The following is a 141,669-nucleotide window of genomic DNA, read 5'->3' as shown; positions in this document are numbered from 1 at the left end:
AAGACCAGCATGGCCAACATGGTAAAACCCCATCTCTACTAAAAATACAAAAATTAGCCCGACGTGGTGGCACATGCCTGTAGTCCCAGCTACTCGAGAGGCTGAGGCAGGAGAATTGCTTGAATCCAGGAGGCAGAGGTTGCAGTGAGCTGAGAGCATGCCACTGCACTCCAGCCTGGGTGACAAAGCCAGATTCTGTCTCAAAAAAAAAAAAATCTAGTTCATTACCAAATTCAGTACAGATGGTCCCCGGCTTAGAATGGTTCAACTTATGAATTTTTTTTTTTTTTACCTTACAATAGTGCAAAAATGATATGCATTCAATAGAAACCATAGTTTGAATACCTATACAACCATTCTGTTTTTCACTTTTAGTACAGTATTCAATAAATTACAAGAGCTATTCAACCTTTATATAAAATAGGCTTTATGTTAGATGATTTTGCCTAACTGTAGGCTAATGTAAGTGTTCTGAGCACATTTAAGGTAGGTTAGGCTAAGCTACAATGTTCAGTAGGTTAAATGCATTTTCAACTAGTGATATTTTCAACTTATGACGGGTTTATAGGGATGTAACCTCCATCATAAATGGAGAAACATCTGTATTAAGTACACATCCTCTTTCCCCATGAAGCTTGCATTTTTCCTATTATGTGTTAATACAACATTTATATGTGCTTCACAGAGCACAGAACTGTCCATTGCTCTAAAAACTAAATTCCAACCTCACTACCTGTCTAGGGAGATATAATTTGTGCATTATGGAAAAGCAACAATTATAGTATACAAAACTTACAATATATTCTTTACCAAACTTACCAATAATTTACATTTTACCCCATTTGCTTATATACGTATAATTTTTTCTGAACCATGAAAAAGGGAACATTGTTCCCTTTTATTCATAAGTATTTGAGTGTGTCTCTCCTAATAACAAGAATATTCTCTTAAGATAAACGCAGTAAAATAATCAAAAGCAGGAAATTTAACATTGATACAACACTATTACTAAATCCATATTCCATAATGAAATTTTGCAATTGTCCCAAATTGTCCTTTATACCTACTTTTTTCATACCATTAAATTAGGCCTATTGTTAAATACCCAATGCCATAAAAGGAGGCAAGAGAAGGCCGGGCGCGGTGGCTCACACCTGTAATCCCAGCACTTTGGGAAGCCAAGGCGGGTAGATCACGAGGTCAGGAGATCGAGACCATCCTCGCTAACACAGTGAAACCCCATCTTTACTAAAAAAAAATATATATATATGTAAATTAGCCAGGCGTGGTGGCGGGCGCCTGTAGTCCCAGCTACTAGGGAGGCTGAGGCAGGAGAATGGCGTGAACCCAGGAGGCGGAGCTTGCAGTGAGCCGAGATTGCGCCACTGCACGCCAGCCTGGGCGACAGAGCGAGACTCCATCTCGAAAAAACAAAAAACAAACAAACAAAAGGGCAAGAGAAAAATCCAGTCCATAGAGAGCTGTTGCAGAAAATCAGGAAATGAAATTTCATACATAACTAAGGAAAGTTCTTCCCAACGATCATTAAGCGGAAGGAAATTCTAAATCAACATCCCAAACAGAATGAAACCATGGCTTTCAAGTCATCATGAGAAAGTATCTAACTATGACTCAAAATCCACAGGCAATCAAAGACGAATATATTTGACTACATTAAAAATTGTTTGGTGTGCACAGAAAAGTATGAACAAAGTCAAAAGAGAACTGACAAACTGGGAGAAAATACTTGAAATATATACTACAGACAAGGGCTAATCTCTAATGTATAAAGGAGGGGTCAACAAACTTTTCCTGTAAAGGGCCTTTTGCAATGGTCTAAATGTTCCCCAAAATGTATGTGTTGAAACTTAATCTCCATTGTGGTGGTATTAAGAGGTGGGGCCTTTTGGGAACTGATTAAAATAATGGATTCATGACATAAAAGGGCTGGAGGGAAGTAGCTTAGGCCCTTTTCTGCCCTTCTACCTTCCCCACTGCATCTGGGGGATGCAGCAACAAGTCACCATCTTGGAAGCAGAGACTGGGCCTTCACCTTGATCTTGGACTTTCAGCCTCTAGAACTGTGAAAAATAAATTTCTGTTGTTTATACATTACCCAGTCTGGGGTATTCTGTTATAGCAGCCCAAACAGACTAAGACAGGGCCTGATAGTAAATATTTCTGGTTTTGTGAATCATATGATCTCTGTCATACCCAATCAACTCTGCTGGTGGGTGGGCCAGGCGTGGTGGCTCACGCCTGTAATTCCAGCACTTTGGGAGGCTGAGGCAGGCGGATCACGAGGTCAGGAGATCGAGACCATCCTGTTAACACAGTGAAACCCCATCTCTATTAAAAATACAAAAAATTAGCCGGGTGTGGTGGCACACACCTGTAGTCCCAGCTACAGGTACTCCCCAACCTGGGAGGCAGAGGTTGCAGTGAGCCAAGATCACACCACTGGACTCCAGCTTGGGCGACAAGAGCGAAACTCTGTCTCAAAAATAAATAAATAAATAAATAAATTTAAAAACTGGTGGTGGGCCAGATTTAGCCTATGGTCCCTCATTTGCTAACCCCTGATATAAAGGGCTATTAAAATTGAGAGACAAGGGCCTAAAAACCTTACAGACAAGCAGGAAGAAGACATGAACAGGCAATTCACAAAAAAAGATATACGATGGTCACCAAACATACTTTTTATTTTTAAAATAAATTTTATTGTGTATATTTGAGGTTTACAACATGATGTTATGAGATACATATAAATAGTAAAATGGTTACTGTAGCGAAGCAAATTAACATATCCATCATCTCACGTAGTTACATTTTAGTGACAATAGCAACTAAAATCTACTTATTTAACAAAAATCCCTATTATAGCAGAGTTTTATTGCCTATAGTCCTCATATTGTACATTAGATCTCCAGACTTGTTCATCCCACATATCTGCTTCTTTGTGTCCTTTGAGCTACATCTCCCCATTTCCTCCCCACCCAACCCCATCCCTGGTGATATGGTTAGGCTTCATGTCCCCACCCAAATCTCATCTCCAGTTGTAATCCCCATAATCCACATGTGTCAAGGGTGGGACCAGGTGGAGGTAATTGGATCATGGCAGCGGTTTCCCCCATGCTGTTCTCGTGATAGTGAGTGAGTTCTCATGAGACCCGATGGTTTTATAAGCATCTGGCATTTCCCCCGCTTGCACTCACTCCGTCCTGCCTCCCTGTGAAGAAGGCGCCTGCATCTCTTTGCCTTCTGCCACAATTGTAAGTTTCCTGAGGCCTCCCCAACAATGCGGAACTGTGAGTCTATTAAACCTCTTTCCTTTATAGATCATCCAGAGTCAGGCATTTCTTCACAGCAGTGTGAGAATGGACTAATACACCTGGTAACCACTGTTTTACTCTCTATATCTGGAAATTTTAAGTTTTGTTTGTTAGATTTCATACATAAGTGAAATCATGCAATATTTTTCTTTCTGTACCTAACTTATTTCACTTAGCATAATGTTCTGCATGTCCATCTATGTTGTGGCAAATGGCAGGATCTCCTCCTTTTACATGACTGAATAATATTTCACCACCTAGTGAAAAGATCTGCACTCCCATGTTCATTGCAGCATTTTTCACAATAGCCAAGATATGGAAACAACCTACCTGTCCATTAATGGACAAATGGATCAAGAAAATGTGATATATATATATATATAATGGAATATTATTCAACCAAATATATTTTTAAAGTTCAAACTCATTTATAATTAGAGAAATGCACATTAAAACAACACTGAGATTTGATTTCTCATCTTTTGGACTGGTAAATATTAAAAGTATGACAAGATATTATGTTGGTGAAGCTGTAGGGGAACAGTCACTCTTGTATATTTCTGTTGGGAATGCAAACTGGTACAGTCCTTCTGGAGGGGAATTGCAGAATACTTAACAATATCCTGAAGACACATCTCCAACAATAGCAAAATACAATGCACAAATTTATTCATTACAGCATTGTAATTACAAAATATAAATGTCTATACATAGTAGTTGAACAAACTAAGGTATATACACACAATGGAGTACTAGGTAACTGTTAAAAAGAGGAATATCATGAATTAATACAGAATAATTTCTAGGACATATCTTTAAGTGAAAAAGCAAAGCTCTAAAGAATATCTACTGTATGCTATCCTTCATAGAAAGAAGGGATATAAGAAGACATACATGTACCTGCTCATTTGCGCAAAAGAAATACAGGTGAATAAACTATAATAGAAACTAAAGAGATTACTTACTTATAAGGGGATGGTGGGAAAGGGACAGGATAGTAGGGATGAGATAAGTGGCACTTCTTTGAAGAGACCTTTTGTGCAGCTTTGTCTCTTGGAACCATACTGTTTCACATACCCTAAAAAAATCAAATTCAAAATGGACTATGATGTGGGGGAAACTCTAAATGGCACACAAACTAACAAATGAACATACATGTATTAATAACATAGTGACACTGAAAAACATGGGAAACAGAAGAATTCACCTAAATGTTCCAATTATCAGTAGAGGGCACTAGAAAGACTTTGGAAGAGGAAGAGGTTTCTCTTCCTGGTTCTCATGAGCTCCCCTCATCAGGCTCCTGCAGCACCTGTGGCTTACACAATGCATCTCTAGGTGGCCAGCAGTGCCCAGTGGCCAGCACCATGTGGCACATCACTATGAACAGCTTCCCCCGGCAGCCCTCGAGTGACTTTGCTGTGAGTTCCAAAGCACGACTCCTGCCCATGGACAGCTTCCTTCTGCATTAGAGAAGGCAGATTTCCAAAGCACCCCAGCAATCTTCTCTGCCATCCAGTAGGTCACAGCAGTGCCCTTTCCAGTGAGATCTGGTTCTGAGAGGGGGTGGAGAGATGGAGAGTGGCCTCTTTCTTAGGCACTGGGGACAATGGCTACTCCCTAAATCTCCTATTCCTCCTTTGTTTTGGGAGCGGTGAGGGTTCTTCTTACCTCTTACTAGTCAATCCCCCATTTCTCCAATCTCCTGTTATAGTTAATAGTTATATTAAACATTCTCTATTTAAACTACCATGTGGTTTCTATCTCTTGATTGGATTCCAGGGATACATTAAAGTAACAGTGGAACACAAGTTGAACACTTAGTCTCCAGATCTTGGCTTCTCAATACCATTCTCTAAGAAAAAGAGTCAGAGGTTCTTGGAGAAGTGGCTGAATCCAAGACTAGAGCAGGGAAACTACAAGATGAGCCTGAAATATCTTGTGGGGTCAGAAAGTAAGACAGTGCTCAAAGAAGGACAGGGCATGTCTGAAGGATGCAGGAGCCAGCATGAAGGAGCTCCCCATGGCCAAAGCTGGAATCTGAGGAACAAAATAAACAATGGTGGTTTATAACCCACAGAGTAAAATAAATGTCCATGAGTCTGTGCTGTTGTAAACACAAGATTGAATAAATTAATAAACAGGAGAGATGAGACAAATCCTTTGGAAAATTCCAAATAACTTGTGTAAATAGATAACCCCCCTTCCAGGAGGTGGTAGTTAACCTCCCACTCCTCCCCCAGATACATGTGTGCTTAGTGACTTGCTTCCAAGGAGCAAAGTATGAAAAAGGGAGAACAAGGAACATTCAGTGGAGAAATCTGGCAAATGCCTGCCAGGTGATCAGGGTTAATATTGTCAATGCTAAGTCATGTTGATGGCATGTACCCCTGATGTGAAGTGATGAGAAGGGTACTTCACTTCTGTGGTATTCTTCCCAAAATCCAAAGTCCCAGTCCAGTAATGAGGGAAATAACAGACAAATCTAAATTGAAGAATATTCCATCAAACACCTGACCAGTACTCCTCAAAACTTTCAAGGTTATCAAAAACAAGAAAAGTGTAAGTAATTGTCACAGTCTAAAAGAGATTGTGGAAACCGAAGAGATGTGACAACTAAATGTAATGTGGCATCCTGGATGAGATCCTGGAACACAAAAAGGACATTTTTTTAAAACTAGTGAAATCCAAAGGATGTGTGTAGTTTAGTCCACAGTAGTGTACAAATGATGGTTCCTTACTTGTGATAAATGTACCATAGCAATATGGAGGGTTAACAATAGGGAAAACTGGGTGAGGGGTATATGAAAACTCTCTGTACTATCTTTGGCACTTTTCTATAAATCTAAAACTCTTCTAAATTAAAAGTTTATTTAAATATTTTAAAAGGACACGGGAGTCAACCTTAAGGAGCTCCCAATGACCACAGATGGAATAATTTGAGTAACACAATAAATAATGATAGTATTGAAGAATAATCTGTACAATAAAATAGCCACATGTTTATACTGATGTAAATTTAAAAGTTGAATAAATAAATCAGAGAGAAAGAGAAGGGGTAGCATTTTTTTTTTCTTTTTTTGAGACAGGGTCTTGCTCTGGCACCCAGGCTGGAGTGCAGTGGCACAATCTTAGCTCACTGCAGTCTTGACCTCCTGGGCTCAAGAGATCCTCCCCCTCAGCCTCTTGAGTAGCTGGAACCACAGGTGCACACGACCATGCCTGGCTAATTTTTGCATTTTTTTTGTAGAGACAGGGTTTCACCATGTTGCCCAGGCTGCTCTTGAACTCCTGGGTTCAAGTGATCCACCTGCCTCAGCCTCCCAAAGTGGTCAGATTATAGGTGTGAGTCATGGCACCCAGCCAGGATAGCTTTCTCTTATAGAAGAATTCCAATTAATAAATGTAGAAGGAATGAGAAAACATAAAATTGCTATTGGGCAAGCATCACGGTAATAATTGTTGCAAGCATGATCTACCAATGGATGCTAAAATTTGCAGGCAAAAGTTTGAATAGAAACAGGATATTTGCATAATCTCAAAGTATCTCTTCCAAGATATTTATTAAATACAACAGGAAAAATAGGAACTTTACAGTGGAGAAACTGGCAGACATTACTTTAACCAAATGATCAAGGTTAACATCGACATCACATACCTCCCAGTAAGATGCCCTAAGAACACTTCTGCAGCATTCTTGCTAAAACGCGTAACCTCAGTGTAATCCTGGGAAACATCAGACAAACCTAAATTGAGAGACATTCTACAAAATACCTAAATTGTATTCTTCAAAAGTGTCAAGGTCATGAAAGACAAGGAAGGACTGAGAAACAAAACATGGGAGGAATTCCTGAAGCAGAAAAAAGATTAGTGGAAAAACTGGTGAAATTTGAATTAAGTCTATAGTTTATTTAACAGTACTGTGCCGGGGAGCAGGAGCTGGGCTCTGGGGGGATCAGCTGATGTCTGTAAAGAACCAATGAAAGGGAAGGGTCCCTTTTGGGGTGGGGGATAGCATTTCCTTGGCTGTGGCCAGTGGCTGTTCCCACCTGGACCTCTCCCTCAGACACCCTGCAGGGAGCTGCCTTTTCCTTCCCTAGGCTATGGGGCTAGACCCTCCACATCCCCTCTTCTCCACCAGCTGAGTCACAGAGTCCACTGAAACACGCAGGGCCCTGGACGTGGCAGCATCAGCCATGTGGTGCTCACTCTCGGTGGGAGGATCCTAATCTGTCTCCAAGGCAGCAGGTCCAGAATCTGCTGCTTCCTCTGACTCACCTGCTCCTGCCCTGAGGCTCTGGGGACAGATGCCAGGTACCTCATTTAATTTAATCACAGCAACTCTGTCAGCTGGATAACAATGATTATCATTTGGCCCATTATATAATAGTAGCAGCTGAAACGCCATATGGAACCCCATACAGAGTCGGCTCCCAATAAATGGTATTTCTATTTTCCACTGTCTTCTTTTTTTTCCCCCCCCTTTTTTTTCTTTTATTATTATTATTATTATTATTATTATACTTTAGGTTTTATGGTACATGTGCGCAATGTGCAGGTAAGTTACATATGTATACATGTGCGTTCCAGCTGAGGAATGATGATATCTCGTGCACACAAGCAGATCTTTCGCATATTTCAGTGCACATTCAGGGCAATCTACACAGCTCTCTCTGACAGAGACAAAAAACTCAAACTTACCTTCCCCATCCCCTTCTTTTGGTGATAGACACCAAACATCAGGTGAGCATCAGGTCCACCTATAGCTGACCAACTTAGGACTGTTCATCTTTGGTAACCTCAAGTCCCAAATCTCTGGAACCATGACCCTGATTCCTCTGGCTGCCAATCACTGACCAGCAGAAGCCACCCATGGCTGAACTACAGGGACTGCAGTGGACTTTTTAAGGTCCCCCAATCACTGGCATGGCCCAGGTTACTCCTAACATTTATCCACGGCAATAACCAATTACTATGTCCAGAGTGGGCCATTAGCAACCTTTCATGAGAACCCTGAATAATGTCCAACACAGGCTCCCCAGTACCATGCCCCCAGCAGGTCTTCAACCACTGATCTTTCAGACTGCCAATTACTAATCCATATAGTGTCTGAAACTGACTCATGGAGAAGCGAAACACTGACCACTCCTGAAGCAAATTATGGCTTCCATTCCAGGAATCAACCCAGTGGCCCTCAAGAATGTTCATAGCAACTTTATTCATAATAACCCCAAACTAACCATCGGCAGGTGATTGGATAAAGAACCTGAGGAACATCCATACAATGGAATAGTATTCAGAATAAAAAGGAACAAAAAATTGACACATGCAACAGCATGGAGGAATCTCAAAAGCAATGTGCCCAATAAGGCCGGGTGTGGTAGCTTACACCTGTAATCCCAGCACTTTGGAAGGCTGAGGCAGGAGGGTCACTTGAGCCCAGGAGCGTGAGACCAGCCTAGGCAACACAACAAGACCCTGTCTGTACAAAAATAAAAATACAAAAATTACCAGGGCTTGGTGGTGCACCTGTAGTCCTAGCTACTTGGGAGGCTGAGGTGGGAGGATCGCTTCAGCCCAGGAGGTTGAGGCTGCAGAGAGCTATGATGGCACCACTGCACTCCAGCCTGAATAACAGAGCGACACCCTGTCCCTCTAATATATATAATTTATTTATTCAGTATATATATATATATATGTATATGTGGTGTGTGTGTGTGTGTATTGATTAAAAGAAACCAGAAAGAAAATAGTACATATTGTATGGATTCCATTTACATGAAGTTTTAGGACTGGTGAAGAGGACTGACTGGGAAGAGACTATGATGGAACTTTCTGAGGTAATAGAAGTATCTTGGTAGAGATGAAGGTTATTTACATGGGTCTATACATTTGTAAAAACTCAACGTGCTATATACCCAAGATGGAAGCATTTTGTTGCATATAAATTATACTGCAATAAAGGAAACAATCAGAAATACTGTGGGAATGCGCGTTTCAGATCAGTTTGTACCAGCAAGATAGTTACTTGTATGCTTGTCTATGTGAAATCCACAAGGACACTGACTCTTGGCAAAGGTCCATAGGAACCAGATAAAGATGGAAATTAAGGGAGCAGAGCAACAAACAGCCCCTACTGCTCCACCCTGTTGCAGCCCTCTCTCCCTAAGAAAGGATTTTTCTTGCACATAAACCAAATAAGTCATAAAGAGCCACGCACCTCAAAAAAAGTCCAGGGGATGAAATGACTTCTTGGAAGCTGAGGGAGACCTACCTTCATACATTTGTCACATATTTATGGCACTAACCTCGGTCCAGGCATTGTAGTATGGAGAGAGAGAATCAAACAAAACTTATCAGTCCTCTGTACCGAGGCAGCTGCTGCTATGTCCCCAAGCCTTTCGGGTGGGACTTCAAGCAGGGAGAGGGCCACAAGGGAGGATCCCTGCAGGTGCTAAGGTTAGAAAAGTAGAAAGAATCTGTGAAAACATTGATAAGTTTGGGAAAAAACACACCTATGTTTCTTTGCAAAGGCATGGGCTGGTATTTTTCTGAGGTAAATCCTGTGTTCTACGTTTCTTGGTTTTTGTTTTTTAGTGCCACGATTCTCAAACTTTAGTGTGTATCAGAATAACCTGATGGGTTTGGTAAAACACAGATTGCTGAGTTCAACCCCTAGAGTTTCTTATTCAGCCTGTCTTAACTGGAGTCCAATATTTTCTTTTTTTAATTTAATTTTATTTTAAGTTCTGGAATACATGTGCAGCATATGCAGGTTTTTTACATAGGTAAACGTGTGCCATGGTGGTTTGCTGCACCTATCAACCCATCACCACCTAGGTAGTAAGCCCCACATGCATTAGCTATTTATCCTGATGCTCTCCCTCCCCCCAGCCCCACCCCCAACAGGCCCCAGTGTGTGTTGTTCTCCTCCCCGTGTCCATGTGTATTGTTCAGCTCCCACTTATAAGTGAGAACATGCAGTGTTTGGTATTCCGGTCCTGCATTAGTGTGCTGAGGATAATGGCTTCCAGCTCCATCCATGTCCCTGCAAAAGACATGATCTCGTTCCTTTATATAGCTGCATAGTATTCCATGGTATATCTGTACATTTTTTATTTTAACTTTTCTCTTATCGGGGGATAAAATACACAGTAAAGTATACAGTGTGCTCAAACATTATAAGTGTAATGCCTGGTTTTTGACAACTCATTCAAATCCGCATATAGAATACTCCCCCCAGAAGGCTCCCTCATGCCCCTTCTCAGTCTGTATACTGTCTCCCATCACAGGTAACCAATGACCTTCTTTCTGCCCCTAGAGACTAGACTTGCCTGTTCTAGGGTTTTGGATAATCATACAGTACAGAGCTATGCCTATGGAGTCACATAATCACACAAAATAGAGTATTTTTTGTGTGGCTTCTTTCACTCAGCATAATGCTTTTTAAATTCATCCATATTGTATTAGTCAGTAATTTTGTTTCTTTTTATGGCTGTGTAATAAATAAGTCCATTGTATGGATGAATCACAATGTGCTGACCCATTCACAAGTTGAGAGATATTTGGATTGTTTCCTGATTTTCCCAATCATGAATGAATCATAAGATTTACCAGACACATTACGACCCCATTCCCAACTTCTTTCTTATATTACAGATGGTCAAGAAGGGAAAACAAGAAACCCCAAAGCCACTGAAAGAGAAAGAAAAGTGCAACTTGGAAAGGGGTATGGTTGTGAAACTGGCTGTGATCCTCGTGGCTAAGACAGCGGAGCTAGCAAAACAAACAAACAAACAAACCAACAAACCACATGGCTTAACAGTTTATTTTACCAGCCTCAGGAGGGAAGAGTGGGGACTTTCCAGAACAGGCTCCCCCAAACCAAGTGCCAATGTGAAGGGATTTCTACACCCCACAGAACAAGGCTGTAGTGAATTCCTAGAATTTTATGACATCCAGTCTGAATATAAGTTGGACTTTCTCATACAAGAAAGAAGCAGGACTTAGTCACCCTTGACACAGTCTCCAGTTCTCCACCTGTTCCTCAATGTAGTCGACCCAGATATCTGCTTATACAATTACCCGCTGGTGACCACCTCCCCCAAAGGACAGCTAGACACAACCCACTTGACTCGCCCCTCTGATCCCCACACCTCGCGGGGACTGCACAGATATGCCGCAGTGACCACCTCCCAGTGACGGGGTGACTCCATGGAACTTGCGCCTGCTTGCTCTAAACCCACCAATTAGAACTCTTCATGGGAAAGCTGCTCAGGTAACGCCCTAGACCCCCAAAAAGGCTTAACCCCACAGGTCCGTCCCCCCATACCCTTCTCTGTCCCCACTCGCTGGCTGAGCATGTGTGTCGTGGACAGCTCTCTGCATCCCCTTGGCCCTGTGAGGTGTGCTGCCCTCTTCTGTGTTAACCTGAAATGAATGTGCTGCTTCCATGACTTCATGTGTTCTGTTGAGTTGCCTCCTCTGCGTCTCACCTACCCCACACACCCAAACCTAACTTCTCTCTCGGTCAGAGCTCTCCTAGAGAGTGGCTATCTTGGTAGGAATAAGCTGGACTCAGGTCAGACAAGAGCTACAAGGGCGTCTGCCAGAATGAACAGGTTTTCTGGGAGAGGGACACCTGGTCATGGGTCAGACACAGGCACTAAGCCGCCCACCAGGACAAAGAATTCTCTGGAAGGCACATTGTAAACACCCACAACCACATCCCCTGGAGCCCCAACAGGATGGGGTTAGAGTTTATGGCCACTCTCAGGAGAGAGACCTCAAGACCAAATTAGAAAAAACAAAAAGAATGGCTTTTAGATAGGTGATACATTATGGTTGGGTTGGGCAGGGAGAAATGTTAGGTCCAGATTCTTGTTCAACTGATGAGAATAGAAAATGTTTAGAAATGGCTTCGTGACCAGCTTGAGCAGCAATAGCAAGACCTCATCTCTACAAAAAAAAAAAAAAAAAAAAAAAAAGGAAGAGGAAGAAGAGGAAGGAAGGAGGAGAAGGGAGAAGGTGGATGAGAGAGAGAAGGAAGAAGGGAAAAGGAGAATAAAAGAAGAATAAAAAAAGGAAAACAAAAAGAAGAAAGAAGAGAAGGAAAGAAAGGAGGAAGGAGGAGGATGAAGAAGGGGAGAAGAATAAAGAAGAAGAGAAGGAGGAGGAAGAGGAGGAGGAAGGAAGAAGAAGGAAGAAGGAGGAGAAGAAAAGAAGAAAAAAGAAAGAAAGAAAAGAGAAAGAAGGAAAGAAAGATGAAGGAGGAAGAGGAGAAAAAGAAGAAAGGAGAAGAAGAGGAGGAGGAGGAAGAAGAAATGGCAAAGGGGCTGAGAACCTAGGTGTGAGGGCTGAGGTCCCAATGAGGGCATGTTCATGTCCAGTTTTTCCCAGGGTTTATGGGGCATAGCTCATGGAGGTGACAATGAGGAGACATTTGGAGCATCTCATCCTACATAGTTGGCCGCAAGTGAACATAGTATTAAAATTCTGCTAAAACAAATATGTCATTCCGCTGCACATATTGTAAAAACTTCATGTGAAAACCCTATTTTCAATGGCCCAAAACTCTCATAAGTCCCTTATAGAAGAACAGTGACCTTCTGGGCACCTAGAAGGGAATGACACTTTGGAAGGGAAATCACCCTGAACCTTGTCATCTGGTCCAGACAGAGCCAGCTAGGGAAACAATGGGGGAGGGGATCTTTCTACCACACGCACTATATGATTTATTCCTCACCACCTCTCAAAGGGGTAGGGATTTTTATTGCCATTTTACTGATTAGAAAACTGTGACTTAAAGAGTTTAGGTTACAACGCCTGGATTTGTATAAAGTCTGTGGTAGAGTTCATACCAAGTTTACAACCTGGATTTTTTGGCCCCAACTCTACTCTTTTGCCCTTGATTGGAAAATGATATCTGTAAGTGGTGTAGTGATACCTGAAGGTACTCACTAGCAACATAAAATCTGAGTTGTCCTCCATCCCAGCAGGTATAAGTGCTCTGTGGTATCATGATAGATTTCTCATTTTTAATTCTAGAAGTTCTATCAACTTTTGTTTTGTATGTTTTGAGATCATTATATATTAAGTGCATATGATTTTTGCGTTAAAACTTCTTAGTGTAATGAATTTTTTATCATTATGTAGTTATTCTTATTTTTAGTATTTTTGGCCTTAAGATCTATTTTGTCTGCTATTAATATAACTACACCATCCTTTGACTTTCAACCTTTCTGACCTTATCCTTTAGATGCCTCCTAAAAACAGACTATAACTTGCATTTTTTAATCCAGTGACAATATTTATCTTTTAGCTGATGAGCTTAACACATTGCATTTATTATGATTATTAACATATTTGAATTTATTTCTCCCATCTTATTGAATGTATTCTATTTGTCCTACCTTTTCTATTTTTATTTTTTTCTTCCTTTCTCGCCTTTTTCTCTGTCAAATTTTTTGTTTTTAATTTTCTCTCATTCCATTTTCTCCCTGCTCGAATTCGTTTGTTCTGTATCTATTCTTGTAAAGGCTATTTGAGCTTTTAAGCATCCAAAACTACATAAATATTTGTAACTATTTTTACCCATAGTGCAAAGGACTAGAGCATTTTAAATCCTGTCCTGAGTTTTCACCTGTTTACAAAAGGCACAACAAAAACCGAAGTTCCCAGAAGGTTAAAAATAAAAGAATGGAAAAGTAAACATGGTTAAAATTGTAAATTTTATGTTATGTATATTTTACCACAATAAAAAAAAAATTGAAAAAGACATACCAGGCCAGGTGCAGTGCCTCACGCCTGTAATCTCAGCACTTTGGTAGGCCAAGGTGGGCGGATCACTTGAGGCCAGGAGTTCGAAACCAGCCTGGCCAACATGGCAAAACCCATCTCTACCAAAAATACAAAAAATTAGCCAGGCCTGGTGGTGCATGCCTGTAGTCCCAACTACTGAGGAGGCTGAGGTGGGAGAATCGCTTGAACTCAGGAGACAAAGGTTGCAGTGAGCTGAGATCATGCCACTGCACTCCAGCCTGGGCAACAGAGCAAGAACCTGTCTAAAAAAAAAAAAAAAAAAGAAAGAAAGAAAGAAAGATAGAAAGAAAGAAAAGGAAAGAGATATACCAAATAAATACTGACCCAAAAAAGGCTGGTATAGTTATATTAATATTAGATAAAATAGGCTGTAAGGGCAAAAAGAAATGCTGTCTATCCTTGCTGTCTCCAATTATTATCCTTCCACTTTCTCTCTGCCCCACTCCAATGAAGATTCTTTCACTATTCAATCGGTTTTTGACAATCACCAATGACCTTCATGGTGTGAAATCCAATGGTAATTCCTCATCTTACCCGACCTGTCAGCATTTGATACAATTGATCCCTCTCTTCTTAAAACATACTAATCACTTGCCTTCCTAGATTCGCTCCTCTTCTTTCTCCTACCTCACACGCCACTCTCACAATCCCATTTGCTGGTTGCTCCTCATCTCTGCCACCTGGAAAAGAGGGAGTGTCGCAGAGGTGAGTTCTCAGCCTCTTCTTTTTGCTCCCTCTATGCGCTCCCTAGGTGACAGTATCCAGTCTTGTGACTTTAAGTACGATTTACATACCCAATACCTGCGGATTTATATCTGCAGCTATACCTCTACATCCAGATTCATGGAAAACAGCACACGGACATTTTCCACTTAGATGCCATGCAGGCAATGTCTAACTTAACATCTCAACAACCAAATTCCTCTCCCCACCACCAGCCAAGTCTCCTCCTTCCTCAGTGTTTCTACCTAAGGCAATGGAAACTATGATGTTTTCATTTGCTCATGTCAGAAACACTTGGCCCCTTTCTTTTGTGTCATTATTATTATTTTGAGAGACATGGTCTTGCTCTGTCACCCAGGCTGGAGTGCAGTGGCATGATCAAGACTCACTACAGTCTCAACCGGCCAGGATCAAGCCATTTTCCCACCTCAGCCTCCTGAGTAGCTGGGACCACAAGCATGCGCCACCATACCCTGCTAATTGTTTTATTTGTTGTAGAGATGGTATCTCTCTATGTTGCCCAGGCTGGTCTCGAACTCCTGGCCTCAAGTGATCCTCCTGCCTCAGCCTCCCAAAGTGTTGGAATTACAGGCATGAGCCACCATGCCCAGCCTTGTCTCATTCTTCACTTCTTTTTTTTCCCCCTTATATACCAGCCAACCCATCAGAAAATACTGTCAGTTCTCTCTTGAAATTATATCCAGAATCTGACAACTTCTTGCTCCCTCCATTGCTGCCACCCTGGTCCAAACCAGTATTATCTCTCATCTGGATTTCCTAGCAGTCTCCTAACTGGCCTTCCTGCTTCTGCCCTCATCCCTCTATAGTCAATTTTAAATATGATAGCCATAAGGATTCCTCAAAAGCATAAGTGATATCACTGATATCTCTGATCAAAGCCCTCTAATGCATCCTACCTCATTGGTAGAAAAAGGCAAAGTCCTTATAATGACTTATAAGGCCTTATCAGATGAAGACCTGCTACATCTCTGATTTCACCTTCTTCCATTCTTGCCTTTATGTGTTCAACTTTGGACTCACTGATGCCCTTGCAGTTGCTGGAACATCCCACGCACAGCTTCAGAGCCTTTGCTCTTTCTCAACTCACATGGCTCTCTTTTCAGCTATTCCTTAACTGAGAGGTTTTCCTTGCCCAACCTGTACAGAATAGAAACTCCAACCTCCACACTTTTCTGTCTCCCTCTACATGCTCTTCCGTTGCACTTGCTTGTTGGTTTATCATCAATCTCCCACCCCACCCCCACCACTCCTGCTACTAGAATACAAGCACCATGAGGTCAAGGACTTTGTCTTATTCACTACTATAGATCCATTGCTTTGAATAGTGCCTGGCACAAAGGAATTGCTCAACAAATTGCACATTAGTGAAGAGCATTGACTATGGGGCTAGAAATCCAGCTCAAATCTGGGCTCTATCACTTAGTAGAGTGGCCTCAGTCAAGTTGCCTCATTTTTCTCTGCCTAATCTTCCTCATCTGTAAAGTGGGGATCATAATTGGGTTTTTGAGGGGATTCAATGAAATAATACATGGAAAGCCCTTGAAATAGTGCCTGGCAAATACTTTCTTACTACAAATGAATGAAAAGTTATTGCTAGTGTAAAAATATGATTGCTACATAAGAATAAAAGGAACAAATAAAAAAGGGAAAAAAGAATAAAAAGAACAATTAACCAGAAAGAAATAAAATGTCTAAACTTTTATTTATTTAGTCGCATTGCCTCAAAAAAAATAAAGAAAAAGATATCAGGATTATCTAGAGAATTATTTTTAAAATTTAACAACTCATAGTCATTAGAGAAGATTCTAACATGTCTAGCAGTAAATTACATGTATGTCTTAAACCATGTGGTCATTATATTGTATGTTCTGGGTTCTAAATAATCCTATTTGTATTATCCATAAGCAAATTTGCTTTCAAAGAATATTTGCCAGTAATCTGAAATATTTACTTTATAAAGTCAAATAATTGCTATTTTTGTCTTTGCACAAAAACTAAATTTTAAAAGTCATTTGGCAAAATCAAATTTTCAAATGAGTGCACTGGCAGACTTTTTTTAAAAGCAATTTTTTGATGAATTAACCAAGTGCTTAGTTTCAAACATAACAAAAACATAAATAAAATAACAAATCAAAAAAGGATTTGTGTATAACCATCACAGATGGCAACATTTTAAAAAGGAAACAAATTATAAATCATTTATAAGGCCATAAATTGAGATATTTGTATACAATTAATGTCCATCAAGGCATTTTCAGATATATGTTGAATAGACTATTTAATGAAAACAGAACTAAGATTCTAAAATTCATTAGCTATGAATTTTAAATATTATAAGATAGATAAGGAAAATCTGAGCCAGATATTTGTAGTGACAGGAATTACATTTGGCTGAGTGCAGTGGCTCATGTCTGTAACCCCAACACCCTGGGAGGCTGAGGCGGGAGGATTGCTTGAGGCCAGGAGTTCAAGACCAGCCTGGGCAACATGGCAAAATCTTGTCTCTAAAAAAAAATATTTTTTTTAATTAGCCAGGCATGGTGGCATTCACTTTTAGTCCTAGCTAATTGAAAGGTAGAGGCAGGAGAATCGCTTGAATCCAGGAGGTAGAGGCTGCAGTAAGCTATGATCATGCCACTGCGCTCCAGCCCAGGTAATAGAGCAAATCCTTGTCTCAAAAAAAAGAGAATATTTAACTTCTATAAAAACAAAAAAAAATCACCTATGTTAGTAGGAGAATCATTTTAGACAAAATCATTTTAGAAATAACTATTTTTTAAACATTAGCTGAGTGTGGTGGTATGTGCCTATGGCCCAAGCTACTTGGGAGGCTGAGGTGGGAGGATTGCTTGATCCCAGGAGGTCAAGGCTGCAGTAAGCAGAGATAGCACCACTGCACTCTAGCCTGGGCAACAGAGGGAGACCCTGTCTCTAAAAACAAGAAAAGGAATGACAACTTTAAACATTAAAGCCTTAAAAATTTTCAGAACATACTAGAATGGGATATGACTTATTCTTTCAGTTGGTTATAGAAAAATAAAACAAAAAAATTATTCCTGTTACGTAATGTAAGGTAACTAAGAAATAAGTAGTGCAGTAAGCTTAAAGTGATGTCTATTTATGTAAGTGTGAATACATTTTAAACACCATCTGACTACGTTTGTCAAGTTACACCAATGGATTAACCACAGATGTCCATGGTAAGGATGCAATATTTCCTTACCATGCGATATTTCATGGTAAGGAATATGCATGGTAAGGAATATGCAATATTTCATCTGCTATGAGGGATATTGTATTAGTCCATTTTCATGCTGCTATAAAGAACTGCCTGAGACTGGGTGATTTATAAAGGAAAGAGGTTTAAATAACTCACAGCTCAGCATGGCTGGGAAGGCCTTAGGAAACTTGCAATTATGGCAGAAGGCAAAGGGGAAGCAAGGCACTGTCTTCACGAGGCGGCAGGAAGGAGAAGTGCCAAGTGAAAGGGGAAGAGCCCCTTATAAAACCATCAGATCTCATGAGAACTCACTCACTATCATGAAAACAGCATGGAGGAAACTGCCTCCATGATTCAATTCAATTACCTCCACCTGGTCTCTCCCTTGACACGTGGGGATTATGGGGATTACAATTCAAAATAAGATTTGGGTGGGGAACACAAAGCCTAACTCTAAGAATTAAAGAGGAAAGAAACATGAAAGGTGGCTCAACAGTCAAGGACAGGTTTATTTTAGAGAAAATAAACCTGACAGGGAATTCTGGCCAAGTTAGATCAGAGCCCACTCTCTTACAGACTAAGAGTTTTTAAGGATTTAGGGTGGGAGAATTTATCAGAGGCTTGGACTGCTTCTGTGTCTCTTCGTTTTGCTTATCTGGGAGGGAGAGTTTTGTGTCTGTCCCCATACATCTTCCTGCAGCTGCAGGCATACCCCCTCAGTCTACTTTTAGCTTCCCTATCTTAGTGCTCCTGAAGGGAAAAGAATGTGCTTAGTAAGACCCACTGTTTTACTGGGGTCCATTGTCTGAGAGTGAGGTTAGGCAGTCACCCAGGAGACTTCCTCCTCGCCTCTTTCTGTGCCTGAGCTGTCTTATCTGTGTTTTACTGTCTGCTCTTTTCTGGCTGCTTGTAGTTAGAAAAGAAGTGATTTCCTTGAAATGCATGAGGCTAGAAAGAGAGCTGGAACTTAGAGTTGGTGGTGTTTGTCCAAGATGACGGTGCTCCTGCTCTGTCATTAACCATATCAGATATTAAAGAAGAAACACATTTTTTTTCTAGAAGTGAGGAAAGAATATTAAACAAAAGTGATGGGCAAAAAAGACAGAGAACGTCATCACTGAAATAAGGGCACCATTAATAGGGAGAGCAATAATAGTACTCACTTATTGCTGCTTCAAACCATTATCTTCTATTGTTGGGAATAATGCAATAAGCATTCTTATGTGTCACAATCATCACATATATACAAATACACATGTGAAAATACAGATACTGCATGGTGACTAAGCATGTTTGGAATAAATCAAGAGTCTAAGTCACAACATACATAAATCATTTATATCTAAACTGCTAATTCAAGACAGGCAGTGTGGTGTAATGGTTAAGAACATGACTGCTGGAGCCAGATATGTATTCAAATCCTGCCCCTTAATGGTTTCTCAGATATGGCACAAAAAGCATACATAAAGAACTCTTACACTTTGCTAAAACAAAATAAATAAATAACCCAACTAAAAAATGGGCAAAGCTGGGAGCAGTGGCTCACGCCTATAATCCCAGCACTTTGGGAGGCCGAGGCGGGTGGATCACCTGAGGTCAGGAGTTTGAAACCAGCCTGGCCAACATGGCAAAACCCCACCTCTACTAAAAATACAAAAATTACCCAGGCATGGTGGTGCATGCCTGTAATCCTAGCTACTTGGGAGGCTGAGGCAGCAGAATGGCTTGAACCAGGGAGGCAGAGGTTGCTGTAAGCCGAGATTGTGCCACTGCACTCCAGCCTGAGCAACAGAGCAAACAAATAAATAATAAAAGTTATTTGTTATTTGTTAAAAAATAAACAAATAAATAAAAAATAAATAAACTGCTAATTCATACTGGTACACATTTTTGTGAAACATACTAACACTTTTTAAGTGATGCAATCAAAACTCTAGTTACAAGGAAGGGAGAGACATCTGGAACGGTTGACTAAGGAGCTTGGCAATCCTCTCCACAAAACGCAATGACAAAAGTGGACAAAATTGCCAAAAACAACCAGTTAAAGACTCTGGAAATTTACCAAGGTAATATAACAAATTGGGAAGTGGTTATTCAAGAAAATCTACTGAGGCTTGGAAGCAGAGCAAGATGGCCAAATAGAAGCTTCCACTGATTGTCCCCCGACAGGAACACCAAATTGAACAACTATACACACAGAAAAGCACCTTTGTAAGAACCAAAAAGCAGGTAAGCAGTCACAGTACTTGGTTTTAATATTATTTTAAGGAAAGAGGCACTAAAGAAGGTAGTAAAGACAGTCTTGAATCACCTACACTACCCCTCCCTCACCATCTGGCAGTGGCCACGTGGTGCAGAGAGAGAATCTGTGTGCTTGGGGAAGGGAGAACACAGTGAATGTGGGACTTTGCATTGGAACTCAGTGCTGCCCTGTCACAGCGAAAAGCAACATGGGGCAGAACTCAGCCGGTGTCTATGGAGGGAGCATTTAGATGAGCCCTAACCAGACAACATCCATCCCAGCAATCAAAACCTGAGTTCCAGCAAGCTCTGCCATCACTGGCTAAAATACTCTGAGGTTCCTATTTCTCCACAGCCTCACCAGCTTCTATTGTTTCTTGACTTTTTAATAATCACCATTCTGACTGGCGTGAGATGGCATCTCATTATGGTTTTGATTTGCATTTCTCTAATGATCATTGATGTGGAGCTTTTTTTCATATTTTTGTTGGCCACGTAAATGTCTTCTTTTGAGAAGTGTCTGTTCATATCCTTTGCCCACTTTTTGATGGGGTTATTTGTTTTTTCTTGTAAATTTGTTTAAGTTCCTTGTAAATTCTGGATATTAGACCATTGTAACGTGGGTGGATTGCAAAAATTTTCTCCCATTCTGTAGGTTACTTGTTCACTCTGATGATAGTTTCTTTTGCTGTGCAGAAGCTCTTTAGTTTAATTAGATCCATTTCTTTGCTTTTGTTGCAATTGCTTTTGGTGTTTTAGTCATGAAGTCTTTGCCCATGCCTATGTCCTGAATGGTATTGCCTAGGTTTTCTTCTAGGGTTTTTATGGTTTGGGGTTTTACATTTAAGTCTTTAATCCATCTTGAGTTAATGTTTGTATAAAGTGTAAGGAAGAGGTCTAGTTTCAGTTTTCTACATATGGCTAGGCAGTTTTCCCAGCACCATTTATCAAATAGGAGATCCTTTCCCCATTGCTTGTTTTTGTCAGGTTTGTCGAAGATCAGATGGTTGTAGATGTGTGGTTTTATTTTACACTGTTGGTGGGAATATAAATTAGTTCAACCATTGTGGAAGACAGTATGGCGATTCCTCAAGGATCTAGAACCAGAAATACCGTTTGACCCAGCAATCTCATTACTTTGGGTAGATACCCAAAGGAATATAAATCATTCTTCTATAAAGACACATGCATGCATATGTTTATTGCAGCACTATTCACAATTGCCAAGTCATGGAACCAACCCAAATGCCCATCAATGATAGACTGGATAAAGGAAATGTGGTACATATACACCACGGAATACTATGCAGCCATAAAAAGGAATGAAATCATGTCCTTTGCAGGGACATGGATGAAGCTGGAAGCCATCATCCTCAGCAAACTAACACAGGAACAGAAAACCAAACACTGCATGTTCTCACTCACAAGTGGGAGTTAAACAATGAGAACACATGGACACAAGGAGGGGAACATCATACACCAGGGCCTGTCGGGGGGTAGGGGGCAAGGGGAGGGAACTTAGATGACAGGTCAATAGGTGCAGCAAACCACCATGGCACATGTATATCTATGTAACAAACCTGCACGTTCTGCATGTGCATCTTGGAACTTAAAGCAAAATAAAAAATATAAATAAAAACTCTGGGGTTTTAAATAAACTTGAAAGGCAGTCTAGGCCACAAGGACTGCAATTCCTAGGCAAGTCCTGGTGCTGTGCTGAGCTTAGAGCCAATGGACTTGGGGTGCATGTGACCTAGTGAGACAGCAGCTGGGGTGGCCAAGGGAGGGCTTGTGTCACCCCTCTCCTAACCCCAGGCAGCACAGCTTGGAGCTCTGGGAGAGACTCTTACCCTCTGCTTGGGGAGAGGAGAGGGAAGAGTTAAAGGGACTTTGTCTTGCAACTTGGATACCAGCTCAGCCACAGTAGAATATGGTACCAGGCAGAATTCTGAGGCCCCCATTCCAGGCCCTAGCTCCCAGGCATTTTAGACACACCCTAGGCCAGAAAGGAACCTGCTGCCTTGAAGGGAAGGATCCAGTCCTGGCAGGAGTCATCATCTACTGACTAAAGAGCCATTAGGCCCTGAATACTCAGAGGTGATAGGCAGGCACTACTCACCATGGGCATTGGGAGAGATTCAGAGCCATGCTGGCATCAGGTGTGACCCAGCACATTCCCAGCTGTGGTGGCTATGGGGAACGACTCCTTCTGCTTGAGGAAAGGAGAGAGAAGAGTGAAGGGGACTTTGTCTTGCAGCTTGGGTACCAGCTTAGCCACAGTGGGGAAGAGCACCAACTAGGCTCCTGGGGTCCCTGATTCCAGGCCTTGGCTCCTTGACCTGCCCTGGGCCAGAGGGGAGCCCACTGCCCTGAAGGAAGAGACCCAGGACTGGCAGCATTCACCACAAGCTGACTGACAAGCCCTTGGGTCTCGAATGAACATCAACAGTAGCCAGGCAGTACCTTCTGCAAGCCTAGAGTGGTGGTAGCCACAGGGAGAGACGTCCCTGCTTGAAGAAAGGGGAAGCATGAGTAGGAAGGACTTTGTCTTACAGCTTGGGTGCCAGCTCCACCACAGTAGAATAGGGCACTAGGTCGATTCCTAAGGTTCCTGACTCCAGGCCATTGCTCCTGGATGGCATCTCTGAACCTGCCTGGGGCCTGGGGGAACTCACCGCCCAGAAAGAAATACACAAGCCTGGCTGGATTCACCACCTGCTGACTGTAGAGTCCTTGGGCTTTGAGTGAACATAGGCGGTACCCAGGCAATGGACACCACGGACCTTGGGCAAGACCCAGTGCTGTGCTGGCTTTGGGCCTGACCCAGCGAAGTCCTAGTTGTTGTAAACACAGAGGTGCTTGTGTCACCCCTCCCCCAGCTACAGGCAGCTCAGCACAGACAGAGAGACTTCATTTGTTTGGGGAAAAGTAAGGGAAGAGAGCAAGAGTCTCTGCCTGGCAATACAGGGAATTATCTTGGATCTTACCCAAGATCACCAAAGAGGTACCTCTACCATTCTGCAAAAGTCACAGCATTACTGAGCTCAGGATGCTCTCTAATGCAGATATGACTGCAGTGGCCAAAGACTTAGATCACAAAACCCAAGTTCCTTCGAATACTTGGAAAGCCTTCCCAAAAAGGACAGGTATAAACAAGTCCAGGCTGCAAAAACTACAATAAATACCTAATTTTTCAATGCCCAGACACCAATGAACATCCTCAAGCATTAAGGCCATCCAGGAAAACATGACCTCACCAAATGAACTAAATAAGGCACCAGGAACCAAACCTGGAGAGGCAGAGATATCTGACCTTTCAGACAGAGAATTCAAAATAGCTGTTTTGAGGAAGCTCAACAAAATTCAAGGTAACCCAGGGAAGGAATTTGAAATTCTATCAGATAAATTTAACAAAGAGATTGAAATAAAAAGAATCAAGCAGAAATTCTGGAGATGAAAAATGCAATTAACATACTGAAGAATGCATCAGAGTCACTTAAGAGCAGAATTGATCAAGCAGAAAAAAGAATTAGTGAGCTAGAAGACAGGCTATTTGAAAATATACAGTCAGAGGAGACAAAAAACCTTACAGGCCAGGACAGAGTGGCATGACATATTTAAAGTGTTGAAGGAAAAACATCTTTTACCCTAGAATAGTATATTCAGTAACAATATCCTTCAAACATGAAGGTGCAAAACTCACTAGTACTAATAAGTACACAGAAAAACACAGAATAGTGTAACCATGTAACAGCAGTATGTAAACTACTCCTATCTTGAGTAGAAAGACTAAAAGATGAACCTATCAAAAATAATAATACCACAACTTTTCAAGATCGAGACAGTATAATAAGCTATAAATGGAAACAACAAAAAGTTTAAAGCTGGGGAATGAAGTTAAAGTGTAGCATTTTATTAGTTTTCGCTTCAATTGTTGGTTATGACAAAAACCATATGATCATTTCAACTGATGCTAAAAAGCATTTGATAAAATTTAACATCCCTTCATGACAAAAACCTTCAAAAAACTGGGTATAGAAGGAACATACCTCAACACAATAAAAGCCATATGTGGCAGACCCACAGCTAGTAACACACCGAATGGAGAAAAACTGAAAGCTTTTCCTCTAAGATCTGGAACAAGACGAGGATACCCACTTTCACCACTGTTATTCAACATAGTCCTGGGAGTCCTAGCTAGAGCAATCAGACAAGAAAAAGAAATAAAGGGCATCTGAATTGGAAAGGAAAAAGTCAGATTATCCTTGTTTGCAGATGATGTGATCTTACAGTTAGAAAAGCCTAAAGACTCCACCAAAAAACTACTAGAACTAATAAACAAATTCAGTCAAGTTGCAGAATACAAAATCAACATACAAAAATCAATAACATTTCTATATGCCAACAACAAACCATCTGAAAAAGAAGTCAGCAAAGTAATCCCATTTACAATACCTACAAATAAAATAAAATACCTAGGAATAAACTTAGCCAAAGAAGTGAAATATCTCCACAATAAAACTGTGAAACAAAGAAATTGAAGACGACACAAAAAATGGAGACATATTCCATATTCATGGACTGGAAGAATCAGTATTGTTAAAATGACCATACTACCAAAAGCAATCTACAGATTCAATGCAACCCCTGTCAAAATACCAATGACATTCTTCACAGAAATAGAAAACATAATCCTAAGCCTGGGCAACATGATGAAACCCGTCTCTAATATATATATATATATAAATTAGCCAGGCATGGTGGCACATGCCTGTAGTCCCAGCTACTCAAGAAGCTGAGGTGGGAGAATTCTTTGAGCTTAGGAGTTCAAGGCTGCAGCAAGCCAAGATCAAGCCATTGCACTCCAACCTGGGTGACAAAGTGAGACCCTGTATGAAAGAAAGAAAAGAAAAAAAGAAAGAGAGAGAGAGAGAGAAAATCTGTATATTGAAGAGATATCTGCACTCCCATGTTTATTGCAGCACTGTTCACAATAGCCAAGATTTGGAAGGAGCCTAAGTGTCTGTCAACAGATGAATGGATAAAGGAAATGTGGTACATATGCACAATGGAGTGCTATTCAGCCACAAAAAAAGAATGAGATCCTGTCATTTGCAACAACATGGATGGAACTGGAAGATATTAAGTGAAATAGGCCAGGCACAAAAAGACACACTTCACATGTTCTCACTTATTTGTGGGAGCTAAAAATTAATGCGATTGGACTCATGGAGATAAAGAATAGAATGATGGTTACCAGAGGCCAGGAAGGGTAGTGGGGTTGCAGGAGAAGTGGGGATGGCTAATGTGTACAAAAATATAATTAGATAGAATGAATAAGATCTAGTATTTGATAGCACAACAGGGTGACTACAGTCAACAATAATTTATTGTACATTTCAAAATAACTGAGACTATAATTGGATTGTTTGTACACAAAGAAAGGCTAAATGATTGAGGTGATGGATACCCCATTTACCCTGATGTGATTTTTATACATTGTAGTCTGTATCAAAATATGTCATGTACCCCATAAATATATACACCTATGTACCCACAAAAAATAAAATATTTTTAAAAATCAATATATTAAGTGTTCTGACAAGCTCTGATAGGAAAAAGTAAAAGAAAATCTACTGAAGCTCAGATCTCAGGTGCCTGTGGTGTTTTAATCTAGAGCTGTTACTATCTCTTCCAGCTCTGAGGCACAGAAGCTCCACCAAGAAAGGGCAGACCCAAAGAACCAGCAGCTCTGCTGCAGTAGAGGGCTGACTTTATTTAGAGCAGTGAGGAAAATTCTATGCACAGGAGCAACACTTAAAACAAGTGATCTCAGGCTGAGGCAGGAGAATCGCTTGAGCCTGGGAGGCAGAGGTTGCAGTGAGCCGAGATTGCACCAGTGCACTCCAGCCTGGGCGACAGAGACTTAATCTCAAAATAAAATAAAATAAAACAAAACAAAACAACACAACACAACACAACACAACAGTGATCTCAGGCAGGGCACGGTGGCTCACACCTGTAATCCCAGCACTTTGGGAGGCCAAGCGGGGGTGGATCACTTGAGGTCAGGAGTTCAAGATCAGCGTGGCCAACATGGTAAAATGCTGTCTCTACTAAAAATACAAAAATTAGCCAGGCGTGGAGGAGCACGCCTGTAATCCCAGCTACTCAGGAGGCTGAGGCACGATAATTGCTTGAACTCGGGAGGCTGAGGTTGCAGTGAGCCAAGATTGCACCACTACACTCCAGCCCGCGCAACAGAGTCAGACTCTGTCTTAAAACAAACAAACAAACAATAAAACAACAGTGATCTCAGTGGCTAACAACCAGGAAAGGTCAATATCAGAGACATTCTGAGGTCTTGATACTGACTGGGGTAAGTAATAAATCAACAGTTCAGTAATAAATTTAACAGGGAGATACAGGGAATGAGACAGGCAAAAAAGGCCTTGATAAGATCCTACTTACCCCAAGTGGTCTGGAAGACAGCACATAAGCAAATCTGCATGCATGTTCAGGAGAAAATGGAGGGGGCCTGCTATAGTCTGAATGTATCTCCCAATATTCGTAGATTGCAACTTAATCCCTAATGTAGCAGTATTAAGAGGTGTGGCCTTTGGAAGGTGATTAGTTCATGAGGGCTCTGCCATCATAAAATTTCCAAATGAAAATTTTAGAACTGAAAAATACTGTCAACTAAAGAAAAAAATCAGGCTTTTAAAGAATTAAAGTTATTATTGGTTTTTTTTGAGACAGGGTCTCTGTCACCCAGGCTGGAGTGCAGTGGCACAATGTCGGCTCACTGCAGACAGACTCCATCTCTTGGGCTCAAGCGATCCTCCCACCTCAGCCTTCCGAGTAGCTGGGACTAGAGGTATGCGCCACTGTACCCGGCCAATTTTTGTATTTTTGTGGATACGGGGTTTGGCCATGTTGCCTAGGCTGGTCTTGAACTTCTGAACTCAAGAGATCCGATCGCCTCAGCCTCCCAAAGTGCTAGGATTACAGGTGTGAGCCACCGTGCCTGGCCTAAGTTAATTTTATTCAGAACTCTTACTGAAGATTGCAACCGGAGTCTTTCAGAGAGTTTCTGTTAAACTGCTCCAACTGTTTTAGGCCACAGTTTATACACAGGTGGTGGCAGCTCTGCATGTAGCTTAGAAGTTACATCAAATGTGCTCAGAAGTTACATTAGAGCAAAATCACATCAAGGCTTGGGTATGAGGGCACATCTGGTTATAGATTACAGAGGCCTAATTATTAATCCTGTCAGATAATCCTGTTATCTTCTGTATTGGAAGAGGCTAGGATTAGGATCGCTGAACTTATCCTTTCTAAAACTGCTGTGATTCACACAAGGGACACGGCAGGCTGTCCTCCATCCTGCTGATCATCTTCAGAACATTCTTCCAGCGGGTGGTGCTGAGTCACTGAGTCAGGGGCTTTGTAAAATTCCACCGATAAGGAATTTTGTGAATTTCTGCTGGTAAGCCGAATGAGCAAATATAGCTTCTTACATATGGTACTTTGTCTCACAATAACTGAATCTAAAGCTCAATGAATGGGTTCCAAGGCAGAATGAAGAGGACACAAGAAAAAATCACGAAACATGAAGATAGAATAGAATTTACTCCAAACAACAGAGAAAAGTAGACTGAAAACCAATGAATAGAGCCGCAGGGACCAGTGGAACCAAAAATTCAATCATTTGTGTTATCAAAGTCCAGGAAAGAGAGAAGAAAGAGGGAAGAGCTGAAAAAGTATTCAAAGAACACTGTCTAAAATTTTGCCATATTTGGCTAAAAATATAAACCTGTTAAATACAAACAGATTCAAAAGGCTAAGCAAACCCTAAACAGGATAAACGTAAAGAAATCCATGCTGAGGCACATCAGAGTCAAACTTTTGAAAACTAAAGTCAAAGAAAATTTTTTCTTTTCTTCTTTTTTTTCTTTTCTTTTTTTTTTTTTTTTTTTTTTTTTGAGACAGAGTCTTGCTCTGTTGCCCAGGCTGGAGTGCAGGGGCATGATCTCAGCTCACTGCAACCTCTGCTTCCTGGGTTCCAGCGATTCTCCTGCCTCAGCCTCCTGAGTAGTTGGGATTACAGGCACGTGCCTCCACGCCCAGCTAATTTTTGTATTTTTAGTAGAGATGGGAATTTCACCATATTGGCCAGTCTAGTCTTGAGCGCCTGACCTCAAGTGCTCTGCCCACCTCAGCCTCCCAAAATGCTGGGATTACAAGCCATTATGCCTGGCCTAAAGACAAATAAAAATTCTTGAAAGCAGGAGGAAACGACATCTTATCTACATAAGAAAAACAATTTTAATGACAGTGAATTTCTCATCGGAAAACATGGAGGCCAGAAGGAAGTGGCACAACAGTTTTCAAGAGATGACATAAAAGGAATACCAACCAAGAATTCTTTAGCTGGCAGAAATGTCCTTAGGAATGATGGTGAGATCAAAACATTCTCAGATGAAGGAAAACTAAGAATGTGTTACCAGCAGACTTACCTTGAAAGAATGGCTAAAGAAAATCCTTACAACAGAAGGGCAATGATATAAGAAGGAATCTTGGAATATCAGAAAGGAAAACAACAAAAGGAGCAAGAATATCAATAAATAGACTTTATTTTCCCTCTCAAGTTTATTAAATGGTGCTTGATGGTTGAAGTATAAATTACAACATTGAGATGATTCCCAATATAGAGAGAGGAAATATTTATTTAACATTTAATGTTATAAATGGAGAGGAAAAGGGACTTAAAAGGAGTAAGGACTTTACATTTTACTGAAATTGGTAAGAGAAATAAACAAAATGTGGCATATATGCACAAGGGACTATTATTCAGCCATAGAAAGGAATAAAGTAAGTACTAATAAGTGTTATAACATGGACAAATGAAACTTAAAAACATTATGCTAAGTGAAAGAAGCCAGGCATAAAAGGCCATATAGTGTATATGATTCTATTTATTGAAATGTGCAGAATACACAAATTTATACAGATGAAATTAAATTTGTGGTTGCTTAGGGCTGGGGTGGGGAGAACACACTGAGGAGTGGGCACAGGAGTTCTGTTTGGGGTGATGAAAATACTCTAGATTGCTGGGCACGGTGCCTCACGCCTGTAATCCCAGTACTTCGGGAGGCCGAGGTGGGTGGATCGAATGAGCTCAGGAGTTCAAGACCTGCCTGGGTAACACAGTGGAACCCCATCTCTACAAAAAATACAAAACTTAGCCAGCGTGGTGGCACATGCCTATAGTCTCAGCTACTTGAGGGGGTGAGGCAGGGAGGATCGCTTGCGTTTGAGAGGTTGAGGCCGTAGTGAGCCAAGATCCTACCACTGCACTCCAGCCTGGGTGACAGTGTGAGACCCTGTCTCAAAAAAAAAAAAAATTATTAAAAAATAAAGTTAGATTGTGGTGATGTTCGTACAACTCTGTGAATATATTAAAAACTGCTTAACTGTATACTTCAAATGTGTGGGTTTTATTGTATGTGAATTACATCTCAATAAAGCTGTTTTTTAAAAACAGATCACAGATTTAAATGTCAAACATAAAATTAAAAAACTTTAAAAATAAAATACAGGAGAACGTCTCTGGGAGCTAGGGCTTGTGAAGAGTTCTTAGACACAACAACAAAAGCATGATCCAAAAACTCTTTTTAAATCAATAAACTAGACTTCAAAATTAAACGTGTTTGCTCTAACAAAGACCTTGTTAAGAGGACAAAAAGACAAACTACAGCCTGGGAGGAAATATTTGTAAACCACATATCTGACAAAGAACTCATACCTAGAATATGTAAGGAACTCTCAAAATTCAAGTTTTTTTTTTTTTAAAGCAATCCATTTAGTAAATGAGCAAAGAATGTGAAGAGACATTTCACCATAAAGGACATGTAGATGACAAATAAGCACATGGCAAGATGTTCTACATCATTAGCTATCAGGGAAATGCAGCCTCCCCTGGGCCTTAGTCATTTCTTGCTCTTCTTGGGAAAAGGCAAAGACAGAGACCTATGAGTCAGAGCTGGGGGCAGGAAGTTGGATGGAAAGGAGAGGAGATGCAAATGCAGACATAAGAGACACAGTCCATCTCACATCTTGGAGCTGGAAACAGGCTGTGTCTCTCATATCCCCCAGAAGCACCAGCCTGAAAATGTGCACCCATAAGCCAGGTTAAGAGGTTGCCAGTGGAAGCCAGGGAGACCCACCTGGTTAGAGCCCCAACCTCTGTATTGGTGACAGACATTGTACAGAGCAGGAGTTGGCAAACCTTTTCTGTAAAAGGCCAGATAGTAAATACTTTAGGATGTCCATACCATGTGGTCTCTTTGGCAACTACTCAACTCTGCCATTTTAGCGTGAAAGCCGTAACAGACAATATGTAAACGCATGAGTGAGACTTGTGTTCCAAGAAAATGGACATTAAAATGCAAATTTCATATAATTTTGATGTGTCACAAAATATTATTTTTACTTTTCTCAAGCCCTTTAAAGATGTAAATGGTATTCCTAGTTTGCAGGCTATAGGAAACTGTAAAGGGTCAGCAAACCAGGGGCCATAATTTGCTGACCCCTGATATAGAGCTTAGATGAGGAGGTTCACTGTTGTGCATACCACTGTCACTCAACACTTGATTTACAATGCAGTGACCTCCCTTAAATCCATAAATTCGGCCGGGTGAGGTGGCTCATGCATGTAATCCCAGCGCTCTGGGAGGCTGAGGTGGGCAGATCACTTGAGGCCACGAGTTCGAGACCAGCCTGGCCAACATGGTGAAACCCTGTGTCTATTAAAAATACAAAAATTAGCTAGGCAGCATAGTAGTGTGTGCGCGTAGTCCTAGCTACTCCAGAGGCTGAAGCAGAAGAATCACTTGAACCCAGGAGGTGGAGGTTGCCATGAGCAGAGATCACGCCACTACACTCCAGCCTTGGCAACAAAGTGAGATTCTGTCTCAAAAAAAATCTATAAATTCTACTTCTAGGAATTTATCACAAGGAAATAATCATGGCTCCGCACAAAAATTTGACAGCAAAGACTGTTATCCCATCCTGGTTATAACAATGACAATATCTGAACACATTCAAATATCCAGTGACAAGAGGAGTGGCTCAAAAATCTGAGGCCATCCAAAGAATGGAATGCTATGCAGCCATGTCAACAATTATCCTATGGTCTGGAAAGAAAGCAAATGTGATCAAATATTAAACAAGTGAATCCAGGCCGGGCATGATGGCTCACGCCTGTAATCCCAGCACCCTGGGAGGCCGAGTTGGGCGAACTGATTGAGCTCAGGTGTTCGAGACCAGCCTGGGCAACATGGTGAAACCCCATTTCTACAAAAAATTAGCTGGGCATGGTGGCTTATGCCTGTAGTCCCAGCTATTCAGGAGGCTTAGGCGGGAGGATCGCTTGAGCCCGGTGGCAGATTGCAGTGAACCGAGATCACACCACTGCACTCTAGCCTAGGCAAGACAGTAAGACCCCGCCTCTAAAAAAATTTTAAAAATTCAAAATAAAACAACTGGCGAACTTAAGTGCAGGGTATATGAGTGTTCACTGTCAACTTTTCTATAGGTTTGAAATGTAAAGTTGGAAATATATTTTTAAGTAAAAAATTCTTTTTTGTGAAATGTAAGTTAATAGACTTACACAGACTCATCTCCAGCCCATCAGAACTGTGTTCTCTGTTAAATAAATATGTGTCTTCTTTTCTCTCTTTTCACAGGAAAGTGGTATAGATTAACTAGATAATATTTTTCTACCTAATATCTATTCCAATCACACTCAATGTAACTTAAACTATATGTAACATGAGATTTACAGACAAAAAAAACTAATCTCAATGTTTTCATTTTACAATTATCTTGTTCTAAGGGCAAAGAAAAGCTTAACTTGGCCAGGTGTGCTGGCTCATGCCTATAATTTTGGGAGGCCGGGCAAATCACTTAAGCCTAGGAGTTTGAGACCAGCCTGGGCAACATAGTGAGACTCTGTCTCTACAAAAATTTTTTTAAAAATTAGATGGGCGTGGTGGTGTATGCCAGTAGTCCCAGCTACTCTGGAGGCTGAGGCGGGAGGATCACTTGAGCCTGGGAGGTTGAGGCTGCAATGAGTCATGATCATACCACTGCACTCCAGCCTAGAGGACAAAGACCCTGTCTAAAAAAGAAAAAGAAAGACAGAGAGAGAGAGAAAAAGAAAGAAAAAGAAAGAAAGAGAAAGAAAGAAAGAAAAGGAAGGAAGGAAGGAAGGAAAGAAGGAAGGAAGGAAGGGCTTAACTTGCTTGGGTTTTGAGCATTTGAAAAAAAAAAAAAACTTGCTTTTACATATGAAACACAAATTATCTGGGAAGACTTCCTTGGTAGGGGTGGGTGCTCTAGGCTCTACAGATGAAAATAGCATTTGGGGATTCATCCCACGGTCTGGATTCTTCTCCAGGCAAAGGCCCATTCTTGCTGGGTTATAAGTTCTTGTTTGAAAATCTAACCTGAAAAATAAATTCACTCAGTCACTCTAGTGCATAAGAATAAATTCACAAAAACCTTACCATTTAAATAAAAACATGGGAACTATGCCTAACTACAAGATGGCCAATCTTCGGCAGAGGACTTCAGCCACCCTCTCCATTTTACTATCAAACGAGGTGATTAGACATAGAGCATTGTCAATTTCCACTTGAGCCTCACTTATGGGTTGCGGGTGCAGAGCTGGAGTTATCAAAGATGAATTTTAGAAAATGTCTCTGTTTAAAACCTTTTAAATGCTTATACTCAGTCCCATTGCCAGGAGTGAAACCCAAACCTCCCGTGTGAAAAATCAATATCCAGGCGGACATATCACACAGGATCTTCCTTATAGACCAGAACCATAGTCAATTTTTAGGTCCTTTTAAATATTAAACTCTTCACTTCCTCTCTCTACCTCCACCTGTGCGTCACGCCTACCTTAGAACCCGCCAAATCCCGTTAAATCCCACCCCCACCAGCCACGCACGGTCTCCATAGGCTCCAGGAGCCGCTTTTGCAGTCCCCCATTGGCCGGTTTATTGCCAGACGGCCCCTGCTCCCACGCCCTAGTCTTCTTTGATCTCCTCGGATTCCGTGAAGCCCCGCCCTTCTCTTCTCCCCTATGGCCCGTCTTCTTCCACTCAGGCCCGCCCCTCCCCAACTGGCTATTTGGTTGGCCAGCGCGCTTGCCACTTACGTCATTCACCCGCGCCACCCGGAAGCCGCGGTTCCTACCAACCGTTCTTATTGCTGGCGGCCCTGAGGTAAAGGCCGCGCTTGGGTGTCCCTGGGTGGCCGGGTCCCCGAGTTGGGAGGGGCGGAAGGCTGAACCTTCAGCTTGAGCCGGACAAGCCGATTCCCAGCGTTGAGAGGGTAGAGATGAACTGTGTGTGAGGCCAAACTGGAGCGGTCAACATGGTCTTCCCCCTCCCCACTCCCCAGGAGCCCATCATGGCGACGCCCCCTAAGCGGCGGGCGGTGGAGGCCACGGGGGAGAAAGTGCTGCGCTACGAGACATTCATCAGTGACGTGCTGCAGCGGGACTTGCGGTGAGTGACAGTGCGGGGGGCGGGGCGTTTGGAACATTCCACGTGGTGGGTGGGGCGTTCAAAGTTAGGGCCAACCCTTTGGATTGGCGGGCGAGGCGTTCAGAGTCCGGCCCCGCGCTCCTTGGAGCGAGAAGTGGGGACAACATCCGAGGTGCAGTTTGGCTGGGACGTGGCGTTCATCGCAGGGGGCGTGTCAGCGCATGCGCGGCCTCCAATGTTTAACGGATTAAGGCTTGTTTTCTGGAGCCACAGTTCTCGGGTTCGAATCCTGGCTCGGACATTCTTCAGCCTTGTGAATACGTCCTACCTCGCCTTTCTGTGCCCTATAAACTACTCTTCTGTGAAATGGGGAGTTTTCTGGAACCTTCCCCATGTAGTGGTTTGGAGTTTTTTATGTGTCCCATCTTTGTAAAGAATTTAGCATGGATGCCTGAAACATAGTAGAGGTTCAGTGAGTGTGAAGAAATATTATTGCAATCTTTGTTAATCTAAGCAGGAAATAAGGTGTTCAGAACTAGGACTATGAGCGTCCTAAAAGAGATGGAGGATTTTTCTAGGGTGAGGATGGGACATTATGATTGGAGTTCAGTATTGGGAGTGTAATAATAGTAATAATAGCTAACACGTATATAGAGTTTACCATTTGGTAGGCATTATTCTAGATGCTTTGTAGTAAATGCTTATTTAATCCTAATGACTCTACAAGGTAATACTGTCATCTGTATTTTATAAATGGGGAAACTGAGTCCCAAACAGGTTATTTACTTGCCAAAGTCACTATCTGTAAAGGATAGAGCCCAAATCCAAACCCAGGCAGTCTGACCCAGAGCCCAAAATTAACTTATGCACTAAAAAGCCTTTTCAGTGTATGGTGACATGAGAGTCTCAGAGGGTCATGATATGAGGTATACTAGGAGGAATGGGGCTGCCTATTGGTCACCATTGTACTTTCGTCCCATCAGAAAGGTGCTGGACCATCGAGACAAGGTATATGAGCAGCTGGCCAAATACCTTCAACTAAGAAATGTCATTGAGCGACTCCAGGTAAAGACTATGGGATTGGGTACCATTTTTTTGGTATGTGTGGGCAAGGGAGGGAAATGGGAAGAGAGACTCCAGACCCAAATCTGTCACCTGACCTAAGAGTTCACCACTGACCCCTACCTCTTTTTCCCTGGCCCCACAGGAAGCTAAGCACTCGGAGTTATATATGCAGGTGGATTTGGGCTGTAACTTCTTCGTTGACACAGTGGTGTGAGTGTCTACCCGCCCCTCTGAGCCCACAGGGTTCAGCTTACCCCTTCCCTCATGCAACATATATTTTTTTGAGTATCTTCTATGTACCAGGCACTATGCGAGATTTTATATTCCAGTAGGATATAAGCTAGGTGCTGGGGATGTGACAGTGAATAAAATAGGACAAAATCCCTGCCTTCCCAGAGCCTCAATTTGGGGAAGGGTGGGGAGCAAAACATAAACTATGCTAAACAGTGATAAGGACTTCTCCCCACTTCCTCTAACCTCTCTTTCCTCAGCCCAGATACTTCACGCATCTATGTGGCCCTGGGATATGGTTTTTTCCTGGAGTTGACATTGGCAGAAGCTCTCAAGTTCATTGATCGTAAGAGCTCTCTCCTCACAGAGTAAGTCCATTCCATGAGGATAGTGTGTAAAAACACCACCATTTCCAACACTCTTCTCCCTTTACCCATGGCTGCCTGGAATGATACTTAAGGACTCATCTCCCCTCCACTTCAGAGCTGGGGCTGAAGAAATGGGGTTGCAAAGCCCATGTGTAGCACATAATAAGCACTCAAAAAATGATATTTGTATTGTTCATTCACGCAAACATTTATTGGGCATCTTCTGTATGGCAGGCACTGTGCTTAGCAGTGGGAATGCAGCAGTGAACAAGACAGAAGAGTTCCTTGAAGGCTTACAATCTAGAAGAACTATACTGTTGTACATAAATACAATTATGACCAGATCCATGAGGTCTCAGCCTGTTAGAATTGGTAACAAGAAAACTAGTTACCTATGATTTCACTTCCTGCTAATTTTACTATTCATTCACTGTGTTCCTGCCACACTCACCTTCACATGCTTCTTTCAACACCCTAAGAATGATCCCACCACAGGGATATTGCCGTAGCTGTTCTCTCTGCCTGCACTGCTCTTTTCCCCAGTACCCACATGGCTTCCTTTCTCCTCACTCACTCATCTTGCTTAAATGTCACTTCCTCAACGAGGCCCTCTGTAACCTAACTTTCAAATTACAGCCCCTGGCATGCTTGATTCCCCTCCTTCTACTTTTTTTCTACTAACACTTATCACCCCCTAATATTTACTATGTAATTTCTTTCTTTCTCATGTTGTCTCCTCCAATTAGAATGTAAGTTTTACAAAGGGGGAGATTTGGTTTATTCCCTTATACCCAGGTGACTAGAGTAGTACAAGCATATAGTAGACACTCTGTGTTTTTGTTTTTAAGAGATGGTGTCTCGCTGTGTTGCCCAGGCTGGAATGCAGTGACTGTTTACAGCTGCGATCATAGCATACTACATCCTCAAACTCCTGGGCTCAAGCAGTCCCCTTGCTTCAGCCTGCCAAGTAACTGGGACTACAGGCGCACCGCTGTACCTGGCTTTGTGTTTGTTGAAATAATTTGAAAGGGTATGCTGGAAGCAAATTAAAGTGGTTATTGAAGCAGATCTGTGTTGGGGGTGATGGGGAGATAAAGTGTGGGCTCCAGTTGAGTTTAAGGCAGGAGTGTCCAATCTTTTGGTTTCCGTAGGCCACACTGGGAGATTTGTCTTGGGCCATACATAAAATACACTAATGCTAATGATAGCTGATGAGCTAAAAGAAAAAAAAAAGTTGCAAAAAAAATCACATAATGTTTTAAGAAAGTTTATGAATTTGTGTTGGGCTGCATTCAAAACCGTCCTGGACCACATGTGGCCCACTGGTTGCGGGTTGGACAAGCTTGATTTACAGTTTTGTGCAGGGAAGGGCAGTTGGGAGCATAGATGAGGGATTTGAAATGTAGCTAGGGAAGGCCTCCCAGAGGAAGGGACATTTGAATCATTTGACTGAGTGACGAAGCCATGGGGCTATCTGGCAAAGAGCATTCCTGGCAAGAGGAATAGTGTGCCTGGCATGCTAGTGAAACTACCAAGAGAGGTGAGCTTGGTTTCAATGGAATGAGCATGGGGGCACTGAGCAATACACTTAGATTAACAACATCTCACAAGTGTACCATTGATTTAAACTTCTTTGTTGGTTATGTTTATGTCTGTTCCTACATTCATTTTTTCCAGAGTTGCCTCCCTTAGAGTTTCAGTAATTTTTATCTTTTCAAACCTTTCCAGCCATGGGAAGGACTAGCAGGTGTTAGTGGACCCAAAAGAACCTCAGACCTGCTGAGATTTCTGATTCTTGGTGTTCAGACCAATTAGCAAATAGTTTAATTAAACGGCTTGCTTTCATGGTCAACACAATTCTGAACTGGTGATCATTTAGACCAAGTCCAATTTGTTTGTTTTTGAGATGGAATTTTGCTCTTGTCACCCAGGCTGGAGTGCAGTGGTGCGATCTTGGCTCACTGCAACCTCTGCCTCCTGGGCTTAAGGGATTCTTCTGCCTCAGCCTCCCAAGTAGCTGGGACTACAGGCACCCACCACCACTCCCGGCTAATTTTTGTATTTTTAGTAGAGACAGGGTTTTGCCATGTTGGCCAGGCTGGTCTCAAACTCCGACCTCAGGTGATCTGCCCACCTCAGCCTCCCAAAGTGCTGGGATTGCAGGTGTGAGCTACCGCGCCCAGCTGAAGTTCAGTTTGTATAAGAAGGCTTTCCTTGTTATGTCACAGGATTCCTGAGCCTATCAAATAGATTTTAATGTTTTGAGACTCCACGTACTTCCCCAAAATGAAGTATTTAAATTGTCAGTGCCTGCCCCCTTGCCTGGTCTTTTTGATGTACTGACCTGGTCTGTTAGTGTGATGAAAAATATGGTTGACTCTTACTGCTTTATTGTACTTAGTAGGATTGTCTAGAAGTTTAATTTTTCTAAGAGATGAGGATTTGAGTCTATGTAGCTGGCTCTCTTTAAAATATTTGGTTACTTGGGATATACTTTGAACTAACTTTCTGGTCATTTTATGTGATCAAAAGTGTCAGTTCTTCCTGTTCTTAGTATATTTCTTTGTTTGGGAAGTGGAAGGGGTGAAATCTGTATATTCTTTCCTGATGACACGGAAAGGAGTACACATCCACATCTCATGAATAGACATGTAATTATAGAAGAAACAGCCTAACGGCTGGGCGCGGTGGCTCACGCCTGTAATCCCAGCACTTTGGGAGGCCGAGGCGGGTGGATCACGAGGTCAGGAGTTCAAGACCAGCCTGTCCAAGATGGTGAAACCCCGTCTCTACTAAAAGTACAAAAAATTAGCCGGGAACGGTGGCAGGCGCCTGTAATCCCAGCTACTTAGGAGGCTGAGGCAGGAGAATCATTTGAACTCGGAGGGTGGAGGTTGCAGTGAGCCGAGATCACGCCACTGCACTCCAGCCTGGGCGACAGAGTGAGACTCCGTCTCAAAAAAAAAAAAAAAGAAACAGCTTAACCATATGACTATTCACACTGCCTTACATACTAAATCAGTAGTAATTTGCTTCTCACATAGCAAACAAAAATAAATCAGTAGTAATAAACATATCCCTTTTATGTTACAGCTAGCATTTGGTGAACTCTGTATTTTTCTCCCTTTTAAAGTGTTGAACTCATAGGTTTTCATAAGGTAAGCTTATACCATTAACTAATTTTGTTCTCTTTTTTGATGTTCAAATTGTCCCTTAGGAGCTGATCAGGTTCATTCTTCTGTTCTTTAAGCATTACCCCCAGAATATTCTTGAAAGTATTCTTGCTCTCTGGCAACAACACCCATACTTCATTTATTTCCTGTCCCTAAACATACACTCAACCAACTTCAGGTTCCTTTGAATGGAGTAGTCACTTATTCATTCAACATACGTTGGGTGCCTCCTCTGTGCCACACACTGTTCTGGTCCCTGGGGATACAGCAGGAAACAAAAAAGACCAAAATCTGCCCTCATACAGCTGACATTCTAGTCAGGGGAGACAAACAATAAACAAATGAATGATGTAATATGTCAGATGTTGACAGTGCTATGGAGAAAGCATATCATGGAGATCAGAAGTATTACCTGCAATGGAACAGTCGTGATTTTAAGAAGAATGGCTGACTGGATGTGTGAAGTGTGAGAGAGAGGAGTCCAGGTTTTTGGCTGAGCAACTGGAAGGATGGAGTTGCCATTATCTGAGATGGAGAAGATAGGGGAGGAGTAGATTTGGAGGGGAAGGTCAGGAGTTTAGTCTGGAACCTGTTAAGTATGAGGCACTTATTAAACACTGAAGTGGATTTTTAGAAGATGTCATTAAAACTCCTAGTCAAGTTCAGGAGAGAGTTCTGGGCTAGAAATAAAAATGTGGGAGATATTGGTATATACATGGGTTCATACTACTTTTTTTTTCCAATTTAACATCCTATCTTATTGCTCTCTACTTTTCCAACAGTATTTAGTTTCATTTACCCCTCAAACTGACTCCTACATTGACAGCACAATAAAATCCACATTCCTTATTATATCAAGACCCTGTGTGATCTAACCTCCTCCTACCTCTTGGACCTTGTCTTAGGCCACTTTCCCTCACCACTCACTTAATTTCTAACACTCTGACCTCACTGCTTCTCAAACAGCTCTTTGTTGCCTCTTGTCCTTTTTGTGAAATAGGCCTTCCTACTGCTTAACCATTAGGCATTCTTCAGTTCCTTCTCATTCTTTATTCTTGAGAAAGGCCTTCCTTGACCCTTTATATCAATTAGGATTCTTTTGGGTGAGATCTGATCCAAACTGGCTTAGAGAAAAGGAGTCAACTGACTGGTTCATGTAATTCAACCTCCTTCCTCTGCCGCAACCTTCCCTTGGCTCCCATCTCACTTAAGGTCAAAGCCAGGGTCCTTACCATGGCCTTGTAGGCTTCACACAGTCTGTCTCCCTCATTACCTCTCTGACCTCACCTCTTACATTCCCCCTTCACTTATTCTTCTCCAGCCAGAGTGGCCTCTTTGCTGCACCTCAAACATGCCAGGCACACTCCCACCTCAGTGCCTTTGTGTTTGCTGCCCCTTGTGTGTGGAACACATCCTCCATATAGCCACACTACTCAAAATTCACTGTCTTTTAAGTCTTTACTCAAATGCTTCTCAGTGAAGCCATCCCTGAGCCTTCTATTTAAAATTGCAGCCCCCCACTCCTGTACTCCTTATTATCTCTCATTTTTAATTTTTTTTATTGTAGTTAGAACCATCTGACACAACATAGCTTTTATTCCATTGGTTTTTTTGTATGCCTTTCTTTACAAGAATTTGAAGTCCATCAGGCCGGGAGTTTTGTTTGTTGTGTTTGCTGCTATCTCCCAGTGCTTAAAATTGCCTGGCATACAGTAGGCATTTAATAATCTTTGAATCAGTGAAAACCAGATGGTGGCTTGGCATTTCTGCATAGGAATGAGCCAGGTGGAAATCATCCAGGATATATGTAGATCTTGAAGTGATAAGGAAGGGTCATCCTCATAGTCATAAGTGGGGCCCATTTTGCCCTTTCTTGTTTCTTTTCTCTAGGCTCAGCAACAGCCTCACCAAGGACTCCATGAATATCAAAGCCCATATCCACATGTTGCTAGAGGTGAGAGCAGCTCACCCCACTACCAGACTCTGTGTTTAGGGTGGTGACCTGAAGAAGGGAGAGAGCAAAAGAAGGGAAGGACCATCTTTCCCTCTAAACTGGAGTCAAGGGAGGGAGGTCAGAGCAAGCCTAGGGGCGTAACCCAGACTCAGTCTTTGTTCAATCTCTTCTGTCCTCTTTTTCAGGGGCTTAGAGAACTACAAGGCCTGCAGAATTTCCCAGAGAAGCCTCACCATTGACTTCTTCCCCCCATCCTCAGACATTAAAGAGCCTGAATGCCTTTGAGTCACATGGCCCTTCTTTTTCCCCATAAACCCTGCTGGTTGCCACGGGGGCCTGTTCCTAGGGCACAAAGTTACTGAGAGACCCAGAGATCCAGTCTCTCTGTGGAACCTCTAAAATGCCCCAGCAGTCCTGCCTCCAGCCTGTTGCCTGGCAGTATTTGCCAGTTGACCTTATGCACTGCCCTCTCTTCTGTCATCTTGGCAACCTGGGCCCCCCACCTCACCCTTTCTTCCATTCCTTTTCCTAGACACCACCCTTTGAATTGCCATAGAGAATGGGCCAATTCATGGTGGAGGTTTGTTCATTCCCACAACAATCAAAGGGCCCTAAGGTTTACCCTTTCACACACCCAATCATTTCCCAGGTACCCTAAATTACACCCAAACTCTTAACTCAGCCCTAGCCCCTGCTTCTAAGTGGTTCCAGCTTCCAATGGGCACAGACCTGGATCCCGCTCCCCCTAGTCCGGCCCCTATTCTAGGTTGAGTCCAGCCTCCGCCAATCAACGCAGAGCCAGGTTCCTCCCCTTTTTAACTCTGGCCGCAGTTCAACCCTGCCCTCTGAAGGCATTTCGTTTCTGCCACTCAGTGCTCCTTCGTGTGCCTGACAGCCATCCTGCCCTCCTACCTCCGCTGTGTTCTAAATTCGTCTTCTACCTAGCTCTATGGTCTTCTCTAACCATAGAGTTGCCCTGCCCACCTACGCGGAGCCCAGCCTGACCCACTCCCGCCGGCTGCTACGCCCATTTCTATACAAGTCCTGCTTCCGCGGAGCAGCGTGGCGTGCGGCACCGCCCCCTTGGTGTTTTGGCAGAGGTCTAGAAGTCCCTCATCCGCCAATCAGAGAAAAACAGGGCCACCCACCCCCGTCCTTGGAGGCTGTCTTCCCTCAATCCCATGTAAGCCAATCAGTGTGAGGCGGACCCCCGCCCCCCACCCCCGACACAGGCCCCGAGCCTCGTTAGTTGCTCACAGTCCGTCAGTCCTTGAGCCAATCGGCGTGGAGCACCGGGAAGGCCGAACGCGCCTCCTCGGGACTCCAGTGGCCGTGAGCGTTCCATCATTTCCCCTTAGGCCAATCACGGCACAGCTCTGTGGGGAAGGGCCAGTCCCCCAACCTCTCAAGGCCTTGCGGCCGATTAATAGCGCTTTGGCCAATCAGCGAGCGGCGGGACATTGGGCTCCTCCTCCCCGGGCCCACGTGAGCTGTAGGGAAACGCAGGGGCGGCTTCTAGGTGCTGCCGCCGCCGCCGCCGCCGCCGCCGTCGCCGTCGCCACCACCACCACCACCACCACCGCCTCCACCGCCGCCTCGGAACCCAGGCCTGGGGGGCGGTGGGGCCGCGTATGGAGCCCCCGCCCCCCGGAGCTGCCAAAATTGCCAACGCCACCGCCACGCTACGCACAGGTGAGCTCTGGGCCTGGAGGGTGGAGGGCCCAGTCGGTGACCCCACGTATCCTTCCCGCCCCCGCGCAGAGGATGTGGCTTGGCCGGTGGCCTGCTGGTGTTCGACTCCCCGCCGCCACCACCACGGCTGGTGGACCTGCGTGTGGCATTCCTCAAGCCCTTCGTCCCTTGTAGTGGATCTGACCGTGGCCTAACCTCCCCCTCCCGTTGTATAATGGATCGGTCTGCGTGCTTATGTTTTTCCCCACGCCAACTTAGGGTGGACTCGTCCATAGGCTTTCCCCCTACCCCCACCCGCCCCCCACCCACCCCCACTTATAGGGAGCTAGCCTGTGACAGTGTTCAGCCCCCTTAATAGTAGGTGTATCTGAGTGTTTGGATTTCTCCTAGCCTCAACTTTCAGGAGACCCGTCCGTGGCCTTATTTATTCCACTCCTCCTGTACATCGTAGCGAATCAATCCGTGGCGCCGCACTCCTCCGCATCCCTCTTTAACAGTGAGTCTACCTGAGTTTGTATTCCTGCCTCCTCCAGTCCCCCAATGCATCAGCCCATGGCTTTTTTCAGAACCACCCCCCCGCCACCACCGCCACCACCATTTTATAGTGGATCAGTGTTCATGTTTGGATTCACGTCCCTTTAGCTATCAGTCTATTGCCCTATCTGTCTTCTCTTTTTCGTAGACTGTCGCTCTAGCCCCTGGGGTTCTCTCTTCTTTTTAATAGTGGGTCAGTTTAGTGCTTTATATCTCCCTATTTTCAGTAGCTCAGTCCATAGCCTTTTCCCTCTCTGCTTTGAATCAGTCTGTGTGATGGCTTTTCTCTCCCCTCACTGTGGTGCAGGAGTCTGTAAGGTTTTCTGCTCCCCTTCCCCTCAGACGATGAGCCTCATCACCCCTCCCTTTGCAGTGGATCTGTTCATTGGCCTTCCTCCCCCACACCCCTGTATGCTTGCACCGTCCCCCGCATACCCTCCCGTGAGTCCAGTGCTTTGTAATTGGGGAAGGTCGGCCGTGTACTTTCAATTTCCTTCTTTTTTTTCCCCCTTCCCAGAAGAGAACGTGCTGATCCTCTTTTCCTTGTGGTGGAGCACTGTATGGCCTTCCCTGTCCTCCACCTCTTAATAGTGGGTCAGCCTGGTCACACTCGTAACCACAAAGACGTTCTGCCTCACTACAATAAGTGAATACATTAGCGCCAGTGATGATAGTAATGCCAATAGGAGCTAGCGTTTATTGAGCACCTGCCGTATATCAGGCAGAGTGTTTCATATGAATGAGTTCCCTTAATCCTCACCACAACCCCATGTGATAGGTAGTGAGGGAGATGGGCCTTAGGGAGGTTAAATTCCTTACTCAAAGGTGGCCCAGGAAGTACTCAGGACACAGGATAATTTTTGAGGCTCCCCTCTTAGATCCCATCCCACCCCACGTGAGGCCTCAGTCCTTAAAAACCAAATTAGTTCTCACCTCCAAGCTTTTGTTCTTGCTGTTCCCTCTGCCTGCAGAGCAGTCTTCATTCCTCACCTTCTCTCAGCACCCACCCAGCCCCCAATCCCAGCAGCTGTGTGACCTTAGATGAGTGATTTAACCACTTCCTCTCTGTGCCTTTTTCTTCATTTGTGAAATGGGGGATCAGAACTAGAATCTCTTCCAGTGTAAATAAATATTACCTGTGAATTAATGGTAAAACAAGTAACCTTTCTAGCATTACCGCCTATACCTTCCCACCCCCTTACTGTGCTCCAGCCACACTGGTTCCACCACACAGCTCCTCAAACATAGCAGGCATGGGCCAGCCTCAGGGCCTTTGCATTGGCTGTTCTTTGTGCCTTGAACACCACCCCCAGATCTCTGCATGGTTCCTTTCAGCACTCTGTTCAAATACCAACCCCCAAAGGATGTTTACCACACTGTGGTGTGTGGAATGTAGTATAAAAAGATACATGTATGAAAGATGTTTCTAAGAATGCCAGTTTATATATGAGTAAGGGTTTTCCTCCTTTTAAATGGATGTGTTCACAAGACTGAGGTACGTAATATGCTCTGTAAAGGCACAGGTATAAAAGCTGTTTCTAAGAGTGCTAGTTGTATATGTGAATAAGGACTGTGTTGTTGCATTGAAAGAATGTGTTCACAAAACTGTGGTGTGTAGCTGGGCACAGGGGTGTGCACTTATAGTCCCAGCTACTCGGGAGGCTGAGGTGGGAGGATCGCTTCAGCCCAGGAGTTCCAGGCCAGCCTGGGCAATATAGTGAGATCCCTGTTGCTGAAAAAAAGCCCTAAAAACAACCACTGTGGTGTGTGTAATACACTCTCCTAAAGGCACAGGCGTAAAAGATGTTTCTAAGAGTGATTTGATTTTGTTGTACCTGGGTAGTGTTATTTCATTAAAGATTGATTGTCACACCATGGTGCTTGGAATATACTATATAAAGGCACATGTATAAAAAAGAAGTTCCTAACAGTGCTACTTGTAAAAACAAAAAAAAGTCAACCCCTCCCTGACCATCTGAAGCTGCACACCCAGCAGAGCTCAAGCCAGGTCCCTGCTTTGTCCCGTTGCCCTTTATCACTGTCTGACACACTGTGTGGGTTACTTGTTTGTTGTCTGTCTCTCCGCATTAGAATGTGAGTCCCATGAGGACTCAGTTTTTGTCTGCTCATTCACTGCTATGTCTCCAGCAACTGAAAATGTACCAGGTAAACAGCAGATGCTCAATAAGAATTTATCCCATGAATAAATGGGAAAAAGATAATTTGAGACACCAGTGTAGGGGTCAGATGGGGAAGAAGAAGGGATATGAGAGGTAATTAGTTGGGACTGTTCCTGCAACCAACCTTTACTGAGCCCCTCATGAGTACCAGGCACTCTTCTAGGTGCTGGAATATGGCAAGGAATGAAACAGGCCGAAATATCTGTGCTTGTGGAGCAGACATTTATTAAAAGTTGGGGAGGCTGGGCGCAGTGCCTCACACCTGTAATCCTAGCACTTTGGGAGGCCGAGGTGGGTAGATTGCCTGAGCTCAGGAGTTCGAGACCAGCCTGGGCATCATGGTGAAACCCCGTCTCTACTAAAATACAAAAAAATTAGCTGGGTGTGGCGGCATGCACCTGTAATCCCAGTTACTTGGGAGGCTGAGGCAGGAGAATTGCTTGAACCCAGGAGGCGGAGGTTGTAGTGAGCCAAGATTGCACCACTGCACTCCAGCCTGGGTGACAGCAAGACTGTCTCAAAAAAAAAAAAAAAAAACAACAACAACAACAAAAAAAACCAAGTTGGGGAGACAGACTATGTGAACAAAATAAATAAGTAAAATTAGCATAATAGACAAATGCTGATAAGAAATAATGAAATAGGGCAGGTAGGAATCGAGTATTGGGGTGGTTGAAATCTTAGGCATACGGAAGGTGACTCTTGAATTAGGGCCTCACAGTGGAGAGGGAGGGAGCCTTAATGTCTAGGGGAAGAGCATACCAGGCAGAAGGAAGTGCCAGTGCAGAGGCCCTGAGGTGGGATGGTGCCTGCCATGTTCAAGGAACATCAAGGCGGCCAGTGTGGCTGGAGCAGAGTGCGGGGAGGGGTAGAAGGTGAGGTCACATGGTGATGGGAGCCAGATAGTGCAGGTGATACATAGGATAGGATTGCAGGGGCAGGGGGAGAAGGATGACACGCTAGCTAATAGCTAATATCTGTGGAGTATCTGCCACACATCAGAGGCACTTTTCTGTTCAAATACCAACCCCCAAAGGATGTTTACCACACGGTGGTGCCTGGAATGCAGTACAAAAAGATACATGTATCAAAGATATTTCTAAGAATGCCAGTTTATATATGAATAAGGATTTTCCTCGTTTTCAAAAGAATGTGTTCACAAAACTGATGTATGTAATATGCTCTGTGAAGGCACAGGTATAAAAGCTGTTTCTAAGAGTGCTAGTTGTATATGTGAATAAGGACTGTGTTGTTGCATTGAAAGAATGTGTTCACAAAACTGTGGTGTGTAGCTGGGCGCAGAGGCTGAGGTGAGAGGATCACTTGAGCCCAGGAGTTCCAGGCCAGCCTGGGCAACATAGTAAGATCCCCGTCTCCGAAAAAAAACCCAAAAAATAACCACTGTGGTGTGCGTAATACACTCTCCTAAAGGCACAGGCGTAAAAGATGTTTCTAAGAGTGATTTGATTTTCTTGTACCTGGGTAGTGTTATTTCAGTAAATATTCATTGTTAAACACTATGGTGCTTGGAATATACTATACAAAGGCACATGTATAAAAAAGAAGTTCCTAACAATGCTACTTGTAAAAACAAACAAAAGAAAAAGTCAACCCCTCAAGTCTTTTACAGAAGTATTTTACAGAATTGACACAGTTAATCCTCACAGAAGCCTTGGAGGGTAGGTGTACTTTTGAGAATATTTGACTTTGAGAGTAAAATATCCCCATTTTACAGATGAGGAAACAAGCACAGAGAGGCTGAGTAACTTGCTCAGGGTAACCTTGAGCCAGAATAGCGAGAACAGGGGCAGAGGAACATAAGGCTGAAGACTCAGAAAGAAGAACAGATTTGCAAGGGCATGCAAGTTATTTGGCACCTTTGATCACACAGAGGAAGAATGAATTCTTCCTGGAATGCGATGATTGTGTAATTGAGTCCATGAAGTGAGGGAAGAGCTCTCCCTGCGGGGAGAGCAGCCCGTGCTTACCCTCAGAGGTTAGAACTGTCTCGGGAACGGTAGATAGTTCAGGGTGGCTGCCTCAGAGCCTTTGTACATGCCGTTCGCTCCGCCTGAAGGCCCTCCCCCACAGAGGGCAGCCTGGCTTGCTACCTCCCCTCCTTCAGGCCAGGTGTCACTTCCTTGGGGAAGAACTCCTTGTACACCCTGTGTAAAAACAGCATTCCTGTCACTCTCTAGGATCTTACCCTTCTCTGTTTCTCTTCATGGAGAACTGGTGGTGTAAGGCGATTGCTCACTAGAGCCAAACCACTTAGGTTTTGAATTCCGGCTCTGCCAACTTCCAGCTGTGTGACTTGGGGCAGGTTACTTCTCTGTACCTCCATTGCCTCATGTGGAAAATGGGGGAAATGATAATCCCCACCCTTTAATGGTGGTTTGAGGATTCAATGAGTTAAATGATTCAAAGAGTGTGCAGCCCACGGTAAGGATCGTATGCCTGGCTTGCATTTTTAAATTATTAAAATGTATTCATAGCATACCCGTAGATGTCTGACAGGCCTCTGAAACTGACCATCTCCAAAACTGGCCTGACCCCCCTCAAAACTTACTCTCCTGCAAGGCTCCCACCTCAGCTGACCATAATGCTGTCCTTGGGGGTGATTAGGCCACAAACCTAGACTCACCCTGGACCCTTCTCTCACCTCCCCCAGGCATGCTATCTGTCAGCAAGTCCTATTCTGTGTTCAGGCTTTCTCCAGACCCCAGCTACTTCTCTCCAGCCCCACTGCTACCATCATCTACCGCAGTGGCTTCTTCAGCCCCGACAGTCTGTTCTTCTCACAACCGCCAGGGGGATCCTGTTGAAATCTCAGTCACAGCCTGTCATCCGTCTGTTCACAACCCTCTTGTGGCTCCTGTCTCACTCAACATCCTGACAGCACCCGAAAAAGCCTGGCTTAGTCTGGCCCCTGTCACTCTGTTCTCCTCTCCCGCTGCCTCCCTCCTCTCCCCCGAACCCATGCCGGCCTCCTCTCCCCATGTCACCTGCCAGGCACTCTCCATCCTTGGGCCCTTCACACCGGCTGCCGCTTCCACCTGGCTTGCTGCTCTCAGATACTCACGAGCTCAGTTCCTTTACCTCCTTTTGGTCTCTGCCCAGTTGTCCCCTCCTTGGTGACTACTCTCCCCTGACTCTCCATGTGAAAGTAACAGCTCTCCCCTGCTTGATTTTTTCCCCATAACCCTTACCACCATCCGACGCACTCTTGTACGTTTGCCTTGTTTCTCATCTGCCTTCCCTGCTAAGATGTGAGCTCCTCTGGAGCAGGGATTGTTGTCTGTTGCGTTCTCGACTGTATCCGCAGCACCTGGCCCACAGTAGGCACTCACCAAATGCTTGCTAAGTGAAGGAGATGGAAAGAAGTAAACATATCCAAGCAAGGCAGATTACTAGAACTCTTATGAGGGGTCAAGTGGGAGAAATAAAATACAAAGCCCTGTGTGCTATTGAAGCTGGAAGCCCACCATCACCTTTCACTTAGCTGATAAGTTCTGTTGCAGCCGAAAGAAGAACTGGTAAAATTGCCTGTCTTTGCCACCAGGAGTCACTCTGAACTCTTTGGACTTCTGAAATAAGCCTGCCTGCAAAACAAATTCAGTGAGGTCTCTGGTGACAGGACTGTCTAATCGGACACTTCATGGCTTTGTGACTTGTATAATTGAACAGGAAGCTCATGTTTATTTCCAGTTTGCTCTCAGGAAAGAAAGCAGTAATGGGGTGACAGGGAGGATCCTATTCTTTGAGGGACATGCTGAGAGGGAACAGTCGGTGTGAGGGGCCGTTTAGCCTAATGGTGAAACACTTAGTCAACTGGAACCTGACTGCCTGGCTCCAAATGCTGGCTCTGCCACATGTGGCCTGTGGAAGGTATGGAGACATTTGTGCCTCCGCTGCCTCATTTATAAGTTAATGACAGGAAGACTACCTACTTCTCAGAGGCATGATCAGGGATAAATAAGTCAATGTCCATTTAAAAAAAAACAGTACAGGTGTACATGCCCTTACCCAAAACCCCTGGGGCCAGATGTGTTTCAGAATTTCCATTTCTTCACATTTCAGAAAGGTAACATGATGCATATACGATGTTACATAACACCCCTTAGTAAGCTCTGTAATCGGCTGTGTTCATATTTCTGCAGCAAAATGTATGAACACTCGCACTAAGTGAGAATCAATAAAGACCAGAAAGGACCTTGTTTCATTTCAAATCAGGTTTTGCTGCCAAAAGAGTTATAAGAAGCTTTCTGCCTTTAGAGTATTTTGGATTTTGGAATGGCAGATAAGGGACTATGAACAAATCAGAAACTAATATTTAGAGCTTATCATGCACCTCAGGCATATAATATTTAATCTGTACAATATCTCTATGAACTAGGTATTGTTATCCCCATTTTACCAATGGGCATATCATTATCCCTGTTTTACACATGAGAAAATTGAGGTACAAAGAGGTTAAAGAATATCAGCCAAGCATGGTGCCTCATGCCTGTAATCCTAGCACTTTAGGAGGCCAGGGAGAGAGGATTGCTTGAGCCCGGGAGTTCAAGAACAGCCTGGGCAACATAGTGAGACCCCATTTCTTAAAAAAAGAAAAAGAATATGCCCAGGGTCACACAGCTAATAAGTGGCAGAACCAGGATTCAAACACTGGCAGTCTGGCCCTAGTGCCTGGGCAGTTGTCCAGCAGGCCATATTGCCTCCCTGCTTAGAACAGTGCCTGATGTGTATTAAGCTCTCAATAGATGTTAATTATTGCTGTCATCAAGAAAGAGAATATTCAGGGCCGAGCACAGTATCTCACACCTGTAATCCCAGCACTTTGGGAAGCCAAGGTGGGAGATGGGTGGATCACTTGAGGTCAGGAGTTCGAGACCAGCCTGGCCAACATGGTGAAACCATGTCTCTACTAAAAATACAAAAATTAGCCAGGCGTGGTGGTGGGTACCTGTAATCCCAGCTATGTGGGAGGCTGAGGCATGAGAATCACTTGAACCTGGGAGGCAGAGGTTGCAGTGAGTCAAGATTGTGCCACTGTACTGCGCTCCAGCCTGGGCAGCAGAGAGAGACTCCATCTCAAAAAAAAAGAACGAGAACATTCAGGGACAGTAACAGGACAGAGAGATCAGGCATCAGGCATTCATTCAGTTTTAGGACAACTTCATAAAGGAAAGGACCTTTGGGCTGGGACTTGAAAGATAAGAAAGACTGCTAGGCAGAAGAAGGAAGCCCCACGTGGAGTGAGCAGCCTTCGCAAGGGTCTGGCAAAAAAAAGAACCTCCTGAAAAACTTGACATTGATATGGTAGAAGATACAGATAATGTTCAAATGAGAAGGATGGAATAGTTTTCTATTCTTGCTGTAATAAATAATCACAAATTTAGCTGCTTAAAACAACACATTTGTTATCTTACAGTTCTGTAGGTCAGAAGTCCCACACTGGTCTCAGCTGAAATCAAGGTATTGGCAGGGTTGCGTTCCTTCTGGAGGCTTTAGGGGAAAATCCATTTCCTGCTCATTCAGGTTGTTGGCAGAATCCAATTCCTTGAGATTGTAGGACTGAAGTCCCTGTTTCCTTACTGTCTGTCAGCTGACAGCCATTCCCAGCTTTAACAGGCTGCCCACAGTCCTTGGCTCTGAGCCCTCTTCCTCCATCTTCAAAGCCAACAATGGCAGATTGAGTCCCTCTCACATTTTGAATCTCCCCTGCCTCTTCGGTCATTACATCTCTGAACTACCTTTCTTTCTCCATCATCTGCTTTTCATAGCTCATATGATTAGATTGAATTTAATCAAATAATCCAGAAATAATCTCCCTGTCTTAGGGTTTGTAACCTTAATTTCATCTGCAAAGTTCCTTTCTGCTATGTAGTGTAAATAACATACAGGTTCCAAGGATTAGGATGCGGAGCAGGGGTGGCATCATTTGGCCTACCACAGTCTGCCCTCTGACCCCCACAGATTCACATTTGTTTCACAGCAAAATACATTCACACCATCCTAAGATACCCATGAGTTGTATCCCATCCCAGGGAGCATCCCAAGCAAGACTGGGGAGCTAGAAGTTAGTCTGGGAATGTTTAGGGAATGATGGTAGGGCTTGAGGACAGAGATGGAGAAAAGATGACAAAAAAAGGAATCGTCCTTCCACTGACCTCTGCCCCTCCTATGTCCACAGCCCCTCAACTCAGCTGTTTGCTCTCCAGGTACCCCTGGGATGGCGTGAGCACTCCCCCAGCGATGGACCCATCTGTGACGCTGTGGCAGTTTCTGCTGCAGCTGCTGAGAGAGCAAGGCAATGGCCACATCATCTCCTGGACTTCACGGGATGGTGGTGAATTCAAGCTGGTGGATGCAGAGGAGGTGGCCCGGCTGTGGGGGCTACGCAAGAACAAGACCAACATGAATTACGACAAGCTCAGCCGGGCCTTGCGGTACTACTATGACAAGGTACAGTCTCTCAGACCAGGGCTGGGACCCCCCCTGACATTTATATCAGAGATTTTATTTTGTTTTAATTGCCATAGCTATGACTTTGAAAGCAATGTTAAAATTTATCAGTTTTTAACCCATCCATTGGTACCCTCAGACCAGTATTGGGCCCCTAAACAGTATCTCACCTACTTTCTTGTCTTACTGCTTTGGCGAAAACCATCACTGCATTATTAATATTGACTCTTTCTACTCCCACTCTGAGATCCCCAAAGTGATGCTGCCCTGCCATGCACAACATTTCATTTTCCTGCCATATTCCTATAGCCAACATTTTGAAAACACGGTTAATAATGGCTGGTCCTCATTCTGTCCTCTGGAACCCCTGGACCAGTGCTGGGCTTCCCTAGTTATTTCATAGTCTTCTCTTGTTCCAGAATATTTCATATTCCTAGAATCAAAACCTCCCTGACAGTATTATACCAACTTTTGCTTACTTCATCCTCTGGGACCCCCAACATTTTTAACTAATTATTTTCTTCTCTTATTCCTTAAGCTAAAACCTCTGAAACAACATGTTTAATGCCAACTTCCACACCCTATCTTCTTAAATTCCCAGAGCAGCACTGGTCTACCCCAATATTTATATCAATTGTTTTCATTATCTTATTCCTACAGCTAAAATTTAAAATTTCCCCCATCCTGCCCTCTCAGATCCCCAGGCCACTGCTAGGTTTCTCTTCCCCCCAATATTTATACCAGTTATTTCATTTTCTTAATCCTTCTACTGAAATTTCCCAAACAATATTCATGAATATCCCTTTTTATTCCTCTTCCAAGAAACACAGGCCCACCCTGTGACATATCTGACCAGCACTAAGACTTCCACAGAATGCCCTAATGCCTCTACACTCCTCTTGCCTGCCCCCCAAGAACAGCCCTGGTCATATGCTGCACACTCTTCATAGTTTATGGCATTTATTCCATTTTCATATTTTATTCCTTGAGCTCAACCCTCCAGAACAATATTAGTAATGAGGCTACCTCACTCTGCCCTCTGGGAACACTAGGTCATCTCTGAGACCCACCAGACATGAAAAACCCCAAACATGCTCTGTGACCCACCAAAGCCAGCTTTGATATAGGCCCCCTCCCAATATTTATACCAGTATTTTTAATATTCTTGTCTAATTGCTGTTAGTTACTTCATTTTCTTACCGCTTTAGCTTCAACCTCCACAGTGGTATTAATAATGAGGCCTCCTCACCCTCTCCTCTGCAGTGACCTTGCCCTGTTCACTTCTGTGTCATTAGCTTCAAATAATCCTCTGTATTAATAATTCATCACCCCATCCATCTACATTAATTTACTTTCTTCCAACATTTATATCAGTTACTTCATTTTCTTGTCCTATTGCATTTGCTAGTCTCCAAAACTGTGTCCTGACAGTCACCCACAAGGCCTGGCCCTGGGAACCTCTGGTTCTTGGAGCCAGGAAGCTCCCACACCTACTGCCCTTCGTGGGCCCCATTGTGAAGAGGAGCTACAGTGTGGAGGGAGTGGGAAAATCACATAGACGGACCTGGAGAGTGACAGAGGGAGGCTTGGAAAGGGGTGGATGGGAAGGGGCTTAAAGAAAGAATTATTGTGGAGAGAAGAGAGAAAGGGGAGGAACTGGGGAAGGATATAGATAAGGGGAATCTGGGGGGAGAGGAAAGAGGTAGAAACCAATGGGAGAGGAAATGGGCTGAGAGGGAAACTTACAGAGGAGGGACGGGAAAGCCGGAGAGGGGCAAGTGGGAAAAAAGCCACTAGGAGAAGAGAAACACCACTCCACCCCTCTCCTCCTCCCCTGACACCCTGCCTCCAGCCTGCCCCTTTCCTCTAAGGCCCTCTGTTCCTCTCCTCCCTTCCTAGAACATCATCCGCAAGGTGAGCGGCCAGAAGTTCGTCTACAAGTTTGTGTCCTACCCTGAGGTCGCAGGGTGCTCCACTGAGGACTGCCCGCCCCAGCCAGAGGTGTCTGTTACCTCCACCATGCCAAATGTGGCCCCTGCTGCTGTACATGCCGCCCCAGGAGACACTGCCTCTGGAAAGCCAGGCACACCCAAGGGTGCAGGAATGGCAGGCCCAGGCGGTTTGGCGCGCAGCAGCCGGAACGAGTACATGCGCTCGGGCCTCTATTCCACCTTCACCATCCAGTCTCTGCAGCCGCAGCCACCCCCTCATCCTCGGCCTGCTGTGGTGCTCCCCAATGCAGCTCCTGCAGGGGCAGCAGCGCCCCCCTCGGGGAGCAGGAGCACCAGTCCAAGCCCCTTGGAGGCCTGTCTGGAGGCTGAAGAGGCCGGCTTGCCTCTGCAGGTAAGGACTGGAATATAGAAATTCAGTAAGAGGAGGAGGTAAAGAGGAGGGATGTGTAATCCCCGGATGATGAGGGAGGCTGGTAGAAGAGACATAGCGGTCCTGTTAAAGGAGATAATGGTGGAAGGAAGAACACAGACATCCTCTTAGAAGGAGGGGTGGGGCAGAGAGCTACACAAATCCTGAGACAGAAAGGGGAGAATACTGTGCTACAGTTAGTAGCTGCCGAACATGTAGGTGCCTGGACTATGTTTAATGCACTGGTTCTCACACTCTAGTGCTCATCAGAATCACCTGTAGGGCTTGTTAAACCACAGATTGCCAGGCACACCCCCAGAGTTTCTGAATATGTGGGGCTGGGGAGGGGCCCAATAATTTGTATTTTTAATTTGTTACCAAATGAGGCAGATATTGCTGGTCCAGAGGAAGGTAAATTTTTGAGAACCACTGTTTTAATGAATGAGGATGGTATGCCTCAGATTCCTACCCACTTCAGGTTGTCTCACCCCAAGTCCCCTGTCCCATAGGAGGACCTGCCCCAGAGGAAGCCCTGCTTTCTTGACGAAGTCCTATGTCCGGTTGGAGGACTTGCTCTGATGTGCAGTCATGCCCGAAGTACCAAGTGCCACCTTCCCGGGGAAATCACTGGGTGGCCCACAGGAGAATCCTGTGGCCCCAACAATCCTTACACACCCTCTTTGTGCCTGCTCCTCTCCCAGGTCATCCTGACCCCGCCTGAGGCCCCAAACCTGAAATCGGAAGAGCTGAATGTGGAGCCGGGTTTGGGCCGAGCTTTGCCCCCAGAAGTGAAAGTAGAAGGGCCCAAGGAAGAGTTGGAAGTTGCTGGGGAGAGAGGGTTTGTGCCAGATACCACCAAGGCCGAGCCAGAAGTCCCTCCACAGGAGGGCGTGCCAGCCCGGCTGCCCGCGGTTGTTATGGACACCGCAGGGCAGGCGGGCGGCCACGCGGCTTCCAGCCCTGAGATCTCCCAGCCGCAGAAGGGCCGGAAGCCCCGGGACCTAGAGCTTCCACTCAGCCCGAGCCTGCTAGGTGGGCCGGGACCCGAACGGACCCCAGGATCGGGAAGTGGCTCCGGCCTCCAGGCTCCGGGGCCGGCGCTGACCCCGTCCTTGCTTCCTACGCATACATTGGTGAGTGCCTGCGGAGGGGTGGGGTGTGTGGGCGCCAGCACCAATGGGATTGGCATGTGGCAGGTGAGTGACAGGAATCAGAGGAGGGCGAGTGTGGTTGTCCCTGAAGAGGGTGGAGCCTTCGAGTGTGATTGACTGGGCTGACGCTGGGCTGGAGGGATGGGGTTTGATTAGTGAAGAGCAGGGCTGGAGACTTTTGTGGGTGGGACCGAGGGTCTTTCTGTGGGACTGTTTCTGGGTTGAGGTGTGGCTTAAGGAACCTGAGCAGGGCTTTTTGGTCTGGGATGTGCATATGGGGTTTCATGGGTGGGACGTGAGTTGGAAGTTGACCCTGAGCTGTTGGGATGGTGACTTGAGAGGTTAGAGAGCAGCATTTGGATAGGGTCTTGCGGGTGGTCTTTACCAATGAGGTCTCAGCAACTGAGGGTGGGCTCTCAGGAGTGGGGAGTGGGGGGTGTCTGCAGAGTTTGAGACATCATAGGCATGGCCTCCATGGTTACCATCTAGGTGTGTGCACTTTGGGGAGTGACCTTGGGAGTGTGAGTGGGAAATCTGTGGTGGGGCCGGTACCAAGTCCCTTCCAGCGTCCCACATCTACTCTCTACTCACTTGAGCTCCGACCACCCTCTCCCCACAGACCCCGGTGCTGCTGACACCCAGCTCGCTGCCTCCCAGCATTCACTTCTGGAGCACCCTGAGTCCCATTGCGCCCCGTAGCCCGGCCAAGCTCTCCTTCCAGGTAGGATCCTCTTTCCCCGTTTTGGACAGGGTGAGAGACCCAAGAATGGCCCCCATCTGTGACCTCTCCCTCTTTTTGCCCCCAGTTTCCATCCAGTGGCAGCGCCCAGGTGCACATCCCTTCCATCAGCGTGGATGGCCTCTCGACCCCCGTGGTGCTCTCCCCAGGGCCCCAGAAGCCATGACTACCACCACCACCACCACCACCACCACCACCACCACCACCACCACCACCCCTTCTGGGGTCACTCCATCCATGCTCTCTCCAGCCAGCCATCTCAAGGAGAAACATAGTTCAACTGAAAGACTCATGCTCTGATTGTGGTGGGATGGGGATCCTTGGGAAGAATTACTCCCAAGAGTAACTCTCATTATCTCCTCCACAGAAAACACAGCTTCCACAACTTCTCTGTTTTCTGTCAGTCCCCCAGTGGCCGCCCTTACACGTCTCCTACTTGAATGGTAGGGGCGGTTTATTTATTTATTTTTTGAAGGCCACTGGGAGGAGCCTGACCTAACCTTTTAGGGTGGTTAGGACATCTCCCCCACCTCCCCACTTTTTTCCCCAAGACAAGACAATCGGGGTCTGGCTTGAGAACGACCTTCTTTCTTTATTTCTCAGCCTGCCCTTGGGGAGATGAGGGAGCCCTGTCTGCATTTTCGGATGTGAGTAGAAGAGTTAGTTTGTTTTGTTTTATTATTCCTGGCCATACTCAGGGGTCCAGGAAGAATTTGTACCATTTAATGGGTTGGGAGTCTTGGCCAAGGAAGAATCACACCCTTGGAATAGAAATTTCCACCTCCCCAACCTTTCTCTCAGACAGCTTATCCTTTTCAACCAACTTTTTGGCCAGGGAGGAATGTCCCTTTTCTTCTTCTTCCCCCTGAGAAGCCATTCCTTTGTCTGCCAACCTCCCTGGGGTCCTGCCTGTTTCCTCCCAATGGAGGGTTTTTTTGGGGGGTGGTCCCCGTCTGGGGGGCCCCTCCAGCCAGTACTCCAGGTCTCCCTGTCTCTCCCCCGCTGCCATTTTGATAGTATAATCTATTTTTAAATGGGGCTTTTCAATAGGGGAGAGGGAGTCATCTCTTCCTATATTTGGTGGGGTGGGTGGGAAGGAAGGGATTTAGGGGGGAATCTTCCTGCCGCCTCCCCCCCCCAAGTGTTTATTTTTGATACCAAACGTGTATTTTCAGTTCCCTCCCTCCCAGCCCCCCAATTTCCTGCGGGCGGGTACAAAGGACCCTTTCAATGTCCCTGGAGTTGGGAGGGAGGAATGGGGGACATAAAGCCTGTCCTGTCTCTATTCTAGGCAAGAGAGAGTGGGTTCAAAAGAATCCTGGGCTCACCTGTTAGCGCTGGCCCAGCCCAGGCCTTGGGACCTGGGGGTTGGTGATTTGGGGGACGGTGCTACACTCGTCTCCACTGTTTGTTTTACTTCCCCAAAATGGACCTTTTTTTTTTCTAAAGAGTCCCAGAGAATGGGGAATTGTTCCTGTAAATATATATTTTTCAAAGTGATGCTGGAGGCTGCTGGCACTTTTTCTCTGATGTTGTCGGGACTAGCTGAGCATGACATGCCTGACTGTGTGTGGAGGGTGTGAGGCAGAGGTTGATCGTGAGAGAAACGGTGTGATGGCATGTGTGAGAAACAGTAGTAGGGACTGCATATTGGTAACCATGTGTGTGTCAGAGACGTGGAAAGCTGTGATTGTGTGTGAGAGTGTGCAGAAGTTGTGACCACAGACTTTTGATGGTGTGTCTATGTGGGAAATTGTGGCTGTGTTTCAGAAAATAACTGAGCCTGGATGAGTAGTCAAGGTACTGTACAAGAACCTGTGATGGTATGCACAAAATAATGTCTACGAGAAGCGAATGGGGACTGCAGCCCTGTCACTGTTTGATGGCGAGCAAGACAGACTGGGTGACCAAAACCACATGTGAGAGACTACATGGGCATGAAACTACAGTAGAGGTTGTCAGGGTTTGTGGCAAAGATTGTGTAGGTGACAAACCTCACTGTAGGCGACTCAACGTTTGAGAAATAGATGATGTGCAAAACTGTTTACTAGAGGCTGTAGTGTCAGCTAACACCGTAAGACTGTATGGGTGTGAACTTGATTGTACGGGAGAGAATGGCTGGGAGACCAAACCAGTGACCGAGACCAAAGATACAAGAAGGTGCAATTGTGTGTACAAAAGCAGGCGTGAGAGACTGTAGCAAAGACTGAGAAAACGAATGGCTATGACTGGGAGAGTGTGACAGACTGTGTGTGTGTGTGTGTGTGTACACCTGAAACTAGTTGCAAATTGATTTGCCATTACTACCACAGTCTATCCCACAGGTTCAAGAACTGTGAGAAAGTGGGAGAGAAAATGACGGTGAGCCGGACGGAGCCACTGACATGGTGTGAGAGACCACGTCACTGGGCGTGCAAGGGAGAGGGACAAGGAACTGTTTATGAGAGACTTGGCAGTAGCAGTAACTGGAAGTCAGCAACTGTGGGAGAGGAACTTGACAACTGAGTGATGTCAGAGCACCAGGGGGGGTCTGTGAAACAGTTCATAAGAAACCATAAATCAGGGGCCATACAAAAGAGCTGAGCAAATGAGACATGCCGAGTGACCACGTGATGGTGTGTGAGAAACTTGTAAAGCTGTGCACGTGTGTCCGTGATGAGCTGACCATATGAAGAAAATGACGGTGTGCACGACTGAGACAGGGCATGGGTGACTGTGGGTGACTTATCAAGGGCCTAGTGGTGATTGTGAAATACTGACCGAGTATATCAGAAGCTGACTGAGGGACAGTGATGACTGAGACAGTGGCTGAGAAACTGATTGTGTGCCCATGGGTAAAACCCTTTGCAAGAGACTTTATGAAAGGCTGTAAATCAAGGACTGAGGGTACTGGAAGCTGATTGAGAAGAAACGTGAGACTAGGTGACGACAGTGTCTGAGATACTGTGTGATTGTGTATGCATGTGAATGTCTTTGTGGGAGAGGCTGTAATCACGGATCGTGGGTGTGTGAAAAAGTGGCTTGAGTGAGAAAGGGGTAGGAGAGGTGATTTTTGTGCATGTGTGGGAAACTTCATGAGAGACTAGTTAGTGGTGACTATAAATCAGTGACTATTTGCATATGTGAGAAAGTAACAGGCCAAATGAGTGGCTAAACGTTTCATGAGATTGTGTGACTGCACGTGTATGTAAGGAACTGACTGGTGAGAGAAAATATTGGCAATATTGACTGAATGAGACAGGCTGTTAAACATGATTGTGTGTGAAACTGTTAGTAGGAGACTGTAGTAAGGCTGGAATCCATGACACAGAAAATGACTATGAGCGACAGAATGTCTGAGAGGCTGTGTGATTAAGAGAATATAGTAGAGGATGTAAATCCGGGCTGGGTGCGGTGGCTCATACTTGTAATCCCAGCACTTTGGGAGGCCAAGGTGGGAGGATCACTTGAGGCCAGGAGCTTGAGACCAGCCTGGGCCACATGGTGAGACCCCGTCGCTACTAAAAATTTTAAAAATTAGCATAACGTAGTGTTGTGCACCTGTAATCCCAGCTACATGGGAGGCTGACGTGGGAGGACTACTTGAGGCCAGGAGTTTGAGTTTGAGACCAACCTGGGCAACATAGAAGGACCCTGCCGCTACCAAAACAAAAAACAAAAATTACCCAGGTATAGTGGTGCATGCCTGTAGTCCCAGCTACTGAGGACACTGAGGTGGGAGGATCGCTTGAGCCCAGGAGTTTGAGTTTGAGACCAGCCTGGGCAATGTGGCAAAACCCTGTCTCTCCAAATAATTTTAAAAATTAGCCAGGTGTGGCGTGTGCCTGTAGTCCCAGTTACTCGGAGGCTGAGGTGGGAGGGTGGTTTGAACCCAGGAGGTTGAGGCTGTAGTCTGCGATCATGCCACTGCACTCCGGCCTGGGTAACAGAACTAGACCCTGTCTCAAAAAGAAAAAAAGAAAAGAAAAACAGAACTGTGTAGATAGGTTTAAAAAAAAAAAAAAAAAAAGAGAAAATAACAGACCAAATTAGACTGTATGAGAGGTCTAATGCCCTGCAGACCCTCGAATGTTCCAGGCTCTGGAGAAAAACCCTCTTCTGTTTTTCCTGTTCCTCCACAGGCCCTTCCTGCTCAGTCCCCTGGGCCGGCTTCTCCTACTTCTCTAAAACTTGAAATGCTGGGGTTCCCCAGGGCAAAGCCCTGGGATTCCCTTCTCTCTTCTCACGCATCCTCTCTAGGTCATCTTATCCAGGTCTTCGCACTTGAAATACTACTTATCCTCCATGGGATGCCCACATTTTTACCTCCAACTCAGACTGTCCTTCTGGCATTTTATCAGAATCTCTAAAGTTTTGTTTATTTCATTGATTGATTCATTTAGCAGATGTTTATTGAGCATCCACTGTTTCCTGGTGCCTATCTAATGCCCTGCAGACCCAGCAGTTAACAAGCCAGACAAAAATCCCTGCCCTTGTGGAACTGATATTTAGGGAGTGAGAATAACAAGAAGCAGGCAAATACATAGTAACAGGTATGGATGTAATAATTAAATAAGACAAGACTGTCACTCTTTGTTTAAGGAATCTGCAGTCATTTTATTGCCTAAACCTGTGGGAAAAGATAGAGTGCTGACAGTCTTCTTCCACAGGGAATCCTATGAGTATTTATACAGTTTAAAAACAAAGGAAATATTGTTAATATTATTACCAGGGCAACAGGTGGTTAAATAAAGCAGCCAGCCAGAATTTCAGGTTTCTTTCTTTTTTTTTCTTTTTTTTTTTTTTCTTGAGACAGAGTCTCACTCTGTTGCCCAGGCTGGAGTGCAGTGGCACGATCTCAGCTCACTGCAGCCTCTGCCTCCCGAGTTCAAGCGATTCTCCTGCCTCAGCCTCCCAAATAGCTGGGATTACAGGCATCCGCCACCACGCCTGGCTAATTTTTGTATTTTTAGTAGAGACGGCGTTTCACCATGTTGACCAGGCTGGTCTTGAACTCCTGACGTCAGGTGATCCACCCGCCTCAATCTCCCAAAGTGTTGGGATTACAGGCGTGAGCCACCATGCCCGGCCAATTTCAGGTTTCTTGGAGAGTGTTTTCACAGGATAACACAGCAACGATTGTCTTGAAGTCTTAGAATCTTAACAAGACTCCTTTGTTCAAAGCACATTTTCAAGGATAGCCTTATGTTATCAGAGAACAGAGTACATCTGTAATGGATACAGATATTAACACATACCTGACTGCCCATAAAACAGGTGTTCCTGAAGAACTGTTTTAACAGCTGACCAAATTATTACATTTGAATTTGCAGAATGGTGTCTCTCCCTGCCTCCCTGAGAGCAGAGGAAATTAGGCATTGCCTTCCTATCTTTCTTGCGCTTCTTTTTGTTAATTAAAAGCAAAATAAAAATTTTAAAGCGGGCTCTGGAGTTTCATTAGGGTTTATATAAAAAAAAAAAAAAAAAAAAAGAAGGGCTGGTGTGATGGCTCATGCCTGTAATCCCAGCACTTTGGGAGGCTGAGGTTGGGAGAAAATATTGAAGCCAGGAGTTTGAGACCAGCCTGGGCAACACAACGAGACCCCATCTATACACAAGATAAAAACATTAGTTGTGTGGTAGTGTGTGCCTGCAGTCCCAGCTACTTGGGGACGCTAAGGTGGGAAAGTCACTTGAGCCCAGGAGTTTGAGGCTGCAGTGAGCTATGATCAGACCACTGCACTCCAGCCCAGGTGACAGCAAGACTCTGTCTCTTTAAAACAAAACAAAACAGGTTTGAAAGCTACTGGGCTAGAGAGTGACAGGGATGCCAGACAAGGGTATGGGGAAGGCCTCCGTGAGGAGGGGCAACATTTATTATCCATCTTCTCGAGGGCCAGGATTTTTGTCTGTCGTATTCTCTGCTCTAATGCTGAGAACCGCATCTGGCATCCAGTAGGTGCTCAATAAATGTTGAATAAATTTATCAAACACAGAGCACCTACTATATGTCAGGCACTGTTCTAAAGACTTTCCAAAAGCTTAACTCCTGGCCGGGCACGGTGACTCACGCCTGTAATCCTAGCACTTTGGGATGCCAAGGCAGGTGGATAACGTGAGGTCAGGAGTTTGAGACCAGCCTGGCCAACATGGTGAAACCCTGTCTCCACTAAAAACACAAAAATTAGCTGGGCATGGTGGTACACGGCTGTAATCCCAGCTACTCAGAAGGCTGAGGCAGACGAATTGGTTGAAATCGGGAGGCAGAGGTTGCAGTGAGCCGAGATCGTGACACTGCACACCAGCCTGGGCGACAGAGTGAGACTCCATCTCGACAAAACAAAAACTTAACTCACAATCTTTGCAACAAACCCTACCTATGTTGTAGGTGCTGTCTGTGAGCACATTTTACAGAGGGGAAACAGGCTCCAGAAGGGGAGTGTTATCTGCCCAAGGGTTCTCTGATGGAACATGGCCCAGCTTATTCCCTCCTAATCACCCCAGACCCTGGTGGTGTCCCCAGCTGGGCCCATGGAACAATGGATAGACCCCATTCCCCTCCTGAATCCCTCCCCAGGCTCCTGCCACTTCCCTTTCTCACTTCCCTTGTGCTGACCTCCCCGACCACAAGCTGACCACAGGGAACCTCTCAGGAAAGGAGGGCTGAGGTTAAGGGAGGGTGGAAGGTGGAGCAACTGCCTCGATGCCCCCTCCACCCCCACGAGCAGGAACACTGAGCACGGCACACTCACTTCACCCTGGTTCAACACCCCCACGAGGTTGACCCTGTCATTATGTTAGAGATTATGCATTTTCCATATAGGGAAACTGAGGCTCAGGGGTGTTAAGTGACTCACCCAAGGTCGCACGGCTAGGAAGTTGCTGCACGTTCCTATGCTCCATTTCCCCTGGGTGAGAATTTGTCCTAGGAGCTTCTATTGAACACTGTGAGGTTGCTGGGAGGAGCGCAAGGTGCTGGGGATACAGTAACAAACAGAACAAGACCAAGAGTAAGACAGGAAATGGGGAGGGGAGAGTAGAGAAGGAGGCAGAGGGGACAGGGTGGGGTCAAAGCAGGATGCCCTCCCAGTTCCTCCTGCCTCTAGGTTCCTCTTTCCCTGCTGACTCCAGGAGCAGATCAACCCAGATAAAGCGGGACCTCCTCTCTGGTAGAGGTGCAGGGGGCAGTACTCAACATGATCACAGAGGGAGCACAGGCCCCTCGCTTGCTGCTGCCGCCGCTGCTCCTGCTGCTCACCCTGCCAGCCACAGGTGAGGGGGTGAGGGCCCAGCTGGCCCCAGGGGTGTCCAGGCCCACCACATCCCTGACCGAGCCCCACCCACCCATCCCCCGGCCCTGTTACAGGCTCAGACCCCGTGCTCTGCTTCACCCGGTATGAGGAATCCTCCGGCAAGTGCAAGGGCCTCCTGGGGGGTGGTGTCAGCGTGAAAGACTGCTGTCTCAACACTGCCTCTGCCTACCAGGAACGTAGTGGCGGGCTCTGTCAGCCTTGCAGGTTAGGGGGAGCCTGGGGTGGGGGATGCGGGGGAGGGAAGGACTGTCGGGGGGGGTCACCCAAAACTGGGCACTTTCTTTCTCTGGGACTTCCAAGGGTGGCCCTGAGGCCCTGATCGTGACCATACCTCAGGGTTTTTCAACTTTGTTACTATTGACATTTGGGGCTGGAAATTCTTGGCTGGGGGAGGGGATTGCTTACCTGCGTATTGTGGGATGTTTTGTAACACCCCTAGCCTTCCACTAGATGCCAGTAGCAATTCTCCCCACCAGCTGTGACAACCAAACATGTCAGCAGACATTGCCAAATGTCCCCTGGGGGTCAAAATCACCCCTGATGGAGAACCACTGACATAGCTCACACATATTGAGCACCTCCTGCACACTGGAAGCATTGCAGGTGGCGTGCAGCTTGGTATTTCCCTAGTTTTGATGACAGCTCATGTTTATTGAGTGCTTACTGTATATGGACACACTGTAGGGGTGGGAAAGTTTGGGGAATTCAAAGGGCAGCTCTAGGCCCCTAATTATCATGACACTTCACATTCATTGAGCACTCCCTGTATACCAGCTGCATGGCAGGGTTGGGAGATGAGCTTGAGGATTTCTGAGGGTAGCTCTAGTCTCCTGATCATGATTTCCAGCTTGCATGGATTGAGCCCTTACCGTATGCCAGACCTGTTTTCTACTTGCTTACTATATATCCCAGATACACCATGGGGATGGGGAGCTTGGGGGTTTTTGAGGGCAGCTCTGGGCCCCAAGTCATGTCAACAGTTCATCACATCTATTTGGCATGAACAGCATACCTAGGGCTATGCAGTGGGTTGGGGATAGATCTGGGGTTATTTCTGAGGGGGCCTCTGAGGTCATAGGGATGATGGCTCAGGTTTATTAAGCACTTTCTATTTACCTACTACCGTGTAGTGTGGTGATCTGGTGGGTTTCTGACAGCAGCCCTTGGTTCCTAGTCCTTACCTTTGCTTACTGTGGGCCTGGTGTTGGCCTTGCCAGCCTTCCAATGGTAACTCCAGCTGCCTGATTGTGAAGGTAAATGACATTATCAAGCACTTATTGTATATCCACTGCTTCCCATTCAGTATCCCAATATCCCTAAAAGGTAAGGACTTATCAATCCATCGCACACACACTTGCCTAGCAACCCTTCGTGCCTGCCCACACTCTGGAGTCCCACATGCCATTCTTGTCAGCTCATGCCAGGATGGGATGTGTGTGCTCTTCTCCACAGGTCCCCACGATGGTCCCTGTGGTCCACATGGGCCCCCTGTTCGGTGACGTGCTCTGAGGGCTCCCAGCTGCGGTACCGGCGCTGTGTGGGCTGGAACGGGCAGTGCTCTGAGAAGGTGGCACTTGGAACCCTGGAGTGGCAGCTCCAGGCCTGTGAGGACCAGCAGTGCTGTCCCGGTGAGGAGGATGAGCAAGGCGGGCAAGCACTCCCTGTCACCCAGCACTGGTGGGAACGATCGGTACAGAGGTCCTCAGAGTGGGCCCGTCCCCAGTATTTGTAAGGACCTAAGGAGGAGAGTGGCAGGAGGTGAGGTCAGAGAGGTGAGGAGGGCCCATTGCCTGGGAGCCACGGAGAGGACGTTGGCTTTTCGTCTGAGTAATTCGGACTGTGGGCAGGGGAGGAACGTGATCTGACTGGGGTTGGGAGGAGAACAGACTGTGCACGGGGAGGGTGAGAGGGGAAGCAGAGGCACCCATGTGAAGGCTGCTGCGGCAGGCCCAGTGAGCGGGGATGGTGGGCCCAGAGTGGTGGCAGAGGATACAAGGACAGGATTAGCTCATGTGGGGCACTCGAGGAAGCAAAGAGCCCTGAATGACACCCCACCTCCATCCCATTACCCTCTCTTCTCTCCCACAGAGATGGGCGGCTGGTCTGGCTGGGGGCCCTGGGAGCCTTGCTCTGTCACCTGCTCCAAAGGGACCCGGACCCGCAGGCGAGCCTGTAATCACCCTGCTCCCAAGTGTGGGGGCCACTGCCCAGGACAGGCACAGGAATCAGAGGCCTGTGACACCCAGCAGTCCTGCCCCAGTGAGTGAGGGAAGCCACAGGATGCTGATGGGTGCACCCAGCGTGGGTCTGCGGGGTTACAGCAGGGAACTGCCAGGCTGAGAGGACTTTAGCACTCATGACCACACCTGCATCCCTCCACCTCCCACCCCACCACAGCACACGGGGCCTGGGCCGCCTGGGGCCCCTGGACCCCCTGCTCAGGCTCCTGCCACAGTGGAACCCACGAACCTAAGGAGACACGAAGCCGCAAGTGTTCTGCACCTGAGCCCTCCCAGAAGCCTCCTGGGAAGCCCTGCCCGGGGCTAGCCTACGAGCAGCGGAGGTGCACCGGCCTCCCACCCTGCCCAGGTACGCCAGGATGAGGCCGCTGATGTTGCTGGTGGGGCTCTTGATTGAGGGCATAGATGCTCTGCCATTTCTAGAGTTCCTAGACCATGTGACCATGCAGCCCTTCATTTGGGGACAGTCTGCTTCAAGGGTCTAGGGGCTGAGAGGAAGGATTGAGGAGGCCTTTCTCCTCACTCCCTTTCCTCCTCCAACAGTGGCTGGGAGCTGGGGGCCTTGGGGCCCTGTGAGCCCCTGCCCTGTGACCTGTGGCCTGGGCCAGACCATGGAACAACGGACGTGCGATCACCCTGTGCCCCAGCATGGGGGCCCCTTCTGTGCTGGCGATGCTACCCGGACCCACATCTGCAACACAGCTGTGCCCTGCCCTGGTCAGCATCTCAGGGTTCACTATTTGCATACCTAAGCCCCCCTTGCCCTTCTCTGCTGCCCAGCTCCTGCTGCTGAGGCCTTGCTCCTGTCTCTGATTCCTCCTTTCCTGGCCCTGATACCTTGTTTCCACCCCTGGTCCCCCATTTGCACATCTGATCACCTCTACTCCCTCCTACCACCCTCATTCCTTCCTCTGAACCCCCTTGCTGATTCCCTGCTTTGGTCCAATCCCCTGTTGCCCTGTCTCTGCAGTGGATGGAGAGTGGGACTCGTGGGGGGAGTGGAGCACCTGTGTCCGACGGAACATGAAGTCCATCAGCTGTCAAGAAATCCCGGGCCAGCAGTCACGCTGGAGGACCTGCAAGGGCCGCAAGTTTGACGGACATCGATGTGCCGGGCAACAGCAGGATATCCGGCACTGCTACAGCATCCAGCACTGCCCCTGTGAGTGTCCCATAGACTGTGCTCTGAGGGTAGGGTGGCCCATGCAGGATAAGGGGTTTCCAACTCTCTGCTGTGGACCTCACGTCTCTGCAGCCTCCCTCTCACCTTCCCACCAAGACCTCCAGTTCTAACTCTGTGACCCCTACCCCTCATTGCAGTGAAAGGATCATGGTCAGAGTGGAGTACCTGGGGGCTGTGCATACCCCCCTGTGGACCTAATCCTACCCGTGCCCGCCAGCGCCTCTGCACACCCTTGCTCCCCAAGTACCCGTGAGTGAGAGGGCAAAGTATGCCTGGGAGGGGGTCATGATATTACAGGCGGGAGAGTCGGCTACCCCAGGAAACCAGAGTTTCCACTGCTGAATCTAAGGTATCCGCCTTGCCGAGTGCCACCTCCCAGCTGCAGGAAGTGGGGAGAAACTAAAGAAGATGAGAAAGAAGTTCTTGGAGGATAATTCGTAGCCTCTGTGCCCCTCAGTCACTTGTTCAGTCACTCATCCACTCTCCCATTCACTTAGTCCTTCATGTGTCATTGACTCCGACCTTCAGTTACCCATGCTTTTAGCTGCCGTCACTCAGGCCTCCATTCACTGCCTGCCTCCCACAGTCACTCATGCCTCCATCCACTTTGTCAGCATCTCACTGCCCCAAGGCACTCCAAGGCTCTTTCAGCAACAGTTGCAGATATCCACAGCCCAGATCCTGTGGATCCTCCAAGGGACCCAGCTGAGCAGGCCCCTGACAGGAGGCATATGAGGAACAGCTGGTGCATGCAACAGGTGCTGCCACCTCAACCTAGGTCCAGGAAGCTGACTGGGCCTCCCAGGGCAGGTGGGGGTTGGGAAAGGCGTTCCTGGCATCAAGACTGTGAACGGAGCCTTGGAGCTAGGTGATTAGCCGCCATAAGTGTTTCCAGGTGCCAGAGGGGCCCAGGTGTTAGAGAGGGTTAAAATGTTCATCCCTTTTCTTCCTTCCACATACATCAAGCTACTAGATTAAGTGAACTATTCCCAGCTCGTGGAAGGGCTGCTATCTGGGAAGGGATCTCCCGGCTGGGGGGGTTAGAGTGGGGCCTGAAGATGAATTAGAGGTGTTGAATGGAGGCACAAAGGACTTGAGTGAGCGAGAGACTGAGCGGAGGAAGAAGCAATTGAGAGAATTGGGATGGGAGTGAATGGAGGGCTTTCCTAGTGGGAGAAATAACCCAGGTAAAGACCTTTCTGGACATGGACTGAGCTTGAATAAAGTGGAGGAGAGAGAGAGAGAGAGATTCACTTGGGGCAGGGATTTGGGCCTAACAATAAGGCCTTGAGTGTCAGGACAAGGCATTGGGTTTTTCCTGGAGGCAGTGGAAAGAGATATAAAGGGTATATATTTCGGAGGTAAGAGAAAGTAGCTCATGCCAACAAGTAACATTCACCAGCATTTACTGAGCACTTGCTATGTGCCAGGCACTGCTCTGAGCACTTTACCTGAATTAACTCATTTATCCTCACTCAGCCCCGTGAGGTGAGTATTAATATTACTATTCCTACCATTCTCGTTTTGCAGATGAGGGAAACTGAGGCACAGGGAAGGTAAAGAAATTGCCCAATATCCTATAGCTAAAAAGTAGTGTTGGGAGGCCAGGCACAGTGGTTCACGCCTGTAATCCCAGCAACACTTTGGGAGGCTGAGGCAGGAGCATCACTTGAGCCCAGGAGATTGAGGCTGCAGTGAGCTATGATTGTGCCACTGCACTGCAGCCTGGGCAACAGAGTGAGACCCTGTCTCAAAAAAAAAAAAAAAAAAAAAAAAAAAAAGAAAAGAAAAAGAAAAAACAAACAAAAAGTAGCGTTCGGCACATAGCAGGCACTCATTTTTTGCCTTCCCTGAGATTCTCCCTTCCGTTCCTCCCCATCCCTAATGCCTCAGGCCCACTGTTTCCATGGTCGAAGGTCAGGGCGAGAAGAACGTGACCTTCTGGGGGAGACCGCTGCCACGGTGTGAGGAGCTACAAGGGCAGAAGCTGGTGGTGGAGGAGAAGCGACCATGTCTACACGTGCCTGCTTGCAAAGACCCTGAGGAAGAGAAACTCTAACACTTCTCTCCTCCACTCTGAGCCCCCTGACCTTCCAAACCTCAATAAACTAGCCTCTTCGAGCTCGTCTACGATTCCTTAAAGGAGGAAAAACAACCTATCCCCTTCCCCAAAAGTAGGGTGATAGCATCTCATAGGGCAAAAGGCACAGCACGGGCCAAGACACAGCAGCCTGTTGCGGAAAACAGTATTTTCCACTGTGGTCGCAGGTTGGCAGGAGTGAAAGCGAGTGTGCAGCCCCAGCCGCTCCCCGCCGCTGCCATAACCCCAATGTCTGGACCCTGCGCAGCCCCCTTAGTGCCTCAGGGCCGCCCGGCACGTTCCTCTGCAGAGCTCCTCGTTACGGGTTTCCTGATTGGCTACTTGTCCTGGCAGGCACTTCTTGATTGGCCGGCGTGCTTGTTCGTTGTCTCCCCGCCTCCTGGACCTCCCTAGATTTCCACCAGCCGGAACCTTGGAGGAGCCTCTGCCGGCCGACTCCGACACCGCGTCAGTCGAGGATGAACGGCAGAGGCGTGGCCGAGGCTGGCACCCTGCCCCCGAGCACCTGCACCCACCCACTCCCGACAGCCCAGCTCCAATGCCACAATTACCAGCGACAAATAGCTCGGCGAGGCGGGGGGCGGGCCGAGGAAGTGCCTGTGTTGCGCTCTGAGCTGAGGCGGGGGCAAAGAAGCTAGAGTCAGTATCTGCCCGGAGGAGCCCCCAAGACAAATCCAGACACTTTCCTCTGGTATTTGTTCATTCATTCAACACTTATTAGCGCCTGCTGTATACTAAAGCTAAGTCTGAGCATCTAGGGTGGAGGAGGGCTGGTAGAAAGAGGACATCTGAGCGAGGGAACAGACTCAGAAGGTATTCCTTTCGTGTGAACATCTATTCAACACTTAACGCCTACTGTATACTAACAATAGTGCTGGACATCACGGAGAATAGAGAAGAAGAGGAATCAGAGCGTTACGTGTCTCCGCAGTAAAGGGAACAAAGCCAGACACCAGTGCTTTTAGCATTTGCTCATTCATTTACCACTTACTGAATGCCGGGCCCCTTGTGAAGAGACGCATCATAAGAATCATAATAATCATGGTAATAGCTACTACTTAGAAAGTACTTACTGTGTGCTTAGTAGTGTCTTAAGGCTTTCCATAGCATGAACTCATTTCGTCCACAGCAAACCCATGTGGGTCAGTAGTATTATCCCCATTTTACAAAGGAAACACACACAGAAAGGTAGTAGGCTGGACATTTTTGAAGCATCATGGATTGTGGTGAGGTCTTAAAATGTCAAGAGCGCTGTGGGTGGAGGGGACCCCTCTGTGTGGGAAGGTTCGGGTGGGAGGTTTGTAACATGCACACCCAGAGTATATCGGTACACTTACTTGACTTCTCTGGTTCGTTTTCCCCTTATTCAAGTGGACCAGTCAATGAGTTGAAGTGAAGATGAAGTTGATGAGTACTTACTTGGTCATCTTGGGAAGACTGAGCCAAACTGAGGGGTTCTGGTTGCTACTACAGGATATGAGAGAGGTATACGTTTACAAGAAAGTGGGAATTCAGCTGTGTGTGTGTGAGAGAGAGAGAGACGCAGACCTTTGGGGCTGTGCAAGAATTAAGGATGTATTGATATGTGGCATGTGTGTGAGATTACAATTGTGTGTATGCCATAACAATGCAGGAGTCCTGTGTGTGTGCACATACACATTAAGGTGCCATGGATATGTATGTGTGAGTCACAAACATGGGTACAATACTGAATGTGAACATATGTCAGGGGTGTGTGTTTGAGAGTCGTTGCTCACCAATGTACAGCAAAATCATTCTTGGGGCCCCTATTGTACGCCTATTCCTGCTGAAGAAGATAGAGACAGTTTGGGGGAGCCTTACCTTTGCCTTAGTGAATTGAGGCACTCCTGAGGTGAATCCTCATTCCTCTACAAAACAATCTACAAAAAATTAATTTCTGGAAATTGAGCCACCTGGAAAAATGAAATGGTGCTGGGGCCACAAGTACTAGGAACCTAGGAATGGGGACCCTAGGAAGAGGTGCAGCCTGGAGACAGATTCCTGAGGAACCTGAATTCAGACCTAAAGGAGCCAGAAAGATCTGTAGACCTGCAGCTGTTCCTGTCCCCAAAGAGGGCACCACGCCCTGCACAAGCTTGTTTGCTTCCGTTACTGGGCAAAAAACCAGGGAGCACATACTTCAAGACATTGGAAAATATCTGATTTGCGGGGAGATTCCCATCTGGGTAACACTGGGATTTGGAATGCCAGAGAAGGAATCCTGAAGGGAGGAGGAAAGAGTGGCCAAATCAAAGGCCTGGAGGTGGGACTGAAGCTGGCTGGGTTGGAGGAGGGAGTAGAGGATGGTTTGGGAAGTGTTTGACTTGGGTACTGTGGAAGCCTAGGGGAGGAGGGGATAGAATCTGAGACCTGGGGGTGAGGGGTTCCTGCAGACAGTGGCCAAAGGCAGCCCTTGAGAGAGGGAAGGAGAGGACATTCCTGGCAGAAGTTACAGCACATGCAAAGGTACAGAGGTTGCCCCCTTCCTACCCCTCTCCTTAGAGGTGGGTTAGAGATGTATCCTTTTTACAGGTGAGGAAACCAAATCTCAGAAAGATTAAGTCACTTTCCCAAGTGTATGGTGGAAGCCCCACTTGAACCCAGGCACTGTGTCTCCAGACCCCACACTATTACTGCCTTTTTTAAACCAGCCAATGATTTAATGAATAAAGGATGAACCAATGAATAAGTGGATGATTCACCTGAAAATTCTGCAGGCAAAAGAGACTCCATATCTACTTACTTCTTGCCTATGTTCTGCCACCTCTCCTAGTCCACCATCACTGCTCACTATGGTCAAGGTCCTACCCAATCTGGCCCCTGCTACCACAACCCCCTTCAGCTTCTTCCAGCCACATTGGCACTGGATGTTTCCTCTTCCTGGCACATTCTTAAAAGAAAAAAATGTATTGATCATAAAGTGAACATGACCCTTTGGGAATTAATTGGAGTTCTTGTATTCCCTCATCTGTAAAATAGAAATTATATTATCCACCCCCTTGGATTGTTGTGAGGGTTGGATGAAATGATGCATGTAAACAGCTTAGTTAAGAGTTGGGTACAATCAGTGAACAAATGATTATGAATTAGACTTTTTATTGTAGTCAGAATCATAAAGATTTGACAGGTTCCCATATCCCACCTCTGCTTGGACTACCTCATTTGCTCATATTCAAACATTATTTGGTACCTACTGTGTGTGCACCATGGGATGGGCCTGCCTCTGTGGAAAGTTCTTGGGTGCACGGGGAGACAGCCATGGGCACTGATGACATCAGGTGGTTATCGTGAGTTTTGGCTGTGTCTAGAGCAAAGGGATGGTGGCGTATATACCAAGTGTGTTCTGGTGTGAGGGTGGACACGCACCCGGGCTAGGACTGCAGAGAATGTCTGTGTTGCAGATCTAGGTTTCTCCATGATCATCGGTGGGAATGTGTTTTGTCTGCGAGTGTATGCTCATATGAGTTTCCCTGGGTCTCTGTGTGTCAGTATGTTAACTGTGTGTGTGTGGGTATGGGTGTATGCATGCGTGTGTGTAACATGCCCATGTGTGTTACCCTGGACTTGTATGTCTGTATGTATACCTAGATTGGCGTGTGTTCTCTGTCTGTACATGCCCTTGTATGTTTCCTCACTTTTGTGTGTGTTTATATGTGTGTCATTTCTTGTATGCCTCCAGGCCCCCCTTGCCACCTTGGGCAAGGGTGTGTACACCGCCCAAGTGTCCACCTCCGCTTGTCTGATGCTGTCTACGACGCCCCCGCTCTCTGCCTAGCTGAGCCTGTGTGGATGTGGGAGACTAATCTCCCCGCGGGCACTGCGTGTGACCTCACCCCCCTCTGTGAGGGGGTTATTTCTCTACTTTCGTGTCTCTGAGTGTGCTTCCAGTGCCCCCCTCCCCCCAAAAATGCCTTCTGAGTTGAATATCAACACTACAAACCGAGTATCTGCGGAGGGCCCTGTGTATGAGTGCGAGTGGATTTTAGGACCAGGATGAGGCGGGGTGGGGGTGCCTACCTGACGACCGACCCCGACCCACTGGACAAGCACCCAACCCCCATTCCCCAAATTGCGCATCCCCTATCAGAGAGGGGGAGGGGAAACAGGATGCGGCGAGGCGCGTGCGCACTGCCAGCTTCAGCACCGCGGACAGTGCCTTCGCCCCCGCCTGGCGGCGCGCGCCACCGCCGCCTCAGCACTGAAGGCGCGCTGACGTCACTCGCCGGTCCCCCGCAAACTCCCCTTCCCGGCCACCTTGGTCGCGTCCGCGCCGCCGCTGGCCCAGCCGGACCGCACCACGCGAGGCGCGAGATAGGGGGGCACGGGCGCGACCATCCGCGCTGCGGCGCCGGCGACTCAGCGCTGCCTCAGTCTGCGGTGGGCAGCGGAGGAGTCGTGTCGTGCCTGAGAGCGCAGCTGTGCTCCTGGGCACCGCGCAGTCCGCCCCCGCGGCTCCTGGCCAGACCACCCCTAGGACCCCCTGTCCCAAGCCGCAGCCATGAACTACCTGCGGCGCCGCCTGTCGGACAGCAACTTTATGGCCAATCTGCCTAATGGGTACATGACAGACCTGCAGCGTCCGCAGCCGCCCCCGCCGCCGCCCGGTGCCCACAGCCCCGGAGCCACGCCCGGTCCCGGGACCGCCACTGCCGAGAGGTCCTCCGGGGTCGTCCCCGCGGCCTCTCCGGCCGCCCCTAGCCCCGGGTCCTCGGGGGGCGGTGGCTTCTTCTCGTCGCTGTCCAACGCGGTCAAGCAGACCACGGCGGCAGCAGCTGCCACCTTCAGCGAGCAGGTGGGCGGCGGCTCTGGGGGCGCAGGCCGCGGGGGCGCCGCCTCCAGGGTGCTGCTGGTCATCGACGAGCCGCACACCGACTGGTAAGCCATTGCCGCGGACGTCTCCCGTGGGCCTGGGTCCCCAGATCGTTCCTCTGCGAATGAGCAATTATCGAGCGCCACTTGTGTGCCTGGCACCTGGTCCTCTCACCTAAATCTTTTTCCTTTAAATTATTAAGCTGGATGCTTCCTCTGTGCCCCACCCTTGTCGCCCCCTCTCCGCCCCTTAAACCTTGATGGATCCAGGGAGCAATTATCAGGCACCTGCTGTGTACCTGTTCCCTACTCCCCCTCCCCCAAAAGTCTTTGGCTTCAATATATCCTATCAGCCTTCGAAAACCGAACGTGTCCTGCCTACCCTCCCCAACCCTTGCCCCATAGGCCTTGTCCTCTAATGGATCTTGTGAGCACTTATCTAGTACCTGCAGTATGCCTCATCCAAGAGCCCTTCCCCAAGGCCTTTGATTTCAATGAGCTTTGTGAGCATTCTTTGAGAGCCTGATACTGTCCTGTTCTCCTCAACCCTTGCCCTAAGGCCTTCTCTAATGGGTCTTGTGAGCGTGTATCCAGTCTATGCTATATGTCCCACCCCAGCTCCGTCCTTAAAGCCCTTTTAAACTATTTAGTAAACATGAGTACCTGCTGTGTATCCCACCCCAGCTTCTCTCCAAAAGCTTTGCTTTTCATGGATCCTGTGAGTTTTGATTGGATGCCTTCTCTGTGCCCCAACTCCAAGCCCTCTCTCTGAGGGCCTTTTCTCCAAAGGATCTAGGAAGCATTTGTTAAGTGCCTGATACGTGCCCCACCCCCAAACCCCTTCTCAAACAAATCATTTTCCTCCAGTGAGTTCCATGAGCAGTTTTGAACCTTCTGTGTGTGTCTCATTTTCAGACCGTCTCCTCAAAGACCTTTCCCTACAATGGATCTAGAAAACATTTATTGAGTGCGTCTTGTATTCCCCGTTCTCCAGCTACTTCTTCAAAGACCTTTCCTTTGGTGGATCCATCTAGCATTTATCAACTGCCTGCAGTGTGAGGCTTCTCTAAAAGTTCTTTCCTCCAGTGTATTCAGCAGCATGCACTGACTGGTGCCTGCTGTATACCCCACCCTCAAACCCTTTCTGCAATACCCTTTCCTCCAGTGGCTTCAGTCTGCATGTATTGAGCACTTTCTGCATGACCCAACCTTAGACCTCTCCATAAAGACCTGTGCCTCCAGTTAATACAGTGCTCAGATATCTGGCACTTGCTGTGTGTACCATTCCAGTCACTCTTTCCAAAGACCTTTTCTTTTAATCACTCCTTGGAGTATTTATGGAGCACCTACTGTGTACCTGATTGTGTGCCTTCTTCACAAAAGCCTTTTCTCCTATGGATGAAGAATCGAGCTCCCATAGATCAACTTTCTGTGCTCCCATTTTCCCTCCCCATAGGACTTTTCCTTCAAGGATGCAGTGAGCATTGATCAGGTGATTATATGTCCATCCCCAGCCCCACTCCCCAAAGGCCTTTTCTTCTAATGGATCCAGTGAGCATTTATTCCTTGTCTGTCATGTGTTCCATTCTAATCATCCTCCCCCAAAGACCTTTTCTTCCAATGGCTCCCCTGAGCATTTATGGAGTGCCTTCTGTGTGTTCTGTATATTCACACTTCCTCCCCAGAATTGTTTTCTTAACAGTAGATCCAGTGAGCACATATGCAGGACCTGTTGTTTTGGGGAGTACATTCTTCTTCCTTACCCCTAGGAGAGCCTGCTCCAATCACAAGGCCTCTCCCAAGGTCCTTTCCTGTGATAAATCCAGAGCTGAGTTTATAATGATCACCCCTTTCCCACTCCCTTCAGTACCCCTAGGATTCCCTCTACCAACTTTAATTCATACCCCCAAAGGGCTTTTAGTCTATTTAAGTAACAGTTATTTAAGTAAACACTTTTACTTAATAGTTTTACTATTTACTTAATTTACTAAATTTACTATTTACTTAATAGTTTTACTATTTAAGTAAACACTTATTGAGCACTTACTGTATAAGTCACTTTCAACTTCCTCTTTCCAAGTCTCTGGAAATCCCTGACCCTGCCTCAAGAGCTCTCTCTCTAGGGGTCTACTTCAGCCTAAATGTATTGAGTACCAGCTGTTTACTGGTTAGATTACCTCTCCCCCAGGAGCCTTTACTGAGTAGCCTTTCTCTCTATTCAGAGCAATTTATTTATTCTACAGATATTTATTGCATCCTTTCCATGAAAGTGTGGGAGGCATTTATTATGCACCATTATATACTAGGAATAACCCTTCTTCAGCTCCCCTTCCTTCTTTTTTTTCTAAATGCAGGTGTGCTTGAAATCCTCAACTGCCAGCTGGCCTTGCTATACCTTTTCCTCCATGCAACCCCGCAATCATTTAATGAGCATTTATAGTATGCTACTAAGAACCCTGCGTTAAATGCCTCTTCTCCCCTTTTTGAAATCCTAATTCCCCCTTCAACAATCTCCATCCTGCCTTTTACACAACACAATCCTGAAAGCTCACAATGTGCACTGTTTTCCATTTATTCTAGCTAGGCCTCTTCCTCCACTTAGTAGCCATCTCCCCAGCTGCCTTTTTCTCCCCGAATTAGTCCAGAAAACACTTATTAATCTCTTACTGTATTATTTTCAAACAGCCACATTATCATCCCTGCAGCAGGCTTCTCTGCTTTTTTCTCTATCAGTCTGTAAAGCATTTATGGAGCACGTGCTGTAATTCCTTCACCAACGTCCACTCACCAACGTGTTATCTTCCTGGTTAAGTTTGCTCCATTGAAGTCAGCAAACATCAATGAGGCCTCTGCTGGATATAGGTAATCACCCTCCTTTAGACTTCCCGTCCCCACTCCAGCCCTCCACGCAGGTCCTTTGCATCTGCTTCCTTCTTTCCATCAAGCATTTATTATCTATGGAATACTGACAAGTCCCTTCCCCTTTCCATAATCACAAATCCAATGTTTTCCATTTTTTCTTTGTCCAGAAAACATTGAGCACCTGCTGAATTCAGTGAAAGATCCATCCCTTCCCCTTCTGCATCTCAGAAGCCCCCCTTTATCCCAGTATCCCCTCCAGTCTTTTCTTCCAGGCAATCTAGCAAATATTTATTTAGTGTCTACTATATGTGGGGTGGGGTGGACAAAGGGAGAGAGCCTATGTATGTACGCCAGGCTCAGTGTGGGGAACAGAGACCTGTTTCACCAACTTGCAGACACTCGGAACCACACAAGCTTCAGGGATTTCAGCCCCAAATAAAGGAGGAGTTGTGCAAACTCTATGATGGAATGTACACCCAAATACAGTCTGACGCCCTTTCCAGCAAACCGCACCACCTTCATTCCTTCCTGGGTCTCAATTCCTCTGTGGTTTAAAGTTGAAAACTCTAAGTTGAGACTCATCTCCCCCATTTTGTGGGTAATTTTGTCCTGTGTTTTTCTTTTTTCTTTTTTTTTTTTTTTTTTTTTTTTTGAGACGGAGTCTTGCTTTGTCGCCCAGGCTGGAGTGCAATGGCACAATCTCGGCTCACTGCAACCTCCGTCTCCCGGGTTCAAGCAAGCCTCCTGAGTAGCTGGGACTACAGGCACGTGCCACCATGCCTGGCTAATTTTTGTATTTTTCTTAGAGATGGGGTTTCACCATGTTGGTCAGGCTGGTCTCGAACTCCTGACCTCGTGATCCACCCACCTCGGCCTCCCAGATTGCTGGGATTACAGGCTTGAGCCACCGTGCCCGGCTGTCTGGTGTTTCTCAAACTATGGGTCACCTATTGGCTTATGACCAGCATTTCACTTTCTTCATGAAGTAGGATAAATAAAAATAGAATAACAGAGCATATTGCACATAGTAAATGGAGTTGTTGTTTAGCAAAACATATAATGTTATTCCATTAAGATATACAATCTATAATGTATATTATATATGACATACGGTATATAATACATGTGTCATATACAACGGCTTTACAGTACATAATACGTCTATCTATATGTATATGTTCTTCTTCATGAAATGAAATAAAATAGCATAGAAAAATCAGACTGCATTACACATAGTGAAGGTAATTATCTATTGAAACTTTAATTCCAGTTATGCATATGTATTTATATACATTCTAAATACACATACACATAATATGTAATATACAACATTTTATATGTTACATAATATATAAGGCATTCTATATTCTCATATTTGCTGTACAACATATGTGTCTTATATAATACATATATAGGATGGGTTATTATGCAAATACATATATAGTGGGTTATATAAGCTTTATTTCTTACTGTGGCTTCTTTTCTCAGATATATTTCCCTGGAAGCAGACCCCGAGACTCTGAGATTTGCATGCAGATTTACTGGGGAGAGCGCTTGGGAATAACACCTGTAGGGGAGGTTGCGAGGGAAGCAGGATTGTGCAGAGGGAAACGTTGATCTGTGATGCAACCACAACAGAGGCCTCAGCCAATCCTCTGGGGAGCTCTGGCACTGGACTGACCCTTCAGAGTTGTCCCAGTTGAAGCGGGGTGGCCAGGCTTTTAATTCCTACGTCAGTCATTGGCTGTAGGCTGCCCCCTGGGAGGAGGCATAATCTTGGGTGAGGCAAATCCCTGTTGCAGAGGCCAATGCCCAGTGAGGGACACCTGTGAGCCATCAGCAGCAGATAATTCCAGAAGCTGAGGATAGATGCAAAGGTCTGGAGCAAGGAGGTAAGGATCTGGGGGGAGCATATAGTCCACACCTTGCACTGCTCCGATCCACTTCCTTCTCATAGTAAGTTCACCCCATTGAGAACGGCATTTCCAGAATTCTAATCGGTCTTGTTTTCTCAGGGACGCTTGAAAGAGCACGGTAGTAAGATGAGCCATAGTCTCTGCTGCTGCAGTTGATTTCAACGTCATAAATGATACTCATCCTCTCCTTCTCCTGTTACACATTCTATATTCCCCCCACCCTCAGCTAGCACCTCTCTTGGTCTGGGTGGCTGCCAGCCTGCAGAGATCCCTGAGCCTTTAGTCCCCATGCCCTTCTCAGGCTGTAGCTGCTGTACAAACAACCACATTGCCCATTTACTATCAAAGTTGAGCAAGGAGTACCAACAGATGTCCAAGTGGATCCCCTGGGTGCCAAACATACTCCTCCCTGCCTCCACTGTGTACCAGCGGCTCTACCTCCTCCTGAGGAGCAAGGTTGGTCACGTCCCCTGCCAAGACAATGACTCCTGTTTATGTCCCTTGGCATGAGAAACCCGAAGTGCCCTGAGGGCAATCATAGCTTACAGTTTAATGGGATTCTTGCTGTGTCCCCTGGTAGCAGTGTTCCCCCTTGGAGAACCAGGACCTCTAACCTTGCAGAGCCCTGAGGGAACAGGAAGCACAATTTCAAAAGTGGATCACTGGGATTGCTGGTAAGCTGGGCCACTCCTTCCTAACCTTTGTGTCCCCAAACCCGTGTATTCTACCTGTTAGGAACACAGCACCTACAATGGCCATTGATTTAGGGTTGACACTGTTTTGGAGGATGGTGCCCATTCTTGCATGATGTCTCCTTCAACCTGGGGTCTTAGCTGTGGCTGCACCAAATTGTTCCATCATTCCGTCAGGCCAGCAGTTCCCGGGTGGCGTGGTGTGTAATACCATCAGTTAATTCCATGGTCATGGGCCCACTTTTGCACCTCCTTTGCTTTGCATTCCTTTACTTTGCTATAAAGTGTGTCCTTTGGTTTGACGCAGTGTTATGCAGGGTCTCGTGCTGGTGGATCAAACGTTATGTAAGCCCTTAGTGAGCTGGCTGAGGTCCTGCAGTAAGAAAAGGCAAACTCAAATATGGAATATTCCAGTCAAAATTGATTACTGTTCTTTGCAGGATGGAAGGGGCCCAATGTAATCAGCTTGCCACAAAGTGGTTGGTTGGCCTTCTGGAGGGATGGTGGCATGTCAGGGATTCAATGTTAGTCTCTGTTGCTGGCAGATTGGACATTCAGCAGTAACACTGCTGCCCCCACACATAGCTTCTCTCTCTGCTGCTATTGCCACTTATTCATGTGCCCATCTGCTAACACTGGGGTGGCTGATTAGAGCCTGGCTGACATCATCAGGCTGACTCATGCTGTCTACCTGGTTGCCTAGTGTCACTTCCATGGCGCCATGGCAGATGCTGTCTGGTGGGTGTTAACACACGATCCAAAGATCCTCACTCCTCCCTTTTTTTTTTTTTTTTTTTTTTTTGGAGACGGAGTCTTGCTCTGTTGCCCAGGCTGGTGCAGTGGCGCGATCTTGGCTCAGTGCAACCTCCACCTCCCAGGTTGAAGCAATTCCCCTGCCTCAGCCTCCTGAGTAGCTGGGATTACAGGCGTGTGCCACTACGCCCAGCTGATTTTTGTATTTTTAGTAGAGATGGGGTTTCACCACGTTGGCTGAGCTGGTCTCGAACTCCTGACCTCAGGTGATCCGCCCACCTCGGCCTCCCAAAGTGCTGGGATTACAGGCGTGAGCCACCACGCCCAGTCTCACTCCTCATTTCTTGCCCACTCCTAGGTGTCTGCCCACATTTCTGTATCCCAGACCTCTTTGTCTGGATCTTCCAGTCTTTTTATTTCCGGGCCCCCTGACCAACCAGCCAAACCATTTACCACTGCCCATAAGTGGATATATGTATTCTAATCTTGAGGCACTTCTCTTTCTGCACAAAGGAGATGAGCAGGTGCACAGCCTGAAGCTCTGCCCACTGGGAGCTCTGCCACTGTCTTTCAAGGCCATTCCAGTTGGGTTATAGTGCAACCACTGCCCATTTTTGGCTTCCACCCACATACTAAGACAACCCATTTGTGAACCAAGCTTAGACCTTTCCCTCTTTCATCAGCTAGTTTTAAGGAGTCCCCTTAGTGAGACAGGCACTAGCACAACAGTTATGGAAGACATGGGGATCAGGGTTACTTACCTGCTCATGCACCTTGCTTGGTTCTGCTTGGGCTCAATCCTGACTGCTGGGCCCACCTGACTTTATTATTTGGCGGGCCCAGGAGGACCCAGCTTATAATGGGAACTTCTGGATGCACAATCATTTGGTGCCAGGTCAAGCATTCTGTGTCTATCAGGGCCCAGCACCTCAATGGGATGTCTTTCTCAAAAGGCGTAAAATTCTCTGCTGCAGATGGCATGGCTTTGCTCCAGAACCCCAAGGGCCTCCCACTCAGGCTTCCCATAAGCTCCTCACTGCATCTTTCCCCACTACTGACACCTCCAGTATCATAAGATCTGCCAGATCATCTGGCCTAAATGGCAGGACTGCTTGTACCACAGCCTGGACCTGCTGCAGAGCCCTTTTCTGCTCTGGCCCTCACACAAAGCTGGTAGCTTTACATGTCGCCTGGAATATGGGTCAGAGCAGTATTTGTGCGTGGCGGATATGCTGCCTCCAGAACGGGAAGAGTCCTCCTAGGTATTGTGCTTTCCTCTTCATGATGGAAGGTGCATGATTCAATGCTTTGCCCTATTCTTTGGAGGGGCCATCCTGGTTTACTGCCCTGGACCACTGGATTCCTAAAAATTTTACTAATGCAGCAGTCCCCTGAGTCTTTGTGGAGTTTATCCTCCACCCTCTGTAGTGGATGTGTCTTACTAGGGCAATATGCTAACCCTCTCTTGCTCATCTTGCACAATCAGTATGATGTAATCGATGTGGTGGTCCAGTGTGCTATTCCATGGGATGTCCAGATAGTCCAGGTTTCTTTGGACTATATTATGACACCAGGTGAGAGAGATAGCATAGCCCTACGGCAAGACCATCTACGAATATTATCATCAGTCTCATGTGAGTGTGAACTGTTTCTGATCCTTTTTTCTAATCAGAATAGAAAAGAATGCATTCGCCAAGTCAGTGGCCACCTGCTGTACCTGAGGTCTTATTAATCTGCTCTGGCAATGACAGCATGTCCAGTACGGCAGGTACAACTAAGTGTCTGCAAGCATTCTCCAAGACCCATCTGACCTCTCCAGGGGCCAGACTGCTCAACTCGATGGAGATAAGATGAGACCAACACCCCTGCATCCTTTAGATCTTTCAATGTGGCATTGATTTCCATCATCACCCATAGGATGCAAACAATATTGTTTGTGGTTTATTGTTTTGTTCAGGGCATGGGGGTGTGCGCCATTTTAGAAGCTTCTATTTGGACTTCCCTACTGAAATAGCTCTTATCCCACAGGCTGAGGAGCCCATGTAGGGGTTCTGACAACTACAAAGTTGCAAATGCCATTGCAATTATGCATTTGTGAACTGAGGAAGTGACCACTGAGTGGGTCTCTGGACCCCCAAACCCACTGTAAGCAGGACCTGGGCCAGGACTCATTTATCACCTTACCACTACTGTGCTTCTCAGCGTGACTGGTACCACCCTCACCAGCATATTTCTTATTGATTTCATAAGTTGAGTGTATCCTCCAGGCCTTAATCAGCTGGTGGGTTTTCCAGACTTCAGTAGTATATCTACTCCAACATGTCTGCTTCTTTGAGCCTTTTAATCCTTCCCTGTGCAATCTGCCATGGAAGTTCTGCTTCACTTAGTGTGGGCCATTGTTTACTCCAGGTTTCCAAATACCAGTGTGTTAGCAACACTTCCTAGAGTCCTCGCCAGGGTTTTAAGTTCCGTATCCTGGGAGAGCGTGCCAACTTCCTGTTCTACCTCCTTCGCCCATTGTCCTCAGGATCCAGCCTCATGCATACCTTCCCAGCTCCTGCCAGTATATACTAGCCAGATTCTTTAGGTTCTTCTACAGATCATTTCTCTCCTTCCTTTGCAAGCCTAGAACCTGTCCAGTCAGGTTTCACTAGGATGTCACCCTAATTTTTGGTCTGGTTTCCAGGAGAGTAGGTGGGGGGTAGACTCTGAGGGGGGCAGGCATTGTCTTACAAAGCGCCTGCATCATCTGAGGCCTCTGCATTATCTTCAAGCAGAAGGTCTATATTCTAACTCAGGGGAGTAGTCTACTTCAGCAGGCCCAGTGGATGCAGGTAAGTCTGTAAGTTCAAGGTGTTTAACTGCATCTGCCCAGATATCCCCATCTCAGAGTCCTACTCCTGTCCTATTAGGGACATGAGCATGGCCCAGGAGATGTGCTGGGCCTGAAAAGTCAACTTTCTCTGAAGCTCCGCCACCACGTAGAATTAAATTCTGAGCCTGGCCTTCCCTTCTGTCTGCCCTCTGACTGCAGGAGATGAGGGTTTCCTTAAACGCAGTCAGGGAGATCCTCTGGCTTTCACATTTTGCCTTGAATTCAGCCTGAGCATGTCAGGTCTTTCTTCAGCTACTCAATGGCATTTACGGAATAGTCACCCAAGTCTGGTTACCATTTCCCTGACATCACTCAAGTTCCAGGGATATTTCACCATCCGGTACATTCCCTTCCACCAGAATCCCATTACAGCCCACCATCAGGAAAAGTCACCGCTACTCCAAAACCCTGGGGGCCTGCGCTGTATTCTCCCACCGGGGAGAAGAAATTCCACACAGCATCTTTTCCTACTACTGACACCTCCAGTGTCGTAGGATCTGCTGGATCATATGGCCTAAGTCACATCCTGCTTGCACCACAGCCCGGACCTGCTGCAGAGCGCTTTGCATTGCTACAGCATATCAGAGGCTATCTATGCCCCACCTCCCACTACTGATGGGTCCTCACTGCCATCTGGCTGCTGGGTAACCCAGCTCCAGAATTGCATTAGACCACCCTTGTAGTTTGACTTCCGTGGCCCACTGTTTTAGGTTGGGTTCCCTGGAAAAAGACTTTGAGGTGGAGATTTGCATGCAGGAGGCTTACTGGAGTGTGCCATTGGGATCAACGCTTGTGAGGAGGGTTGGGTTGAGCAGAGGAAGAGGCTGGCTCAAGATGTAGTTGCCTCAGGGGCCTCCACTGATCTTAGGGGGAGCCCTGGGGCTGGGAGGGTCCTTCAGAGTCAGCCCAGATTGAGGCAAGGAGGCTGGCCTTTCTTTCCCCTCAGACCAGACCATGGGGATGCCCTCATGAAGTAGGTATAACCTTGGACAAGGCAGTTCCCTGTGACAAGACAATTCCCAGTGGGGACACAGCCATGAGCTGTCAGTAGCTGCCATTCAAGGTACATTGTCCCTGAAGAGGAGGCCTGAGCAGACCACCACAGTATTCAACTACACTTATGGTCAGAAAAGTTTTAGAAACAGTGATACACCCTCATCATCCCCACTAATCAGTTTATAGATGAAAAATGTGCAGGGCTGAGAGAGATTCTCTCTCAACACTTCTGAGGGGATAGTGTCAGCGATGGTGTGTGTGCGCGTGTGTGTGTGTGTATGTGTGTGTGTGTCAGAGAGAGAGCGAGGAAAAAGAAGTAGCTGTACTTGGGGTCTCTTGCATATGTCAGTCAAGTCACCAGGGTCCATTTGTGCCGTGTGTGTGTGTGTGTGTGTGTGTGTGTGTCTGTCCAAGACCCTGATTGTATGCGTGTCAGTGACCAATAGCCCTGAAAGTGTCACTCCCCCTCATCCCCCTTCCATGAGAAACCTGATTGAGGATGAGCTTCCATCCCTGGAGCAGCCTGTTGGCTAGAAATCTTGAGCCTGGGGGAGGAGGCCACCGGAAACCAGGCCCGGGGACAATGACATAGCAGTTCGTGATGTTCCTACTGCTGCTCCCACTCCCCCTCCCTCCTGTTGCTCCCTCTCCTCCTCAGCTGCATTCCTCCCTGCCCCCCATCATTGCCAGCTACACTGGCTTCTCTAGAACCACCCAGCCCGCACCACTCAATCCACTCCTCCTTGTCGGATGCAGCTGCCCACCTATGGCCGTTGTGTTTCTCACAGCACATAACCACACATGGTGAATGTGCTCCTCCTTGCGAAAGGGCCAGAGAGCGGAGAGATGCTTCAGGCCACACAGCCAGACACAGGCACTGACGTATACACAGGCACTAAAAAATACACAAAAACAGGCACGCTTCAGAGAAATGTAGTTTCTTTCTTTCTCTCCTTCCTTCCTTCCTTCCTTCCTTCCTTCCTTCCTTTCTTTCTTTCTTTTTGGCCTAGGTCTTGCTCTGTTGCCCAAGCTGGAGTGCAGTGGTGCAATCATGGCTCACTACAGCCTCGACCTCCTGGGCTCAAGCCATTCTCCTGCCTCAGCCTCCCCAGTAGCTGGGACTACAGGCGTGTACCACTATGCCTGGCTAGTTTTTGTTTTTTGGGTTTTTTTTTTAGATGGAATCTCTCTCTTGTTGCCCAGGCTGGAGTGTAATAGCACCATTTTGGCTCACTGCAACTTCCGCCTCCCAGGTCAAAGTGATTCTCCTGCCTCAGCCTCCCAAGTAGCTGGAAATACAGGTGCACCACTACACCTGGCTAATTTTGTATTTTAGTAGAGAAGAGGTTTCACCATGTTGGTCAGGCTGGTCTCGAACTCTTGACCTCAGGTGATCCACCCGCCTCGGCCTCTCAAAGTTCTGGGATTATAGACGTGAGCCACAGCCCTTGGCTTTTTTTTTTTTTTTAATTTTTTTTTGTAGAGATGGGGGTCTCTCTGTGTTGTCCAGGGTGATCTCCAACCCCTGGCCTGAAGCAATCCTCCTACCTCCAGCCTCCCGAAGTGCTGAGATTACAGGCGTAAGCCACCGTACCTGGCCAGATAGGTGTTTTCTAAGGTTCTTTGCCGTTTACCGGTCTCCATGCAATTTCAAAGTATGTTCTAATTTACATAATACTGCTAATTTTGTGAAGTTTAAAAAAAAAAACATTTACAATGGCAATGTGATGAGCAGACTATATTTTGGAAAATACCTGCTCTCTGCAGTGTAAGGCCACATTTTACAGTTTGCAATGTCCTTTAACATTTTTGCAACTCCATGAGGTTTACAACAGACTTTATTCACAAAGCACTCTTGATTTTTTCAAAATATTTCAATAGTTATAAGGCACTTTGTGGTTTCTTTAGTAGCATTGAAGGGGCAAAAGGGTCAAGGGCCTGTGTTTTGTCTTCCCTTCTGAGATTTCATCATTGACAGATGTGTTCTGTTTTTCCTCTGCAGGGCAAAATACTTCAAAGGGAAAAAGATCCATGGAGAAATTGACATTAAAGTAGAACAGGTAAGTTGAGACATTTGGACCTGGGGGTCAGTTGTCCATACTGCAAACTAAGTGGCCATTTTTGTGTGATGTAGGTGAATCACCAGTTTTTTTCTCCTTCCCAGGCTGAATTCTCTGATCTCAACCTTGTGGCCCATGCCAATGGTGGATTCTCTGTGGATATGGAAGTTCTTCGGAATGGGGTGAAGGTCGTGCGGTGAGTATAAAAAGGGTACCTTGGTGTTATGAGCGAGGCAAAAGAACTCTCTCCCTTAGAGCTGGAGGAAAGTGCCTACCTCCCCACCCATCCTTCTGTGGGCAAGAACTTAGGCATGGAATGTAGGGAGACAACTTTTCTTCAGAAAAAGAGCCAGGGACCCCAGGATGCCACAAGCCAGACTTAAAAATATATATATATATATATATTTCAGACAGGGTCTTGCTCTGTCTCCTAGGCTGGAGTGCACTGGCACAATCATGGCTCACTGCAGCTACAACCTCTCAGGCTCAAGTGATCCTCCCACCTCAGCCTCCCAAGTAGCTGAGACTACAGGTGCACACCACCATGCCTGGCTAATTTTTATGTTTTTTGTAGAGATGGGGGGTCTCACTATGTTGCCCAGGTTTGTCTCAAACTTCTGGGCTCAAACAATCTACCTGCCTTGGCCTCTCAAAGTGCTGGGATTACAGGCATGAGCCGCCACACCCAGCCTTCAATTATTAATTAAATAAACATTTGCTAGACATCTGCTGCATGCCAGATGCTGCTCTCAGGACTTCGTATTCAATAAATATTTATTGTACACCTACTGTGTGCCAGGAGCTGAAAGGCCATGCTGAAAGGCCAAAAGGAAAAAAAAAAAGAAAAAGAACCCGGGCCTTATGAAACTTGCATGCTACTATGAGATACACACAATACACAAATAAATAAGAAAATGTAAAAGTGCTAAGAAAAAATATAGCAGTGGCCGGATGTGGTGGCTCACGCCTATAATCCCAGCACTTTGGGAGGCCAAGGTGGGTAGATCGCTTGAGCCCAGGAGTTCAAAATCAGCCTGGCCAACATGGTGAAACCCCGTCTCTACTAAAAATTAAAAAATTAGCCAGGCGTGGTTGCAGGTGCCTGTAATCCCAGCTACTCGGGAGGCTGAGGCAGGGAAATCGCTTGAACCCGAGAGGCAGAGATTGCAGTGAGCCATGATTGCTCCAGCGCCTGGACAACAGAGCAACACTCCGTCTCAACCAAAAAAAAAAACAAAAAGAAAAGAAAAAAGAAAAAAATATATTGCACTAAAGCAGATGTAGCAATTGTTGGATGATGGTGGGGTCTGCAGTTGGGATAGAGTGGCCTGGTTGCAGGAGAGACATTTGAGGAAAGACCTGATGGAGGTGAAGGAGTGATCCATGCAGATATCTAGCGGGGAAGTGCTTTAGGCAGATGGAACAGCCTTGGTAAAAGTCCTGAGGTTAGAATTTATTCTGGGCAGAACACTGAAGACAGCTTGCAGTCTGAGAGATGGTGACCAGGGAGTTGTCAGAGCTGTGTGGGTAAGCTGTAAGCTGACCTTGCTGAGAAGGGAACAGGTAGGAAAGGCTTAAAGGGGATCACCAGGTGGGCAGAGGGTAGAAAGGGTGCACTAGGCAGAGGGAACAGCTTGCACATGTGTGCAGAGGTGAGAAACCACTTTGCAATTTCTGGGAGCTATGGAGATTTAGAAACTTAGTCTTTGTTTTGAGAGTGATCGGGAGCTTCTGGGGGAACTCTCAACACTCCTACCTCTGCCATACTAGGTCTCTGAAGCCGGATTTTGTGCTGATCCGCCAGCACGCCTTCAGCATGGCACGCAACGGAGACTACCGCAGTTTGGTCATTGGGCTGCAATATGCTGGAATCCCCAGTGTTAACTCCTTGCATTCTGTCTACAACTTCTGTGACAAGCCCTGGGTGGTAAGTAACAGGAAGGGTGCCACTGGCAGAGGGAACAGCTCATGCATGTATGTGGGAGCTTGAAACCACTCTGCAATTTGGGGAAGTGAGGGTGTTCAGAAACTTACAGATTCCTGGTGAAGGACTCACTGACCCAGCTCTCCTGGTTCTCATAGTTTGCCCAGATGGTTCGACTGCATAAGAAACTGGGGACAGAAGAATTCCCTCTAATTGATCAGACCTTCTACCCCAATCACAAAGAAATGGTGAGTTTGGGGAAAATAGAGTGGGCAGGAGGGAAGAGTCATAACTACTGCAATAATATTAAATATTGGTATATTATCAGTGGTGCGATATCAAGAGTGTGGCTGCTGTGCGCACGTGGAGTCATGAAGTTGCTTTGCGATAGGGTCTACCATGAATTTCCTTATGCTTACAAGGAAAACTAAATCATGATCCATTCTAATATTTATCAGATCCTGTTACTCATGTTATCTATTTTTGCCAGTATTAAAAACCGATTTCTAATGTGAATTGACAGAATTAATGTAATGAATCAAAATATATTACATATAGAAATTAAGTCATTATTACTAACATTATCAAATATTCCTTCTGATAGAAATTTTACCTATATTCAAATTAGGATTGCCAATAACATTTATCAATAGTAATGTTATAAATTAAATTGTTGGCAAGGCACGGTGGCTCACGCCTGTAATCCCAGCACTTTGAGAGGCCGAGGTGAGCAAATCATGAGGTCAGGAGTTCAAGACCAGCCTGGTCAACGTAATGAGACCCCGTCTCTACTAAAAATACAAAAATTAGCTGGGCATGGTGGTGCGTGCCTGTAGTCCCAGCTACTTGGGAGGCTGAGGCAGGAGAATCACTTGAACCCGGGAATTGGAGGTTGCAGTGAGCTGAGATCACGCCACTGCACTCCAGCTTGGGCAACAGAGTGACACTTCGTCTCAATAAATAAATTAATTAATGAATAGAAATTGAACTTTTGGTTACTATTATGAAATATAATCACTGGCCAGGCGTGGTGGCTCATGCCTGTAATCCCAACACTTCAGGAGGCCGAAGCAGGCGGATCACCTGAGGTCGGGAGTTTGAGACCAGCCTGACCAACATGGAGAAACCCTGTCTCTACTAAAAAAATACAAAATTAGCCCGGCGTGGTGGTGCATGCCTGTAATCCCAGCTACTTGGGAAGTTGAGGCAGGGGAATCGCTGGAACCCGGGAAGTGGAGGTTGCGGTGAGCCAAGATCATGCCATTACACTCCAGCTTGGGCAACAAGAGCGAAACTCCATCTCAAAAAAAAAAAAAAATATATATATATATATATAAAATCACTAATATTACAAATTGTCACCAATATTATAAATTATTTTTACTGTTGTAAATTATGAGTACCTATGTCATGAATTAAATTATAGTTTCTAGTAGAAATTGAATAATCATTACTAATAGCATCAAAGATTATTGCTGTTATTACAAATGATTATGGCTATTACAAATTATGCTCTAATATAAATTATAAGTACCTGTTTTGACTTATATAAACATGGCACGCAGTGGAGACTACCACAGTTGGGTCATTGGGCTACAATATGCTAGAATAAAATATGCTGAACGTTTAAATAATAGAAATTGAATTATCATTGCTAATATCATCAAATATAACAACTAATATTACAATGCATTACAGTGTTACAAATTAAGTTTATTAGTATAAATGATTAGTACTTATGTTGTAAATTGTTATAATTACTTTTAAAAAATTTAAACCCAAAGTGGGAGGATCTCTTGAGCCCAGGAGTTTGAGACCAGCCTGGGCAACATAGTGAGACCCCATTTCTACAAAAAATTTAAAAATCAGCCCAGTGTGGTGGCATGCACCTGTAGTCCCAGCTACTTGGGAGGCTGAGGTGGGAAGATCACTTGAGCCCTGGAGGTTGAGGCTGCAGTGAGCCATGATAGCACCACTGCACCCCAACCTGGGCAACAGAGTGGGTTGCCCACTCTGTTTAATATATAAGTAATAAATAAGTAAATAAATAAATAAGTAAATAAAATTAAATAAGTAAATAAAATTAAACCATTAGTACAAACAGTGTAAAAATTGTTACAGATAAAACTATTACAGTGTTACAAATTAAGATTACTAATATAACCCATGAGTACCTGTGTTTTGAATTATCTTGTAGTTCCTAATAGAAATAATTACTAATATGGTTAACATTCTAACTGCTATTATAAAAAAACACTAATATTAAAATTTTGATTACTAATATAAATTATGAGTACCACAGTTATTAATCAAATTTTAGTTAGAAATAGAAATTAAATAATTGTTACTAATGCAATCAAATTGTATAAGTAATTTTGTCAATTTTTACCAATATTACAAATTATGTTTACTCATATAAATGATCATCACCAATTTTATGACTAAAATTACAATTAAATATAAATATTGACCCAACATTATCAACTTGATTAAATAAACATTGCTACTAATATTAGCAATTCTTACCAGTATTACAAATTATGATCACTGATATACGTCAACAGTGTTATAAGTTAAGTTTACTTACAGATAAAGATTGAATCATTAGTTTTTCTTTTCTTTTGAGGAGGAGTCTCGCTCTGTTGCCAGGCTGGAGTGCAGTGGCACGATCTCGGCTCACTGCAGCCTCTGCCTCCCGGGTTCAAGCGATTCTCCTGCCTCAGCCTCCCGAGTAGCTGGGACTATAGGTGCGTGCCACCATGCCCAGCTACTTTTTGTATTTTTAGTAGAAACGGGGTTTCACCATGTTGGCCAGCATGGTCTCAATCTGCCCGCCTCGGCCTCCCAAAGTGCTGGGATTACAGGCATGAACCACCATGCCCGGCTTGAATCATTAGTTTTAAGGAAACCCAATTTGTTTATGATTATTATTAGTCTACATTCTTTGAGAGACAGTAGAGCAGAATGTGATTAAGAGCATGGACTCTGTAGCCAGAATTTCTGTATGAGAATCTTACCTCCACAACTTATTAGTTGCTTAACACAGGAAAAGTTACTTAAATGCCCTGTACCTCAGTTTATTCATCTGCAAAATGTAGGTAATAATAGTTCCTGCCTCATATAGTTAGTGTGAGAATGAAATTACTTAGTAAATGTAAGGTGTCTAGAACAATGCATCTGGCATATATTAGCTGCTACCTAAGTGTTGACAAATTTCTCCTTCTGTTCTTAGTTGGTTGAGTATTTTTGTCGTGAAAGGATATTGGACATTTTCAAATGCTTCTTCTGTGTTTATTGACATGATTGTGTGAATTTTGTCCTTTATTCAATGAATATGGTATACAGTACATTAATTGATTTTCATGCAAGTTGATACGTTCATAAGTTTGTTTATGATGTGTCTAGGTGTAGACATTTGCATTCTTAGGCTAAATCTCAGTTGGCCTTGGTATAAATCCTTTTTGTATGTTGTAGGATTCAGTTTGTGATTATTTTGTTAAGGATTATTGTATCTATATTCATAAGAGACATTGCTCTGTAGTTTTCTTATGATGTCTTTTTCTGGTTTTGGTATCAGGATAACACTGGCCTCATAGAATAAATTGGACAGTGTTCCTTCTTCTATTTTTGGGAAGATTTTGTGAAGATTGGCATTAATTTTTTTTTCTTTTTTTGAGACAGGGTCTTGCTGTGTTGCTCAGGCTGGTCTTGAACTCCTGGGCTCAAGCAATCCTCCTGCTTTGGCCTACCAAAATGCTAGGATTACAGGTGTGAGCCACCATGCCTGGTCGGTATTAATTCTTTTTAAATGTTTAGTAGAATTCACCAGTGAAGACATCTGGTCCTGGGTATATCTTTGTAGGAAGTTTTACTTATTCCTAAATCAATCTCTTCACTTGTTATAGGTCTATTCAGATTTTCCATTTCTTACTGAGTCAGTTTTTGTAGTTTGTGTCTTCCTAGGAATTTGTCCACTTCATCTAGGTTTTCTAACTTATTGGCACATAATTGTTCACACTACTCTCTTATAATACTTTTTATTTCTGTAAGGTCAGTAGTATGTCCACTCTTTCATTCCTGATTTTAGTAATTAGAATTTTCTGCCCTTTTTTATTCTTAGTCTAAAGGTATATCAATTTTATTGATCTTTTCAAAGAACCAAATTTTTGTTTTATTAGTTCTCTATTTTTAAAATTCTTTATGTCATTTATTTCTACTCTTATTTTATTATGTTTTTCCTTATGCTTGCTTTGGACTTAGTTTGCTGTTTTCTTTCTAATTTCCTAGAAAAAAATGGAAGATTAGATTACTGATTTTGATATCTTTCTTCTTTTTAGATATAGGCAGTTACAACTATGAATTCTCCTTTAAGCACCACTTTAACTGCATCCCTTACATTTTGACATGTTGTGTGTTCATTTTCATTCATCTCAAAGTATCTTCTAATTTCTCTTGTGATTTCTTCTTTGACCTATTGGTTATTTAGGAGTGTGTTACTTTCCACATATTTGTAAATTTTTCAAATTTTCTTTGGTTTTTGATGTCTAATTTCATTCCGTTGTGGTCAGAGAACATATTTTGTATAATTTCAGTCCTTTTCAATTTACTGAGATTTGTTTTCTGGCTTAACATATGGTCTGTCCTGAAGAATGTTCCATGTGCACTGAAGAAGAATGTATATTCTGCCATTGTAGGGTGAAGTGTTCTATAGATGTTTATGAGGTCTAATTGGTTTATAGCATTTTTCAAATCTTCCTTATTGGCCATGCACAGTAGCTCACACCTGTAATTCCAGCACCTTGGGAGTCTGAGGCGGGTGGATTGCTTGAGTGCAGGAGTTCAAGACCATCCTGGGCTACATGGCAAAACCCCAACTCTACAAAAAATACACATGCACACACAAAAAGCCACATGGTGGCACATGCCTATAGTCCCAGCTACTCAGGAGGCTGAAGTGGGAGGATCACTTGAGCCCAGAAAGTGGAGTTGCAGTGAGCTGAGATTGTGCCACTGCACTCCAGTGTGAGTGAGACCACATCTCAAAAAAAAAAAAAAAAAAAAAAAAAAAAAAACTTCCTTGTTGGTTCCCTGTCTAGTTGTTTTATCCATTTCTTTAAATGAGATATTGAAGTCTTCAGCTATAATTGTTGAATTGTCTATTTCTGTCTCCAATTCTGCCTATTTTTATTTCATATATTTTGTGCTGTGTTGTTAGGTGCACATATACTTATTATTGTTAAATCTTCTTGATGGATCGACCATTTATGCTTATAAAATATTTTTCTTTATCTCAAGTAACAATTGCTGTTTTAAATTCTATTTTACCTCATATTAGTATAGCTATTCCAGCTCTCTTTTGGCTATTGTTTGCATGGTAAATCTTTTTCCATCCATTTACTTTCAACTTATTTGGGTCTTTGAATCTAAAATGTGCCTCTTATAGATAGCATATAATTAAGTCATGTTTTTCATCCACTGTGCCTATTAACCCTTTACCATTTGTGCTGAGAACACTCTCTGATGGCACTTGTGGCTGCAGTGTTTACCCCGAGATAACTTTGCCACAAACTGTCTCATTTTTATTATTATTTTCACATCACTCTAGTATATCGACTTTGGAAACAAAAGACATCATTCTATTTATAGCATTCTGTTTTTAGGAGTGGTATTTCCACTTACAAAATATAGTAATTCTCAATCACTGAAAATGTCAAATCCTAGAAAATGTAGCATCCCTACAAATGATGTTAACATCGTTCTTAAACAGTCGTTGGATGAAGAATCATTTGATGAATCTGATTTTTCCAAAATAGATGATTCTGATGTTAGTTCAACTTAGAAATAACTCCAAGAATAGTTTTTATATTTTGTTTTGACATTGAAAATCAGTTAGCTTTGCTTCAGCCTCGAAGAGCATGTTTATGTAAAATCTAGTGAGCACAGGCAGCAAGCTGCACGTTTTTTTTTCCTAAACTGGAAAAGGGTTAATTGCAGTGTTTAATTAACTTATGTTATTGTAATTCCTGATAAGGTAGAGTTTATGTTTGCAATTTTGCTATTTGTTTTCTATATCTTATTTTTTGTTCCTGTATTCCTCTAGTAATGCCTTCTTTTAAGTTAAACAGATATTTTCTAGTGTACCATTTTAAATTTTTCTGTTGTTTCTTCCCTATGTCTTTTCTTTTATTCTTTTTTTAATTTAAGAAATTTTTACATATTTTTTTGATACAGAGTCTTGCTCTGTCACCCAAGCCAGAGTGCCATGGTAGGAACATGGCTCATTGCAGCCTCAACCTCCTGGGCTCAAGCTACCCTCCTGCCTCAGCCTCCTGAATAGCTGGGACCACAGGCATATGCCATCATGCTCAGCTAATTTTTAGTTTTTTATTTTTTATTTATTTATTTATTTTTATTTATGTATTTATTTATTTTGAGACAGAGTCTCACTCTGTCACCCAGGCTGGAGTGCAGTGGCACAATCTCGGCTCACTGCAACCTCCACCTCCCGGGTTCAAGCAATTCTCCTGCCTCAGCCTTCTGAGTAGCTGGGACTACAGGTGCCTGCCACCACACCCAGCTAATTTTTTTGTATTTTTAGTAGAGGCGGGGTTTCACCATGTTGGCCAGGCTGGTCTCAAACTCCTGACCTTGTGATCCACCCACCTTGGCTTCCCAAAGTACTGGGATTACAGGCGTGTGCCACCGCACCTGGCCAATTTTTAATTTTTTTGTAGAGACAGGATCTTGCCATGTTGCCCATGCCGGTCTCAAACTCCTGAGCTCAAGTTACCCACCCACCTTGGCCTCCCAAAGTGTTGTGATTACAGGCATGAGCCACTGCACTTAGCCTGTTTTTTTTTTTCTTAGTTGTTTCCTTGGGTATTACAATTAACATCATTACTTATATTACTCCAATTAGAATTAATACCAAATTAAGCTCAGTAATACAAAGAAATTGCCTCTATATAACTTTATTCCTTCATCCCTCCTTTGTGCTATTATTGTCAAACAAATTACATCTTTACACATTGTGTGCCCATGAACATAGTTATAGTTATTGCTTTATGCAGTTGTCTTTTAAATCAGATAGGAGGAAAAAAGTGTTACACTTAAAAAAATGCATTTATACTGTCTTTTATATTTACCTATGTAATTAACTTTACAGGTGCTATTTATTTCTTTATGTAGATTTACATTACTAGCTAGTATCATTTTATTTCACCCTGAAGGACTCCCTTTAGCATTTCTTATAGAAGTGTGTTAGTGATGAATTATCTGTTTTTGTTTATCTGTGAATGTCTTAATTTCTCCTTCATTTTTGAAAGATAATTTTGCTGGATGTAGAATTCTTGTTTGGCAGTCTTTTTCTTTCAGTACTTTGAATATGTTGTCCTACTGCCCTCTGACTTCAAGATTTCTAATGAGAAATTAGCTGCTAATCCTATTGAGGATTCCTTGTATATGATGAGTTACTTCTCTCTTACTTTCAAGATTCTCTCTGTCTTTAGCTTTTATAAGTTTATGATGTGTCTGGGTGCCTATCTCTTTGAATTTATCTTAGTTGGAGTTCAGTGCACTTCTTAAATGCATAGATTAATGCTTTAAATCAAATTGGGGGGATTTTTAGCCATTATTCCTTCAAATAGTCTTTCTTGCACCTTTTTTTCTCTCTTTTCTCTCTCCTTTTGGGACTTCCATTATGTGGGTGTTTATATGCTTCATGGTGTTCCACAGATCTCTAGGACTGTGTTCATTTTGTTTACTTTTCTTCTTTCTGTTCCTCAGATTGGATCATCTCACCTGACCTGTCTTCAAATTCACTGATTCTTTACTCTGCCAGCTCAAAGCTACTGTTGATCCCCTCTAGTGAATTTTTCATTTCAGTTATTATGCTTTTTATCTCCAGAATTTCTTTTTTTTTTTTTTTTTTTTTTGAGATGGAGTTTCACTCCTGTCACCCAGGCTAGAGTGCAATGGTGCAATCTCGGCTCACTGCAACCTCCACCTCCCAGGTTCAAGCAATTCTCATGCCTCAGCCTCCCAAGTAGCTGGGATCACAGGCACACGCCACCACGCCTGGATAATTTTTGTATTTTTAGTAGAGAGGGGGTTTCACCATATTGGCCAGGCTGGTCTGGAACTCCTGACCTCAGGTGATCCACCTGCCTCGGTCTCCCAAAGTGCTGGGATTACAGGCGTGAGTGCCTGGCCCAGAATTTCTTTTTTATGTAATTTCTCTTTATTGATACTCTCTACTTATTAGGATATCATTTTATCCTTTCCTTTAGTTCTTTAAACATAGTTTCCTTTAGTTCTTTGAAAATATTAAAAATCACTGATTTACAGTTTTTGCCTATTAAGTCTAACATCTGGGTTTCCTCAGGGATAGTGTTTGACTGCTTTTTTCCCTGTGTTTGGGCCACACTTAATTTTGTCTCTTTGCATCTCTCATACATTTTTGTTGAAAACTGGACATTTAAATAATATAATGTGGCAACTCTGGGAATCAGATTCTCTCCCCTCCTCAGGATTTGTTTTTATTGCTTTGTTTTGTTTTGTTTTTAGTGACTTTCCTGAACTAATTCTGTAAAGCCTGTGTTCTTTGTCATGTGTGGCCACCCAAGTCTCTGCTCCATTAGCTTAGTGGTCAGCTAATGATTGGACAGATATTTCTTTAAATCACCTGAAACCAGTAAGTCTCCCAGACTTTGCTGATGGGCTCTATGTGCATGTCAGGGTGTGCCTTTAATGCAAAGGCAGGCTGTTTACAACTTTGCCTTATCCTTCATTTCCTGCTTGTGCAGAGTTTTGAGGTCAGCCAGAGATCCTAGGCATACATACAGCCTTATGCATATTTGTGGTTTTCTAGATTCCCAGGCATATGTCAGAGCTTTTTAAAGCCTAATAATGGACTGATAATGGATATATAATTACCTAGATTTTCCTTTTAAGTTTTCTTGATAAGCTTGTTTTTTTTTTCCTAAATGTTATCACTGCTGTGTTAAACAGTTGCTGCTAATTGTTTCTGAAAAGCACCCCCAGAGAAAGCTGTTTATACCAGATGAGCCCCATGAGTGGAGTATTCAGGATAGTGCCGGACAGATCAAATAAAGACAGTTCTCTGGAAATGAGGTTTTGGAGGAACTCCAACCCTGTTCTGCCTCCTCCAATGGTTGCTAGTCTGCTGGTTTTCACCGGAATTGCAGGGCTGTTGATTTTCAAAGCTCTTGTGGAGGTGAGGAGAAGGGGATGCGTACAGGAGAAGTTCAAATGCCACAGTTTCCTGTTGTTACCAAGATTCAGCCATTTTCTTGAAAAAACGCTTTCTGAATTGTAGACCTTGGTCAATTTCCAGAGTTCTGATAAGTTTGTTTTGACAATTTTTGCCAGTGTTCTCATCGCTTTTAAGCAATTTTAAGGAGGAGAGGATAGGCTCTTACATTTCTGCTGACATCACCTCCAGGCATATCTTGTTCTTTCCCGGCTCCAGCCCAAAGATAGTAGTATTTCAAAGCCAAGATCTGGGAACTAGATTTACTCATTGCTACTGGAATGTTCTTGCTTCAAGGCCCTCTCATTGTACACAGCTAGGACATTTCATTTCTTTATGTATATATATATAATTTCATATACGTGTATATATAAAATTGTTTTATGTGTGTGAGTAGAAGAATCAAACTGTTTTTTCTTCTGCTCTCACAATACAATGTGTGGAGGTTTTTACACACACACACACACACACACCAAGCAAGCAATTAATTCTGCAGCAAATTAATATACCAGCTGGATGTCCTGCAATTCAATTCTGACACTATCTACCTGGAGGATAGCATCAGATCACACAGGTTAAGGATGTAGTCCCACAAGACTAAGCCCTACTTCTAATGCTGATGGCAAGCCCCAGGTTATTTTACCTGTGCTTCTGACCAACTAGCTATAAATCAGGGTCCACAACCCATTCCTCAGGTTCAATTAGTTTGCTAGTGTGGCTCATGGAACTCAGGGAAACATTTATTTACATGATCAGTTTGTTGTAAAGAGTATTACATTACAAAGGATACAGATGAAGAGATGCAGAGGACGAAGCATGTGGGAAAGAGCACAGAACTTCCATGCCCCACCCCCAGGTAGCCACCCTCCAGGAACCCCACATGTTCGGCTATCCAGAAGCTCTCCAATTCCATCCTCTTCAGCCCTTCATGGAGACTTCATTGCATAGGCAGGATTTATAACTGTATAGAAATGTGATGGGACGGCCGGGCGCAGTGGCTCACACCTGTAATCCCAGCACTTTGGGAGGCTGAGGCAGGCGGATCACCTGAGGTCGGGAGTTCTAGACCAGCCTGACCAACATGGAGAAACCCCATACCTACTAAAAATACAAAATTAGCCAGGGGCAGTGGCGCATGCCTGTAATCCCAGCTACTCGAGTGGCTGAGGCAGGAAAATTGCTTGAACCAAGGAGACGGAGGTTGCGGTGAGCTGAGATCGCACCATTGCACTCCAGCCTGGACAACAAGAGTGAAACTCTGTCTCAAAAAAAAAAAAAAAAAAAAGAAAAGAAAAGAAAAGAAAGAAAGCAATGTGATGGGACAAAAAGGGTATGATCTTGTACTAACAGACTGAGTGGGGAAACCCAGCAAGGCCTGTCTGTTCAGAGCCTTAGACTCTCTCTGCAACATCCCTTCCTTCTGGGTACTGGGCAGGACCCCTTCTGAAAGGGAGGTCTTTTTTTTTCTTTTTCTTTTTTTTTTTTTGAGACAGAGTCTCACTTTGTCGCCCAGCTGGAGTGTGGTGGTGTGATCTCGGCTCACTGCAGCCTCTGCCTCCCGGGTTCAAGCAATTCTCTTGCATCAGCCTCCCAAGTAGCTGGGACTACAGGTGTGCACCACCACACCCGGCTAATTTTTTTTGTATTTTTAGTAGAGACGGGGTTTCACCATGTTAGCCAGGCTGGTATTGAACTCCTGGCCTCAGGTGATCCACTTGCCTCGGCCTTCCAAAGTTCTGGGATTACAGACGTGAGCCACTGCACCCAGCCTTTTTTTTTTTTTTTTTTTTTTTTTTTTTGAGATAGAGTCCGTGACTCTGTTGCCCAGGCTGGAGTGCAGTGGCACAATCTTGGCTCACTGCAACCTCCGCCTCCTGGACTCAAGCAACCTTCCCACCTCAGCCTCCTGAGTAGCTGGGGCCACAGGTCCGTGCCACCATGCCTAGCTAATTCTTTTGTATTTTTTATAAGAGATTGGGTTTCACCATGTTGCTCAGGCTACTCTCAAACTCCTGAGCCCGAGCGATCTATCTGCCTTGGCCTCCCAAAGTGCTGGCATTACAGGCATGAGCCACCATGCCTGGTAATGCTGATTTAATTTTATATTTTTAAATGTAAGACATTAGCGTGGTTCTAAAAGTCAAAATATAAAAAAGGCATCCACAGATAAAATAGAAAACCTAGATGAAAATAAGTAATTTCCTGGGGAAACACAGTTTACCAAAATCGACCCCATTAGAGGTTAACAAACCAATTTCCATAAAAGAAATAGAGAAAGTTTTTAAGGAACTTCCCTATAAAAAAGCATCAGGCCCAGATGATTCCACAGGGGAATTCCACTGAAATGCTAGAGACCAGTTAATCCCAATGGCCACATAAATTGTTCCACAGAATGGAAAATGAAGACAAACTTCCATATTACCTTTCTAAAGCAATTATAACATTAATAGCACAAAGAAAAGCATAGACCTAGTGCAGTAGCTCACGGCTCTAATCACAGCATGTTGGGAGGCCAGGGCAGGTGGATCACTTGAGATCAGGCGTTCGAGACCAGCCTGACCAACATGGTAAAACCCCATCTCTACTAAAAATATAAAAATTAGCTGGGCGTGGTGGTGTGCGCCTGTAGTCCCAGCTACTCCAGAGGCTGAGGCAGGAGAATAACTTGAACCCAGGAGGCAGAGGTTGAGTGAGCTGAGATCGTGCCACTGCACTCCAGCCTGGGTGATAGAGCGAGACTTTGTCTCAAAAAAAAAAATAGCATAGACCATTTTTACTATAAATATCAATGCAAAAATCCTAAATAAAATATTAGCAAACAAATTCAAAACCACATTAAGGGTGAGCACGGTGGCTTACATCGTAATCCCAACACTTTGGGAGGCCAAGGCAGGAGGATCACTTGAGCCCAGGAGTTCAAGACCAGCGTGGTCAACATGGTGAAACCCCATCTCTACCAAAAAACAAAACAAAACAAAAAAAACACAAAATTAGCCAGACATGGTGGTGGGCCCTTGTAGTCCCAGCTACTCGGGAGGCTGAGGTGGGAGGATTACTTAAGTCCAGGAGTTTGAGGCTGCAGTGAGCTATGATCCCACCACTACACTCTAGCCTGGGTGACAGAGCGAGACCTTGTCTCAAAATATAAAAATAAAAAAGAATGCAGTAACAGCAGCATATGAAATCAATATGCAGAAATCAGTAGTTTTTATATACACAAATAACCAGATAGAAGATATAATAGAAGAGAAAACATATACAATAACAAAAAAAATAAGATATTTGGGATAAGATCAAGAAGGGATGTGCAAAGTGATATGAGGAAAAGTTTAAAACACTCCTGAAAGGCACAAAGGTAGACTTAGGCAGATGGAAAGACATTCCTTGTTCTCGGATAGAATGAATTAACATCATGAAAATGGCAGTTCACCTTCTCACGTCCTTATTTAATTTATGTATTTAATGTGATTCCCAAAAATATACCTACAAACTTATATCTAGAGCTAGATGAGTTGATAGTAAAGTTCATATGGAAAAGCAAACATGCAAGAAAAACTAGGAAAACCCTGAAAAAGAAGAGTGATAATAAGGACTCATACTCCCAGCCTACAGGGAGTCTGATGTCTCTGCCACCAGACATTTTACGAAGATTTTATTTATTTATTTATTTGAGACAAAATCTTGCTGTATTGCCCAGGCCGGAGTGCAGTGGCATGATTGTAGCTCACTGCAGCCCCAACCTCCTGGGTTCCAGCAATCCTTCCACCTCAGCCTCCTGAGTAGCTATAATTACAGGTGCATGTATAGCTAATTTTTTTTATTGTTTATTTTGTAGAGGCACGGTCTTGCTATGTTGCCTAGGTTGGTCTCAAACTCCTGGCCTCAAGTAATCCTCCTGCCTTGGCCTCCCCAAAACTCTGGGATTATAGGCATGAGCCGCCATGTCCAGCCTGAAGCTTTTATAATTTAAATAGTATGATGCTGACCCATGAATAGACAGGCTGACAGATTAAAGGAAGAAAAACAAAAGTCCAGTTATAGATCCATGTACGTATGGAACTTTAGTGTATGATTAAAGTAGTGACTCAAGTCACTAGAGCAAAGAGGGACTTTTTAGTAAAGTTTTGTTTTTGCCATCTAAATTCTTCATTCTTCTGAAATTCCTTTTCATATACAGTGTGAATTGAGTTCATCTTTTTCCTTATAGGTAAGCCTTTGTCCCCCACTGAGCTTGTATGCCACCTCTGTCATATATATACTAACTTTTTTTTTTTTTGAGACAGGGTCTCTCTCTCTGTTGCCCAGGCTGGAGTGCAGTGGCGTGATCTTGGCTCACTGCAGCCTCCGCCTCCTGGGTTCAAGCAATTCTCCCACCTCAGCCTCCCAAGTAGCTGGGATTACAGGGGCATCCCACCACACCCAGCTAATTTTTGCATTTGTAGAAGAGACGGGGTTTCACCATGTTGGCCAGGCTGGTCTCGAACTCCTGACTTCAGGTGACCCACCCGCCTCGGCCTCCCAAAGTGCTGGGATTACAGGCGTGAGCCACCGCGCCCGGCCTATACTGACATTTAATATCTTTGTCCTGCAGGTTCAGAACTCTATTCTGTTCCATTGGCCACTTTCTGTAATCCTGTACCAAAGCCATACTACCTTAACAGCAATCTTTCTCATTAATTCCTGGTGCCTGGTAGGGCCGCAGCACCTCCTAGCTGTTTTGTAACTATGTAGTTCTAACAAGAGTAGAAACAGAAAGGGAACCACCAGGAGTGGGAACAGGAGCTGGAGCAGGGCTTGAGAGTAGGGAACATGCAGGCGGAGCCTGATGGCCCACGCCTGTAATCCCAGCACTTTGGGAGGCTGAGCTGGGAGGATCGCTTGAGCCTAGGAGTTCCAGACCAGCCTGGGCAACATGACAAAACCCCGTCTCTACAAAAAATTAGCTGGGCATGGTGGCATGTGCCTGTAGTCCCAGCTACTTAGCTGGCTGAGGTGGGAGGATCGCTTGAGCCCAGGAAGTTGAGGTTGCAATGGACTATGATTGCACCACTGCACTCCAGCTGGGGCAACAGAGTAAGACTCTGTCTCAAAAATAAAATAAATAAAATAAAATAAAATAAAATAAAATAATAAAATAAAACATTTTACAAAAGAGTAGGGAATATGTAGAAGGAGCAAGGGATAGGAAGTAGGCAACGGGGACAAGGAGCAGGGAATAGGAAGAAGAAGTAAGGGAGCAAGAGGCAGGAAGAACAGGGGCGAGCCACAACACAAAGGGGACTCCTGTGGCTGCGGGAGTCCCTGAGGGACTCACTCAAGGTCCCATCACATCCTTTCCTATAGAAAGTCAGGAAGCCCTTTCTGGGCTCCTCCCTGAGCCCCTTCCAAGGATGCACCCCCCCATCTCGTAGAGTGCAGACTTCTATCCCTCAAAGGGCCTGGAGGGACAGAGGCCATGCCCCGAGGACCAGTGTAGCATGACCATATGTCCCTTGGCTAGGACATGCTATGATCCCCAAGTCTCAAAGACTCAGAACACTATGAACTGGGGACAAAATTTGCTGTGACGGGCTGAAGTTGGGAACATAGTATTGTGGGGCAGGGGTTCTTCGTGGGGAGAATGCCCCAGGGATGGGGACTTTTTGTTCCAGGGTGGTGCAGAGGGAGACCTGAGGGTGAGGAGTCCACACAGGGTGGGGACAGGTTGGCTGGCCTGCCGTTAGGAATCCCTAAAGGGAACCTCTCCTCATGGTGTTGCCACAGTTGTTGTGGGTGGGCGTGTAGAAGGATCTAACCACATTGCTCTTTATTTTCAGGTGCTTCTATGAGCCACAGGTTCAGGACTCCACTAGGAAACTGGATTGTCTGTGAGGGGGAAAAGAGAGAGGGACACTGGGACTGAGGAGCATTTATGGCATAAAGAACTGGGATCTTAGTATCACATCAGTAGCTTTTGTAGACCTACCCCATTCCTTCAGGCAGAGCAGGGTCAGGAGCTTGTATTTTGGTGAGGAGACTGGTGTGGGGGAGAAATGGATATTAAATTATTGGTACTAATCATACACATTATTTCCAATATTGTATATTATCGTGCCTAATATCAAACATTGTTTGCAATATTATAAATAATCACTACTAAAGTTATAAGTTAAGTTATAGTAATCATAACTACTCCTAGTAACTAATGCTTGTAAGTGCTATATGCCTAGCACTGTTCCAAGTACTTCACATATACAATCTCATTTAATATGGACATTGTCTCTATGAGTTAGGCCTTCTTTTTATCCCTGTCTTACAGATGCAGGAACTGAGGCTCAGAGAGGTAATATGATTTATTCAAGGACACAGAGCTAAGACATGGCAGGGGCAGGATTTGAATGCAGACGATCTGGCTCCAGGGTTCCTGCTTTTTTTTTTTTTTTTTTTTTTTTTTGAGACGGAGTCTGGCTCTGTCGCCCAGGCTGGAGTGCAGTGGCTTGATCTCAGCTCACTGCAAGCTCCACCTCCCAGGTTCGTGCCATTCTCCTGCCTCAGCCTCTCGAGTAGCTGGGACTACAGGCGCCCACCACCATACTCGGCTAATTTTTTTTTTTTTTTTTTTGGTATTTTTAGTAGAGACAGGGTTTCACCTTGTTAGCCAGGATGGTCTCGATCTCCTGACCTCGTGATCTACCCACCTTGGCCTCCCAAATTGCTGGGATTACAGGCGTGAGCCACCATGCCCGGCATTTTTTTTTTTTTTTTGAGACAGTCTTGCTCTATCCCCCAGGCTGGGGTGCAGTGGCGTGATCTCAGCTCCCTGCAACTTCCGACTCCTGGATTCAAGCGATTCTTGTGCCTCAGCCTCCCAAGTAACTGGGACCACAGGCATGCGCCACCACAACTGGCTAATTTTTGTATATTTAGTAGAGATGGAAACCATGTTGGCCAGGCTCGTCTTGAACTCCTGACCTCGTGATCCGCCCGCCTTGGCCTCCCAAAGTGCTAGTATTACAGGCGTCAGCCACCATGACTGTCCCATTTCCTGTGTTTTGAACCCCCAAAAATATCCAAGGGGCAAAGACACCCCGTAAACATCCTCCAACCCCACCACAGACCTCTGAAGGATTCTGGGCCAGGACTGTGACGCTCATGTTTAAACATGGCGAGAAGGACTGAGGCTCAGGTGAGAGAAGGACTCGCCCCCAGGCTCCCCACTGAGCTGGGTCCCATGCTGAATACCACACGTGGCTGTGACCCCTACAAGCTTCCTCTAAGCTGTCACAGAGTCTCTCCCAAACAGAGATTCACCCACAGACACCCCGAATGCTGGGGATGGAGGATGCTCACTTGACCTATTTTAACGGATGTTCTACAAGAGCAATGGCGGATGTAATGAGCCCAGGGTTACGGATCCTGCCAGGAGCTCATGCCAGGTCTCTGGGGGAGGTAGCCTCGTCTGCTGTTCTGGACTCTGTGTCCCCTGAGACCTTTTCTGGTCTCCGGTCCTCCCTGTCCATTGTGCATTGCACTTGGCGAAGGGCTGACCTGCAGGGTAGACAGGTCGGCAGGAGAACGACCTCCACACTGGGTTCCATCCTTCCCCTGCTACTTCACCTTCCCCCTAGGGCTTGGAAGAGCTGAGGACTTAGGAAATGGGCCCTGAGGCCAGGGAGCAGCTTAAGAGTGCAGGTAGCTGACACTAAGGTTTGGCGAATTGCCAGGAGTGGTCAGACTCTTGCAGGCAGCTGAGGGAACATTGACAAGGTCACCAGGGATGAACCAGGGCTCGGGCCCTTACCTTACAGTTGTGCCCATCAGCAAAGGCTGCGGTTGGCCCCCTTCGGTGGACAAGGTTCGGACTCTCCGAGGGCGTAACCAAGGTGTAGATGTTGATGTAGAAATTGTTGTTGCGTGCGCATTCCCTGCTCAAGTGGCTGAGTACTGTGTGTTCAAAATCTGCCCATTCCCATCCGGGACATAATTTGGGCCGTGGGGTAACCTCCCAGGAGTGTAAAAGGCTCTGGGACAGGACCACAGAAGATCCAGGGGGCTGTGCTTGGTGACCTAGAATGCCCTGGAGGAGACCTGGGTTCTTATTGGTAACAGCAGTGGGTACTCTGATGAGAGGGAATTTGGGGGTCCTTTTCTTTACCAAAGGAGATATATTGGGGCCCTTTTCAAGCAGGTTCAGGTCAGGAGGACACAGGTGCTCCATTGAGTGTTTGCACCAGTCTGAAATTCTAGTTCCCAAGGGCCTCACTTGAGTCAAGACCTTTGGAGTATGAGGGGCAGGAGCCAGGGACTGGACCCCGCTGTGGGAGCAGGAAGGCCTCAGAGGGGAGTATTTGGAGGTTCTCTCACTCAGTTTTTCTAGAGGATGATTCAGAAAGGTGAGGGTCGAGTCTAGAGACCCTAGTTTGGGTGAGGGGACAGTTGGGTTGAGGGAGGTGTGTGGAGGGTATGGGCCAGCATATCTGGCTGGTCTTAATTTTGAACCCTACCTGCATTTCATTGCTGTCAGTATTTCCTTCCAAGTTGGTCAGAGGAGTGAGGGGAGAAGTAGGGGAGGGAGGATGGCAGAGCTTGGGGATTTTTAGCTCATACCTTCTCTCCATCCCACCTCTCCTCTGCCCCAAACAGCCCCTTCCAAGGAATGTCCTGCAGCCATGGCTGGGGAGCCAGGGCCACTCCTTCTTCCCAAGTCCCCAGCTGGGTTACTGTGGGACTCTGGGTGCCCTGGGTCCCCTTTCACTCAAGTCAGACTCATGGTACAAAACCTGAGGGTGGGGACAGTAACACCCACGTGTTTGGATGGGGCATCCTCACTGGACAACATCAGGACTGTGCTTGAGGCAATGACAGTCATTTGCCAATTGGTAGGGCATTTGTCAATGACTCTGTCAGCTGGCAAGATGTGTGAATGGGGAATTTCCAATAAGGCAGTGATTTGTCAGCTGTGGGATAATTTGTAACTAGAAAGCTCTGGGCAAATAGCAATTAGGAATCAGTATAGGAAAATGTTTTAAAGTATTGACTGGAGAAATTATTCAGAGGTTACGGTTGATAATGCGGGTTCAGTGACCATTACTGCTGTTGCAGATCATCAGTGCTAATGCCAGTGTTGAGAATTACTACCAGTATGTCAGAATTTAAGTAAAAAACCCAACATTTGGCATCCCTCATCCCCACTGGTCCCAGGGTGCTCACACACCAGGTCATCAGCAACATGGGTTTGTTCAAAGGCACTACACGGAAACAGTGTCTGCTGGGTGGTAACTCTTTATTTCATTGTCCGGAAGAAAGATGGGTGTGGGAACAGGGTGGACACTGTGCAGGCTTCAGCTTCCACTGCGGGTAGGATTCAGGCTATCTGGGACCGCAGGGACTGCCAGGTGCACAGCCCTGGCTCCCGAGGCAGGCAGGCAAGGTGACGGGACTGGAAGCCCTTCTCAGAGCCTTGGAGGAGCTGGTCTGTCCACAAGCAATGAGTGCCACTCTGCAGTTTGCAGGGGATGGACAAACAGGGAAACACCTGGAAGGGAGGAGGGAAACATCTCTGAGGGCTTCTCCCTGCCTCCCCCGTGGAGCAGAACTTCCTCTCCTCAGCTTTCAACACTGAGCCGCTGGGGAGACTTGCTCTCACCCCACCTAAGTACATACCCCAGGACAGCCCCTCCCATTGAGGGAAATGTTACTAGTTCCTGCAAGGTAACAGTAAGCCAGTAAATCAGTGTCCTGGAATGGTGGCTGGGGAATAGGCCCTGGGGGTCAGTCAGGCAGGTCGCCTGTGGAATTGTCCCAAAGGACAGGGAAAAACTGGCAGTAGTAAGGGGCCCCACCCGGTTGGCAGCTAAGGAGTTTAAGCACAGGAATAGCCAGTGGGGCTCCAAGATAGTCATTGGGCTCAGAGGCCATCAGGAGCCATCAGGGAACAGGCTTGGACTAGCCAGGAGGTCAGTGTAACACCCTCTGGTGTCTGGAATAGTCAGAGCTGCAGAGCAACAAGCAGATGTGCTAAGGAAGGGTCAGTGGGATTAGGGAACAGCACTTTGGGTTCTTGGAGAACATTCTGGGGAACCAAGAAACAATCCCAGGGGCTCAGGAACCGGGAGTGGGGTTACAGAATAGTCACAAGGGAGAATTAGAGGGACCAGGGAGGGACAGGCGATCATACGGTATTGGACACAGGGCAAGGGAGCAGCCAGAATTTGTAAGGGAGCAGTCTCGGGCTTGGGGAAATAGCAAGAGAGATCAGGGACAGCCCTTAGGGTTGGGGAGCAGCCACAGGGACACAGAATAGCCAGAGGGAGCAAGAAACAAGCCCACGATTTAGGGAATGGCCCTGGGAAGGATCTCCCGTTGGAGGTCGGGGTCCAGGCACTCACTGTGCATTCCTCACAGCCAACAGTGTAGGTCTTGGTGAAGCCCCGGCGCTGAGCTAAGCTCAGGCTGTTCCAGGGAGCCACGAAACTGCAGGTGGTGATGTGCAAGAGTCCGTCCTGCAGTTTTCCTAAGGAGAAAGGAGGGGGAACCGACAAGCAGCTTGTGATTGGCTGAGCCGCCAGGCTGGCAAAAGCCCGGCCTTCTGATAGGCTGAAATTGGGGTAGTCCCCATTTCCAGTGGGACCATTCCCATCAGAGCCTCGCCCCCTCGTGGTTGCTAGGCCGCGCCCCAGGGACTGCTTGGCGTGGCACAGGGCGCGGGGACGGTGCCTCACCAGCAATGAGAAACTCCTCGCTGCGGTTGTGGGACCTGTGGAAGTATCCGCAGACACTCTCCATGGCGGGGGTGTAGACGAACCGGATGTCAGCGGCATCCCCTAAGGCTTGGAACCCTTTATACATCTGTTGATGGATGAGGGGAAGTGTCTCTTTTACTGACATAATCCTCCCACTCCAGGTTCTTCCCTGAAGTCATTTAGCATCCCAAGATCACAGCCAACTTTCTCGCACCAACCAGTGTCCAGAAGTTTCTGTTTTGACCAGGAGGAAGATGTCAGAAAACGCTGGGAAAGAGGCGGGGGCAGGGGATACCTTGGTCATCTTGATCTCATAACGCTGGTATAAGGTGGTCTGGTTGACTTCTGGTGTCCCCACGAACTTGGCCCTGATGACTGCAGGAGAGGAGGGAAATATGAGTCAAATGGACTGCATGAGCCAATAAAAATAAGATCATCATCATCATCATCATCATCATCATCATCATCATACCAGCAAAGCGCATACATAAATAGGGGTTATTGGATGCCAGACAGCACACAAAGTGATTTACACATTTGTTCATTGATTCATCTGTATGTTGAGTGTCTCTCTTTGCCAGGCACTGCTTAAGCCATTTTCATACATTGATTTGTTCATTTACTCCTCAAATATTTGGGAGTGCCCACTGTGTGCCAGACATTGTTCTGGGTGTTAGGGACACAACAGTGAACAAAACACAGAAATCCCTTTCCTTGTGGAGTTCACATTCTAGCCAGGAGGAGACAGGCTAACAACGAACAAAATAAGGATATGGAATGTTAGACATTAAGTATAATGGGGAATTACAGACCTGGGTAAGGGGCTGACAAAGATTCTTTGCTTGACCAAACTTTACTCAGGCTCCTGAACCTTCTCCTAGGCCCATCTGTGCACTTCCTTGTAAAATCCAGTTTTAGCCAAGAGCTTTGCTAAGTCAGTTTAGCAAGAACCCCTATCCTCTATATCTGATCATCCTCAATCTCTGATCATCCTCAATACCTGATCATCCTTGCTATCTGACTGGGTTCTTCATCTTCCACCATCCCCCAGGTGATGTCTGATTCCCCTTGGCCTGCCTTCAGCAAGAATCCTGTTAGGTCGGTTTAGCCAGAATCCCCCTTACCCCTGATGTTTCTTCTTAGTAATTTCCACCCACAGACCCTCACACTACTCCTTAGCTACACATTCCCACTGGCCCATGCTATATTCAGTGTTGAGCCCAATCTCTCCCCTGCCGACTGCAAGATCCCATTGCAGTGGTTCCTATACCCATCACCATGGTCCTGAATATGGTCTTCCTTACCGTGCTATAACAAGTATCACTGAATATTTTTCTCTTTAACAGGAGATCAGGAGTACTAAGGGGCAGGGGTTAAAATTTTAAACAGGATGGCCAGGGAAGGCCATCCTGAGAAGGTGACGTTTGAGGCAGCCACCCATGTGGATACCTGGGGGCAAAGTGTACCAGGCAGAGGGAGCAGCCAGCACGCAGGTCCTGTGGTGGGCTTGGGCACGGAGTACTCAAGGAAGTGTGAGGATACCAGTGTGGCTAAAGCAGAGGAAGTGCAGGGGCGAGTGGAATCATTCTAGAGGTAAGTGCCATGGTGAGCCCCACTGGACTGAAAGGGAAACCAAGGCAGAGTGTGTGGGCTGAGTGGGGTGAGGACTCACCGAGGTCAGAATTGCAGAAGGCCGTCTGTGGGTGGGGTGGGACACAGGTGCAGGCCCTGCTGGGGGCTATCAGCCACAGCAACAACAGGATGCCGGAAGCCAGGGGCTCAAAGGGGGCCATGGTGGGTTCTGTGGGGAAGGGGGATGTCAGGCAGGCCCCGGCCCAGCTGATCTGCTGACCTGGGCAGGTCATCCATCCCATCTTGCCCCGGGGCAGCCTATGGGATGGATTAGGGGGCTGGATTTGGGCTTGAGGGGTTGGTAAGCTTGGGGATTTTAAGGGGATTGGGGAGCGCAGAGGAATTTAGGGTTTAGAGAGTTGGGAGAGTTTAAATTATTGAGGGACTGAGTGAGTTGCGGGGTTATGGGGTTGTGGCACTTGGGGGAGAAGGGGGCTGAGGAAGTTTGAGGAATGAGGGGGTTGGGGAATTCTGGAGGTTGAGGAGTTTGGGGGTGAGGAATTTGGGATTGGGGGCTGGAGGAGTTTGGAGGAGGCAGAGTTTAGGGGTTGTGTATATTAAGAGATATAAGAGGCTGGGGGAATTTAGGGAGGTTGAGGAATTTGGACGAGGTTGGGGGTTTAGGGAGCTGGGGGAGTTTGGAGGTTGAAGGGGTTGGGGGAATTTGGGGGCTTAAGGCAATGGGGATACTTGAGGAATTTGAGGGCAAAAGAAGTTTGGGAGCTGGGAAACTGGGGATTGGGGAGCTGGGGGAGTTTAGGGAGCTGCAGGGGTTAGCGGTGGGTATTTAGGGGGTGATGAGGGAAATTGCGGGATGAAGGAATTTGCGGGGGGATTTGGAAAGCATTTGTGATATTAGGGGGTCATGGGTTTGGGGGAGTTGGGGACAGATGTCAGGGGTTCTAGGGAGTTTGGAGCCTCAGGGTTGGGAAAGCGGTTCCAGCCTCCGACCCTCTTCCCCGTAGACTAGCCCAGGGTCCTGGTACCCGCAGGCCAAGCTGAGTAGACAGGCATCTGGCACGGGAGTGCACGGGCCTGGTGGCCAGCACCCAAGCTGCAGCCCAGCTCCGGTCCCTGCTGGCCCACCCCGGGCCCTGCTTACCTCTGGTGTCTCTCTGGGCGCTGGATCTGCGGCGATGGCGGCAGGGCCTGAGCGCTAGAGGATAAATGTCCACGCTAGGGGCGGGGGTGGCAGCGGGTGCGGAAACCACAGGCCTCCAGGCTTCCTGGATGCATTACTCATCCACCCACCATCAGTGCAGAAGCCAAGGGGCGGGCCGACGAAAGGAGATACACCCTCCTCCTCTCCCGCCCCCCTCCTCTCCCTCTCCCTGGGCCTCGCCCGGGCCAGCCCCCTCCCCCACCTCCACGTCAGTCACTATTCCTTCCAAGCCGCCTCAGCGGAGAGCTTAGAGGCCGCATTTCCCCCGGCCCAGTCCCCTAAAGTCTCCAGAATCTATCCAATCACCCACATCCCCCAAGCTCCCTATGGCTCAAACCCAAATTAGTTCAGCCCTTCAACATTTATTGTGCATCTACTGTGTGCCAAGCACACAAAAATCCCTTGTTTTGTATGTCTGACATGCTGGTGAGGGGTGGCAGAGAGGAAACAAATTAAGTAGCAGCAGTGGAGGGAGATAAGGCAGGTGAATGGGGAGGAATACAAAATGGGGAAACTGAGGCACGGAGCGGTTAAGTGACTTACCCAGGATCACAGAGTCAATACATGGCAGAACTGAGACTGGAACTCAGGTGGCCAGGAGCCAAAGCCAGGGTCTCAAATAACAGGCAAATAGCCGGCATTTATATAGCACCGACTGCATACCAGGCACTCAGCATAGTTTATCTCACTCAAAGCTCACAACAAATCTCTTAGATGGGTACCGGTTATTATTCCCATTTTACAGATGAGGAAATATGGGGCGTAGAGGAACTGAAGAATTTTCCCAAGATCACAGGGCATGGCCGGGATTCAAACGGAGGCTATCTGGCACCAGGATTGTAACTCAGGAGTGACACCGTCCTAGCAAGCAGGGAATGGTGCGGGTGAATGAATGAGCATTGGGAAGGGGTGGCCATGAATGATGGTGAAAGAAGCAAGTGAGTGGGTCAGTAGAAAACTAATCCCCACCCCATCCTGCCCTGCCCCTTCCCCACAGACCTGTACCCCTGGTGGGGGGTGGGGTGGGGCAATCCTTGCCCACCAGCTTTTTGACAATGCAGGAATCTTCCCTGGGGTTCTGATTAACATCCTTAATTCGAGGAGGATAGATCGATAATAATAATGGTAGTGATGATGGCAGCCACTTATTGAGCACTTTCTGTGTACTATGTGCTAAAGTGTTTGTATAAATTATCTCATTCACTCACCATACTCCCTTGCTAATTAAGTTTGATTAACTCAGGGATGTTAGCCCAATAACAAGAACACAACAAAAACTACCAGCAGCCCTTACGGAGTGCTTACTGCGTATCCAGCACTATTCTGGCTGGGAGGAATTTGAGGGATGAGAAATTGCCTAATGGGTACAATGTACACTATTTGGTTGATGGGGACACTAAAAGCCCAGACTTCACCACTACATAATATATCCATGTCACAAAACTGCAGCTGTACCCTCTAAATCTAATTTTTTTTTTTTTTTTTTTTTTGACAGAGTCTTGCTCTGTCACCCAGGCTGGAGTGCAGTGGCGCAATCTCAGCTCACTGCAACCTCCGCCTCCGGGGTTCAAGAGATTCTCCTGTCTCAGCCTCCTGAGTAGCTGGGATTACAGCCACACCACCACCACCCCCAGCTAATTCTTGTAGTTTTAGTAGAGACGGGGGTTTCACCATATTGGTCAGGCTGATCTCGAACTCCTGACCTCAGGTGATCCACCTGCCTCGAACTCCCAAAGTGTTGGGATTACAGGCATGAGCCACCACACCTGGCCTTCTAAATCTTTTTTTTTTTAGACAGTTTCGATCTTGTTTCCCAGGCTGGAGTGCAATGGCAAGATCTTGGCTCACTGCAACTTCCACCTCCTGGGTTCAAGCAATTCTCCTGCCTCAGCCTCCTCAGTAGCTGGGATTACAGGCACACGCCACCACACCTGGCTAATTTTTGTATTTTTAGTAGAGACGGGGTTTCACCATGTTGGCCAGGCTGGTCTCAAACTCCTGACCTTGGGTGATCCACCCACCTCAGCCTCCCAAAGTGCTGGGATTACATGAGTGAGCTACGGGACCCAGCCTAAATCTATTTTTTAAGAAAGCACTTGGCCGGGCATGGTGGCTCACACCTGTAATCCCAGCACTTTGGGAGGCTGAGGCAGGCAGATCGCCTGAGCTCAGGAGTTCAAGACCAGTCTGGGCAACATGGTGAAACCCTGTCTCTATTAAAAAAAAAAAAAAGCACTGTTCTAAAGTCTTTTTACAGACATTATCTCATTTAGTCAATCCCGATTGCCTCTTTGTTCATTAATGTTAGTTAAGGAAGAGATGTTAAGCCAATAATAACAACAGTACCCAACACTTCTTGAGGATCGAGGCTTACTGTGTGCTCAATCCCATGTAGAGCCTTTTTCCCAAAATAACTAACTTATTTCTCACAATATCCCCGTGAGTTAGATATAGCTCATGTTCTCATTATACAGATGAGGAAACTTAGACACAAAAGGGCTGAGTGACCTACCCAGGAATGAGAATGAAGAAATGGCTCTGTTGCGGGGTGGCGGTGGTGGGGGGGGGACAAAAACAGGGAGGAAGGGAAGTAAACCAAAAAAATCTGTAGGAGCTGATTGTGAAAGTGGGACAGTGAGAGTGAATGAGACGGGGCTGAGTAACCTGGTGCCTCCGAGGGAGAAGTGAGGGCAGGGGAAGTACTGCCTTGGCCCCTCGTTGACTCTGGTTCTGACGCCAACTCTTTGAAACCTGAGTCAGCACAGAGTTTTGCCGACTGTTTACATGAGGAGTCGTATGGATCCGGTTATTGTGCAGTTTTGAAATGGAGAGTGGGAGGGGTGTTCATGGAGGGGTGTGTGACCATCTGGGGAGCTGGATGGGTGTGGGGGCCCATGGGGGTCCAGGAGGCATGTGCAAAGTGGACACCTGACAATGCCCACAGCATACCAGGTGCTTGGGCCTCATTGTGCTCTTTGTGCAGATGGGGAAACTGAGGCTCAGAGAGGGGTTGTGTCCTTCATGGCCTTAGGAAGAAGAAAGGCCAAAATTCAGACCTAGGGCTTTCCAGGAGCTCCCAGAGTCAGAGTTCAAAGCACTCTGCATGCACACATGTACGGGCACACACACATATACAGAGCGTTGTGTTCAGGCTCAGGTCCAGAGGAAACAAGGACAGTTAACGAAAAGAGGCACCTAGAAACCTCAGGGTTGTTGGGGGAGGTATGGGTGTGTACGCACAGCTCTCTGGTGTGTTGTGTGTCCATTCCTAAGAGTCAAGCATGTGCCTGTGTGTTTTGTGTGTTACTTCTGGGAGTTGTCTACCAACCTCGGCAAAGCAGATCTGGGTTGCATATGTAACTGTGAGTGCATTATGCACTTCTGTGTGCTGTGCGCACGCCTGGGTGGTACTGTATGCATCCGCCTCGGCATCGTTTCCCTGGCCCGCTGCCCAGAGATGCCCCAAACCCCGGTCCCAACATCGTGCCTCTCAGCCCACCTCATAATGACGCCAGTCATTTGGGAAATGAGGAAGGGGGCGGTGCAGAGGGAGGCCTTAAGGTCAATCGGTCACCCTGAGTCTGCGGGCTTCCTGTGCCTGTCGGGAACTGGGAACCACCACCGCCCCAGCAGCCCCTCCGGGAATGCCATCTCTCTACCTTGTCAGCGAGAGGGAGGGCCACCAGAGGGGCACTGTGCAGCTGTGCTGTGGGGGTGGGGGTGGGGGTGGGGGAAGCGGGGAGCCTAGGGCCATCCAAGCTAGTTTCCTCTACCCCATCCGGGAGTGGGGTAGACCTGAGGTATCCCTCTCGCCTGAATGTGTGACTGTATGTGTGTTGGGGTGGGAGTGCCCAGGAATGTTTTCTGCAAACTGAGTTGTGGGTGTCTCTGGTTGTGTGTAGCCTGTATTGTATATGTGGCAAGGCATGTTGTGTGTGTGTCTAGATATACTTTTTGTATGCCCAGGAATGTGGCATGGGTCTCTTACGGGTCCCAGTGGTGATGTGAATACCTACAAGTGCATACACCTCTGTGTGTTGTGTAGGGCCTTATTTGCTGTGCATTTGCCTAGGGGTGTTTTATGTGTGCCTGTGTGTTGAGTATGTGCCCGGTTCTGTGGAGTGTGCCTGTGGAGTTGTGTGTCTCTTGATTGCATGGGTAATCTTTTGTGTTGTGTGTGTTCCCCTGATGGTGATGTGGGTTTGGGTGAGGGGAGGGAACCTGGGTGTGTGCCCAAGTATTGATCGTGTGCCTAAGGGTGTCCAGTGTGTGCTGCCCAGGAGTGCTGGCTGCTGACCCACGCTGTGGGCACCTGGCTGGCTGAATGACTGTGTGGGTGTCTGTGCTGCCCCAGAGCTCATGTGCTTTGAGCCTGTGTTGGCCGTCAGTCTCAATGTGCACTGGCATCTCTGGGTTTGGCGATATACATCTGAGTTCCAAGGGCTCATGCCTCTCAATAGTTTATGTGTGCAGGTGAGGCTTACATACAAGGTTTGGCTGAGAGGTTCAGTCACTACATGCTCACCACCACTCCCCACCCCCCCACCCCCACCCCCACACACACGCACTGGCACTCACTTGCCTCACTATCATCCATCCACTGTAAAAACAAACTTTCTTCTTACCGGAACAGTCCCCCACGCTCATACCATGCCTCTGCCCGGGAAAGCAGGGGCGGGACGTCTGGAACTTGGTGGTGGGGTGGAGTGAGGGACAGACAGACAGGGCTCTGGGTTCAATTCTGGGCCTGGAGGTGGAGACACTGTGTGACCCCCAGCTGCTGCCTGCCTGTCTGTGACCCGTGTGTCCTGGGAAGTGGCTCATAATGCAGTTCCCACTGGCTGGGATCCCCTCAGTGCCACCCCACCCCTGGAGGTCACCCTTTCTGCCCTGACCATGTCTCCTCTGCCTTTTCCCCACCAGCTCAGCAGTACAACATACCCTGTGGTTGTGAAGATGGGGCACGCACACTCTGGGATGGGCAAGGTGAGTCTCTGGCTGGGCTGTGCATAGGTAGACGTGTATTTGTGCAATGCACACCAGTCATTCTGTGTGATTGCGTGTCCTGGGGTGTCGTTATCTATTTATCAAGTTGGTGCAAAAGTAATTGCGGGTTTTGCCAGTTCTTATGGTAAAAAACCACAATTACTTTTGCACCAACCTAATAGATTTTTGTTTTCTCACATTCAGCTGACCTCATTGACCCCTTTTTCCTCCTGCATTCAGCCAATTTTGTGTGTCCTGTTATTTTGCTTCTGTCTCCAGCATTGTGTCTGTGTGTACATGCATGCCTGTGCCGAACACACATGATGTGGTGTGATCTTTTATGTTCCAAAGTCTTGGGGTCCTGTGTGCTTTACATCCATCTGATTTTGTCTCTGTGTACGTAGAAAGTAGACTTGTAATTTGTGTCCGAGTTTCTGTATCTTAGCATGTTGTGTGTACAATTGATTTTGTGTCTGGATGCCTATATTAGTATATTGTGTATACACAGTTTTTTTCACAGCTTTAGTGAGAGATAATTCACATACCCTACAACTCACCCATTTAAAGTAGACAATTCAATACATTTTGGTATGCTCAGTATTCTACACACCCAACTTTGTGCCTGTGTGCTCACGTACAAAACAGGAGACCCACAGTCGTGCCTGCTTGAGCGCCTTGGCATGTCCACCTAATTTTTGTGTACTCGCCTCACCTGTGTGTCATGTGTACATGTTCCCCCACGCACCCCCACTCCCCACAGCTGCCCTATCCTGACCAGGCCCTGATCCTTGCCCTCACGTCCACAGGTCAAGGTTGACAACCAGCATGACTTCCAGGACATCGCAAGTGTCGTGGCACTCACCAAGACGTATGCCACTGCCGAGCCCTTCATCGATGCCAAATATGACGTGCGTGTCCAGAAGATTGGGCAGAACTACAAGGCCTACATGTGAGTGGAGAGACCAAGGCCCTGGGAGGGATCCCCTGCCTTGCCTCATGCAGCCGAGGCACCCCTGAGCTTCTGTCCCCTTGTTCCCCAGGAGGACGTCAGTGTCAGGGAACTGGAAGACCAACACTGGCTCTGCGATGCTGGAGCAGATCGCCATGTCTGACAGGTGGGCAGCCTGAACTCAGGGTGTGAGGGGAAGAGGGGGGTGGGAGCACGGCAGCTCAGGTGAGAGACTGACAGGCTTCCCTGCCCTTTGCCTTGGCAGATACAAGCTGTGGGTGGACACGTGCTCGGAGATTTTTGGGGGACTGGACATCTGCGCAGTGGAAGCACTACATGGCAAGGACGGAAGGGATCACATCATTGAGGTATGAGCACCCAGGGGTAGGTGGGGCAGAGGGAGGAACAGATGCCAGGCAGCAGCAGTGCAAACTGAAGCACTCCATGGCACAGAGGTCCTCAGCCAACAGCAATGTGCTTAGTACACTGTAAGGTGCCTGGCAAACTTTTGAAGGGGCCATCCCTTGCAATGGCAGAACACTAGACTGAACTTGCACGTCCCTGATGACTAGCAAAACCCTTATTAGATTGTTTAGTGCTCTGCGAATCGAGACATCTTGGTGAATGGCGAGGCACTTAGTAACCTTTAAAGTATTCTGCGAACTGGACCAACAGCAAAGCATTTTGGAAAGGACAAAGCGCCTAGAAAACCATGAAGCAGGGATCGGCAAACATTTTCTGTAAAGGAGCAGACGGTACATATTTTAGGCTTTGTAGGCCACGTAGCCTCTGCTGTAACTACTCAACTCTGCAAAAGCAGCCATAGACGATATGTTAAAAAAATAAGTGTGGCTGTGTTCCAATAAAACTTTGTTTATGGACATTGAAATTTAAATTTCATGCCATTTTCGCATGTTATAAAATCTTTCGATTTTTTTCAACTGTTACAAAATTTAAAGACCCATCCTTAGGCTCATGGGTCATACAGAACCAGGTGGTGGGCCAGGTTGGGCCCATGGGCCCTAATTTGCTGAGCCCTGCTCTGAAGCACCTTCTAAGCTGTAAGGTACCTTGGAACAGACAAGCCTTCCTCACCGTGCACAATCAGTGCCTCAAACACTGGGGCTCAGCGGCCGCCATGCCCTTGGCCAACTGAAAGCATGGTGTTACTGCTGCCTCAGGTGCGAGGCCTGCTTCTCCCCTTTCCTTCCCCCAGGTGGTGGGCTCCTCCATGCCGCTCATTGGTGACCACCAGGATGAAGACAAACAGCTCATCGTAGAGCTCGTGGTCAACAAGATGGCTCAGGCCCTGCCCCGGCAGCGACAGCGGGATGCCTCCCCTGGCAGAGGCTCCCATGGCCAGGTCAGGCCCCTGGCGCTGAGCTAGTGGCTTGAGCTAGTGTGGGGAGGCCGGCCCTGGGTCATGCTGTGCCATGAAACTGATAATCTGTAGGCTCACAGCATCACCTTTGCACACATGTGGCTGCGATTGCCAGTTGTTTAAAACATTGATAAGCAGCTGCTGCCCTGACTTCCCTGAGCACCTCCCTGCCCCACCCCTGGGAACAGGTCCCCCACCCCACAACCCAGCGTACCCTCAGCTCAGCCACAAGTGGGGCAACACCCAGCGCACAGGGAACCTGTGTCATCATTGGCTGATGCTCCACTGGCTGGTAACTATTTTTAACCTCTCCTGCTCCATTCCTCTGCCGCAGACTCCGTCCCCAGGGGCCCTGCCCTTGGGCCGCCAGACCTCCCAGCAGCCCGCAGGGCCCCCGGCTCAGCAGCGACCCCCACCACAGGGTAAGCGAGAGGATGGCGGTCGCAGTCCCCTCCCTCAGCCCGCCATCTCTTACCCGCTCACTCTCACGTGTGCTCTCTCTCTCCCTCTGTCCCCCAGGCGGCCCTCCACAGCCGGGTCCAGGCCCCCAGCGCCAGGGACCCCCATTGCAGCAGCGCCCGCCCCCGCAGGGCCAGCAGCACCTTTCAGGCCTTGGACCCCCAGCTGGCAGCCCCCTGCCCCAGCGCCTTCCAAGTCCCACCTCAGCGCCCCAGCAGCCCGCGTCCCAGGCCGCGCCGCTGACCCAGGGTCAAGGCCGCCAATCCCGGCCGGTGGCGGGAGGCCCCGGGGCGCCTCCAGCAGCCCGCCCGCCCGCCTCTCCGTCTCCCCAGCGCCAGGCGGGCCCCCCACAGGCTACCCGTCAGACATCCGTCTCTGGCCCGGCTCCGCCAAAGGCCTCTGGGGCCCCACCGGGCGGGCAGCAGCGCCAGGGCCCGCCCCAGAAACCCCCAGGCCCAGCCGGCCCCACACGCCAGGCCAGCCAGGCGGGTCCCGTGCCCCGCACTGGGCCACCCACCACGCAGCAGCCTCGGCCCAGCGGCCCGGGCCCCGCTGGACGTCCCAAGCCACAGCTGGCCCAGAAACCCAGCCAGGACGTGCCGCCACCCGCCACCGCCGCTGCAGGGGGACCTCCGCACCCCCAGCTCAAGTAAGGGGACCCCTACAGCAGCCCTCGCCTTGCTGCTCACAAAGCGGGCCGCTGCCCCAGTAGAGCAGCCCTAGCTCCCTTGCTCCTCAGACCCAGGTCCTATGCAGGGGTCCCACGAACTCTCTCCAGCCTGAGCCAAGCCCTTCCCCCAAGCTTTCGCTCCTCCCGGCCCACCAGAGGCTCCGCACCCCCACCCCAGGAATTTGGTGCCAGAATCCCAGAGAAACTGCACTCAGTTCGAATTCCTCCTCATAGGCCCTGGGAAAGTTTCCTCCTCCAGGGCCTCCCAGGCACCTGGCTGACCCACCCTCTGCAACTTCCTGCCCAGCCCAGAGCCTTCCCTGCCAAACTGGCCCTCCCCCTCCCAACCCATCCCTAAAACTCCTGGCCCGAGTCCTAGTCCTCCTATCATCTGGCTCTTCCCACTCCATCCTCATACTTTTCCTCCTCCTTCACATCCTTCTGGCCCATCTCAGTCTCCCCGCGAATCATCACCCATCTGCCTTTTCTGGTCCATTCCAACTCCCATCCCAGCTCAGACGTCCTCTCTGCCCCACCCAGCTGCTCTGCCTTAGGCTGACTTGCCCAACAGCCTGTACTTGGTCCAAGCCCTTTCTATGCCCTCCTAGACACCTCACCCTTAGACTGGAAACCTCCCTGCTCATCTTCCCCTTTGTGTCAAACTAGCCAAGAATTCACAGAGAAGGTTCTGCCCAGGACTCTTGCCATGAATCCCACACTTCACCCTGGATCCAAGTCCTCCCAGCCTGTCCCAGATCTCGCCTCTCTGGCCCAGGACTCCACCCACTCCACCTGAGTCCTCCCAGCCTTGAGAATCTGTTAGGGTCCAGGTCCACGGTGGCAGGTGGGGAGGTCACAGGCACAGCCCCAGGATCAGAGGGGCAGGGCTGGGGCTGGGCCTGGGGTAACGTTGTGTTTCTCTCCCCTTCCTCCCCTTCCTCTTCCCCCTTCCTCCCACGCCTCCACCTTGTCTCTCTCTAGCAAATCCCAGTCTCTGACCAATGCCTTCAACCTTCCAGAGCCAGCCCCGCCCAGGCCCAGCCTTAGCCAGGACGAGGTGAAAGCTGAGACCATCCGCAGCCTGAGGAAGTCTTTCGCCAGCCTCTTCTCCGACTGATACCCCACTCTGAGAACCCCAAAATCCCTGGGCAACCCTTCTCTGGGCCCTGAATCCATTTCTCACTTTTGGAGTCTCCAAATCCCTTGAGAACCCATCTCCCGGTTCTCCAAGATTCCACCTCTCATTCCTCAAGATCCCCGAGTACCTTGAGAAACCTGACTCCTCCTGGCCCTAAATCCAGTTCTCACATGTGGAATCCCCAAGTCCTTTTAGAACCCCACTCCTGGTCACTTCAGGATCTACTTCTGTTTTAGGACCTCCAGATTCCTGAAGACCTCTGCCCCTGGTTTCCCCAGAGGGCGTTTTCCTTCCTGGAAGTGCCCAAATACCAGGCAACCCATTGCAGAATCCCTTCCTGGAGCCCTGAAGTTCCTGGAAAACCCTATTTTTGGTCCCAAATCTCCCCAGCACACCTATTTCCCATCACAATTTTCCAAATCCCCAAGAAACCCCTACTGTTGAGCCCCTTCCCATGGATCTTCCATCCCTCTGAAGATCCATATCTTCAAATGCCACCCAACACCTAGCCCCACAAGGATTTCCCTTCACCAGCTCCCCTCAACCTCATTCAATACCTTGGGAGCTCCTCCCACTTCCAGGACCCCTCGGTTCCCCCAGGGACCCCCTCCCCAGTTTCCTGCCTCTGACAGCTGTCTTTAAATATGCAAACTCCACCCATCTTCCCAGAATCCTTTGCACACGGAAGGCCAGTGGTCTCCGCTTCCCCACCTTTGCCGTGATGTCTGTGTCTGTGACTGACGTGGCCTCCTTTTGTGCCGTGCTTGGCATATGTGGTCCTCGTTCATCGTGCCGCCTGTGGTGATGCGTGCAGTGACGCTGTTTATATGGTCCGCACCTCCCTCTGACCTCCACTCCTTGCCTGGACTCACCCCACCCCTCAGTGACTCTGAACCCCAAGAGAAGAGTCGGGAAACAAAATAAACAAGCAAAGGCCCAGCAGAATTCTGTGCTTCTTAGTGAAGAAAGAGGGGAGTCCTTGAATGGTGGGGGAGACACAAAAGGGACCCCCCAAAATCCACATGGGGTGCTGGGAACCCCAAAATCCAGTGGAAGGCACATCAGGCACAAACTCCAGAGAGGTTCTGAGTGGAATCCCTGCCACAAATCCCAGCCATTGGAGATGGAGGAGCTCCCAAAATTTAGAAGTATCCCCAAAGCCAAGAGGAAACCAAATGATGGAGGAGACAGGGGGCTCAGTCTTTGGGGGTGTCCCCCAATTCCAGAAGAACTGGAAAAGCACATGGGGACCCCCTCATCTCCCAGGGTGGGGAATGGGGTATCCTGAGGCAGCATCAGGGCAGAGACGAACATTGATTGGCTGGTGGGCAAGGCTCCTTGGCATGGAGGGCTGAGATTGGCTCCCCGGTGGCTTGGGCGGGGCCTAAGGCACAAGGCGGGCTGCGCTGAGTAGGCAGGCAGGCAACTCATCGGCCTGGGTGCGGTGCAAGGAGGGTTCCGAGGCACTCCGCTCAATCTTGGGGAGTGACCGTTGCAGCAGCTCAATTGTGGCCAGGATCTGAGGGCAGGTGGGGGTGAGGAAGGGTGTCTAGAGCCCTATGGGCATCCCAACAGCCCCAGACCCCAGCCTCATGGCGAAACACACACACACACAACACAGCCCCAGAACCCAGCCTCATGGCGAAACACACACACACACACACGCACACACACACACACACACACTCTACCTCTGAGCTTTCATATTCACATCTGCCTCCATCTCAGTCTTCCTCTATCCCAGAGTCACCCACCCAAGGCGTGCAGCCCCCCTACCCAGCCCACCTGGGGGAAGAGGGGCCGCTCCTCCCGCTGGAACTTGAGGCAATCAGACAGCAGGCGCCGCATGGCCTTGGGGCAGTTGCTGGAGATTTTGCTGAGGTCCGGGGACAGATAGCCACGGCCCACCATAAAGATAATCTGGGGGCAGAGGGGGGCAGGAAAGGGGTGATCTGGGGTCAGGGGCTTGGAGGCCCAAGGAATTTTGTATTGAGGGACTTGGAAGGTTCATTTTTAGTGAGCTGGGGTACTGTCAGTATCAAGGCCCAGAGGATTCTCTGTTCTTGAGGACTTGGGAGGATTCTCTGCTTTCAGAACAGAGGGATTTAAATTTGGGGTTGTCAAGGATTGTAGGTATCTGGGGCTCAGAGGATTATAGGCCCACGGGTTTCTAGGAGGCTTAGGGACCTGGAAAGTACTGAGTCTCAGGAAAACATGGAGTTCTGGGTCTGGGGGAGCTTGTACTTCTGTGGGGGTCTGGGGCCTAGAGGGTTCTAGGTATCCCGGCCCTGGGGACTGCTAGATACCCAAGGCCTAGGTGACTGTGGGTGTCCATGACTATTCCAGAAGCACAAAGGGGTTCTGTTCCTGGGGAGAAATGGGATGCTAGGAGAAATGAGATCTGGGCTTTGAGGATCTGGGGAATTTTGAGTACCCAGAGCAGACGACTATAGGCGTCTATGGATACAGAGGGCTTTGGGGTATTTGGGGGCCTTGGGGGATTCTAGGTATAGAGATTTGGGGCATTTTGGACTTCAAAGATTTTTGTCCCAGAGGGCTGTGGATGTGAGAAGAGGGAAGTTGGGGTAGGGGAGACCCAGAGAATTTATTGTAGGTGTCTGGAGCCCAAGGGATTCTGGGAGTCCTTATCCTAGAAAATTTTAGGTTTCTGGCGAAAGTGTGGCATTCATCAGTGCAAAGGAGGGGATGTGGGGTATGGATGCCTGAGGGGATCCCTCAGCCCAGGAAACTGTGGGTAAGGTGTGGGGCTCACCTGGTCACGGCAGCCAATGTGGCTGTAAGGCAGTGAGCCAGTCATAAGCTCGTAGAGCACAACCCCGTAGGCATAGACGTCTGACTGGAAGCTGTAGGGGTTCGGGTCCTGCATACGGATCACCTCAGCTGCCTACAACAGGCCAGACCGGGCAGGGGGACCACGGAGGTCAGCAAATGGCTGGTCCACAGTCCCAGATCCCACTGGCCACACAGGGTACAACTCAGAGCCACCCACACGAGGTGGGACATGAGGAGTCCAGACACCCACATCTGGCACAGGCATCCCCGTCCCCACTTGGCCCCACACACCCCAATCCCGGAGCCCACGTCCCCATGTGCCCCCCATCCAGCCTGGCCCAACTCACCATCCACAGCACAGAGCCTGAGGGCTGCTCCAAGGGCTGGGCCCCGCTCCATCGAGTCTTCACTGTGGCCAAGCCAAAGTCACCAATCTTCACCGTGAGCCCCTCATGTAGGAAGATGTCCGCCAGGGTCAAGGACCACTACAGGGACTCCTAATAGCCATGCCTCTCACCCTGCCTGGGAGGTTCCCATTGGTGCCCCTATACCACTCATCCCTCTGATCCTGACCAGGAGCCCCTTAATATCACGCAAACTATCCACAGTCTTGACGTGGGCAGGGAACGCCTGCTAATGCCCCCCACACTCAGCTCCGCTGTGACTCCTGAACAGGAAGCCCCTCAGAGGGCACCCAAACCCACTATGCCTCTGATGTTGACCATAATGCCCTCCACAACTGTCACACATCAGACTCTAACCAGAGTCCCCAAGAACAGTATCTGAACCAGCCACACCTCTGACTTCTAAGAGACTGCCATTAAAGACCCCTCGCTGGCCACAGCTCTGCCACCTGGCAAGGAGCTCTGGGACACATGCCCCTCCCTTGTAATTCTGAGAACCCCCACAAGAGGCATCCTTCTAAGCCCTTAACGCCCCCACCTCAACCCCAGCCCAGGGACAGATAGATACTGTTAGACTTGAGATCTCGGTGGATGATGTTCTTGGCATGGAGGTAGCTGTGGGGGTGGAGGCAGGTGGTGGATTGGCTGGGGGTTACCTCATTTTCCCCACCCTTTCCCCCCACCCCTCCCCAGGCTGGGAGGCTCACTCCATGCCCTGGGCAGTCTGCCGGGCCACGTCGATGAGCTGGACCATGTCGAAGCGTGTGTCGGCCACATGCAGGTGATGGTAGAGGCTGGAGCCCTCACACCACTGTGTGATGATGGCAAATCCCGGCCGGGTCATGAAGCCCATAAACAGCAAGATGTTGACATGTCGTGTCTTCCTGCAGGCAGGGAGGGCAGTGTCAGAGGTGGGGAGGAAAAATAGTGACTGTCACTTACCGAGCATCAGGAATGGCACTGTTCTTTACCTTCTTCGGTCATTCATTTTCACCCTGTCTTTTGGGGCACTCAGGACCAGAGCATTGCCAGATTCCATGAATTTGTGAGATGTGTTTACTGGGCTATGATTCTCTGCTGTGGGCTTATATGCGGAGCTTCCCCATCCGAGTCTCCCAACGAAAGCAGGAGGGAGGAATTGCTGCCCCTCCCCCTCCCCGCCTACAGCAGCATTTCTAATCATTAACATCCCCCACCCCTCTGACTCTGACCATTACCTGGGTCTGTGACCATCTCACAGATGAGAAGGTAGAATGCCAACCTTCCTCACTGATTTATCAATATAATATGGATAGATGCAGGATTAAAATATTGGTGATATGTGATGATTAGAGCCTGTTCAGCAGCATGAGAAGCTTAGAGGTAAAGAGCTTGGAGTCTGGACTCATGTTCAAATCTAGGCCTCACCAGGTACTCAAGGTACAACCTTGGGAAAGACATTTAACTTCTCTGGGCCTCATGTTCCTCAACTGTAAAACTGATCACTGCATTAGCTACCTTATTCTCTGTAACACAATTGTGCCCATTTGACAGAGAGGAAAAGCCCATGCCGGCATCCCCAGGGTTGGTAGAAGCTATCCAGTACTACCTGTAGTATATAGGTATACAGTACTATGCTACATAGTAACTATGGCAGCAAAAAGGAGACACCTGGCTTTCTTAGCGTGACTAGATGAATACTGTATTGATTGCATATTATAGCAATTATAATAATTAAGCAATGATTAGATTATGGTGATGATAATATTGTTTAAATCAAGGTATTAGAATTAATGAATAACAAGAACCAACACTATAAACAGAACATTACCATTGTAGTCCAAGCAGAGGGGAAGGAAAGATGGAAGACTTCCTGGCAATGCAGTAACAAGAATGGTGGCCCACACACAGACCCAGTTCGCAGCAGGCAAATGTGAAGACCCACATTTTGGAGGCAGAATCATTCATTAATAACCCAAACACAAACAACTGCATGATCACAGGTCCTCTAAACATACTAATTTCCCAGAGGGGAAAGGGACGCCCTTCACAGAGAAACAACTTCTGATGATGGTTTAACAACACAAACACAGGTGATGTCCAGGAAGCACTCCAAGCATGGCCTTTTCCCAGAGAGATGCCAAGGCCGGGCCTGCCACCCCCATCCACGCACACATGCCACCTCACCTGAGCACCTGCATCTCATTCTTGAAAGCCTGGGCCTGCTCAGCTGTGGGCTGGGACACCTTGAGCACCTTCACGGCCACATCTCCATGCCACCGCCCTCGAAACACAGTGCCAAACGAGCCCGTCCCGATCCTCTTCAGCAGCTGCACCTCACTGGGTGGTACCTCCCAGTAATAGCCTGAGTCCCGGTACCCCAGGTTCTTCTGTGGGCCAGATGGGTGGCATCTAAGAGGCCTGCCCACATCCCTCATCCCACGTCACTCAGCCTTGGTGGCCCCAAAAGGATCCCCCTCGAGCATACCACTTTCTTCTTGTCATCGGCCAAGGACTTCCGCTCGCGCTGCTCTACTGGTGACTTGGAATGTGGGGACTTCCTCCCCGAGGACACGCTGGCTGGGCTGGGGCTCCCCCGGGGGGTTCCGTCACTACCTCCTCTACTACTGGCAGCTGCAGTTGCAGAGAGGATGTGAATGGAGGTAAGTGGGGCGGCGGGGGTCAGGGTACAGGCACGGGGGACTCACCATCAGTGCTGAAACTCTGGCCAGTGAGCTAGAAGAAGAGGGACAGGAGTCAAAAAGAGGGCATGGAGGCCAACAGGGATGGCGCTCCCCTCTGCCCTGTGGTCCCCGGCATTGTCCCCCACAGCACCAACCTGGATGAGGTTGGAGTCCATGGGGGCCGTGGTGCTGACCATATGGACGTTGGGAGTGGACGTGGAGCGGATGCGCTGTAGGGGGGCATTGGCTGGGGCAGGGAAGGGGAAGTGCTCCGGGTCACAGTGCTGGGTGCAGGGGCTGCCAGGGGAAAGGCTGTGAAATCACTGCCAGGAATCAGAGAACCGAGAAAGCCCCCCATCCCACCCCCAGCCATAAACATGCATTTAGCTCACACAGAGCGAATGTCCACTGGCAGTACTATTATTCATTGCTTCAAGAAACATTTATTGAGTGCCTGCTGTGTGCCAGATACCATTCTAGGTGGTGGAGATAAAACTGTAAAACAAAATAACAGTTCTTGCCCTGGTGGGGCTGAAATAAAAAACAAATATATAATATGCCTGATGGTGATAGGTGCAATAAAGAAAAATAGTAAAGCAAAATAAGGAGACACAAAGTGTTCCTAGAAAGTGTCAGGAAAGGCTTCTCTGAGGAGGAGGTGACAATGGAGTAAACGCCTAAAGGCAGGATAGCAGGCCACACAGATAGTGGTGAAAGGGGAATGTATCATATTTTATAATTATATATTATAATTACATGTACTCTTCAAATGTTATATAATATGTATCATCTATATAAAAATGGCAATGTTTTAAAATATATCACCATATTCTGTTATACATACATGTTATACATGATATATGCTAAACATATTGTAAAGTTACAAAAATACGTTAATGTCCCCTTCACTATCCTGAAATGAAACTCAAAGGTAATTAATGCACATACACTCATAATTTAAAATAATACCCTAACTTTATTTTATGTATCATATAAACATGTATGATGTTCTACATTATATAAAATTATGTAATACAACATGATACAATAACATAAATATACCATAAAATATGCACATCATAAAATATATATTAGAGCAATAATATATTTTAATATAGCTATAGTTTTGTATAATATTTAACATAAAAAAGCAATAAAAGTGAAGTAATTTATGATAAAATAATACATATTTCAAAATGGAAAGGCTTGAGTATGATTATACTAGAATACAAGAATTAGCAAAGTAGTTAGATGCTTATAAATATATTTATAATTAATAATAAAAAAATTGATTATTTACACTGTACCAGATCCTATTCTAGGCACTGAACATGTCTTAACTCATTTAAGCCTCACCAGAACCTTATATGGTAGAAAGTATCATTATCCCCTCTTTACAGATGAGAAAACTGAGGCCCAGAGAAATGAGGTGACTTGCCCAAGGTCCCAGTTTCATGCCCTTACTCACACTTGTAGGTGCTCAATAAATGTTTGTCAAGTAAACAAATGAATAAAGTATGGCTCGTGGTCTACAAGAGCCCCGAGATCTTTTTCTCCCCCAGCAGCCCTTCAGCTAAGGCATCCCTACCTGGGACCCTGGGGGGTTAGCAACTCATTCAGGGGGCGGTTCGAGGGAGCCTCATGCTGTCTGGAGCTGCCGGACAAATCCTGGACACTGTGGTAGAACCTTGAGGGCATGAAGGGTATAAAGCAAGGGGACACGGGTCAGCTGTCTGTAAGGGCCTTGTGGCTGGGCCTCTGTGCTCCCCATCCCCCCACCCACCGCAGGCTGGGCTCACTGTTGGCGGTTGGTACTCATGTCAACACAGACTGTGGGGACCTTGGAGGAACAATGCTGGTGGAACTTGTAGCCACAGGTTTGGCAACGGAAGCCATGGAACAGAAACTTAAGGCAGAAGTCACAGAACGCCAGGCTGAAGAAGGTCTTCCGTACCTGATGCCGCAGAGCAGGGAGGTTTGAGACCTGGTCAAGGACACCCCCCACCATAGTCCACCCCCACCATCCACCCTGCACTCACAAAATTGTGCATAGTCAGCGGGACATCTTCAAGGACCTCGACAATGAGCTCCTCGCCATCCAGGGGAGCGATGGCTGTGTCCCAGGCAGTGACCGTCTTTCGTCTGCAGGGGGCATGGAAAGGAATGAGTGGGAGATTGGGCAGGGGCCATGGGGAGGCAGGGAAGCCCCACAAGTCCCTCCAAGCCTGCTACCCACAGGGTCATGTCTGGCATGTTTAATTCTCATTATAGCAACTCTAGAAATTAGTCACTATCCTTGCCCCAACTTTACAGATGGGGAAACAGGCTCAGAGGGATAAAGTGATTGGCGCTGGGCCACAAGGGTAATGAGAGGCAGGACGGTGTGAAGAGTCCATGCTCTGAAACGGAAGGGGAGAAGCAAATGAAACTAAACAACTACATCTTAGAAGTGCTAAGCCAGCCCCTGAAAAGGGGGCTGAGGAGGCACTGAAAAAACAAATAAAGTGCAGTGTGTGAACTGCATCAAAAATTAAGGAACCCCACGAGAGAGGAATAAATAAAGTCAGCAAGACCCAACTCAGCAGACAGAGAATGGGGAAAATGAGGAAGAAGAGAGCTGATGAAGTCATGACATCGTGAAAAGACAAAATAGATGAAATCTGGGCAGAAGTGATGGACCAGGGTGAGGACTTGGGGGCCAGGGGAGAATGAGTTGCTGACCTTACAGGCCAATAAACCAATGAAGTAACAAAACAAAAGATGGATGAACTCATAGATTACTTGAACTACAGTAGTCCTCCCTTATCTGTGGTTTCACTCTCCATGGTTTCAGTTACCTGTGGTCAACCGGGTGGGAAAGTATTAAATTGAAAATTGCAGAAATAAACAATTCGTAAGTTTTAAATTGCATGCATTCTGAATAGCGTGATGAAATCCTGCACCATCCCACCCAGGATGTGAATCATCTCTTTATCTAGCAGATCCACACTGTCTACGCTACCGCCCATCACTTAGTAGCCTGCTCAGTTATCAAACAACTGACTCAATATCATAGTGGCTGTCTTCAAGTGACCGCCATTTTACTTAATAATGGCCCCAAAGAACAAGAGTAGTGTTGGTGGCAATTCGGACATGCCAAAGAGAAGCTGTAAAGTGCTTCCTTTAAGCAAAAAGGTAAAGGTGCTTGACTTAAAAGAAAATCATATGCTGAGGTTGCTGAGATCTACTGTAACAAAGAATCTTCCATCTTTAGAATTGTGAAGAAGGAAAAATAAATTCATGCTAGTTTTGATGTCATACCTCAAATTGCAAAAGTGATGGCCGGAGTGCATGATACGTGCTTAGTTAAGACGGAAAAGGCATTACATTTATGGGTAGAAGACGAGAATAGAAACATGTTCCGACTGATAGCAATTGGGTTCGGTACTATCTGTGGTTTCAAGCATCCACTGGGGGTCTTGGAACATGTACCCTGCAGATAAGGGGGGACTAAAGACTAAGGGAAGACTAATGGAAGACTCTGTGATAAAGTACAGAAGGAATCAAATGACTGAGGAGGGGATGGGAGGTGGGACACCCAGTGGGTGGGCGTGGGGCTGCCACACTCACCCCTTGATGAGTCGGTAGACCACACAGCAGTCCTGATTTAGACCCCGCACCTTCAGGGCCTTGTCTAGAGAGTCGTAGACACTCATGCCATCCCGGACAGTCACCTGTGTGTATGTGCAGATGTAGGGGTCCTCAATGCCCAACAGAAGCCGCAGCTGATGTTCCCATCCTTCTGCAAAGGCCTCCCCCAACTGTTGTCACCCTTTTGATCCCAGAGTTACAACTGGGTCCATCCACAGCCCCTGCCATGTTGCTTCCATGACTCACCACCGTGCGTTGCTTGTTGGGCAGGTACACTTTGACAGTGCCCACTGCCCGGGATGGCTCGGCCCCATTGGCAGGGGGGCCCCGTGGTGGCTCCATGGAGCCTTAGATTTTGTCAAGATGGGCTGAGGTGGGGCTGGGCAGGTGCCATGGGGCTCCTACAAGAAGGCAGACAGAAGAATTCAGAGGTCCAATAATGATAGTCTAGAAGCAAAGTGGCAGGGGACAAAATAAAATTCAAAGTCCACGCTCCTGTCGCCCCCTGCAGCCTAATTTTCAAACGACAGCCCAAGAGATCCTGCTCACATCTGAAGTCCTTCCAGTTCCTCCTCTGCTCAGACCCTCCTGTTGCTTGTCTTACTCTTGAGTGCCAAGGTCTCAGCTTCACTGCACAGGGTTGGGCGGGAGAGAACAGGGAAGGGGAACAGAGCATATTGTCCTGGAGGGTACAGGAGCACACAAGACGCTGTGCTGGGGACCAATGGGGAAGTCAGTACACACTGCACTGAGCTGTCAGGTACATAAGAAATGTCCTGTTTTTTTTTTTTTCTTTTCTTTTTTTTTTTTTTTTTTTGATGGAGTTTCGCTCTTATTGCCCAGGCTGGAGTGCAATGGCACGGTCTCAGCTCACTGCAACCTCCACCTCCCAGGTTGAAGCCATTCTCCCGCCTCAGCCTCCTGAGTAGCTGGAACTACAGGCGCGTGCCACCACGCCCAGCTAGTTTTTTGTACTTTTAGTAGGGACAGGGTTTCACCATGTTGGCCAGGCTGGTCTCGAACTCCTGACCTCAGGTGATCCACCCGCCTCAGCCTCCCAAAGTGTCCTGGCTTTTTAACAGAGAACGGGGGAAATGCCAGATACTGTGGTGAGGGAGGAGTCGCAGGCAGGGTGATGGGAAAGAAAAGATTATCAGATACTGCCCTCAGTTTGGGGAAGATGGAGGCTGCACCAAACATGTCCTTAAAGGGCATTGTGGACATCCCTAAGCCCTGGGGTGTAATGTTGATGTTAGGACCACAGACACCGTGTTAGGTGGCTAATGGAAGTCCCAAGACTCTATGATGAGGAATTCATAGTGAGGGGGTCACTACATACTATGCGGAAGGGAGATGTAACAGGCGTCACTAGGGGCTGTAATGGGGAGAAGGGTGGAAATGGAAATGACCAGACATTGAGCCGAACCGGGGAGGTAATGATGGACCACCAGACATTGTCATAGCAAAAGGAGAAGGAAGGTATGGTGTTGCGGGGAGAAAAATGGAGGTAAAGAGGGAGCTCCAAAATTCTCCTTGACAACCTGTGAGGGGTCACAGGCACATTACTGGTCTAAACTGAATGAGGGATCATGGAAGGCGGTTACAGAGGCGAGAATCTTGACATTCTCCCGGGGGGGGGGGGGGGGGGGGTCAGACACTGATCCAGAATAAGGAAACCGGGGAGTGAACCGCGTTTCCACACACTCCCCGCAGTTGGTAAGTAAAGGTCATTGGACACCTTAGGGGGGTTAAGACGGAATCCCGGCACCACTCGGTCGGGTCCCGCCTACCAAAGGGCTTCCGGCTCTGCGCAGGCGCACCACCACTAGCAGCGGGCGAAACCATCACCCGCAGCCTTGCCCGCCTATTCCTGTTACCCACCCCACCCCCGCTGTCGACGATGGTCTCGCCCCGGGTCAAACCACTCCTCCGGTTCCGGGCAGGGGACGCCGGGGCCCAGGCGCAGCCATCCTGGAGCTGAGCTTTCGGTCCGAGCTCCCTGCCCGTGCCCAGCAGCCCCTCCAGAAACCGAGCCCTCCCGGGCCCGCCCTCACCTGTCACGCCGCTACAGCCGCCGCCGCCTCCATCTTGGGCCTCTCTTCTTGTTTCCTCACAGAGTCCGCCTCCGCCGCCTCTCGGACTCTCGTTATTGGCTCTGCGGGACTCAGCCTTTCACTCTTATTGGATCAGGGTCACGTCTGTCAAGGCAAGACCAACGGAATGTGAGTCGTGTTCCGGATTAGGAGGGGCCGCCTGAAACGTCAAGATCTGGGGCAAGCGCACGTCCTGACTCGCGCAGGCGCAGTTGAGGCAAGACTTGCGTGTCTAGGGCTTTAACCCCAATAGTGGCATAGAAGTATAAAGCAGAACTTTTTAAGGTCATTTGGGGCTGACCTTAGGGCTTTGGCATCTGGGCGGAGAAATCCTTAAGTACCCTTTTTGGGCCAGTGCCCTAAGCACCCTTTTATGATTTTCCTGTGTCTCAGTTTTACCATCTTTGAAATGGGTTGGAATCAGAACAAATGATCGGCGATGTTCACCAGCTCTAGGAGACTGTAGTTCATAGCCTTTGAGGACAGCGGGTCTCTGGTGTGGCGGGGGCTGGGGGACTGGCCCTAGGAGGGGCGGCCTGCTGTCTGGGAGGCTTCCTTTAGGAATGGGGTTGATTAGGACTATGAAAAACTAGTCACAGGTGGCCAGGTGAAGAGGGAAGTGCGGACCTGGAACGGAGCACGATGCCAGTCAATGTGTGGAGGTATTGTGGGGTAAACACAAATTTTTAAAAATCGAATTTTCCCTGGTGTCAAAAAAGAAAGACGTCTGTCTTAGAGCATTTCCTTTAGAAAACTTGTAACTGTAAAATTTTCTCTGTCCCTTTGAGATGTATGTAAGTCTTTTAAAAAGCTAAATCTCTTGCCAGTTTTACATCCCCGGAATGTTTTTCTTAAGAGCCTTGTAGCCATCTCTTTGAAATGTAAACATCAATGAAAATAGCACCCCTGTCTTTCCCTGCCTTCATGGGAATTTGATCTGCGTGCCTGGCTTCAAGTTATTACCTGCTTGTCATAGAGATAGGAGTTTTCGTTTTCCTTTGGATAAAGGCAATTAACTAACACAGGTAGCCACCCTAATTACCAGGTGAATTTGGGATGAAGTATGTGTACCAAATGGTGCTGTCAGGTTTCTTGAGCACAAGTTATTGTTTGAGAATATGTTTGTAATGGGCTGTATCTGCCTGCTACATAAACGGATGAGATTTCTTTCTGTCTTTGAAACCTCTTTAGCAGATTGTTTGTGATGTGCATCACCGTGTGGTGTAATGCTTATTCAGTTATAAAACTTTCCATTCATGCCGGATGCGGTGACTGATGCCTGTAATCCCAGCACTCTGGGAGGCCAAGGCGGGCGTATCACTTGAGGCCAGGAGTTCGAGACCAGCCTGGCCAACATGGCGAAACTCCGTCTCTACTAAAAATGCAAAAAAAAAAAAAAAAAAAAAAAAAAAAAATCAGTTGGGCGCGGTGGCGCGTGCATGTAATCCCAGCTACCTAGAATGCTGAGGCAGGAGAATCACTTGAACCCAGGAGACAGAGATTGCAGTGAGCCAAGATCATGCCACTTGCCACTTGCACTCCAGCCTGGGTGACAGAGTGACCCTGTCTCAAAAAAAAAAAAACCTTTTCATTCTTGTCTACTTTGTGGAGAGGATTCATTGGGTTGGCACGAGATTCTCTTTTTAATTATTTCCCCAACACCATGAATGGCCTGTTGTGTTTCAAGTGACTGCATTCTCCTGTTTGGAGATTTAGCATCCTTTGGCAATGTAATGGGAAAGATCAGAGGAAGGTCATAGGTGAGGGGGGGCCTCAACATATTTCAGTCTGTATTTATCACATGGCTTTCTCTGCCTATAAGAAGGAAGACAGAAGTTCTGCCTACTGGCCTCCCATATAATTTCCATTTCCCAACTCCCCTTTTCTTTTCTTTTCTTTTCTTTTTTTTTTTTTTTTTGAGACAGAGCCTTGCTCTGTCACCCAGGCTGGAGTACAGTGGCAAGATCTTGGCTCACTGCAACCTCCGCCTCCTGGGTTCAAGTGATTCTCCTGCATCAGCCCCCTGAGTAGCTGGGACTACAGGCGCCCATGACCATGCCCGGCTAATTTTTATATTTTTAGTAGAGACGGGATTTCACTATGTTGGCCAGGCTGGTCTGAAACTCCTGACCTCAAGTGATCTGCCCACCTCGGCCTCCCAAAGTGCTGGGATTACAGGCTTGAGCCACCACACCTGGCCCCAACTCCACTTTTCTATTCGGATCTTCACCATTCAATGGCTAAAAAAAATTTTTTTTTTTTTTAGAGACAGGATCTCACTATGTTGCCCAGGCTGGTGTCGAGCTCCTGGCCTCATTCTCCCAACACTCTAGAATTACAGGCGTGAGCCACCATGCCCAACTCCAATGGCTAGAATTAAAAAGACTGACAATACTACGTATTGATGATAATGTAGAGCAATTGGAACTTTCATACATTGCTATTGGGAGTGTAAAGTGGCACAAGCACTTTAGAAACAGTTTGGCAGTTTCATATAAAATTAAACATACACCTGCCATGCAATTCAGCAATCTCATTCCTAGGTATTTACTCTAGAGAAATGAAAACACATGTCCAATGGTGTGCTGGTAAATGTTTAACAACCAACTCTCCAGGAAGAAAATAGCTCTGATTTGTACTGTCCCCATGGCTTATTTCAGGCTACCAATATGACAGTTGCTGAACCAGATTTAAAAGAGATGCACAAAATCCGCTCTGGTGAGCCAGCTACAACATGCTACTATTACAATATGTCTGCACAAAAACTTGTATGCAAATGTTCAGATTAGCTTTTTCATAATAGCAAAAAACTGGAAACAGCCCAGGTGTCCAGAAACAGAACTGACAAAGAAATACAACACGGGATTATGGAATACTACTCAGCAATGAAAGGGAACAAATTACTGACATATAGGAAGAGCACAGATGAATCTCGTAGACATGGGGCCAAATGAAAAAAGCCAGACACAAAAGAGAAATACTGTATTCCACCCGTATGAAATCTAAACCAGGCAAAACTAATCTATAGTAAAGGAAATCACATTAGATGTTGTTTTGAGGGAGAATGACTGGGAAGTGCATTAAAGAACTTTTGCAGGTGATTGGAATGTTCCGTATGCATTTGTCAGAACTCATTGAACTCTATTTTTATTATTATCTTTTTTTTTTTATTTTTGAGACAGAGTCTGGCTCTGTCACCCAGACTGGAGTGCAGTGGCACGATCATGGCTCACTGCGCCTTGACCTCCTGGGCTTAAGTAATTCTCCCACCTCAGCCTCCCAAGTAGCTGGGATTACAGGCATGCACCACCACACTCAGCTAATTTTTAAAATTTTCTGTGGAGATGGAGTCTCACTATGTTGCCCAGGCTGTTCTTAAACTCCTGGGCTCAAGTGATCCTCCCACCTTGGCCTCCCAAAGTTCTGGGATTACAGGCATGAGCCACCTTGCCCGGCCTCGTTGAACTCTATACTGAAAATGGATATATTTTGCTTTATGTGTAATATACCAGAATAAGAACTGCATGGCAAAAAAAAAGAAAGAAAGAAGAAGAAGGCCTCAAACATAATTCTAAACATTTGTCTTACAGATTCTTATTGGTTAGAGAAATTATTTTGAAAAAATTCTTTTTTCTGAAATTAAATCCCTAGACCCTGAATCTCCATCTCTCACTGCAGGAGCCCTGGCAAACACCTCAGTGCCAGTGGGGTCAGGAACAACTCCTGTTTGGAGCTCAGTGAGGGGCTTTGGGGAGGGGAATAGGGGAGTGCATTTTACATTTCAATTCACTTAAATATTTAATTTGTTTAAAAACTTCAATTTCTAGGCAGTATTTGAAGACAGACCTCTGGCTCCATCGTGCAACGTTTACAAAAAGATGAGAAAAATGCCAGCAAAAGCTCATTGCTTTTGCAGGATAGGGAGAAGGAGGGGAAGGGTGGGGGACACAACCCACTCAAAGGCAATGCTTTCTCCCCCAAGGACTCATAGACTCACTTCACACCCATCTCAACTGGCACTTCAGCCAAGTACCTTACAGGTACCTGACACTTTAAAGCATGAAGTCCTTTAAAGTGATTTAGGTTTGGTTTTCTTTTGTTTTGCGACAGAGTCTCGCTCTGTCATCCAGGCTGGAGTGCAGTGGTGCAATCACAGCTCACTGCGGCCTCGACCTCCTGGGCTCAAGCGATCCTCCCAGAAAGCTGGGACCAGACGCATGTCACAGCGCCTGGCCTTCTTGATTTTTTTGTCATTATCATCACCACCATATTTAAACCATTAGAAGTACCATGTATTAAGACAAAAATTAAAACCCAAACTACTTGATTATAGTTTTCTGACATCCCCCTTGTAATTATCCATCTGGAAAAAAATGTAAAGTTATCAAAGTACTTGTCGATTTTTATTGTTGTTCATTATAAAGTCTCAGAAACATGTCTGAAAAATTTTTAAAATCTGAAGTGTTCACCGACTGCCGTTGTAATGCTACTTTTATAGCTGAGGACATTAAGGTTCAGGCTGCCCTAACCAGAGGGGAAAAGGAGAGAGTGCTCCAAGACTTCGTTTGATAAAAAAGTGTTTGACAAGGGTGCGGGCCATGGGCACCTCCTTAAGGAATCCCAGATCCACCCAGCAGTCCTGCGTGCTTGGGGACCTCCTCTAAAACGTGCCACTCTCATTTTCCAAAGCCGCCGACTTCACCGGCCCCTGCTGCGGCCTGGAGAGCGCCATCTCTGGGACCCCATCCCACCGCTGCCCTCTCAGCTGTTCATTTCGGGGGAGTTGACCGTGCATACACATTTCTCTGAGACCGGGAACACAGGTTTGACTCAGGCTAACCCAGGGAGCCTCTGTCCGCAACAGGCCCCCGAACAGGCAGCGAGATCTGCCAATAGCAGTGCAGTAGAAGGCGGGCCTTGGGATACCCCGGGCATTGATAGGCTCTACTTCACCACGGAGCCACTGACAGACCAATAGCTATGCACAGGAGGTGGCCAATGGGAGGTGTGTGGGCCTGAGACCGGCTAGAAACAAGGAACTTAATGTTGCTTTTAAATTAGTGATGAGGCAACAGTAATTGTTCCATCGAAATCCTTGATAAAAGTAGAGTGTGGAAGTTTCCACTTCTGTACATTCCTGGAAGGGATTTTTAATATACAACCCTGGGGGGAGAGGTGTAGGAAATTTACAAGTAAGTGAATTTAACCATGACTTTTTAACTGTTCTTATTAAAAAGTCTTTCTTAGCAAAATTCATTGAGTAGTAATTTCAATTTGCTATCCCTATGAAAAACACACCATTTAACCGACAGAGTTTTATTTTTTATTTTTGGAGACGGAGTCTCACTCTGTCGCCCAGGCTGGAGTACAGTGGCAAGATCTCGGCTCAGTGCAAGCTCTGCCTCCCGGGTTCACAGCATTCTCCTGCCTCAGCCTCCCAAGTAGCTGGGACTACAGCGTGCGCCACCACGCCCGGTTAATATTTTGTATTTTAGTGAGACAGGGTTTCACCATGTTGCCCAGGCTAGTCTCGAACTCCTGAGCTCAGGCAATATGCCTGCCTTGGCCTCACAAAGTGCTAGGATTACAGGCGTGAGCCAGCACGCCCGGCCTGTTTGTTTTTTTTAAGCTCATTGTATGTTATATAGGGTACCTCCATATTTTCATAAAATTAAACAAAAGTGCAGGCTGACTTTGGGAGGCCGAGGCGGGTGGATCACGAAGTCAGGAGATCGAGACCATCCTGGCTAACACAGGTGAAACCCCTTATCTATTAAAAATACAAAAAAACTAGCCGGGCATGGTGGTGGACACCTGTAGTCCCAGCTACTCAGGAGGCTGAGGCAGGAGAATGGTGTGAACCCGGGAGGCGGAGTTTGCAGTGAGCAGAGATCACGCCAGGCTGATATATTTTCCATTTCCAAACCCAAGGATCAGATGAGTGGAAAAACATGATTAAACCAAATAACAGTCGTATAATTTTATTATTAAAGATTTACTCTGATGAGGACATTCTGTGCTAAGTATGATTATTTCTCAAATAGGAAAATATTTAATAGTTAAGCAAAGGGATCAATATGAACCCATAAACAAACACTGAGCAGTGGGGGCCACCTTTAAGATGCCATGGACAGTGACAGACACCTCTCTCCCTCCCTGGTAGCTCCCTTGGTAGGGATTGCAATTCAGTATGGTCAGCAATTATTTTTAAAGTGTAATTAATTAAACAAAGAAACAAAAAGCATTTCCACCAAACAAGGAATTCTGAAATGTCTTCTTTTGGTTTCAATCAGAAATTCACTTTGTAAACATTTTCTCAACGTTTACACATTTATTCCAAGCACATATACACTGACCCACAGTGGGTTTCACCACCCATTGTAGGAGGAAAAAAAGTGTAATATCTGTTGGTTTACATCATCCATATTTAATAAATTTTGATTCAATTTATAAAATTATTATAAATGAAATTTCAAATATACTCCAAATAATTTTCATTTTTTCTGGATAAGTGAACCACGTGTTGTCTTTGCTATATCATTATTGATATAATATACATATGTAGTCCTCTCTGTATATAGTATAAAATAGCTTGCAATAGTTTTTGTCACCCATGTAAATGTTGCCTACCATCATGTGGTATGAGAAAATCAATTCTGAAGTTACCCAGAATGCCTTAATACTTGACCACTTATCTAGTTAGAGTGTGTGAATATCCTCAGGTCCTGCTATGTATTAATAACTGTGCGATCTTGGACAAGCTGTTTCTTCTCTTGGTGTGTCAGTTTCATCTTTAATATTTTTTTAACTTTAAGTCAACTGATTATAGGCTTTAACATCTTTAATATTTTCTAAAAGTATTTTCACCATAGGGTTCTTGTAAGATTCTGTGAACTAATCTGCATCAAACTTTACAGAATGCCTGATGCGTAGTGACTGTGTAGTACTTATTAGCTGTTCCTGTTATCACTGTCATCACCATTGAAATTATTAAAGTATCAAAGCAAATATCTATGTCCCTTGGCAGTACTTATTGAATGATCCAAGTTCAAGGACACTGATAAGATTACAGAAGAATAAACACCCCAATAATCCAAAATGAAGGCTAGTTTCATTTCAGAAGGTTCAGTCACAGCATTGACAGATGTTTTAGCAATCCTGGTGGCCTGCAGGTACCCAGGTCAGCCAGTGCTGGCCAGTCGTGTTTGTTATGGACTAAATTGTGTTTCCCCAAAAATTATATGTTGAAGCCTTAACCCCCAGTGTGACTGTATTTTGAGATAGGGCCTTTAAAAGAGGAAATTAAGGTTAAATGAGTTCATAATGGTGGGGTCTTAATCCAACAGGATTGGTGTTCTTGTAAGAAGAGGAAGGCTGGGTGTGGTGGCTCACACCTGTAATCCCAGCACTTTGGGAGGCCGAGGCAGGAGAATCCCTAGAACCCAGGAGGCAGAGGTTACAGTGAGCCAAGATCGCGCTATTGCACTCCAGCCTGGGTGACAAGAGCAAAATTCAAAAACAAACAAAAAAAAATGAAGAGGAAGAGGTGGGGTGGAGTGACTCACACCTGTAATCCCAGCACCTTGGGCAGCGAGGTGGGAGAAACACTTGAGGCCAGGAGTTGAAGACCAACCTGGGCAACATAGTGAGGTCCCATCTCTAAAAAAAAAAAAAAAATTTAATTAGCTGGGCATTGGGGTGTGCACCTCTCGTCCCTGCTTCCCAGGAGGCTGAGGTGGGAGGATCACTTGAGCCCAGGACTTTGAGGTTACAGTGAGATATGATTGCACTTCAGCCTGGGTGACAGAGTGTGAACTTGACTCCCCGCCCAAAAAAAAAAAAAAAAAAAAAAAAGAAGAGAAAGAGACAGCAGGGGCATGAGTGCACAGAAAAAAAGGCCATGTGAGGACACAGCAAGAAGGTGGCCATCTGTAAGCCAAGGAGCAAGGGCTCAGGAGGAACAAAAGCTGTTGACACCTTGATCTTGAACTTCCAGCTTTAGAATTAGAAGAAAATACATTTCTGTTGTTTAAGCCATTCAGTCTGTGGTATTTAGTTATGGTAGCCCTAGCAAAGTAATACAATGTTGTTCACGTCAACTAAATCCTTGTTGTTATTTTTTAGCTTACTTGCTCTATCAGCTTTTGAAAGAGGGGAATTGAAATCTATTTCTCCCTGCAATTCTGTTGGCTTTGCTTCATGTAATTTGAAGCTCTGTTTTAGGTGCATAAGTGTCTTTTGTTTTTTTATTTTTATTTTTTATTTTTTTGAGACTGAGTCTCACTCTGTCACCCAGCCTGGAGTGCAGTGGCGTGATATCAGCTCACTGCAACCTCTGCCTCCCGGATTCAAGCGATTCTCCTGCCTCAGCCTCCCGAGTAGCTAGGACTACAGGTATGCGCCACCATGCCTGGCTAATTTTTGTATTTTTAGTACAGATGGGGTTTCACCATGTTGGCCAGGCTTGTCTCGAACTCCTGACCTCAGGTGATCCACCTATCTTGGCCTCCCAAAGTGCTGAGATTACAGGCGTGAGCCACCACACCTGGCCAGGTACATAAGTGTTTAGCATTGTTATGTTCTCTTGATTAATTGACTGCTTTATCATTATGGAATGGCCTTCTTTTCCATTATATATTTTTTGCTCTGGAATCTAAATTGTGTGATATTTATATAGCCACCCCAGCTTTCTTTTCACTGGTGTTAATACAGTGTATTTTTCCCAGTGGCACACACCTGTAGTCCCAGCTACTCAGGAGGCTAAGGTGGGAGGATCGATTGAGCCCAGGAGGTCAAGGCTGCAATGGGTGTGATCACACCACTGTACTCCAGCCTGGGCAACAGAGCAAGACCCTGTCCCCACCCCCACCTTCCCATCGAGAAAAAAAAAGAAAAGAACACAGAGAGATTAGTGTATCCTTTTGCCACATTCCCCCCATAATAACACATTGCAAAACTATAGTACAATATTATGACAAAGAAATTTCTTCAATTCAAGGAGTCTGACAGGTTTCACCTCAATTCCTCCTCCCTGTGCTATGGCCTGGAAACTCTATCCCTTATCACGGCAGTGAGCTGGGACAATTATAGGGCTCACCTTGTTTATTTCCCATTTCTCAGGGACCACTGTCCTTCATTGCCTGATACCCAGTGTCTTTAAAACCTTTGTTTCACTTACATAGTCTGGGATTTTTTGGCTGTTTCAGATGGGAAGTTACATTTGGTCTCTGTCAATTGATTTTGGCTAGAAGCAGAAGTGCCTGTTCCTTTTCTTAATGACTCCGCACAATCTGAAAAACCAATACCTTGGATGCTTTTCTCAAAGTAATGATATAACTCTGGCCAAAGTTTCTTTCTTTCTTTTTTGAGACAGGGACTCACTCTGGTCACCAAGACTGGAGTGCAGTGGCACGATCATGGCTCGCTGCAGCCTCAAACTTCTGGGCTCAAGTGATCCTCCCACCTCAGCCTCCTGAGTAGCTAGGATTACAAGGCACGTGCCACCCCCCACCACGATTACTTTTTTTTTTTTCGTAGAGACAGGGTCTCCCTATGTTGCCCAGGCTGATCTCAAACTCCTGGGCTCAAGCGATCCTCCTACCTCAGCCTCCCAAAAATGTTGGGATTATAGGTGTGAGCCATTGCATCTGGCCCCAAAGTCTCTCTCTCTCTCTTTTTTTTTTTTTTTTTTTTTTTTTTTTTTGAGATGGAGTCTCACTTTGTCGCCCAGGCTGGAGTGCAGTGGCGTGATCTTGGCTCACTGCAACCTCTGTCTCCTGAGCAGCTGGGACTACAGGTGCGTGCCACCAGGGCCGGCTAATTTTTGTATTTTTAGTAGAGACAGGGTTTCACCATGTTGGCCAGGCTGGTCTGAAACTCCTGACCTCAAATAATCCGCCCTCCTCAGCCTCCCAAAGTGCTGGGATTACAAGCATGAGCCACCGTGCCTGGCCCCAAAGTCTGTTTAAAAGCTGTTGTTTACCCCAAAACTTCTGGCTTCTTTCACACTGGCAGGAGAAGTTTCTCTACACAGAGTATCTTTTCTCTTGAGAAGGACTGTCTGTCAACCCTGGGTTTAATTAATTCTAGGCTAGCAGTTAAATGCTTGGTGTAGAAATAGTCTATAGGAAGCCTCTCTGAACCTATTCTGGTTCAAAAAG

At 46.6% G+C, this 141,669-nt stretch overlaps 6 protein-coding genes across 15 annotated transcripts; 4 read left to right on the top strand and 2 right to left on the bottom strand.

Moving 5' to 3' along the window:
- The first annotated feature begins 33,804 nt into the window (after positions 1-33,804).
- UXT (ubiquitously expressed prefoldin like chaperone) lies at positions 33,805-40,993 on the top strand. Its single transcript, XM_009234788.3, has 6 exons — positions 33,805-33,938; positions 34,901-34,982; positions 35,125-35,192; positions 35,474-35,581; positions 40,645-40,708; positions 40,894-40,993. Exons 1-6 carry the CDS (start codon positions 33,805-33,807, stop codon positions 40,945-40,947), a joined length of 510 nt encoding a protein of 169 aa, XP_009233063.1. The 3' UTR covers positions 40,948-40,993.
- A 1,182-nt stretch (positions 40,994-42,175) lies between these two features.
- Positions 42,176-57,333, top strand: ELK1 (ETS transcription factor ELK1). 4 transcript variants are annotated; one of them, XM_054544168.2, is made up of 7 exons: positions 42,179-42,400; positions 42,791-42,896; positions 51,311-51,582; positions 53,482-53,925; positions 54,645-55,076; positions 55,714-55,815; positions 55,901-57,333. In XM_054544168.2, the coding sequence occupies exons 3-7, from the start codon at positions 51,373-51,375 to the stop codon at positions 55,997-55,999; spliced, it is 1,287 nt and encodes a 428-aa protein (XP_054400143.1). In that variant the 5' UTR covers positions 42,179-42,400; positions 42,791-42,896; positions 51,311-51,372; the 3' UTR covers positions 56,000-57,333. The 4 variants fall into 4 exon arrangements, with proteins under 4 accessions (XP_054400144.1, XP_054400143.1, XP_024096761.1 ...); XM_009234786.4 differs by having other exon boundaries at positions 42,384-42,400; positions 51,339-51,582; XM_054544169.2 differs by lacking the exon at positions 42,791-42,896 and having other exon boundaries at positions 42,176-42,400.
- A 5,657-nt stretch (positions 57,334-62,990) lies between these two features.
- Positions 62,991-68,669, top strand: CFP (complement factor properdin). The gene is made up of 9 exons (NM_001133866.1): positions 62,991-63,084; positions 63,179-63,329; positions 64,578-64,753; positions 65,214-65,384; positions 65,523-65,714; positions 65,909-66,082; positions 66,336-66,527; positions 66,686-66,797; positions 68,442-68,669. Exons 1-9 carry the CDS (start codon positions 63,009-63,011, stop codon positions 68,605-68,607), a joined length of 1,410 nt encoding a protein of 469 aa, NP_001127338.1. The 5' UTR covers positions 62,991-63,008; the 3' UTR covers positions 68,608-68,669.
- Positions 68,670-73,022: 4,353 nt separating this feature from the next.
- Positions 73,023-120,871, top strand: SYN1 (synapsin I). 2 transcript variants are annotated; one of them, XM_024241051.3, is made up of 13 exons: positions 73,023-73,545; positions 85,576-85,633; positions 85,738-85,829; positions 87,404-87,560; positions 87,716-87,805; positions 115,267-115,329; positions 116,136-116,278; positions 116,370-116,444; positions 116,544-116,646; positions 117,495-117,641; positions 117,994-118,081; positions 118,179-118,767; positions 119,808-120,871. In XM_024241051.3, exons 1-13 carry the CDS (start codon positions 73,169-73,171, stop codon positions 119,833-119,835), a joined length of 2,010 nt encoding a protein of 669 aa, XP_024096819.1. In that variant the 5' UTR covers positions 73,023-73,168; the 3' UTR covers positions 119,836-120,871. The 2 variants fall into 2 exon arrangements, with proteins under 2 accessions (XP_024096819.1, XP_024096818.1); XM_024241050.3 differs by having other exon boundaries at positions 119,770-120,871.
- Positions 106,074-115,134, bottom strand: TIMP1 (TIMP metallopeptidase inhibitor 1). 4 transcript variants are annotated; one of them, XM_054544009.1, is made up of 7 exons: positions 114,922-115,134; positions 110,284-110,337; positions 109,222-109,350; positions 107,845-107,924; positions 107,529-107,655; positions 107,196-107,320; positions 106,074-106,342 (listed from the first exon to the last, which is right to left on the bottom strand). In XM_054544009.1, the coding sequence occupies exons 1-7, from the start codon at positions 114,938-114,940 to the stop codon at positions 106,172-106,174; spliced, it is 705 nt and encodes a 234-aa protein (XP_054399984.1). In that variant the 5' UTR covers positions 114,941-115,134; the 3' UTR covers positions 106,074-106,171.
- Positions 120,848-131,552, bottom strand: ARAF (A-Raf proto-oncogene, serine/threonine kinase). 3 transcript variants are annotated; one of them, XM_054544167.2, is made up of 17 exons: positions 131,471-131,524; positions 129,966-130,046; positions 129,663-129,817; positions 129,396-129,499; positions 127,826-127,928; positions 127,586-127,740; positions 127,375-127,473; positions 125,942-126,098; positions 125,811-125,838; positions 125,591-125,736; positions 125,290-125,492; positions 123,831-124,007; positions 123,692-123,738; positions 123,067-123,185; positions 122,700-122,831; positions 121,712-121,846; positions 120,848-121,445 (listed from the first exon to the last, which is right to left on the bottom strand). In XM_054544167.2, the coding sequence occupies exons 3-17, from the start codon at positions 129,756-129,758 to the stop codon at positions 121,311-121,313; spliced, it is 1,836 nt and encodes a 611-aa protein (XP_054400142.1). In that variant the 5' UTR covers positions 129,759-129,817; positions 129,966-130,046; positions 131,471-131,524; the 3' UTR covers positions 120,848-121,310. The 3 variants fall into 3 exon arrangements, with proteins under 3 accessions (XP_054400142.1, XP_024096822.1, XP_009233060.1); XM_024241054.3 differs by lacking the exon at positions 129,966-130,046 and having other exon boundaries at positions 131,471-131,552; XM_009234785.3 differs by lacking the exon at positions 129,966-130,046 and having other exon boundaries at positions 125,942-126,083; positions 131,471-131,551.
- Between the last annotated feature and the right edge of the window lie 10,117 nt (positions 131,553-141,669).

The sequence above is a fragment of the Pongo abelii genome, chromosome X (genome assembly GCF_028885655.2).
Source record: "Pongo abelii isolate AG06213 chromosome X, NHGRI_mPonAbe1-v2.0_pri, whole genome shotgun sequence".
Lineage (NCBI taxonomy): Eukaryota > Metazoa > Chordata > Mammalia > Primates > Hominidae > Pongo > Pongo abelii.
This window is presented reverse-complemented; position numbering and strand designations above follow the sequence as displayed.

Excerpts from the sequence above, each read along its gene's own strand:
- SYN1 (XM_024241050.3), top strand. The coding sequence starts at position 73,169 with ATGAACTACCTGCGGCGCCGCCTGTCGGACAGCAACTTTATGGCCAAT. Across the intron at positions 85,634-85,737 it reads TTGACATTAAAGTAGAACAG|GCTGAATTCTCTGATCTCAA; the intron begins GTAAGTTGAGAC and ends TCTCCTTCCCAG. Across the intron at positions 118,768-119,769 it reads CCTCCGCACCCCCAGCTCAA|CAAATCCCAGTCTCTGACCA; the intron begins GTAAGGGGACCC and ends GTCTCTCTCTAG.
- UXT (XM_009234788.3), top strand. The coding sequence starts at position 33,805 with ATGGTCTTCCCCCTCCCCACTCCCCAGGAGCCCATCATGGCGACGCCC. Across the intron at positions 35,193-35,473 it reads TTCTTCGTTGACACAGTGGT|CCCAGATACTTCACGCATCT; the intron begins GTGAGTGTCTAC and ends CTCTTTCCTCAG. Across the intron at positions 35,582-40,644 it reads AAGAGCTCTCTCCTCACAGA|GCTCAGCAACAGCCTCACCA; the intron begins GTAAGTCCATTC and ends TCTTTTCTCTAG.
- ELK1 (XM_054544169.2), top strand. The coding sequence starts at position 42,340 with ATGGAGCCCCCGCCCCCCGGAGCTGCCAAAATTGCCAACGCCACCGCC. Across the intron at positions 42,401-51,310 it reads CACCGCCACGCTACGCACAG|CCCCTCAACTCAGCTGTTTG; the intron begins GTGAGCTCTGGG and ends CTATGTCCACAG. Across the intron at positions 55,077-55,713 it reads TGCTTCCTACGCATACATTG|ACCCCGGTGCTGCTGACACC; the intron begins GTGAGTGCCTGC and ends CTCTCCCCACAG.
- ARAF (XM_024241054.3), bottom strand. The coding sequence starts at position 129,758 with ATGGAGCCACCACGGGGCCCCCCTGCCAATGGGGCCGAGCCATCCCGG. Across the intron at positions 125,839-125,941 it reads TGGACTCCAACCTCATCCAG|CTCACTGGCCAGAGTTTCAG; the intron begins GTTGGTGCTGTG and ends CTCTTCTTCTAG. Across the intron at positions 121,446-121,711 it reads AGCGGCCCCTCTTCCCCCAG|ATCCTGGCCACAATTGAGCT; the intron begins GTGGGCTGGGTA and ends ACCTGCCCTCAG.
- TIMP1 (XM_024240291.3), bottom strand. The coding sequence starts at position 107,627 with ATGCCGCTGACATCCGGTTCGTCTACACCCCCGCCATGGAGAGTGTCT.
- CFP (NM_001133866.1), top strand. The coding sequence starts at position 63,009 with ATGATCACAGAGGGAGCACAGGCCCCTCGCTTGCTGCTGCCGCCGCTG. Across the intron at positions 64,754-65,213 it reads GGACCAGCAGTGCTGTCCCG|AGATGGGCGGCTGGTCTGGC; the intron begins GTGAGGAGGATG and ends TCTCTCCCACAG. Across the intron at positions 66,528-66,685 it reads CAGCATCCAGCACTGCCCCT|TGAAAGGATCATGGTCAGAG; the intron begins GTGAGTGTCCCA and ends CCCTCATTGCAG.